The sequence below is a fragment of the Amblyomma americanum genome, chromosome 2 (assembly GCF_052857255.1).
Source record: "Amblyomma americanum isolate KBUSLIRL-KWMA chromosome 2, ASM5285725v1, whole genome shotgun sequence".
Lineage (NCBI taxonomy): Eukaryota > Metazoa > Arthropoda > Arachnida > Ixodida > Ixodidae > Amblyomma > Amblyomma americanum.
In genome coordinates this window covers 130,530,194-130,674,372 of record NC_135498.1, presented here as the reverse complement: position 1 = coordinate 130,674,372, position 144,179 = coordinate 130,530,194, and the positions used below count along the sequence as shown (strand labels likewise).

General features: G+C 47.2%; 1 protein-coding gene across 1 annotated transcript; it reads left to right on the top strand.

Annotated features, from left to right (window-relative positions):
- Positions 1 to 43,500: 43,500 nt before the first annotated feature.
- LOC144120070 (uncharacterized) lies at positions 43,501 to 133,847 on the top strand. Its single transcript, XM_077652535.1, has 8 exons — positions 43,501 to 43,602; positions 60,749 to 60,868; positions 70,257 to 70,362; positions 80,928 to 81,037; positions 114,810 to 114,857; positions 127,335 to 127,412; positions 132,143 to 132,292; positions 133,639 to 133,847. Exons 2-8 carry the CDS (start codon positions 60,763 to 60,765, stop codon positions 133,845 to 133,847), a joined length of 807 nt encoding a protein of 268 aa, XP_077508661.1. The 5' UTR covers positions 43,501 to 43,602; positions 60,749 to 60,762.
- The last annotated feature ends 10,332 nt before the right edge of the window (positions 133,848 to 144,179 follow it).

Below are 144,179 nucleotides of genomic sequence, written 5' to 3'. Positions count from 1 at the left end.
TGCGCTGAAAAAGGTCAACAAAGATCTAGCCAACTGCCGCAGCGCGTGCTACGTGGCTGTTCGACCCTCACGAGAGTCATGAGGATTAACATAAGTCAGTCTTACATGACAATGATCGGCATGAGCAGCCCGTACGTTCGTGCATCTAACGAGACTTCCTGCCGGCTAGCGGCCTCGCTCTGTGCTGCGCAGGCGGATTCTATTCCTTCCTAAGGCACAAGTTATAGCAGGACGCGGGGTTCACCGGCTGATCGCAGCGCTCGATATCCGATTGCGGCGTGGGTCGGGCTGTGTCCTCAACCCACTCATATCGCAGCACGTAACGTTTCAGGTCGCATACGTGCCACGGTCCGCCTGTCGGTTTCGACCGCATGTCCTCGAGCCTGTAAACGAGCGAGGAGTTTCTTTCGCACGCAGAACGGCCCGATCCATTTCGGCGCCAACGAGGCCGCAAACTGTTTGCTGGCGTCGCTGAGAACGTGCTGGCATGGAAGCACCATATCGCCCGCTTCGTAGGAAACATCCCGGTGCGAGCGGTCGTACTGTGCTTTCTGCTGCGCCCTAGCAGTGCCCAGGTTGCGGCGGTCCTTGCGTAAGGCCTCCGTCATCTTAATGCGCAGGTAGGTCGCGTATTCAGCTCGTGCTGACGAAGCGACCGGCGTCTTCTTGGCGTCCGATAGATTCCAGTCCATCGGATTTAGCAGCACTCCGCCGAGATTAAGAGAAGACGGCGAATACCCAGTAGAGCGGTTAACGGTCGTATGCAAAGCAAACAAGATCTCCGGCAGATGAGAGTCCCAATCCTTATGCCTCTCAGAGTACGCGACAAGTATGTGCTTAGCGTTGCGATTGACTCGTTCCGTGGAACTCTACTGAGTATGATAGGTGGTCGTTTTCCTGTGCTTAATGCAGAGCGCAGCGCACGAGTCAACGAACACCTTCGCAGTGAAGCAGGACACGTTGTCCGTTATCAGCTGCTCTGGGAAACCGAACCTGGTGAATACGTCCATCAGCTTCTCCATGATCACTCTTGCCATCAGATTTCTAAGGGGAAAAGTTCAACCCACTTGCTGAAGTGATCCGTGACTACCAGCAAGAACTGTTCCTACTCGGTGTCATAGAATACGGTCCCATGATGTCACACGCCGCGATTTATGGTTTATGGTTTATGGAGGGTTTAACGTCCCAAAGCGACTCAGGCTATGAGAGACGCCGTAGTGGAGGGCTCCGGAAATTTCGACCACCTGGGGTTCTTTAACGTGCGCTTACATCGCACAGCACACGGGCCTCTAGAATTTCGCCTCCATCGAAATTCGACCGCCGCGGCCGTTATCAAACCCGCGTCTTTCGTGTCAGCAGCCGAGCGCCATAACCACTGAGCCACTGCGGCGGCTACACGCCGCGATTTGCCACGGAGTCTGGCTGTTATTCGGGTGCATGAGGCCGGGTGGTCGCCCGCCTCGGGGCTTCACACTTTAGCACACAAAGCACGAGCGGGCATAGCGTATTACGTCCCATTTCATGCCAAGCCAGGTAGCAAAGCGACACAACTTAGTGTAAGTCTTGGGGCCGCTTGCATGCCCAGCGATGCACATGTCGTGAAAGTAGCGTAACATTGCTGCTCGCAATGCTCGCGGTACCACCACCTTGAACGCCTCGTTTGTGTCGTTCTCGGAGGGAATATATATCAGCAGGATGCCGTCGGAATCCAGCAGATCCAGCTCGTTACAAATTCAGTCTGCATAAATAGCATAATAAGTAATGCATGTGTGATTGATTATAATACTGACTATCATTTATTATAGAACCTAATATCCAGGTCATAGCTCTTGGTTCTAAGCTTCACATATACTATACTGCCGTTAAAACTAACAAAGCAGTAGGGCGGGAGACAAATTTTCTAATGAAATGAAAAACAGAATATTTAGCTGGCATTAAAAATCACTGACCTGCCACTCAGCGAGGAAAGGGATAAGAGAGGCAAGGATGAAGGAAAAGAGGTGCAGAAAACTAGTGCAGACAAGAAGAGGAAAACCAGAAAAACAGCAGCTTAGAATGCGTGCACATTAGAATTCCGACAACAGTGCTTGGCACTTTGCCTCAGACTGGCATTCAACAGTACATTAAGAAGGGTATAACAATCATTGATGGCGTGTGGAAAGAAAAACAGTTTCAGCGCATGAGTACGGCATTTTATCTCACGCATTTTCCAGTCGTGGTCGCGCCTTCTGGATGCGAAATGAGGTTGCAGGAAATAAGTTTCGGGGTGAATAGTAGTTTTCTTTAAAGAAATGAGCTAAAAAAATTCTAACTTTATTCGTAATCGGCGCTCCTACAAATAGTTCCAGTTCAGCTCCTGCTTGATACTGTTGCTTCGATAATAAAAACAACATGTGTTGGTGACAAACCACGCCCGTGTCTGACAGATTTGTAGCAGCAAGACAGTTTAAAACCTATCTTTACATGTCACATGTTAAGGGCATATTAAGGGCCGCATTAACGCCATGCTTGTAGTGGCACACTGCGCTATTTGTCGAATGCTGGCTTCCGGCTTCTCTATGACAGGCGTAATCACGGCGCTTTCAAAGTCCAAGTCCAGAATATGTGCATTAGTCCTCCTTGCTGCCGAAGCTGAAGCTGTAAGATTAATATTGTTAAAACTTGCCACAAGCGATGTTTCAGCTGCAAGGTGGTGCCCCGGGTGCTTGGGACCGCTTACCTGCGCCGTCAAACGTTTGTTATTCGGCACAGTTACATATGCTGCATCCCTGTCCGCTTTTTCGTCTGTGGGCAACCTCCCTTCGAGCCGTTTTTTTAGGCCGCTTCTACTAACGACAACGGCCACGCAGTCGCGTTGAGGCCGTACTGCAAGTGCAATGACAGCCAGTCCGGGCATCAGGTGAGATTAAGGGAGCGGTAAACCACAGGAATGAAGGCACAACAGACAATACAAACGATACGCACCAACTGACTTCAGCAGTGCGACGCAAAAGAGCAGGGTGGATCGAGCAGTGTTAGACCCGCTCGCAACCTCGGTGTTACGAAGTGAAGTCACTTCCCAGGGTGACGTTTTCGCATCATAACGTGCGCAACACATTTGTTGATGATTTTTTACGCAACAACGTAAGGCTCCCGTTCTGCATAAAAATCCGTCGTCATCGGCGGTGTGAGAGAGAAATGCGCAGTGTGCAAAAGGTGGTGGCGTGAAACGTGTAAAGGCGAATAGGGAATGCGATTAAAACAGTACAAAACCGGTGATTACAAGATTACAAAATGCTTCAAGTCTCCTTAGGGCATGTATATATACTAAGAATGGAGTGCGCTGCAAAAAAAATTGTGCTAATCAGTCCACAATGGAAACACAGATCTTTTAATTGAACGTAAAACACTGGCGCTAGGCCACGCAGGAACGTTTGTACGGCCCCTTTATATCGCGAGTTCAGGATAGATGTTATTCATTAGAAAAGATAGGCTTTTAGATATGAAACTATGGCTTCTCGGGCCTAATATTACCACTGATGGCGGACGCTAGAAAACCCCTGAATCATCTTAACTTAGTAAGCTTGTTAACTATTTTATAATAATTAGCTTTCAAGCTATTGGAGTTAGGGGCCTGGTAGCAGTTAGGGATACGCAGCACGTCGCTAGTAATAGCCATATTAGTTTTGAGAGTCCCCAAAACGCGATTGCCCTCCGCGCTGTGTCTGGACAAAATTTGGCTATTTCGACTATATTGTCACTGAGAAACGGTTGACGTAGGCAGGGCTGGTTTACTTGCTTTAATTAAACGCGCAAGACGTTGGAACACGCAAGGCAGCAGGCAGCACGAGAGATGATGAAGACGAAGCATCTAGCCCCGAGATGGCTCAAGGCTTGCAAACTGCCAGGAAGTGCAGTTTAGCCGCTGTATGGCGCCACTAGAGTAGTTAGTAGCGTAGCAATATAGTAACATGCACTGGAGGGGTTGCCTTGCTTGCATGCGTTTCTAAAGCGCATATATTTTGGATGATGATGATGATGATGATGGTGATGATGATGATGTTGTTCATGATGATAATTTTTTGGTAAAATGTGGTTAAATTTGTTGGGCTACAGCGCCGAGGGAAATTGCGTTTTTGAAATTCTAAAAACCGATATGGCTATTACTAACGATTGGCTTCAAATCTATAACTGTAACCAGGCACCTACTGGTAAGAGATAAAATTTATTTAGAAACTAGTTAAACAGCGTATTGGTTCAGACGATTCTCCTCTTTGCTGTTGTCAGCCAGCACTGGTAATACGGTGCCGCAAACGCCATAGTTTTTCTTCAAGGAGCTGATTTTTTTGAAAACTACTTAGAATTCCCTGAAAAATCTGGTATGTATGTCATGTGGTCTTTAACGTTATGGTTCTGATTGTCCAAGAAGAAGCAGTGTCCTTGTCTGCATGGCCAAGAGGAGCTGCTGACGGGATCCATTAACGCTGTTGTGCCATACGCTTAGAGGCGGAGCTTCAGTGCCCCTCAACTTTCATTCTTGCTGGCTAGAGTGTTTCGAGGGCGAGCTCCCATACTGCAAAAGCGAGATTCACCTAAAATTTAAATGGCGAAAGCCTGCAACCTGCTTAGCGAATTACTGAAGCAACTAAACACGTCTGCCTAGTTTGAGCTGCCCGCCATCGACCGGAAAATAGCCCCAAGACTAAAGTAAATATAAAGCAAAATACTTATTTAGAAATGATTAAGACTCAACACAAAACTTTCTGTAACATAGATGTGGAGAACTGATAATCACATGTAGGTGTTTTGAGGTCTAAAGATGCTTTTAATAGGTAATCATTGCTACTGGTGGCGGCCGTTAGAAATCGGATGCAACAAATAGTTACTATTCTGATAGTTCACTAAATTTTAAATTCTGATAGTTAACTTTTACCTGTTACTATTGGGCGCCTGGATATAATTACAGATATGTAGGTGGCCGTCAGGAATAGCCATCCAGCTGCCAGCATTTAGGAAGCACTGTTGTATGTCTTCCTCGGGACGACCGCTGTGAAGAGGTGGGGCTGATAAATTAGTATAGCCATGCGAGGTGTCACTTAATACTAGAGCGACTAACTGGTCGCTGTATGCAATTTATTTTGGCGTTATACGTGTGTCCCCAGCACATCTGCGAGCTACGGGCTAAACTGAACGGACATTTGTAAAATGTCTGTGTGGTTATGGCGCTCGGCTGTTGGCCGGAAAGAGCCGGGTTCGATCCCGGCCGCGGCGGTCAAATTTCGATGGAGGCGAAATTCTAGAGGCCCGTGTACTCTGCGATGCCAGTGCACGGTAAAGAACCCCAGGTGGTCGAAATTTACCGGAGTCCTAACTACGGCGTTCCTCATAGCCTGAGTCGCTTTGGGGTGTTAAACCCCCATAAATAAAATCTGTGCTGCTTCTTCCAATTCGCGCCACAGTGTGTTTTTGTTATGCTGTGCTCAGGTGTTGGCGGCCGTTCTGTTGTAGCGGTAGCATTTGTTTCACGAGCCCCTTGACCGAATGCTCTGCTCCGCCACTGCATGTTCCATGTTGTGCCCCTTTTAAGCGTTGATTTCCTTGGGAATAAACCGGTGCCTATTAAGCTGGTATTCTGTGTGTCACTCCTCGAACGGGAACATGGCTCGTGGACCACGTCCCCTTGAAGGCGAGGCCTTCGAGTTAAAACCGGTTTTTGAGAATTCTGGTTGCTAAATTGGTTTTTAAAATCCTGAATTCATTTTTCTAATGTCTACCACGAAATAAAATGTCAAACGGCACCTTAACTCTCTTAAACCCTATTTTTACGGAATAAAAAAGGACTTCACTGAGACACTGCGTGCTCATCAGTTGTATTTTTTTTGCTAATCGCTAGCCTTTCATTTTTGTTATGACTCTCACCCACAGGGCATAAGTGCCTGCGTTGTAAGGCCACTCAATTAAACAATATCAGGACGCAAACTTGACACGATACTAGATAAGCTGTATCCATTGAAACTTTATGATATGGCCGCGGTGGAAAGCCTCGGCTAACAAAAGCACAATCTGTTGAACCAGCTGCTCGCATGCTCTTGGTTTTAGATAAGTTTGTACGACCTGTAATGCCGATCTCGAGTCGCAGAATATAGTCCATTGCTGCGCTGGCTGGTGACCAATATAAAGGACGGCTTCTCGTATGGCTGCCAATTCGGTTGCCGTAGAGGACGTTTTGTGCATGAGCCTGAAACGGTGACATGAGGCATTTCCTGGCACTATCACCGCTGCAGCTGAAGAAGTGGTCGTAACGGATCCGTCCACGAAAACATGCTGGGTGTTAGTATACATAGATGTAATGTATGACAGCGCCAGCTGTTTCAGTCCGACTGTTGGAATGTGCGTTTTCTTTGTTATCCCTGGGATTGTTGTCCGTATAGATGGTTTTGGTACTGCCCAAAGTGGCACCTCCGCAATCTGGTGTGGCGCGTAGTGCGAAGGCAGCGCATTGCGCTGCATCCAAAGGGCTCTTGAAATGGCTGCATCTGGACGCACCGCACTAATGTTAGTCAGGGGGTGATGACGATGCCTGGTCAGATGCCGCAAATGCACACGAAGTGGCTCCTGTTGAAAATAAATTCGTGCTGGGCAGGTGCGGGCCTCATAAAATGTGCCCCATGTAGAAGTTTTACATGGCAAACCCAAGCATACTCTTAAAGCACGAGCCTGCGCGCTTTCAAGCACACGCAGGCCTGATAGTCTGACCATTGATAGTCTGAGCCATTGCGGCATAGCGGGAAACGAGCGTGCTGATGCCGAGGCTCGGATGGCACATAGTGATGGTGCTTTCATTGAGATAGCCTTTTCAAGATCAGACATTGGAGCCTTGTTGGCGCATTTAATGCAGGCGGCAATGCAGTCGCTCTGGCATGATCCGAGTCATCAACAGGACCGCGTGTGTAAGCTTGACGCTGGCTCACGATTACATTTCCCATCTGTGGTGGTGCGACGTCATGGGACTTTACTCCACCGGCTACGGCTTGGCGTTGCCTACACCAAACACTATCTTCACAAGATCGGCATCGAAAGTAACCCAAATTGCGCACAGTGCAACACACCAGAGACTATTGGACACCTTCTTTGCGCGTGCCCGAAGTATACTTCTGAAAGAACAACATTGGAGGCGACCGTGAAAAACCTGGACTCTCGCCCTCTCTCTGAGGAAACTCTTCTGGGCGCAAGGACGAGACGTTCTGATTGGTGGCGTGTGACAAAAGCCCTGCTCAACTTTTTGTGTGAAACAGGCCTGGATACTCGTTTGTGACCGCCTGTGCACAACCTACATGGTTAATGACATGTGTCGGTGTTGTGTTGCAGACACCAGTTTTGAGTTTTATGTGTGTCCAGTAACCGCGATGCGAGCGCCAGCCAGTGTTGTGTGTGTGTGTGTGTGTGCGTGTGCATAGACATCACCAGTGAAACTCATTGTATTATGCCATCATCAGCCTTCATTCGCACTTTCCTTTTCCTCCTCTTCCCTTTCCCCTGTGTGGAGTAGCAGGCCAGGGCCCTGTTACCACCGGCCGACCTCTCCGCCTTTCTTTCATTAAAATTCCCTTTCTTCTTCTCTAGATAAGCTGTATTTTTCTCTCTTCGTATATACCATTCCCGTAAAAGCGTAGCGTTGGAAAGCAGTCATCTTTATTATGTCGGCCGAGCTGCGCCACGAATACACACTGGGGGTTCATAGCGTCCTTTTCAGCCGGTTACCCAACGCCCAAGAGGGTCGTACATCCAGCCGCACATGTACAAGAGATCTTCGAGAAATGTCAAGATGCATTGTGCTGAGCGCACCCGTTAATTTAGCCTTTTCTGTGAAATCATTGGAAAAACACTGTAATTGTCTCCCACTGGCAAGATGATAGATTGTAGGAAGATAAACGGTCGCCGAATCAAATGAACCCTTCGGTAAGCTTAGCTAGAAAATTCCGAATTGTTGCTGCAGCATCTCGTATTTGCGTCATACCGGTTTATAAAATGTGAGCTGAAAGTCGTATTTTTAACAATTCAAGAAGGGACGTTGGAGAGAGCCTCAACCTGGTGAGTAGGTTTCTTAATTATCAATAATTTTCACACGTAGCCATCCAAACGAGTTATCTACAAAATGCAAATTCTGTGGAAAGTGTTCAAAAGCGTAAATTTTCCCGAAAAGCGGGTCAACGTAAAGGAGGTTGCCTTAGCAGAAAAAAACGACAGCAAGAAAAATCAAACAGTGTGCAGTGCAACAGGAAACTTCTGTTGCGACTGGCTAAAGCACTTTTTTTTCTGGGTTTCCTTCCATTAAACAAACAAGCTGGAGGGGAAACTTAAGACCCGCCTTAATGATAGACGCTATAGCCCTAAGGGATTAATAGTCATGCATGCGGAATTCTTAGTTTTCGACTTTACAGTTAAGGATGCGTGGGAGTCCAATACCACACCTGGCGCAGTGGTGCTGAGGGTAAGCGATGCGCCACTGCCTTGCGATGGCAGGTGCTGCCACCGACGGTTCTTGTGGGACGAAGGTTGCTCTTCCCGAGCAACCTCTCGCGAGCAGTCCAATTGAACTGGTACTTGCAAGGGTGGCCAGTTTGCTCACAATGTGGGCAGGTTGCGATGAGGCCACAAGGTCACATTATTGAGGTGCCCCGCCTGGGTTGCCGGAAAGGCCGGTTGCTCTTGCAGATCTGGCTACGAGGCTTCAAACGGTCGAAGCCACAGCCGATGCCTACACCGGATAATTTTTCCCGGCAAAGGGGTAGTAACCCTCTCTCGTTAAAACGAAACGTACATCTCAATTTTATACATCAATGGTAGTGTTCCTTATATGATCCGACTCCTGAATCTGGCGCAGTCGTTTTTCGACAGCTTCAGGTTTCAAGTAATGAAGTGGAACAGCTTGCAACTTAAGTTGCTGCATCAAGAAAGATGCAACGTTTTTTTACATGTGCAGCTTGCGTCAGGAAATGAAGAAAGCGGGCATTACAGCGTCCCTAAAATAAGCCTTGTCGAATGCGTGACCAGATCTGCAGCTTGAATCATTGTCGAATGCGACAGTTTTACACGTGCTTGAAGCCATGGGTATCAGATGCCCGAAGCTATGTCAGTTGCACGCAATATGGACTGGACGGTCCACTTACCAAACAACAAGCTTACATTGTACTTAACCGTCTCTTGTTTCGTGGAGTAGGCCGGGCATATCTGCTGTTTTGGGCGAACTATCTAGTACCATAACAAAGGTGTAGGCTTGACGTTTAGCGTGACGCACCCAAAATATCCAACCCTTGTGCAATCAAGGGTCGGAACCTTTCATATGTAGCACTTGTTCAGTAATACTGTCAAATCGTCCAGCCAATACAGACATCAATGCCAAATGTTTTCATAGCGGCTTGAGGAAAGACAGATGTAGCGTCTTACCATTGTCATAGCAATGGTATCCAACTCAAAAAACTTCATCTCCGAGCAGAATTCACTTGATGGATTAAGGATTCAAACACAACGGTTTAGTTTCCCGATGTCTCAGACAAACCAGGTACCACCCTAGCCTATCACGCTGAGTGCGTGTTGATGATTTGTTTTTTATACTTTGTGCCTCCTTCAGTCACCAGTTATGCTGAATTAGTTAAACCCGAAAGTATCAGAGTTTCCTACCCCTGTACGAACTTCAAAATGTTTTCAAAAAGGACAACGAACTCTCCTGCAATAACTCGCGCCTCGCTCGTAAATACGGAGGGGGGGGGGGGGGGGTTGCTTCTTTCACGTACACAACTGCCGATTGTACTAGTGATACTTCATATTCTCGTTTCTACAGAAATTGCATCTCAGTTTCCTACCAGTTTTGAATTTGCACATGAGCCTCATTTCAGTCGAAATTTTGATAGCAGAAATGTAAAGGGAGATTCTTCGCAAAGTTTATGCTTCAAAAACAGTTCGCCTGTCGTCAGCGATATATTGTATTACAGACTTTATCTTTTCCGTCCATATGAACACGCGTGAGAAAAAAAATAGTTTTTTTTCATTTCACATCATTGCTTATTCAGCAGCCTGGTTAACATTTTCTTCCCGGTGTTGGCTATATGAATTGGATGACAACTCTCCCTTGGTACGCAAGCGATTAACATGTAATGTCCCACATCGGCATATGCGAGATATCAATGTATAAATAAATATTGCTGTAAAACTCGCAAGCGTTCAATAATGGCAATGTGATGTGGCGGCCAGCCGAAGAATAAGGCGCAATAAACGATGGACAAGAGAAGATTTAATGGCGGCTGGCCTGCCGCGAGTGCTCCGTCTCGCGCCACTGCCAGCTTCTTCGTGACACCACCTTGGGCGACCGAGCGATCCTCCCGACCGTAAATAGGAGAAGACACGGACGAAGGGACACAGGAGATGGTGATGGACTTCAGCAACGGCACAACAGAAAGGACAAGGCAGTGAAGTGCTGGCCTCCACAATGAGAAAAATAAGAGAATGAGACTCAGTCCACAAAGCCTCCGGGGCGCAGGTTGTCAAGTGCCAACAGCCGAGGCCTTTGAACACACCGAACGGCAAGGGCAGAGCGACAGTGCCCTCACGTGTGGGCAGCGTCTCGAGTCGCTGGGGTGCTAGGTTCTGGTCACGGCAGCGTCATCATTTTGTCGTGTCTTGTGTTCGAGGCGGGGCTAGGCTGAGTGGCGAAGTCGGTTCATGTCTGGCGTGCTGGGGCACAGCCGAGCAGAGCTGATCAGGTGTACACGGCCGATGAGCATGACAGGCGCAGGATGCCGAAGTTCCGGGACCAGGATGGCGATGATTACTCAGCACATCACATCAAAAGTTACGTGGTGGCCTGCCGAAGAATGAGGCGCGATGAACGATGCACAAAAGATGATGTGTTGTTGCCTCAAAAGCGATGGCACATATACACGTCGGGACAATGACCGCTGGACCAGCGCGAGCACTCCGTGTTGTTGTTGTTGTTAGCCTATCAAAAGATGGCACATACCCACACTGGGGGACCGGCCAAGAATCGGGTGACTATTCACCTGTATTCATGCAATTAAAATGAAAAGTACGCTGGAAAGCAACACCGGAGGATTCTTCCTCATGAACGGAAAAGGATTAAAGTTTTGACTTCAAAAATAGTAATTATAATAAAAATAATGATAACGAGAGGCACTGCATGGAACAGAATTAAGTCAAACTGTAATAATTGAGAGGAAATAAAATTTTGTAACCCTTAACATGGCAGTCGGTGAGATTCTAACAGGAAATTTAGAACAGCGGTAAAAACAGATCTATGACACAAAATGATAGCAAGAGCGGGCTTCTTAAACTAAGGCCAAGGGGCCGCAAGGGCTCCTCCAGCAACCTTCTTCTCAAAGAGGTGTATCGGCGACAATAGAGCAAAAAATGCTCAATAGATTCAGACTCGCGGCAAAATGCACAAAGGGTAGAGAGCGCCAAACCCGACCTGTGTAAATGGAAATTTAGAGGAGGTATACGGCACCGCAGCCTCATCAGAGATACTTTAAGCTGCCGAGATCGACAAACTTTCCTGTTCCAAGAATATCTGAGGTGCTGATAATCTGCCGATGTTACAAGTGTTGTGTCTCGCGTGCTTAAAAGCGCACGTCGCCGAAACCTAGATGCTGTAATATAGGCTGTAGCCGGGATGATAGGCAACACGGGGCCACTTAGGGAAGCCTTTTCGAGCGTATCAGAAATCTCATTAACTGTTACACTGCTGTGACCGGGAACCCATACTAAATGAACAAGACTCAAATGCGGAAGAAGCAGGGACAAGAATGTATTGGAAATGGGACCGTCAACATGCGCGGCGAGGGACGAACACAGAGATAAAGAATCGGTAATTACTCCCACTGCTGTAATAGAGGGGTGTACCTTGCGCAAGGCAAGTACTACAGCCAGAAACTCTGTTTGAAAAATAGGGATGAAATCTGGAAGGCACAGTGAAACGGACCGGCCTAATGTGAACAGAACATTCCCACACCTGCCTTTTCATTGCACTGCGATGCGTCGGTTAGTATTACAATATTTGTAGGTAAGGTCCTTAGATGATCGTCTAGTAGACCATTTAGAATACAGGGTGACAAAAGATTTGCATTTTGGGGGTAAATATCTTCGAAAACAATGTAGACGGCGGGCCCTCTGCATAACGCAGGAAGAATGACATAAATTTTCACATCTAAAGGCTCAAGTAATTCTTGCACAAGCACTACCCGTGGGCTATAAAAACACGACCAGAGGGCACTAAAAAAGGAGGTCGACTGGCCGCAGACAATGTTTTGTGAACAGTGGAAATGAGATTCATAGATTCTCAGGCAAGTCTGAACACTTAAAAATTGAATTCGAGATAAGAGAGGGGGATTGCGGGCTTCAAGGTACAATACATTGGTAGCCACAAATTTTGGGAGGCCAAGGCACATCCGAAGTGCTTCTCTTTCCAAAAGAATGAGAGGACAAAGTTTGTATGTAACCGAGATTGAAAATACCACAGATCCAAATTCCAAAATTGGCCTGACATACATTTTATAAATCATTATTAGCGTATCTCTTCGCATGCCGTACCGGTAACTACACAGTCTGCGCAACATGCCCATGGCAGGAGCCCCCTTCACCGCTACATGGTCGATGTGGTGTCGCGAGGTTCTCGTCATAAATGACCCCTAGGTATTTTAGAGATTGAACCTACGGTATTGGTTGTAAGTGACAAGTGAGAGACCACTACACATTCTGTAGAGAGAAAACAAGAATGGCGCACTTGCTAACATTCAACTTCAGCTGTAAGCTGCTCAGCCAGTGCTCAAGTGTACGCTGATATGAGTGCAACAGACCATGCAGGGAATGTATATCCGGCGCAGCCGCGAAAAACGCAATGTCGTCCGCATAGACGTAAGTGCGTACATGTAAATAGAGACTGAGTGAGCTCAACAGAATATAATGAACAGCTATTTGCGGTACACTTCTCGTTTCTTTGTAGCTGTCTGAATGAACACTATTATGAACGCAAAAGAACTCCCTATTATAAAGAAATGCAGATATCTAAACAACTTTATAATCTGGAAACTGAAGAGACTGTCTATAGCCTATGTATTAGGATGGAGCGTTCTACACTGTCGTAAGCTTTGGCGACGTCTAGCGTAACCAAAGACGCGACGTTGCGTTGGCGACGAGCAAGGAGAATTCTGCTTTCAAGATCAGCATGTGCATTACATATCGAACACCGTTGCCGGAATTCTAGTTGACATGGGCTGAGTATATTTTTGCTGTCCACGAAGGCTGAAACTAGAATTAGTAACATCCGTTCAATTAATTTTACCACGTTTGATGTTAAAGAAAATGGCCTAATAATATCCAATATTATCCAATTCATAGCCTCCACCCTGAATCTTCAGTAAAGGAATCACCTTGGCCAGCTTCCACTCAGGAGGTATCCAAGCTTGTTTGATGGAGCAGTTTATGAGGTGCAATAAGGAGTCGGGAGAGTCCTCATAGAGAATCTTGAGCATCTTTGTAGTGACACCATCAGGGCCAGGAGCAGCCGCTGGTAATCTCTGTAGAACTTGGGAAAGCTGCGATAGATTAACTTCTGAGGCATTATTATTTGGCACCACTGAAGCAAACAACACTGGTCGCAAAGGCCGTAGAGATGAAAACAGGTTTTGCATGCCCATGGCAATTAATTCAACCTCCTTCAATTCAAGCAGTTTTCTAGACCGTAAAAAGCCGAATAGTGCACGTCGGTTGCCCGGCTTCGAAAGATAATCGAAGTGTTCTGAGTCATATTTTTCCTTCGCACATGAAACTGTGCGTTTAAAGGTGGCTGCAATAAATATATAATCACTGCAGTTATTTGGGCATTGCTTATGAAGAAGCTTTTTCCGCGCTGTCTTCTTCCGCCCGTAATCTCTTCTACAGTCCGCATTCCACCAGGTAGAAGAATTCTCTTTTGTTGGCCGCACCAGAAACTCCGATTTTTTACGGCATTCTTCATAAGCCAGACATATGTGTGAGCCTCGGCGATGTTAGACACTGACGCAAGGGCAGAGCGCAACGCCGTCTGAAATTTGTCATAATTATATGTGGCTGCAACTGAGAAGACGCAGGAGTTACACGACATATGATATCTAAATTAACAGGTATATGGTCACTTGAGGTGGCGCAATCAACAGTCGACCAATACGTTACGCCAATGACAGGACTAGTGAACGTGAGATCTAAAACAGATTGAGTCTGTGCGCGAAAATAAGTGGCCGATTCTGAAATTAAGCACGTAAGCTTGTGATCAGAATCCCAGTACCAAAGGCGTTTGCCGCATAGATTAGTCCTGAAACCCCACGACACATGGTGAGAATTGAAGTCGCCAGCCACGAGAACTGGGTTTTTACAGTTAGCGAGTAACAAGTCTTGAGGTCTAATATCCTGGGGGGAAATAACAATTTGCTATTGAAAATGGAGAGCACCCAGGAAGTACAAAGTCTGATGACAAAATCTCACAGTCAGGAGACGTTTGTTAAAAAGATACCTTAGCCCTGTGGCAAAATTTTGAAGAGATTAAAGTTAGTAAACCACCTCCTCTTGACTGGCGACCTAGGCGAAATCAACGGTAATTTTTAAAATCAAAATGTCTGTCGGTTGAAAGCCAGGTTTCTTGCAGAATTATGACATCCGGATTAAGCTGGATGGAAATGCAGAGTTAATCTGTGGAAGCTGAAAGAATAGAACGACAGTTCCACTGTAGAACTCGCAACGACGCTATGGTTGCGAAAGCCTGGCAGCAGCAACTGCCTGCCCCAAAATGGTATCCTTGGGCTTGGTGCCAAGCTGTTGTTTCTTTTATTTGGGCTGGGTACGTAGAGAAGACGACGAATGAGACATGGGGGACTCGCTGCGCTTGAGAACCCGTGCATCAGGCTCCATCATCTCGGAATCATAGATGATACCATCATCACTCGAAGTAGCTGAGGTAATTACCGCGGAAGGGCCTGTAGTACGCTCATGGGGCTGATATGCTTCAGGAATTGTAGATCGGGTAAGAGTAGAAGGAATTGCTGTCGTGAGAAAGGCCAAACCCGCCTGCACCGCATGTGTAAGCTGAGTCGCTAGAACGTTTGTAAGGCAGTCCGATACATTTGCGACAATCCTTTCTGCCATTTTAGACATTGAAGCCTCCACAGCAGCCGAAATTGCCTGGGACAGAGTAGCGTCTTACATGATTCTTTGACGAGCAGTCACACCTGCATAACCGTGGGCACGTTCTTTCAACAGTGTAATAGCGTCAATGCGCAAACCGCGGTTTCTGTCAATTATCTCTTAAAATTTTGATTTTCTGTGCTCGGGAGGGACACTTTGAGAAATTTGCAGAGTGGGCCCCACCGAAAGGGCAACACTTATCGTTCTGCTTAGTACAGGTTCTCGTTGCATGACCATCCCCACAGTTGCAACACCGCAAGTTGGATTTGCAACCGCCGGCGCTATGGCCATTGCGCCAGCAGTTGTTGCACTGCAGAGGCCTACATGACAAAGGGTCTATCCGAAAAATTAGAGGCCATGCCTTGATTTCAGAGGGGCAGGAAGTTCCGTTAAAGGAGGCAATCACAGATTCGGTAGGCACCTGCATGTTGTTTACATCCCGGCTACAGCGGTCCACAGCAACAACACCCGCAGCAGACAGAAGCTCAAGAGTCTGTGCTGCAGACAGGGAAGAGTCCACGCCTCGAACGATACCTTTCGTGCAAGCCAGATGAGAAGGGATAGATGAACTTACACGAAGCGAGGCAAATCATGAGGCCTTTAGTAATTCTCTGACACAGTCGAGGTCTGGCGACCTACACAGAATCCTGCCGCGTCCAAACTGGAGTACCTCTCAGATTGACTCATAATGAGAAGTGGCTAACTGGAGAGCAGCCCGAACAGCTCCAGGTTTGGTCATCTTGATTGCATCACCATCGTGAGGCACCAGCGCAACAGGGATACTGCCGACGCCGCTGCGCAAAAAAGCTTCCAAAGGCAGGAGATCAAGGGATAGAGAAGCCGGCCAGGGGTAGCTCCTCTGCCCGGGAAACTGGGTTGACATAGCCCGGAATTACTGCCTTGCCGCGTGCTTAAAGCCCACAAAACGGGAAGCCACCCGAAACTTAGCCGATCGTTCCCAGCAGAACAAAGTAGCCTTTACCGTTCGATCACGTTCCACGTGTTCCGTGCCGCGCCACTGCCTGCTTCGTCTTTTTCTTGATAATATGACTGCAGGTTCTGTGATAATATTCCAAGAATGGCCGCAGCAAAGTCCTGATCGCAAGATTACATGCAAATGACGGCTGCTTTTGATTCATCGCTTGTGCACAAGAGGGCAAAGTTTTGTGAACGTTCTGCCGGTGCAAATGGTACAAGCTACTATTATCGTGTATTACAGCTGGACTTAGAGTGTTATTCTTTTTGAATAACAAAAACATTTAACTGCGAACGGTTTCACTCTTCGCTAGTATTAGTCCTTTATTATTACACATACAATTTGCAGCGCCGTAGAACATACTTCCACAGTCGAGCCTTAAGTTCTATCAGATGATCACATATGTTTTCACACGAAATATTAACACAGAAATAAAACTTTAATATTTAGTGCCAGATTGTTGTCACTTCCTGGTTGTCAGCTTCCTGAAAGAAGAAATGAAGCGAAATATGCGCTTCTGATGCCATTTATTTTCATTTGCTTTCTTTGCATACCATGAAACCAAGCTTGAGGAAATTTTGCGAATACTAGCAGCGAAATATTTTTCCAATCTCTTAGGCCTCTTCCTACATTACAAAAGCCATGACATCACTACACAATTCGTTTTGGTCTACAGCGTTATGGTGTCATTTCTCTGTATTACATAGTGGTTATAAAGAAAAAAAAGCAATTACGCTTAGAAGAAAGGCGGTCGAGCCGGGACTCCAAGCGGAGCCAAGCGCGCTACCTCTCTACCAACGAGGAAGTTTTTGTTTTCTAAGATGGCATTTATTACTTCTCGTTACATCTTTTTTATTACTAAATATTACTTCTTATTATCGCATATACACATGTTTAAGCCGCACTCGTGTATAGCACGCATCCCCCACTTTCGGCCGAAAATAAAAAACTAAAACGTGTCTAGTCTCAAAAAGTGGTACAAGCTGGCGCCAGTTAGTTCTCCCAAACAACACCCATTATCATCACGTTGCGAAACACGACGTTTCCACGGCGTTCTGTTTCCTGTTTTCACGGCGCCTTGCCCAGCGCTATCTGGTTTTGGTAGCGAGAGCTACACTACGCTACCCAGTCGAGCATTTCGCCGTGAGCCTTCGAGACCGATAGTGCGCATGAGCGAAAACAGAGAGGAGCTGCAGGTGCGCGGCGCATGACGTCAGAGTTCGCCGCGTCCGCCGCCGCTCGAGGAGCCGCGCATGAATGCGTATGCGCGGCAACCAGAGAAGGGCAGCAGGTGCGCGGCGCATAACGACAGAGCTCGTGTGGATAAGCTGCGTATTTGTGGTTGTGTTTATAACAGCTGAAGTGATACGACTCGGCCTCTCACAATCGCTTCGTATGGGTGACGAAAAAGTGACTCTTGCTGCAACTGTGCGGCGGTATCGTCAGAAGAATATCAATTCTTCGGACCCAGAAGTCATCGCCGGGCACTTGGCCGCTGTGCAGAGAAATAATGAACACCAGAAGGATAAACGAGTGGCGGATACGCCTGAGCAAAGATAAGAATGCCTTGCAAAGCGGAGGTGCCTAGAGGCAGAGCGTAACAAGCGGCGGATGACAGCTCCCATAGTTCATTCGCAAAAGATATCAAGATGAAGCAATACCAACAACATAATCATCAACAACTGAAGAGGAGGATGTAAAGGCTCGTGGTACAAGTGACTGCGCGATTTGACGAGGGGGAACTGCAGCTCTCGCTACGTATATCCTGGCATAGCTGAGCTAAGCAGGTGCCATTTTTTTATCCGCGGTGCTTCGTTAGTAAGTGTATGGAATGCTTGGGGCATCTGCTGTGTTGCGTTCGCTGTCGTGTGGCAGGCTGCGTGCTCTTGAACACGAACAAAAAGCAATGGGCAAGTGTAGATGGTCCTAAATTGCGTCAAACTTCAAGTGGCAAAATACGCTGAGGAACACGGTACCTAGGAGGCCGGGCGCAAGTGTGATGTCGACGAAAGTGTGTTCGCTGCTGGTGCATTCAAATAAAAGACCTCGCCGACACTACCCGAACCCGGAAAGCTTTCCTTGGGAAATGATGCAAGTTCCCGAAACTTGAAGAGGACCTCGTCGAGTACGTTCACTCTTCTAGGAGGAACAGCTTCGCGCTGATTACAGAAATGATCCGCATGAAAGCAGTCGCTATCGCTGAGCACATGAACATTCGACCTGCGGACTTCAAAGCCAGTCCAGGGTGGCTTAAAGGTTTTATGAAACGGCACCAACTGTCCATCCGCCATCGAACGACGTTGTGCCAGACACTGACAGGCGAATATGAGGACCAAATAATGAATCACTTTGTCAACGCACTTCAGAGGGAGCACGAGTACTGCCTCTCACAGAAAGGCAATTCTGATCGTACCCATCTCTGGGATAATGCCCCTGAATGTAGAACGGTGGAAGCCAAAGGGGTAAAATGTGTCTCCGTGCTCACTGCTAGCGCCGAACGGCAAAGGTGCATAGTGATGCTTTGGATCACCGCTAACAGAAGCAAGCTTCCACCCTGAGTTGCCTTTAAGTGAAAGACTGCCAACAGAGAAGTTCCCTAAGGGCATCGTAGTCCGGGTACAAAAAATGGTTGGATATCCGACAAACTGGTCATAGACTGGCTGAAAACACTGCGGCCGAACCGACCAGGAGGTCTACTACACCGCAAAGCCCTTCTTGTGCTTGAGAGCTTTAGAAGGCACCCAACAGACCGAGTGAAGGCTTGGCTGGCAGACTGCTGAACGGACTTGGCCGCAATTCTTGGTGACCTGTCATGCGTGCTGCAGCCGCTCTATGTTTCAGGTAACCGGCCATTCAAGACGGAATTTTGGCGATCCTAAGTCGAGTGGATGGCCGCGGGCAACCACGGAACTACTCCGACAGGGCAGCTGAAGCGAGCGCCCCTCCAGCAAGTGTGAACCTGGATACTGCACGCGTGGCGTTCGTTGTCAGCGGACACCATCTAGAAGAGTTCGAGGCACGGGGTTGTCAAACGCCATGGATGGCACCGAGGACGACCAGCTTCGGGAGCACGCCAAAGAGGCGAGCTCGTCCGAGAGCAGTGAGAGTACCGTTGATCTGAGCTCGTCCGATGGCGATTAACGCGAAAGTGGCGATTAATGGTGAAATAAAATATTTTTGTCTGTCGCCAGCTTGTGAATTATCTGACACAGTAGTCGCAGTGGCTCAACAGTGTGTTAATATGTTGTTGTAGGCCTGATTCGTGTGTAACTCGTACCTGAGAAAATTTGTTGAATAAAAATGTGGCTTATAAACTAGAGTATACGGTACTTACAATCTTGCTCAAGAACAGACTATATACAGAGCCTGCTTACAAAGCAACCACCTAGTGTCTGCGCTGCGATGACGCAACAGAAAACGAATCAACTCACTCAACACCAACACTCACCAAAAAAAAAAGGCTGCAAGGAGACACTGTGCATCAAGATGGGATACGGATTCCGTTGAAGATCACGTTTAGCAAAAACGTCCTTCAGCACCACCTAACAGAAATACGTTTTAAAGGAAAAAATGGAAGCAGCATTGTGGTCCGACATAAGTATTTTCTACAACCTGAGCAGTCCGAGCAGAAATACCATATCGTAAAGATCATGAGCGTGATAAATGTACGGAAGATATCCAGAGCACGTCCAAGAACAAAATCCTCGCAGTCGATAAAGCAGTGCTAGAAGGTTTCTTGTCCATCACGCAGACGGCAGTTAACGGAAGAGAGAACAATCTTTTGTCATTGAACCCGCGTTTTAACTGGGAATGCTTCAATATGTAGTTTTAAAATAAGTTTCACGTCATAGAAAAACGAAAACTTTCCGCATAGGCGTCATGCCCCTTAGACCGAAGTTGAGTAAATCAGAGGAAGCGCATGGCACTGGTATCAATTCCTTGTATATATTTTTACGCAATTAAAGGTGTAAGTAACCATTAAAAACAAGATAATAAGCGGAACGAGCCATAAATGTGCTCTATGAATGCAAGTAAATAGGGGCGTTCAGAAAAATTAAGATACCACTAAGTTGGGAAGCACAATCACAAAATTAACATGCAAGAATAATCTGCTAATGAGTCGGGAACTGTCACAGGAAAACAAGAAACGAGCATCTGGCTTTCTGACAAGAAGGTGCACCAAATCTCGCCCGCCAGCAAAAAAGTTTCAAGCCGAAGCAGTGCGTTAACATTTTTACCATTAGGCAACATTCGGTAAGCTTGATTAAATAGAATCTTTGTGTGTCTTGGGGTAGAAAAGAAGAAAACAAAAAGAGTAATGAACGGTGTCCGTGCCTGCGAATTTATATGCAAAGATTATGCTTTAAGAGACCAGTTTATGCAATCCCATCACTACCTTACGGCGGAGCTCCAGTGGAACCCGGAGTTTTAAGAGCGTCAGCTCTTACTAGTCGCAATTGAACGTTTATTGTCCGCCTGAGATTTCAAGATGGCTGCCGTTCATGTGATCAAATTGTTGCAGAATTGTTCAAAATGGGAGCCCCCACAACGTGACCACGCGCGCACTGTCGTCGGGCTGGCACGGCGGCCGGTTTTCCCCCCTATGCTAGAGTTCCGCTATAATGGTTCTTTTTTCAGGGAAGACTATGCATTTTCAAAAATAGGATTTTTGAGGTAAAAACATGGCTTTCGCGGCATGGTACTGCCAGCATTGGCTGACAGCAGAAAACCGATGATGTGTTGTTGTTGTTGTTGTTGTGTTGTGACTTATGGCGCATAAGCAACCAATTCCATCATGCGCCAAGCTCGATGACTTATCTTAACTAGTAAGCAGGTTGATTAATTTCTAATCATTAATTTTTAACTGTTACGGCTGGGCGCTTGGTTGCAATTAAATATATGTAGCCGGTCGTTAGTAACCGCCATAGCAGTTTTTATTATTTAAAAATTGTGGTTGCCCTTGCTGGTGTGGCTAGCCAAAACTAGGCTATTTCGACTAGTTACGCGCGCTGGAGGGGCTGTTTTGCTTGCATGCGCCTCAAATGCGAATGTATTTTTTCACGATGTAGCCAAAATTTGTTGGGCCACAGCGCCGAGGGTAATCGTGTTTTCGAAATTCTAAAAACTGATATGACAGTTACGAATGACCAGCTACAAATCTCTAATTGCCACCTGGCGCCTAACTCTAATGGTTTAGAAAGTAATTATTGAGAATTAGTTCACCACCTTACTAGTAGTTAAAATAATTGCCAGTTTTCTGGTATCTACCAAGCCTGGCAATACCATGCCGGAAAAGCCAGATTTGTACCTCAAAAACCCTATTTTTGAAAATCACTTAAAACACTTCCCTCCTAACACCCAGTATGGGTGCCGTCCGAGCGAGTGCCGAGACAGGTGCCACTTGGGGTCGCCATTGATGTCAAAATTGTGGCCCACCAGCTTGGTGCAGAGGGTTCCAAGTGGTGGCAAACGAATTGGCACGATGTGGCGCACAAAGTTGTAAGTCGAGTAGAAGCCTGATGTGTGTGTGTGTGGGGGTTTCGTACCAACGACCATTTGTCCTCGAAACTGTAATAGAGCGATATTTAAAGGGCGGACCAGTGGTCGCAATGGTATGCGTGTGGTTCCAAACGAATCGTCGTTTCGTAATGGAACCCGAATTTTGGACCTGACATTAATATTCGGATATAACGAAGGTGCACGTTAATAATCATATTTAATAATAATGTAAAGCATAGTCGAAATGAGAGGCGAAAAAACATAGCTAACTCTCTTCATTTGATTTTGCATTCGCGAATCATTCTTAAATTTTTTCCATTGTGGTATCTGTAGCGCTTTGAAATACTCCAGTATATCTTCCAATAAACGTTTGGTTATCAGGCAGTGAAAAGTGCTGCATCTATATGCGGACACCACGCCGCAAGGAAAGAGAAAAAGGTGGAGTTGAAAGAAGGAACAGAGAGAGGAGCTTTTTTGAAGAGATCCGGAATAATTTTGACCAATTTACCGTGCACAGATATCGCGCAGAAACCGCAAACCATGCGATTGACCCTAAGTGACCATTCACCGCGCCAACTGCAAAAGATTGCCTTCCGCTCCTTGATCACACCCACGTAATTAAGAGATATGTAAGTCAGGAATGCCCGAGAAATCTGGGATGGTGTGGTCATCAACAAGAAAGACCAGAACAATGACAGCGCGCCATCCATCATATTACTTACTAAAGCAACAGCATTACTTGATCATCATAGCTATGACCGGCGCCAAGGCACAAGTTAACCGTCCTCTTGCTTCGTTGTTGACATTGTTTCCACTCGGCTTGTTGTCACCTGTTTGCACTTGTTAGGTCTTGTCGCCGTTTACGCTTCTTTTTATTTTCCTGGGATCTTAGAAATGGTAGAGTCACTTTTTTCATCTGATCACAGCCAGGCACGTGCCTATCATTTTGCCATTTTGTGTTGTGCGCTTAGAATCTGTTTTGGCTTGTTGCAGCAATGCGGTATATTTATTTATTTTTATTCATACTGTTAACCCTCTAAAGAGGGTCATTACCAGGGGGGAAACAAATAGAAATGCTATTAGAAATACACCTATAATTGCAAAAAGAAAGGGTCTCAAAAAAAGAATAACAAATTTCCACCCTGTTCCTGCGGAAAAGTCTCGACACCTACGTCACAATTTTTAAAATAAGTCTGCTCAGAAACATCACTCTGCAATTGATTCCACATTTCAATCATCATCATAATCTGCCTGTATACGGCCACTGCTGGGCAAAGGCCTTTCCCATGTCTCTCCAATTAGCCCTCTCCTTTGCGAGCTGCACCCACCGTATGCCCGCAAACTTCTAAATCTCATCCGCCCACCTAACATTCTTCCGCCCCCTGCTACGCTTGCCTTCTCTTAGAATCCACTTCGTTAACTTTAAGGATCAGTGGTTAGTTGGCTTCACATAACATACCCTGCCCAAGCCCATTCCTTCCCCTTGATTTCGACATGCACGTCATTAACCCGCGTTTGTTCCCTCACCCTCTCTGCCCGCTTCCGGTCTCTTAAAGGGAGACTGAGGCGGTTTTCAAATCTGCTAACCTTCTAGGCTCTTGAAGTGTACTCATTGTTGATCATGCCTGTGAAGTTATTTTTTCAGTTGCTGCAAAAGCATCGCCACAATCACAGATTGAATGCGCGCCGTTCAAATCGCCCGCGTCCTGAGAGAGCGCAGGAGAGGAGAACAGCACAGAGGAAAACCTCCTCCTTGTCGGCTCGTGTGACGTCATTATGAGGAGCCGGAGACCCTCCGAGTCACCCGAACGTGCTTTCAGCGCGCGTTGTTACTCGCGTTGCCTGCGTTGTGGTCGTACTCACAAAGTGTTTCAGCCAAGTTTTGAGCGTCCGACCACGTGCAGCCGATCTAGCATGAGGTACTGCTGTCCGTTCGGGTGTACGAGCACCTACGGCCGCGACGATGTCGTCTTCCACACTTTCCCGAAACATCAAAAGCTCGCAGCGCAGTGGGTCGTTGCTGTGAAGAGGGAGAATTTCAAGCCGACCAAAGCAAGCGTACTCTGCTCGAAGCACTTTCGTGACAGCGACTACGTGCAGAGCTTGTCCCTAATGCGATCGCTAGGGGCTTCTGTCAAAGGGGCCCGGCTGAACCATGACGCGGTTCCTTCACTATTTTTGCACAAAAGAAGCATGCCACCAACGCCAAGAAGTGCATTTGCTAAAAGAAGGAAACACGAGGTGAGTGCTTCTACTTCCGATTTTAAATTCATTACTCTGCGGCAATTCTGGAGCTTTGCATGAAGCGTTGACCGCGAGTAGCCCACGCGGAGAGCGAACCCGCGATGGTACGGGCACAGCGCCGCGCGGCTGTATTCGGGTTTCCTTTTCTCGCGCAAGGGGATATGCTATAGAGACCCCTGCGCTAAACGGCACTTAACTCATCAATGAAACACTGCAGACGGGACGGGTAATTTTATGGTCCTGCGCATGCGCACTGGCGCCTCGCTATTCCCCTATGTCCCTAACCGATAGCTTCACACTTTTCAAATCTGTCCAATTCCGATGTGGTTATGCAAATGCGATAAGTCGGCAGGCGTCATAGTATTCTTACGAGCTAAACATACATTTCGATGATCGCCAAACAGCCGAGAACGACTTCACATACGCGGTTTTCTTGCTTTGATAGAAAAATTTTCAGTAAAGAGCAATTCAGTAATCCAGTACACGTTTTATCCTTTCAGGTCCTTGCAGAACTGCTTGGAGAAGGATCAAGCGTGAAAAAACTTGATCCAAAATTGGGCAGTCCCTCTGGTAGCCCAACAGGTAAGGACGCTACATTCAGTCTGAACATTTAGTTGTGCATGCCTATACTGTGCATCAAATCACGTGTCAGTCTGTGTTGCAGATGTCACAACAGAAGCTGGAGCAGACCTTTGTGCAATGCGACATGAAAACTTCGGCGCGGAAAATTCACAAAGTATCCTCGCTCTCACTGCTAATGACCAATCAGAGTAATGCAAGGCATTGACGCCCTAAACATTATATGATAACCTGCTCATTATTGCAGATTCAGCACATGATGTAACGCTGGAGGTCAAACTGACAAAGTCTTGTGAGGGAAGACACAAGTCTGTCCAAGCAACGACGCGGCCAGTGACAAAAAGCACAGCTGCACAGGCATGTGTGAAAAGAAGCATGGCATCACACCACTCTCAGACAAAACCACACAATGTATCTATCGGTATGTGCCTCCACAATCAGCGTACATTTTTTATGCATGCATTTGTACAATAATGACGGGGAAGGGGGCAAAGCGCCATAGAGGTTTTCGGTTGTACTAAAATTTCCGCATATTCTATGTTGCGTGCAGTGGTAACAACTACTAAATGCAGCTGCACATATCACAGGATTTTTAGGCATTCAGGTTGGCAGCCCCATGATAAATGTAGCCACTCAAACGACCATGCCAATCCAAAGAGAGGCCAATGAAAATGATGACAGCACAGAAGACGAAGGTCGAGATGAGGACTACGATGATGAGGACTACAGTCCATGCGAAGAATTTGAAGAGAAGTATGCGATTTATTAACAGTATGATAAAAACCTGTTTGCCCTACTTTTACTCTGGTGCCATAAACATTCACTCCTATGTTTTTTATGCAAGGTAGCGTCTTTAGGCTGTCCAGTGCGATTGAAAATATGCCCATTCTCTTCCAGGCACGGATGTGTCGGAAACTCCGCAGATGAATCCGGCAACAAAATTTTTTTTGGTGCAGGAGAAGTACCTTTGGAAGCTTTTCCAGCTGTGCACAGAGTGCCTCGCACCTCGTACAGACAGATTCGAGTGTGAAGGCACACTTCTAGAAGTTTATGGGGAGTGTGCATCTGGCCATTTTGTTTACTGGTGTAATCAGGACGTCGAAAAACAGCAGCCGATGCTCAACCTGCAGCTTTGCGCAGCAGTTCTCTTCTCTGGATGCAACCCAACAGCTACACTGAGAATGCTGGCTTCAATTGGTGTACCAGTTGTGAGCAACAGGACATTTTTTCCAATTCAGCGTTCATATCTGTGGCCTGCAATTGACAGGATAAGGAGTCATTGTGAAGAAGTTTCCAGCTTTCTTTGCATGGTCAAGGTTCAATGCGCACTGTTTTTTTTTAGGTTTGGAAAGAAGAGCAGAAAAGTCTGCTGCAAGAGCTGCAAGGCCAACAGGTGAACCTTGCTGGAGATGGACGGGCTGATTCACCAGGATTTAGTGCTAAATATGGCACGTATACTCTGATGGACGTTGAACGCCACAAAGTCTTGCATTTTGAAGTCATGCAGGTGCGTTTCCACATTGCTACAACAACGTTCTGTAAATTTCTATAGCTCACTAATGCTGCCAAATGAACTGTAACGCAACATTTAAATATCATGACTTCTTTCTACAGCGCATCAATTATCATTGGCTTAGCCTTGAATCCCCGTGCTGGTAGATGAAGCATCAGCACAGCACTACCATTGTTAGAAATACAAAGATTTATTTTCTTAAAATTAGTTACAGCTAGGAAGGAGAGACCTCAATGCATGCAGTCTTTTTTTTTAATTGGTAGACACGCTACACATCACTCAATATCCTTTGCCATTATCATACCACAGTCCAATGATGCTGGCGGCAGCTGTCGCATGGAGTTAGAAGGCCTGAAATAAGGCCTTGCTTTTCTGGAGAATGAGAGCATCAAGGTAGCAGTGCTGGTGACCGACCGTCATACACAGATCAAGTGCTTTCTCCGCAACAACAAAGCTGTAATCACCCATGAGTTCGACGTGTGGCACATGGCAAAAGGCATCTAGCAGCTGTGGCTTTACGGTGGCTGATAAAGTGTTATTTTCAGCATATTTATGGAATATATTACATTAGTTCTATTTTTTTAATGTGCATTTTAGGTATCACCAAGAAACTGCACACAGCTGCAAAACAAAATAACTGCAAGGAACTTGTACCCTGGATTAAGTCTGTGTGCAACCATCTGTATTGGGCGGCAGCATCCAGCGAAGGCAAAGCAGAACTCATTGTGCCCAAATGGCTGTCACTTCTTAACCAAATAAGGGACATCCATACACACGACCAGGCATCGTTCCCCACGTGCTTGCACGGTGATATTGAACCCAAGCAGTGGCTCAGAGAAGGTATGTTGCATTTTGTAATGAAAATATGTGAAAGGCCCTAGCGAAGCATAATTAGGCACATCTAGGGATGATATATAAAGTAACAAAATTCCAATAAGAGAGGGTTTCAGGTAGGGGGACATAAACTCTAGAGTACTATTCACTGCGTGTTTACAGGATGTATTCACAGACCTCAAATGAGAGCTGGCGATAAGAGTTAGTGAAATTTGGTGATCACGTTGCCTTGCTAAAGACCTCGGAACTTCAGAAGAGTGGCAAATGGGGCTAGTTGGTGCATGTTTGTCATTTTTCGAAAGCGCTGAAACAACACGGACAAAGAAGGAACAGACAGGGATGAGCACTTGTCTATGTCTGTTCCTTCTTTGTCCGTTTTGTTTTAGCGCTTTCGAAAAATGAACTCGGAACAAACTGCAAAGCATTATCGATGACCTCGGCAGGCAAAGCAGAAGAGTGGGTCTAAAAACTTTATGCATAGAACTTAAGCAACGCCCAACAGTCTCTGAAGCGAGCAGTGGTTTATGATAGGCAGCGAAGCATTAAAAGTGGGAAGGGAAGAGGTCTAATTAGTGTAGGTAATGACCGCAGATCCAGACCATGTGAGTGAAAGAAACAGGATAATAAGAATAAGGACCAGTGCATTTAACAATTATGCTGAAAATTGAATGGTAATTTACCAGTATCGCTCAAGAGGAAATTATACTACAGCTGTATTTTACCAGTACTCACTTATGGTGCAGAAACAGAATTAGCAAAAAAGGTTGAACTTAGATTGAGTACAATGTTGCAAGCTGTGAAAGTGAAAAGTGTAAGATTGTGATATGAAGAGAGCAGAGTGGGTAAGTGAACAAACGAGTTAATGACATCCTAGTAGAAATCAATAGGAAATGGCAGGCAATGCAATGGAGAGGCTGGACAACCTATGGTTGTTGAGGGTTCCAAGATTTTCCAAGAGGGTTCCTCTGGATTCCAAGATTTCAGCAACCTGTGCAGTGCAGCAGGATTTCGATGAAAAGCTTCATGAGCTAAGTCAATAATGGCTGTTTCAGTTTATTCCATACCATTTATTACAGTGCACCTCAAATACCAATGTTTATTAAAACTATCTAAACTTATAAGATGTGCATTACTGAACACAAGTTTATTTACAGGTGCACTGAAACACTTTTTAACTGGTTGATGCAAAGCATACAGCAAGCCGCACACTTAGAGCTTTACAAAGAGATGATAATGGCCGTTTCTTTTTAGAATCAAAGGCTTTCCAGAAGCTTCAAGACATTTCAAATTCTAAGGCCCTTCTGCAAGACATGCCACGGCTATCTACTAGACATCAAACCTATGGATTAGAAGCTTTTCATAGCCTTCTAGAGCATTTTGCACCGAAGACCTACCATTATTCGTATTTGGGAATGAAGGCCAGGTAAGCTGTTGTCTTCTATTCTCTACTTTTACAGTCAGAAGCCTTCCATATCACAAAACATTTGTGTTAAAGAAAACAAATGTTAGACATGCATCTGTAGAAAAAGTGAAAGGCATGTAGGCACGTGCCGCAACTATATGAACAGGTGCCCATCTTAAATTACACTTACTGAAATTGTCAATAGCTGCATCATTTCTTATGTCGTATAAACAGAAACTAAAAACACAGTCGACCGAATCAGAAGGGGTTTTACATGCCGACACTTTGTGGAAATTTAGAGTTTCGGCTGTGTTCACCATGCAAGCACTGCATTTTCATTTTCAATCCGCCCGGCAACTGAGGCGATGCTTTGTTCTCATAGCTCTTCAAAAGTAGTACTTTGCTCCTTCAGTATTTTCATCACGCGTGCTAATGGTGGTTTCAAGCACTAATTGCAAACATGGTGTTGTGCTCAAACTCCCATCAGTGACCTTCTTTTGTCACATGATCTTTACAGTTGGACTGTTTACATATGTTACAAGGTAACACGTTTTCACACTGTCCTGTGCAACTTTTTCAGGACCCAACTTGCTGTACTTCACTACAATGAGAACAGTGGACGTGGTCAGGCACGCACAAAGGATGGCACACTTCGATGGTGTGTGCGTTACCCAAAGGCAGCAGGTGGTGACCCAACAGCTTGTCCAGTAAAGGAATCACCCACTCATGGTAAGCTTGCACCACCTAGTTTATTTGGTCACGAAGAAAGTGAATATTGCACAAGCTACAAGATGAAATACTCACACAGGCTACGTCAAACGCCTCCTTGACAGGGTTGTGGCCATGGCTGTTCGACACACTCGTTCCGCAATGCTTTTATGAAAGCTCAGGTTTCCTTGAGTCAAATGCTTTCTCGTAATCAATAAATGTTATATATAAGGGTTGCTCATATTCGCTACATTTCTACATCGCCTGATTGATAGAAGGAATATTATCTATTGTGCAATATCCTTTACGATCATTTTGTTGATTGAAGTCTGTCTAAAATTTCCCTGACTCTATTAGCGATTACTTTAGCCTTGCAGAATACGCCTGTAGGCCTTGTAGGCAAGCGCCACCGCGGTGGCTAAGTGGTTATGGCGCTCGGCTACTGGCCTGAAAGACGCGGGTTCGTTCCCGGCCGCGGCCGTCGAATTTCTATGGAGGCGAAATTCTAGAGGCCCGTGTGCTGTGCGATGTCAGCACGTTGAAGAACCCCAGCTGGCCGAAATTTCCGGAGCCCTCCACTACGGCGTCTCTCATAGCCTGAGTCGCTTTGGGACGTTAAACCCCCATAAACCAAACCAAACCAAACCTTGTAGGCAAGCGATGCAGCGATTTCGTAGAGGTAGAGCATCCGCCCCGCGTGGAAGAGGACCGGGGTTCGAATCCCGGGGCCGAAATTCTATAAGGTTTTAAAAAAGAAATCCTAGTGTCGATTGGAATTTAATATCCAGGCCTGGTTGCGCCCTCATCTCGGTGACCAGAACCGACGACGCACTCACTCACCAGATAAGGATTTGGCCAACCTGGTGTGCATATATTGCAAATGTGTGGATATATTGGTGGAGGATTAGATTTTTTGTTAGTGTTCAATACATCGGTGAAGAATCCTTCGTTTATATTTCCATAACTAGTTTAGTAATTTACTGAATGATCAGTATGTGAAAAACGCCTGTGTTTGCTTACTGCGGCGGATCATTGTAGTGTTTGCTCTTTTTTCAAAGCTGCCAGCACGCCACTTCATCGCTCTCTGTGCGATGCAACACGCGGCCGGATTTATCTCAATTGATCGCATTCAGGCGGAGCCGATTCTACGCTGTTCAAGCGTGGTGTAGTAAATTTGCACGCTTTATCTAGAAAGCTCGCTATCAGCGTTCGATTGACCCCAGCCGAGAGCGGCGGACATCCAATTCCACGACCGCCGAGCACGCTTTTTGCTATGCCGCCGCCGAGGGATTCAATCCATTGTGGATGCAGGTCAGCCCCCCAAAAAAGGGTTTTGTTTAGATTGTAATGGGACCGACAGGCGCAGCGCAGCGAAGAAGCGGACGAGTTCAAGCGGGACAACGAAGAAGCAGACGAAGTGCAGCTGGGTTTTTTTCGAACGACGCCTGTGAGTGTGCCCGTCGTGTCGCCGGTCAACCAAGACCAACCGACCTGTGCTTCAAATAAACGCCTTGACACTTGGCGGAGGTGCCTCGGTTCCCGTCCCGGTCCTCATCCTGGAACTTCGAAGTGGAACGCTCCTCATCTCCGCCACCATGCCGGAAGGTCCGAGTGAACCATCGCAGCCCATCCCTGCCACCGTACTCTGTCACGGGGTGCCGCGCCAGCGTGACCCTTCTCCTTTTAGTGGCACCGATGACCAAGACGTCGACGATTGGCTGGCCTCATATGAGCGCATCAGCACTTACAATCGGTGGGACGATTCCGTGAAACTTAGCAACGTCCTCTTCTACCTAACGGACGTTGCCAACCTATGGTTTCGCAACCATGAGGCCGATCTTCCCACCTGGTCGTCCTTTAAAACGAGCTTCGCCGACGTTTTCGGCCGCCCCGCCGTCCGGAAGCTTCGCGCGTAGCAACGTCTTCGTGCTCGATCTCAGCTCCCTTCCGAGACGTTCACAAGCTACATCGAGGACATCGTTGACCTGTGCAAGCGTGTCAGCCCCTCCATGTCCGAAGGGGATAAAGTCAACCACATACTTAAAGGCATAGCCGATGACGCTTTCCAGATGCTGCTGGCGAAGAACCCCACCTCCGTCGCTACCGTCATCCAGCTGTGCCAAAGCTTTGACGAACTCCGCAAGCAACGCGCATCTGCGCGGCAGTCCGGTGCGCCGGCGGGGGGTCTTGCTGGCTTGGCCCTTGGTGGCTCGTCTGCTGAGCAGTCCCTGTTCATGCAGCAGGTTAAATACTTCATCCGCGAAGAGATCGCTCGCCAGCTTTCTCTGCTGCATCACATTCCCGACCCCGTCTGCCCTCCGCACGACCTGCCGCCATCTCTCACGCCCACTATCCGTCGTGCTATTCAGGAGCAGGTCGCTGCAGTTCTGCCATCCAGTCCCCCACCTCCTCCTGTGGCAGCGCCGCTCACCTATGCTGAAGCAGTCACCGGTACACGGCGCTCGCCCACCTCTGCCGCCTACCCTAGCAGCCCGGCCTTTTATGCTCCACCGCCGTCTATACCCCCGCCGCAGGTCCCGGTTCGTCGACCCCGCCGAAACCCTACGAATCCCTGGCGTACCGAGGACAATCGACCGATATGCTATTCCTGCGGTCTTCCGGGCCATGTCGCACGCTTTTGCCGTCAGCGATCTCCTCGTTCTGGCGATTTCATGCGCAATTTCCGCTACGATTCCGGGCCGCCCTTGCATAATGTCTCTTCTGCCTCCTCTACACATCGCTCCCAGTACCCTACTCGCCGCTCGCCTTCCCCTCGTCGACGTTCCATTTCTCCGATGCTCCGCCGCCCGGACCCTCTGACTGACTGCCTGCAGTTCAGGAGGCAAGAACTGCGTGTTTTGCGAACTTTTTCGGTCCTCCGTGTTCTCCTGCTAACGTGATTGAGGTGTCTGTTGAAGGCGTCCCCGCTCTCGCGCTCGTCGACACGGGTGCTGCAGTGTCAGTAATTAGTGATGCTCTTCGCCGCAAACTTCGTAAGGTGACAACGCCGCTGTCTGACTTTTCACTACGTACGGCCACCTCTCAGCGCATCCACCCCATCGCAGCCTGCACGGTCCGCGTTTCTATCAACGACGTCGCCTATACCATCGAGTTTGTTGTGCTGACCGCCTGCTCTCACGATGTCATCCTCGGCTGCGATTTCCTCTCGACCCACCGTGCAGTGATTGATTGTGCCCGTGCGGAACTTGAGCTTTCTCCCCTGTGTGATGTTTCGTTGTGTGACCTACCTGTGCGCTCCGCTAAGCTTCTTGTAGCTGCCGACACCGACATACCTCCCTCCTCTTCAGCCCTCGTTCCGCTCCGCCCCGACTCTTTCCTCAGCGGCCCTGTTCTTTTCACACCTACCGCAGCAGCCACTCGCCATCAGCGCCTCCTCATTCCATTCGCCGTTGTCTCGATTTCCGATGGCCACTGCGCCATCTATGTCACCAACCCATCTTCTTGCCCGTCGTTTGTTCTTCGCGGCGAATGCCTCGGCTCTATTGAAGAACTGGACCCTGCTCTTGCTTCCGAGTTCTCCGATGCCCGTGCCTGTTCCCCAGTTACTGCCTTAGCCTGTTGTGCGACAGCGCCCGATCCGATTTCCATCGACGTCTTTCGTCGTAACATCGCTCCCGACCTTCCGTCCGCTTACCGTGACCAAATCTTGGAACTTCTCTGCCGCTTCCGCAACTCTTTCGACCTTTCCCAGCCCTCCTTGGGGCGCGCATTGGCCGTCTCTCACACAACTGACACTGGTACCCACGCTCCCTTGCGTCATCGACCGTACCGAGTCTCGCCGAGCGAGCGCCACGTCATCCGTGACAATGTTGACGACATGCTTCGGCGCGGCATAATACAGCCTTCTAACAGCCCTTGGGCCTCTCCTGTTGACTTGGTGACGAAAAAAGATGGCTCCATCAGGTTCTGTGTGGACTACCGCCGTCTCAACAAGATCACACGCAAGGATGTTTATCCTCTACCCCGAATCGACGACGCACTGGATTGCTTGCAGGGAGCGGAGTATTTTTCATCCCTCGACTTACGCTCCGGCTACTGGCAGGTCCCGATGGCAGCGAACGACAGGCCGAAAACCGCTTTCGTCACCCCAGACGGCTTGTATGAGTTCAATGTGATGCCATTCGGCCTCTGCAATGCTCCAGCCACATTCGAAAGGATGATGGACGCTATTCTCAGTGGCCTCAAATGGGAAACTTTTCTGTGTTACCTAGATGACATTGTCGTTTTTTCCAAAGATTTTCCTTCCCATCTGCACCGCCTTCAGCGCGTACTCACTAGCCTTACTGACGCCGGCCTCCAACTAAACTTGAAAAAATGTTACTTCGGTGCAACGCAGCTCACAATATTAGGCCATGTCATCTCCAAAGACGGCGTTCTTCCTGACCCTACCAAACTTCGCGCCGTCGCTGACTTCCCCAAACCAACCACCTTAAAAGAACTTCGCAGTTTTATAGGCTTATGCTCATATTTTCGCCGCTTCTTCCGAAATTTCGCCAGTATCATCGCCCCTTTAACGCAGCTTCTTGCCGGCAGCCCGAACCTTTCGTCTTGGTCCCCCGCCTGCGATACCGCGTTCAGCACTTTACGCCGCCTGCTGGTCTCTCCCCCCATCCTTCGCAATTTTGATCCCACCTGTCCGACAGAAATTCACACTGACGCGAGCGGTGTGGGCTTGGGCGCCGTTCTTGCCCAGCGAAAGCCTCGGTATCCGAAATACGTCGTCGCTTACGCCAGCCGCGCCCTCACCAAGGCGGAATCATACTATTCTGTCACAGAAAAAGAATGTCTCGCCATCATTTGGGCAATTACCAAGTTCCGCCCTTACATTTACGGCCGGCCCTTCTATGTCGTCACAGACCACCACGCCCTATGCTGGCTATCCTCCCTCAAAGATCCTTCTGGCCGACTCGCCCGCTGGGCTTTACGTCTCCAGGAGTTTGATATACACGTCATTTATCGCTCCGGCCGCAAGCACTCGGACGCCGATGCCCTTTCTCGTTCACCACTCCCATGCGAGTCAACCTCTGCCCTCGTCTGTGCCTACGAATTCTCTTCGTTCAACATCCCTGATATGTTTATTTCTGTGTTCAGCCGTTTATGTTTTGTGTTGTATATTTAAGTTTTCATTGATGAATCCCCCCCTATGTAATGCCCGCATTGGGCCTTTAGGGTATTGAAATAAAAAAAAAATATGCTCTCCGAACAACTGAAGGATCCTTGGATCACCTCGCTGCTAAACTTCCTGAACACTCCCTCGCCGCATCATTCGACCCGGATCCTTCGCCGCCAAGCCCACCACTTCGCCGTTCGTGATGGCCTCTTATACCGCCGTAATTACCTCCCCGACGGCCTGAAGTGGCTGTTGGTCATCCCTCGACACCTCCGTGCTACAATCTGTGCCTCTTTTCACGCCGCTCCACAATGCGGCCACGCCGGTGTACTGAAAACATATGCTCGCCTTCGTCAGCGATTCTACTGGCGAGGTATGTACCGCTACATACGTCAGGACATTCGGTCATGCACCGCCCGCCAACGTCGCAAGAAACCTCCCCACTCCGCCGCCGCTTTTTTGCAGCCGTTACCTTGCCCTGGCCGTCCCTTTGACCGCGTCGGCATTGATCTTTATGGCCCGCTTCCAACTACTTCGGCTAATAATCGGTGGATCATCGTTGCCGTTGACCATCTCACCCGTTACGTCGAAATATCGGCTCTCAAATCTGCTACCGCAAACGATGTCGCTCACTTCATTCTACAAAGTCTTGTTCTTCGTCACGGCGCCCCGAAAGAACTTCTAAGTGACCGCGGCCATGTTTCTCTCTCGGACGCCGTCGAGGCCCTGCTCAAGCAATGCCAAATCGTTCATCGCTACACCAGCGCCTATCACCCCCAGACCAACGGCATGACTGAGCGGTTCAACCGCACTCTGAGTGACATGCTCGCCATGTACTTTGACACCGCCCACTCCAACTGGGATCAAGTGCTCCCGTTCGTCACGTACGCGTATAACACAGCTACTCAGACAACAACGGGGTTTTCTCCTTTCTTCCTGTTATATGGCCGGGAGCCTACATCCACCATGGACACAATCCTTCCTTATCACCCTGACCCTTCCGAGACCACCTTACTCTCCGAAGCTCACCTGTACGCCGAAGAATGCCGGCAACTTGCCCGCTCTTTCACCACACAGCAACAATGGGATCAGAAGCACCGTCGGGATTCCCCGGACCCTCCAGCGTCATACCCATCTGGCGCCCTCGTTTGGCTCTGGGTGCTTTCCTCCACTCCCGGCCTCGCCACGAAACTACTGTCTCGCTTTCACGGACCTTACCGGGTTGTCCACCAAACTTCTCCGGTGACTTATATCGTTGAGCCGCTCGTTCCCTCTTCGGACCACCGTCGCCGGGGGCGCGAAACTGTGCACGTTGAGCGCCTCAAGCCTTACTATGAGCCGCCCATCCTCTCCTCTCCGTAAGTCGCCAGGATGGCTCCTTTTTCGGAGGGAGAGTAATTGTAATGGGACCGACAGGCGCAGCGCAGCGAAGAAGCGGACGAGTTCAAGCGGGACACCGAAGAAGCAGACGAAGTGCAGCTGGGTTTTTTTCGAACGACGCCTGTGAGTGTGCCCGTCGTGTCGCCGGTCAGCCAAGACCAACCGACCTGTGCTTCAAATAAACGCCTTGACAAGATGTAATTTTTGCTGTCTTTGGGCTCTAAGGATTGCACTCACCACTTCCTGACGTTATAATCAGCCAACTGTCGTATTCAGCAGCCTGAAAGGCATGGCCAGATGTGTCAGTGTCATACACATCATCGAGGCCGATATCAGAGCTCCCATGTGCATGTTACACGTATGTGTGTTTAATAATTGAATTGATATTTTATGCCTTGTACAGTGCTTCGAGTTTTAGAGCGTTTTCCACGTCGGCGTTTGGTAAGTGGTGTTGAGCTGCTTGTTTTTCAAAAAGGATTATATCGAGTGATCCGAACTACCGCGTTGTTTCAACACACGTTTTATGTAGTCCTTGTTCATTAGTGCTTGCTGTTTATCAGTCCGATTTTAGTCCTTCTGCATGGTGAAGTAATTGGCCGTATATTAGTTTAGTGTTGCAGTGAAACACATTTCTAGCCATTAGCAACACATCAAAGATGATCATTATCGTCATCATTATCATTAACAGCTTGTCTGCAAGCAGGGTAGGGCAAAGGGCTCGACTATGTCTCTCCAATTAATCCTGTCCTTTGCTGCTGTGCCCAACCAGTGCCTGCAAGCTGCATAATCTCATCATCCCGCCTAACCTTCTGCCACCCTCTGTTACGCTTGCTTTATAAAAGATTAAAAATTATAAAAGAATAAAATTACTACTGCTTCACCGCTCCCCTCCTGCGCCCTAAAAACTTAGCCTCTTCCCCTAATCTAAATTTCAGGGGAAACCCTTTCCTTCAGGTCATCTACACTGGCGGGCTCAGCATTGAAAACATCGTTTTTATTACCCCAACAGAAACAAGTTGAAGGCGGTGAAGCCTGTGGGCCTTCGGGACTCCGGGGCGGGCAGCTGCGTCCTATTAATAGCACTCAAAATCATGCACTAAGAAGCTTCACACCACGTCCAGAAGAATGCGCCACCGTCTAATTGTGCTGGTACCGTGATTCCCTGAGCAGTTGGAGAGGGTGGTCTCCAATGAAGTCTTTCACTCCTCCTCCAGAATTTCTTCGCACTTTTTCTCTTGGTAAATGACTGCAAAAAATAGGGGCCGACGATTCGGTCAGTGAAAAATGCTGCGCTAATCTGAATGACCATCTGTACTATTGACTGAGTACTCGAAGCAAGTGTGGTTTCACATCATCCCAGTAACAGGTAACAGGTTCACAAACAAATTTTGGTAGAATTTCCGCCCCCGTGGCAGAGTGGTTATAGGACTCGGCTACTGACACCAAAGACAAGGGTTCGGACCCGTCCGCGGGGATTGAATTTCGATGATGGTGAATTCTAGAGGCTCATGTACTGTGCGATGTCTGTTAATCTTTAAGAACCACAGGCGGTCGAAATTTTCGGAGCCCTTCACTACGGTGTCCCTCATAGCCTGAGTCGCTTTGGGACGTTGAAGCCCCATAAACCAACCATAAACCGACTTTGGTAAAATTGTGCTTCTTCAGTAAAAGTCACCTTATGTAAAAAGTAACGTCCTGAGTCTATCTAAGTGAGGCCGCAATAACAAAAATCCGTCCTCCGTTCGAAGTGTGTCGCAATCAGAGGCTGGTGCCGACTCACATGATAAGGGCTGATCTCTCAGCATGGACTCCACGCTTGTACCGGAACACTGGGCTATTTTCCGAATGGTTGTTTACCGCTCCGCTATCGCGAAATATTTACGGCGCTTTCAAACTCCAAGTCCAGAATATGTGCGTTAGTCCTCCTTGTTGCCGAAGCTGAAGCTCTAAGATAAATTTTGTTCAAATGCGCCAAAAGCGATGTTTCTGCTGCAAGGTGGTGCCCCGGGTGCTTGGGACCGCTTACCTGCGCCGTCAAACGTTTGCTATTCGGCACAGTTACATATGCTGCATCCCTGTCCGCTTTTTCGTCTGTGGGTAACCTGCCTTCGAGCCGTTTTTTTAGGCCGCTTCTACTAACGACAACGGCCACGCAGTCGCGTTGAGGCCGTACTGCAAGTGCAATGACAGCCAGTCCGGGCATCAGGTGAGATTAAGGGAGCGGTAAACCACAGGAATGAAGGCACAACAGACAATACAAACGATACGCACCAACTGACTTCAGCAGTGCGACGCAAAAGAGCAGGGTGGATCGAGCAGTGTTAGACCCGCTTGCAGCCTCTTTGTTACGAAGTGAAGTCGCCTCTCATGGTGACTTTTTTCGACGCATAACGTGCGCTACAAATTTGTTGAGATTTTTTTTTTTACGCGACAGCGTAAGGCTCCCGTTCTGCATAAAAATCTGGCGTAGTCGGCGGTGTGAGAGAGAAATCCGCAGTGTGCAAACGGTGGCGGTGTGAAACGTGTAAAGCCGAATAGGGAATGTGATTAAAACTGTACAAAACTGGTAATTGGACGATTACAAAATGCCTCAAGCCTCATTAGGGCATGTAAGTATATAAAGAATGGAGTGCGCTGCAAGGAAAATTTGCTAATCAGTCTACAATAGAAACCCAGATCCCTGCTTTGCGCGGCAAACACTATATCGCCAGGCCATGCAGGCAAGTCTGTACGGCCCGGTATAAGCGGGGCTTTATATCATGTGTTTAGGAAAGACGTTAGGAAAGATGAAACTATGGTTTTTGCGAATAGCGTTAGGAGTGATGGCGGACGCTAGAAAACCCCTGAATTACTGTAACATAGTAATCTGGTTAACTACGTTATAATAATTAGCTTTCTAGCAATTAGAGTTACGTGCCTGGTTGCAGCGCCGCAAGTCGTTGGTGATAGCCATATTAGTTTGTAGAATTCCGAAAACGCGATTGCCCTCGGCGCTGTGTGTGGGCACACTTTGGATATTTCGACTATACTAACGTACATAGGAGGGGCTGCTTTGCGTGCATGCGTCTCTGAAGCGCATATATTTCGGTTAAATGTGGTAAAATGTGTTGGGCTACAGCGCCGAAAGAAATGGCGTTTTTGAATTTCTAAAAACTGATATGGCTATTACTAACGACCGGCTGCAAATCTATAATTGTAACCTGGCGCCTAACTGTAACAGATAAAATTTGTTTAGAAAGTAGTTATAACGCTCTTAACGCTGTTGTGTCATACCCTTAGAGGCGGAGCTTGAGTGTCCCTCTGTTTTCATTCTTATTGGCTAGAGTGTTTCGATGACGATCTTCGAGATTCATCTAAAATTAAAATGGGTAACGCTAACAACATGCTGACTGAATTATTGAACTAATTAAAGAAGTATGCCTATTATGAGCTGGCCGCCGTTGTCCGCAAAATAGCCCCAAGGCTAATTTAAGTCTAGAGCAAGATGCTTATTTAAGATGTATTAAGTCTCAACGCAAAACTCCTTGTAACCTATATATGGGGAGCCGATAATCTCACGTAACTGTTTTGAGGTCTAAAGATGCCTTTAGTAGGTAAACATTACTACTGGTGGCGGCCGTGAGAAATCGGATGCAACAAACAGTTCCTATTCTGATAGTTAACTTCTTTCTAAATTATTATAGTTATTTTTACTTGATACTATTGGGCGCCGGGTATAAATATAGATTTGTAGGTGGTAGTCAGGAATAGCCATCCAGCTGGCAGCATTTTGGACGCACTGTTGGGCCAGAGCGATTTCGAAAAAAAACCTAATGCTTTGGTTGCTCTGGGACGTTAAACCACCACAAACCTAGATGAAAGAAAAGTCGGCCATTCTGGCGCGTCAAAACAAAACTGCTCAGCTGTGGATCTTGCTCAACAACTCTCATCGACAAACGTGACGCGGCGGTGTACGGGCCATCTAACTTTCAACGTTGCACCCGCTGAGGTGAGATCGGGTCAGCAAGCAGTGCTCGCTGTATGAAACATAGAGGCACGTGACCTGTGCTCCGCAGAGTGAGGCCTTTCTAGTTGCGACAACGATTTGTTTTGCGCTTCAAACGCAGGGGTGGGCACAATTCTTTGTGTCGCACCGTTCATCCACACTCTAGAAAGGAGATATGACCTCAGTCCTCCAGTATCTCTTACTGATCTTGAAACGTGTGCTCAAATGGAACTAGGAACAGCAGATACTGCTACGTGCGTGAGAAAGCGTATAAAAGCAACTCAGCAGCGCTGACAATCGCGCTTTATGGCCTAGGATCTTGCTTAGAAACTTGCTTGCGTCTGCGTGCGCCTTGAAACAGCGTTTTCTGTGCGATAATACGCGAAAGGCAGTTGTGTGGAATTGAAACATCAGTCTTACTTAACCGCAAAATCAAATGTTTTAGAGGAAATTCCAGCGATGTCTAAGCGATACTACTTGTCCGGTCCGATGCAGTGATAGCATGAGATGGTGCGTCTTTCGCTTTTCTCAGGAGATTGTAAACCTTTCTCCAGCTGCTGTACTCCTGAGTTGAACTTTAAAGGCAGCGGAAACGCTGTAATGGAATTCCGCTAGCTCTAGATTGGCTCGTCTGCATGCGTGCCCTTTGTAAAGTTAGAAGATCAATCTTTCATGTAAAGTAGTGCAAACGTGAAGCCGGGGCTGGAAAGCCGCGGGAAAAAAATATGCTCCGGCGGTTATGTTAGGAATGGAAGAATATGCAAATGTGGCATAGGTTTATGCGGCAAGGAATCTAAACTGTCAGCAAAAGCGAACGTGCATTTAATTTTTTTTTCTTATAGCCGCGCGCACACTTTGCGCTCTGCCTAACCCGTGGGCAACGCTACGTGCGGAGCTTCAAAAGGACTTGAGAAGAAAAATTTGCGCATCTTTACTGCGCGAGGTTTTACGCAACGGCTTGCACTGGTTAGTGTAGAGCACAAGCTGAGACAGAACCCGTTTCTAGCCGAAAGCTCCACTTCAGAGCAGGTTTTATTCTAATTCCCTTCAGTCGACCGAGGGCCGGAGCTATTCTGGCGCGTGGCTCGTGAATGATGGCCTCAGAGAACACCCGTTCTCGTTCGTTTCTGCGTTTGTGGTTGATCTCGGAGGCCATGCGTGTATGTCTTCCTCGCTAGTACCGCTGTCAAGAGGTGGCGCTGATAAAATAGTTCAGCCACGCGAGGTGTCACGTAATACGAGGGCGACTAACTGGTCGCTCTAAGCAATTTTATTTGGCCTCATACGTATGTCCACAGCACATTTGCAAGCTACGGGTTAAGTTAGTCGGACATTTGTAAAATGTGAATAGCCCAAAATATTGTCTGTGCGCAGGAAATTTTATTTAAAATATGAAGGATAAACAAAATTTCGGCACAGCCCTTCTGTCCTTGTGCTACATTAGTGTATAGGTGTACTTAACCGCACCTTCATTTATTTTCTTTTTATTTTTCTTTTGTGATACACGTCCTTACTTCACTCTCCTAGACCTGTGGAACGCGTCTTTACTTTCAAAAATTTGCTTCATTGAATGTCATATATATGGAGGCCACGAAATGCTACGTGGCGTGCTCACAACAGCATCTCAATAATAACGTAAATCGTTCTTTTATTAAAGTCTTCACTGACCTTTCTTTGTCGTTGGACGCGGCACTGTTCGCTGCACATGGGCTACCATGTGCAGTAATAATTCGTAGCTTGTATGAAAGACAGACGTACGATTCGGCATAAAGTTTGAGGCAGTCACTGCTTTCCCTCCGTGGGTGGGATCGCGCGCATATCGGCGTTTTACCTTCGTTCGTAGCACTATTAGCAACACCATCGGTGTCGAGGTAGCGCCTTCACAAGATCGCTACACTATCCACACTCTGATGGCTACCTGATGGTTCTCGGAGGCGCTTTTCATGTCCTGTGTTATTATCATTAGGTCAAGTATCAATTTCGGGTTAGACAAATAATCCAGAAAGACCTGGAATAAATTTAGTACGGTACCTCGAATTGCGATATGACAGCAGCGCATTCAGCGGCACGGATGCTCCCACTGACGTCGATGTGTTTCTCTCGGGCAACGACATGCGGAAAGTCGAATCTGAAACCACCACGTACAGTAGACGATGGCATGGCTCGCTTCCAGAGTTCGCGAATTCTAGACAATTCTAGGAATCCTAGGAATTGGAAAGATTGGCGGAACGCAGACGCAACACAAATGTCTCAACATGTAGAATGAATGGCTAACGTAAAAGCCAAACATTCTCGATATCCCTCACTCGACCGCAGCCGCCTGCTCTTCTGCCGTCTGCTGGTGCCCTTAGACGACACAGAGCACTGCGATGCGCCCGCTTCTTTCACGGTACAAAGCTCGCCATAGCACAGCGTTACGTCGGATCTTCACAATAAGTCAAATTATTGAAGAAAGCATTTGTGGTTATTAGTAATGGCCAGCCATAAAAGTCTAATGAGAAGGCGTCTAACTATTGAGCCCCTTTATGCCATTTAAACTGTCCTCCACTCATCTAGGTGCGTATATGTAAAGCGCATCTGCACATGACGGAACTGTTGTTCGCGAGATGTGGCATGTTATTGCTGTTCGATGACTCGATAAGGACGGTGGAAGCAACGCGCGGGGGATTTAGGCAGGAGCGCTGCTCGGCCGTTGTCACGCTAGCGGCGGCTAGCATGAGCCGCCGGGATGTACACGGAAGACAGGGAGGCACGTTACCAGGATGAAGTCAGAAGATAAAAGCGGCATTCCTGAATATGTAATAGCTGTTTAGAGTGAGGGGCTGCTACGTAGAGTGGTTTCGTGTACCACTTCGAGCCCTTATCTGTGCTTCTGCATGGCCGCCGTGGTGGCTGTGTGGTTATGGAGCTCGGCTGCTGGCTCGAAAGACGCGGGTGCGATCCCGGCCGCGGCGGTCAAATCTCGATGGAGGCAAAATTCTAGAGGCCCATGTACTGTTGGATGTCAGTGCACGTTAAAGCACCCCATGCAGTCAAAATTTTTCGGAGCCCTAACTACGGCGTAACTCATAGCCTCAGTCGCTTTGCGGCGTGAAACACCCATAAATCAAATCTGTGCTGCTTCTTCCAATTCGCGCCTCAGTGTGTTTTTGTTATGCTGTGCTCAGGTGTTGGCGGCCGTTCTGTTGTAGCGGTAGCATTGGTTTCACGAGCCCCTTGACCGAAGGCTCTGCTCCGCCACTGCATGTTCAATGTTGTGCCCTTTATAAAGCGTTGATTTCCTTGGGAATAAACCGGTGCCTCTTAAGCTGGTTTTCGGTGTGTCACTCCTCGAACGGGAACATGGCTCGCGGACCTTGTTCCCTGTAAGGTGTGGCCTTCGAGTTAAAACAGGTATATAAGAATTGTGGTAGCTAGATTGGTTGTTAAAATGCTGAATGCATTTTCTAATTTCCGCCACGAAATATGATGTGAAACGGTACCGTAACTCTCTTAAAGCCTATTTTAATGAATAATATACGACTTTACTGAGACACTGCGTATTCGTTCAATTGCCTTTTCTTTGCTAATCGCTTGCCTTTTATTTTTGTTGTGGCTCCCACCTATAGGGCATAAGTGCCTGCGCTACAAGGCAACTGAATAAAACAATATCATAGCACAATTTTGACACCACACCGGATAAGTTGTATTTTCCGCGCTTCCTATAAACCACTCCGTAAAACCGGAGAGTTGGAAAGCAGCCACCTTTATTATTTAGGCCAAACTGAGCCACGACATCAAACTGGGTGTTCATAACGTTCTTTTCTGTCGTTTAGCGAACGCAACAAGTGGGTCTTACTTCCAACCGCATATGCACAAGAGATTTTCTAGAAATGTCAAGCTGCATTGTGCTGAGCCTACTCGTTCTTTCCGTCTTTTCTGTGAATTCATTGGAAAAATGCTGCAACATTCTCCTACTGGAAAGGTGATAGATTGTAGGAAGATAAACGCCTGCCGAAACAAATGACAACTTCGCTAAGCTTGGCAAAAATTCCTCATTGTTGCTTCAGCATGTCGTATTTGCTTCATACCGCTTTATAAAATGGGAGCTGCAAGTCGTCATTTTAGGAATTCAAGAAGGGACGTCGGAGACAGCCGCAATCTGGTGAGTATAGTTGCCTTAAATATCGATAATTGCAAAGTATACATATTCAAAAGAGACATCTACACAATGCAGGTTCAGAGGAAAGTATTCAATTGCGTAAATTTGCCGAAAAGCGGGTAAACATAAAAAGCGTTGCCTAGGTAGAAAAAGGAACGTAGCAAGAAAATCAAACAGTGTACCGTGCAACAGGCAACTCCTCTTGCGACCGGCTAAAGCACTTTTTTTCCCTGTTTTCCTTCATTTAACAAACAAGCTGGAGAGGAATCCTAAGACCCACCTTAATATTATGACGTGATAGGCCTAATGGATTAATAGCCATGCATGGGGAATTGTTAGTTTTCGACTCTACAGTCAAGGATGCCTAGGAGTCCTAATGCCGCACCTGGCGCAGTGCTGCAGCGGTTAAGCGATGGGATCCTGCCCTGCGATGGCAGGAGCTGCCACCAATGGGCTCGATAGACCCAGGTCGGTCTTCCCGAGCAACCTCTCGCGAGCAATCCAATTGAACTGGTACTTGCCAGGGTGGCTAGTTTGCTTACAATGTGGGCTGGTTGCGATGAGGCCGCAAGGTCACATGATCGAGGTGCCCCACCTGGGTTGCCATAATGGCTGTTTGCTCTTGCAGCTCCGGCTGCGAGGCTTCAAACAGTCGAAGCCACCGCCGATTGCTACACCGGATATTTTTTTCCGGCAAAGGGGTAGTAACCCTCTCTCGTCAAAAAAGCACCATACATCTCAATTTTATACATGAATGGTGGCGTTACTTGTATCATCCGACTCCTAAATCTGGCGCAGTCGTTTTTCTCCAGCTTATGGTTTAAAGTAATACAGTGGAACAGCTTGCAACTTAAGTTGCTGCATCACGAAAGATGCAGCTTGCGTCAGGAAATCAAGAAAGCAGGCATATCAGCGTCCCTAAAACAAGCTTTGTCGAATGTGTGCTCAGATCTGCGGCATGAATCATTGTCAAAGGCGACACTTTTACACGTGTCTGCCAACCGTGGGTATCAGATGTTAGCAGCTGTGTCAACTGCACGCAATATGGGCATAATGGTCGACTTACCAAACAACCAGCTTGCATTGTACTCAACCGTCTCTTGCGTCATGAAAACGGCCGGGCATCTCTGATGTTTTGGGCGAAGGATCTAGTACCATAACAAAGGTGTAGGTTCGACGTTTAGCGTGCTGAACCTAAAATATTCAACCCGTGTGCGAGCAAGGGGTCGGAAACTTCCATATGTAGCATTTGTCTAGTAATACTGTCTCATCGTCCAGCCTCCCCGCAGGGGTTCGTCTGCAGCTTGCAGGCGTTGCTGAGTGGCGACACCACGGGTTCCCGAGCATCCGCAGGGACATGCCCGCAAGGGTATGTTGGTGAACAGTGCATCACCATGGACCCGAGCACCTACGCTTCACCGTGCGTGGCATCACCATGTCCGGGGAAAACGGGATCCTGGTGGTTGAGCCGATACCGAGCGTTTGGACCTTTAAGGCCCCTCGGCGGAGGTAACAAACCACTTTGGCCGCAACTTCTTCTAGACGGCACCTCCGGCCTGACCCGACCGGGGGAAATCGGCAGCCGCCTGTTCGTATCCTCCTCTCCGTCTTTCACTTTCGTATCTTCTTTCTCACAACTCTCCTATCTCCTATTCACTTCTTGGGTTTCCTTTTTTCCTGGCGGCGAGGGTTAACCTACTGTGGCCAACTGCCCTGAGTTGTGTCATATTGGGTTAGGCTTAGGGCGTACAGCTGGCGTGGGCAGGGCTTGCTAGCAAGTTCATGTCCCGTCCTTTAGTTGGGCTCCATGGACTCCCGTCCTCTAGTTGGGCTCTAGTTGGGCTCCATGGAGCCCGACTAGAGGACGGGACATGAACTTGCTAGCAAGCCCAGTTCCAGAAATTTGCCGAAGCTGCGAGGTAAACTGGGTTCAATCCGGGATAGCATCCTTTTGATTGATGAACCAAGTCTTGGCCACAGCGGTTAAATAGAACGAGACGTGAATGAGCTTCATGGCAGAGTACCAACGATTGTACGCACTTACTTGATTGTACTGGTCGAGCCAGTCCTCGACGTCATCACCACGGAGAACCCGCAAATGCAGGACGCTCGCGCTGAAGGGTGGTGATGATCCATGTCTGGTGTCCAGGCAACGGAGGGGCAGCAGGTGCGTTGGAGTCAAGGCTGCGGGTGGAGGGATCAGCAGGAAGGGGAAGCACACCTTCTGAGGCACCGGCAAGGCCAGCGGAAGCGCCACGGCGATGTTGGTCGACGGTTTCCATCTTTGGGGATGGTCCGAACAGGGGACGACCGAACGCAGCTGCAGTGTTGCGACGAAGAGGACGCAGGATTGAGAGCAGACTCCGCCACTTGTGAGACTGTGGATGAAGCGAGCTTTATTTCCATTCGCAATTATGGCGGCCACTCCTTCGAAGACGAAGGTGCGTGATGATGATGAATATTTACAGATGAAGACGAAGGTCGCGCACTGTGCTTACATTATTTACATCATTTGCACGTAGAGCAACTGAGAGTGCTCTCAGTAAAATAGTCCCGATGAGAGCGCGCTTATCGACCGTATTGCGCGCCGAATTTTATAGGGTTTTTCTTCCCTCAAATCCCTAGATGGAGGCGGGGCCTAACAAGCAAGGCATGTCCTTGAAAGTTCATTGTGGTACTCTTCACGCACTTTCTCCTTAGGAAACACCCCCGTCATATGTTGAGCTTGAGAGGAGGATGCCATCTACGTAAAGCAGAGAACGGAATGTCCACGAGTGGCGTTCCCACGGTTTGGAGGTGGTCCTAAGTTTTCCTCATCAGTACACGGCCTGGGCTATGCGCAAGGCTTGCGGGGTACGGGAACCGCTCGTCGTCAGCTTCCCATTTGCAGGCAAATGCCGCTGTCAATCATGATGACTGACCCCGATGACAGCCGGATCATCTCGGACGCTAAATTACGGCTGGCCTTCGGAACTATCTTCTTTATGTAGCTGAAAGTACACTGGCAGAGCTGCGCTGGCGGGTTTCAGGGGAGGATTACTGTCGCCGCTGCCATGGGTATCCCGGGGGTTGACCCCTAGTCGCCGTCACTGAGTCATCGGCAGCTCATCGAAGATTCCGCTGCCGCCTTGCCGGTTGACTGAGTCTTGAGTTATTTCCCGCGCACCGTCGAAGTGTGCAGCAGGCGCAGTAGAGAGCAAACATTTTTTTCCCGAGACAAAGCGCATCTTTCATGAAGGCATCGCGAGGTGGTGGGCTTTGTTCACAGCTCCCGGATATCGCTTGGTCCGACCGGCGTTGCTAGAAGTACGATCGTAACAAAAGACCCTCGTCGTCAGGACACAACACTACCACTCAGCTGAAGTATTTTGCAAGTCACCCAGACACAATCACGACCAACAGCGACAACTTGCGGGAAGTTATGAGCTAAATCGTTCGCGAGGACCTTCGACTACTGCCATCTTCCCCACAGCCTGAAGCAGTGAGTGTAATGGGTGTGGTACGGAAAGAAGTACAACAGGCCCTCGGCCCCCCAACTCGCCGTCCTCAGAACCTCATCCCATGACTTACGCCACCGTGGTGCGCGGCCAAAGGTACTGTTGCCAATCAGCGCCAGGAGCCCTATGCTGCGCTCCCAAGAACCCAGTCGCCGGCCCGCGTTCGTATGTTGCAAGTTCAGTCATGAAAAGCTCAGCTGTGTAGGAACGCTGGTCAGCACCGTTCACTGTTTTCACTGCGGTGAAGGCGGAGACGTCCGTCGCCACTGCGGGCGCTGGCGGATGGGTCTTGGTGGCATTTCCTTTGGCGCTCTACGATCACTCCGCGACCAAAGACCTCGGGAGATCGATTATTACCTCCGTTGAGGGGAGTACATGCCGAGCCGACAGTCTCGCTCACCGTTGCCATCAGCCGCAGGTTTCGCATCTCTAGGTCGAACCCGCGCAGAGACCGTCCGCAGAGGGTCCCCCAACCACCGTAGGGGAAACTGAAGACAGCAACTTCTGGAGGTGGCGTTGCTTTACAGCGAAACAGCGAAGATTCTCCATCGACGCCGGCACATGAAAAGGCCGCATTAGGTACGGCTACATCACACACCAAGATAAGGCCATCAGAAAAGCAAAGCTGGTGTGAATTGATTACGCCAGCATTAAAAGCCTCGACGATCCTCGCAAATTTTATGCCCTTAGAAGTGACTCAACTCTGAGGCCAGCGCTTTTTGAAAGTAGGAACCACAGATCTTTAGGTGACATTCGATAGCCACAAAGTTTCCGCCTTGGTCAACACGGGAACAGACTATTGTGTCATCAGCGGGCCCTTCACCAGCAACAGGAAAGTCATGATGGCTTGGAACGGCCCACAGATCCGCACCGCTGGAGGCCTCCTTATCACGTCGTCAGGGTGATGCGCCACACGTGCGAAGTGAACGCACGCACCTATTCCGCGACCTTTGTAGTCCTGCAGCAGGGTTGCTGCGTCTTGATTTTAGGTATTGACTTCCTGTGTGAGCTTGTACGATTATCATCCTTAGATACAAGCTCATCAGGTTTGAGATGGGCAAAGCCGTACCGTCTACGAAAACATTGAAGCTTCACCTTATTCTGATTGTCATTGATGAAGTCAGCGTCCTGCCCAGAAAAATGTCATCGTCCCAGTGGGTGCGGGTGATACCGTGACTGGAAAGTATAAGCGATGGAAACACCCAGTTGCTTTTGAACCGATGGCTCTGAATCGCACGAGGACACCGTCCGTTTCCGGAATAGAGAAGCTCAGTAGCTGGTAATTTAACTACAGCTTAGCAGGGGCGGCAGAAAATTAGGCGGATGAGAATAAGAATTTGGAAGAGATACGTTTCCCGCAGCTGCAAAGGGCAGGGTTACTTGGAGAGACATGGGGGAGGCCTCTTTCCTACAGTGGGCGTAGGCAGGCTGAAAATGATGATGACAATTATATATTTGAGACGTCGTCGTCTTCCCCGACCAATCCGCAGAATATTCGCTGAACAATGACCATGATCATCCGACAGTAACCGAGCAAGACCCTGGAACAAACAAGACCAGATCTTTAATCTCCCGCAAGTTACAGCAGGTGCCTTTCGTTAGCGGTCCAACAAACACCAATTTCCAAGCACCGCATTATAACTGAAGAACTTGTGCGAGGTCTCCATCAAAGCTCCTACCGTGTATCTCCGCATAAGGCGCAAACTATCCGGAATCAAGAGGAAGAATTCTTCGCGGCGACGTCATCAACGTTATCGGTGAGCTCAGCCAGGCGGTCGAGGGTGACGTCACCGGCCGCCGCAAGGACGAGACGTTGGAGGAAACGCTCTCGAAGCAACGCTAAGTTGGTCGGGGTATCGCGCTCCCTCAGAAGCTGCCACATCTGGCGCAGAAGCTGGGAAGGGCGCCGTTCGCCAAGGTCTTCCTCGGTAATGAGCAACTGGAGGCGGGTGCATTCCGACGGCATAAATCTCTCCAGCACCTAGGTTTTCAGGTGCTGATATGGTGTAACGCCCATGGGGGCGGTGAGAACGTCGGAGAGCACGCCGGCAACATCAGGAGGAAGGCTCGAGGCAACATGGTAGTAGCGCGACGTCTGCGAGCTGATGCTGGAAAGGCAAAATTGCGCCTCATTCTGCTGGAAACAAACTTGCGGGTTCTGGGGCCATTCAGGTGGGTGGCGAACCTACAGTGACGAGACGTCCAGCGGACGTGAGTCCTGTTTCGTGGATGCTGCGGGATTGGTCATTGCTCGTCCTAGGTCACTAGTTGCAGGCTTAACGCCTCAGGAGCGAAGGAAGAACACCACTGCCGCGAACCGACACTAGAGCAGAACTGCGAGCTGTCGCTGCACGAGCCGCGGCCAGGTGCAGTCTTTATTTTCTTCGCCAGGTGGCACGCGCTATCCGGGTTCCGGCGCCACCCAAGAGAAGACGCTACAAGCTCCTGGCCGGCACCGATTGTTTTGATGAGAATGAAGAACACCACACTCCGGGTCTGCGTCAGTTACCACCGCTTGAACAACATTGCGAAGAACGATGTGTAACCTCGGCGCGGCATTGATGAGAGACTGAACCGGCTCAGCAATGCCCAATACTTCTCTTCGATGAACATCAAAAGCGGCTATTGGCCGATCGATGTTGATGAAAGAGGCCGAGAGAAGAACGCATTGATCACATCGGATGGCCTTGCCATGTACAAGCCATTTAGACTCCGTCCTTTGTCAGGGACATACCAATAGTTAATGAATATAGTATTGGCAGGCCTGCAGAGGAAAATTTCTCTAGTGTACTTATATGACTCATTTTATTCGCCTCAGACTTTGATGGCTACATAAAAGGCTTCAGGAAGTGCTAGAAGTAGTCAAGTCGTCCGGGCTATCCTCGAAAGCAGATAAGTGCTATTTTGTTTATGAAGAGCTACTATTTATAGTGGAGTAGACTCGCCATATAAGCCTCGCAAGCGGAAACCTTCAAGCAACTTCAGCGTCGTTTACAGTGCCCCGGTACTGGGCCACTGTAGTGAAAACAGCGTGGACCTAGGCGCCGTTCTCGATCAGAAAAGCGACGGACTGGAGAAAGTAATCGCGTACGCTGCCTGTTCCCTGTCCAAGGCGGACGCGAACTATTCGATGACCGAGGAGTACCCCGCAATCATCCCAGCAACGTCGAAATTCCGCCCATACCTGTACCGACCACAGTTCAGGGCGTTCAGTGATCATCACGCACAGTGCTGGTATGCGGATTTGAAGGACCTCCTAGTAGCCTAGCTTTATGGAGCCTGTGCTTCCAGAATTTCGACACCACCGGCGTCCACAAATCTTCATATGCGGACTTCATATACAAACCCCCGCAGCCTTTCTAGTGGTCTGGGCATCCGCTTCGGCTGCGGGAAGTGGTTGGTTCGAAACCCACAGCCGGGCACCCACAGGTAAAAATGTGTACAACCCCACCCCTCTACCCCGCGCCCGGCTTCTTCAGGAGTGTGTGCTTGGAGAGGCTCCGCAAACCCCGCTGCGCCCCATCGGGGGCAACACTCGGCCTGGATACAGGTGTAAACAAGTGAATAGTACACTTGAATTCACTCCCAAGTCCGGCTGTGCGTGTCGTGAGAAAAAAAAGCTGCAGCATTTTTGTACAACAGCAGCGCTCGGACTCCGGCCTCCACAACCCTTGTCGAGTACTTGGAAGGGAAGGCTTCTTTACCCCCAGCTTCATTAAAGAGATGATTGTCTTCTTTCTGCTTAAAAAATGATGTCCTCATGAATAACACCAAACCGAACAAAGCCGCATGCCTCCTTTTCTTGCCCACAAGTTTTCGCAAAGAAGTTTTACAGGCTGCATACGACGAGCGAACAGCTGGGAACTTCAGGTTTTCTCGTGCTCTCCACCGTGCTGAAGACAAGTTTTACTGGCCCCGACTATCTGCCGATGCAACACGATATGCGAAAACTTGCCGAGATTATCAACAATAAATGCCGTTTACTTGACCAGCAGAATTCCTGGACCCTATGCAGCTGATCGGCGTGGATATCCTTGGCTCTTTCCGGAAGTGGACATATCTAAAAACGAGTGAATCAGAGTAAAGCGACTAACTACCTGACCCGCTACGCCAAGGCAACAGCCCTTCCTTACGGAACAGCACTAAACGTCGCGAAAATTTTCGTCGCATGCATCTGTCTGCGACACAGCGCCGTCGGAGTGTTCACTATGGACAGAAAAACAGCGTAAAGGCGGAGCTTTCTCAAACCATCCAGCGCTGCGGTCAAGCAAACCACCCCATCGGAGTGCGACTGCATACTATCTCTAGACCAAGGGTCTTACAGAGCGCTTGATATGATCATGATATGTTCGTGATGGCATGATCGTATCGCAGTTGACCGCCCAGAACGCGGAGAGCTTTACGCAGGACACGACCACTCGTATAGTCCCCGTAGGCGGCTTGGAAGTCTGTAAAAATATGGGTGCCGTTGTATTGTGCGTCGCTCATTTTGATGGTGATGGCTATTGCAATGGCTTCTGCGGCCGCCGGATCCCGTGCCATGTAGGACGCTCCGAGATAAGTGATGTTGGCGTGATTGAGAGCTGCGCAGGCATATCTGCGGCTGTGCAAAGGAAGCCACACCCACATACCTAGCCTAGGTCTGTTGGCCGTATTGCCTACAGAGGCTGACAAGACGGGCCTGACGGCGGGAGGCCTCTCACTCGTGGGTCATGTGGCGAGGGATAAGGTGCATGTAGCGGATAGCGTTGGGAAGAGTTTCGGCCAGGGCCATGGTCCTCCTAACCTTGAAAACCTGAGATTATGAATACTTATCTGTTTGCACAACTGCGAATACTCGGACACATCATTCAAAAAATTTAGGAGAATATCAAAAAGGCAACAATATATTTAGACTCTCCTTTCTTCCACAAGCAATCCGAAGGTGCACATCCTTATGCTACATCGTTGAATAATCGTCGCAGAACGATTGTTTCGCAATTGCGAAACCTGGCCTCGCTAAAAAGACTTCTTATCGCCGTCTGAACTTTGTTGCCTGTACTGATTTCTTTATTTAATATTGTGAAATGTCTGTGGTTTGCTACTATTATCTAACCTTAATGTGCCACACTGAACCATATTCTTAATTTTTTTCCTATCGACAACTCTATGCCTTTAATGTTCACCGTTGGCACTTAAAATAGCAATAGTTTTTACGTGCGTACCTTGCGCTTTCATTTGTGCTTCATGTAAGCACCTTCAACCCCAGTCCTGAAACGGCCTCGAAAATGAGGTTACAGGTATGTAACACAGAGCTGGGGTACCCGGGTTCGACCCCAGCCGCGCTGGCCGTGTTTGATGCGGGCAAAACGCAAAAGGTGCCCGTGTGCTGTGCGACGTCAGTGCATAATAAAGATAATAATATTATTAATAATAATAATAATAATAATAATAATAATAATAATAATAATAATAATAATAATAATAATAATAATAATAATTTGTTTTTTGTGGGAAAGGAAATGGCGCAGTATCTGTCTCATATATCGTTGGACACCTGAACCGCGCCGTAAGGGAAGGGATAAAGGAGGGAGTGAAAGAAGAAAGGAAGACAGAGGTGCCGTAGTGGAGGGCTCCGGAATAATTTCGACCACCTGGGGATCTTTAACGTGCACTGACATCGCACAGCACACGGGCGCCTTAGCGTTTTTCCTCCATAAAAACGCAGCCGCCGCGGTCGGGTTCGAACCCGGGAACTCCGGATCAGTAGTCGAGAGCCCTAACCACTGAGCCACCGCGGCGGGGTAATAAAGATCCCCAAGTAGTCGAATTTATTCCAGAGACCTCCACTACAGTAACTCATTCTCCCTTTCCTTTCTTCTTTTACTCCCTCCGTTATCCCTTTCCTTACGGTGCGGTTCGGGTGTCCACCGATATATCTGAGGCAATGCGTCATTTCCTATTTTAAAGATCCCCAAGTAGTCGAATTTATTCCAGAGACCTCCACTACAGTAACTCATTCTCCCTTTCCTTTCTTCTTTTACTCCCTCCGTTATCCCTTTCCTTACGGTGCGGTTCGGGTATCCACCGAGATATCTGAGACAATGCGTCATTTCCTATTTTTTAAACAGCGCAAACAACTGACGGGGAACACACAGGAAGAAACGACGACACAGGTGCTGAACAACTGGGATTTACTTAAGAAAAAACGCAAATAAATACATCGAGAGACGCGATAAAGACACTGCTCTCAAGGAGCCGATTCATACGATAAAATTTGCCGAAGGTGTATCGTTCAACACTCTTCTCCGTTTGTTTCTTGTAGTATGGGCGTTGTTTATCAGAATCCAATGTTCAGCGTTGCTGTTTATGGAGGACAAACGGGAGGTGCCTTAATGTGAGGCTAGGGGAACGCAAGAATACCTTAAAAGACCGTGTCAACGGCTTATCTGAGCGCTGCCCGTCCCGCAAGGAGAAGGAAAGAGGTGAGAAGAGCTAGAAAAAGCACAAATGCTCGTCAATGTTTCCTAAAACAAAGACCGTGTTTAGGCATGGCGATCAGATGGTCCGTGAGGTTTTGGATGCCTTCTATATAAGAAATTGCTCGAATCCCTGCATACGCCAAGCTTCCATCGCCTTGGCAGATTGGGTTTGATTTTTTTAGTTCTTCCTTGCAATGATTTTGATCCTTTATTCCTGCTTTTTCTTGACGTGTAACACGTGTTACTTGGCAAATTCTATCGTGTGACTCGGCTCTTTGAGAGCAGTGGAATTATCTGGTCTTGTGATGTGCTTATTTGTGTTTTTTTCGATATAAACCAGAGATGTTAGTTCAGCGCCAGTGTCGTCGTTTCGTTTCTTTCTGTGTTTTCCCCTTCCGGTGTTTGCGCTTTGTTCAAATATGAACGTCAACCAACTCACTCAATTTTTGGTGTTACTTAACTGCGTCATTATCTTTACTCAAAACCAATTTTCAATTTGTATATGTAACGTATAAAAAGCAGCAGTGCAATCTGCCTACACTAGCCCACTGCAGGAAAGCATGCGTGCTGACCCATGTTTTCTTCTTTGGAAGGTGTTCTTGCTTTCGTTCCTTTTCTGTGGTCAAATATTTCGCCTCGTGCTTCCTTACGCGCTCGTGCAGTCGGTCGCCTTTCGAGGTGAAGGTCTCGTCTGTAGCTTGCGAAGAAGATCTCTTTCTCGGCGATTGTAACTAGTACTCGCGGAAGGTTCCGCCGATGTAGACGCCATTATGTGGGGTCATAGTGACACAGCGTGTGAAATAATTAGAGATGAATCAAAGTCATCGTTCCAGCTCGGTCAGCGGGTGATAGAGACTTTCGCTTTGCCAATGCGCACCCGCTGATTGGCTCCGACGCGCCAGGCGTGCGCCCACTTCCCCGACACGCCACACCATCCGGCGTATTCACGGTGATTCTCACGTAGAAGGTAGAGTCTCCGGGGCGGGAAAATTACCGTAACCATCGCAGGAGCCGTCGCCCCGCCGGCGCGCTGTGCATTTTATATAGAATAAAGTAGGTTTTGCAAATTGTGCATGCTTTTACAGCAATGAATAAAGCGCATCATTGTTGAATTGCTAATTAGTCGAAAAAATCCTGTAATTATTTAGGCGGAAACATTTCGAGGCTCATGGAACGAAAATCTGTCCGCGGCTGTGACCGGATGTGTCACTCGTACATTAGAAGACATGTAATGAGAGAATTTTGACCTTGGCCGACATGGGCTAAACCCGATGTAAAACCGAATTTCACTGCTGCGGACACAAGGTGACCTCCAAATTTGGACCGAGCAACTCCCAAGTTTCGCTCAGCCGCCACCGAAATTTGACTTCCGCCTATTTGTCCCAAAATATACGGCCAATCTAATTCGACGACGGCGAACACAATGATGACCTCCAAAGTTGACCAATCCTAAACTTACCCACCAACCCCAGAATTTTTGCCGCAGCCAATTTGGACCAAAATCGATCTCCAGCCTAATTTCACTAAGGCGAACACGATGGTCACCTCCAAAGTTGCCCTGGATTATTCCCAAATTTGGCGCACCCAATCTTGAAATTAGAACTCAGCAGATTTGCACCAGAATCGATGCCCAGTCTAATTGGACTACGGCGAACGCGATGATGACCTCCAAATTTGCCCCGGGCCACACCCAAGTTTGGCCCACCCACCCTTGAAGTTTGACCTCGGCCGATTTGGACCAGAATCGATGTGCAGCCTAAATCGACTGCAAAAAACACATTGATGACCTCCAAATTTGGCCTGGGCCGCTTGAAAGACTCACAAACGACGCATAGGAAGGCACAAATGCTGTCGCATTATCGCACGTAAGGAGATTTAGGTGTTCCCCTGAAATTTTGCTTGCGTATGCATCGCGCGTACTGTTGCGAAAAAGAAGACAAGCAAACAGCACGGTGCGTGTGGGCTCCATTCTCAACATTTATTAAGGCGAAAGCCTCTCTTGCCCCATGAGTGGCGTGGACACAAGTTGTAGAAAGACCGTGTGCCCAAAAGTGTTCAGTGACCTTATGTGGAGCCAAGTAGCTGGTCGCTAGGAATCTTTTTTTTCTTCGCTGGTAATGGCAAACAGCTTTTTGCCTGATTCCAGCCGATTTATGCACCGAAAAGCGCAGCACCCACGCATTCTTCCATCTCTTTATGCAGGCATCAAATGCACAAGCCTCAATGCGCGACTGGAAATGCTGTGCACGTTTATCTCAGGCCATGAGAGCAAGTGCTACGTAATTCTCCGGACGGTCTGTGTGCCGGCGGCCGCGAGAAAGAATCGGGAGCGCGCTGGCGCACCGGCGCGGCAGCGAGAGTAAACAAATGCGGTACTTTTCCCGTTCCACTGACTTTAGTAGAAGGCTGCTTACCGCGCCGCCTGTGCGCACATGCTGGAAGCTCTCCCGGCCGGCCGCTCAATTTTCTTACAATTTCTTTTGGGGTGACGTGTCTGCATTCGCATCGCGTTATTGCAGCTGATAATATAAAACCCTGCGTAGTCTTCCCATCTGAACTCGACGATATCGTGAACCAACAATGACAAGAAATTGGAATCGAGAATTTTTGAACCTTCTTTATGCAGCACCGTGTGCGCTTATGCAGCTCCTAGATGAGCGGAATTGCACAAATGAAACCGGATGGACAAAACTCGCCGACAAAGAGCGGCGAAAATGCAGCCGTTAAATGCAGTCACGCGCTAAAACTAAATTAACATGGTGGGGGTGGTGGTGAAAAGCATTTATTAATCTATATATACAGACAGCTGCTCGGGGAGGGGCCCCTAGTGGTTCTCGCCCCTTACAATACAAGGCGGAGTCCCTCATTCCGGGGCCCCGTTGGTCCTGCCTGGTGCGCAGGTCCTGCGAACCAGGACCTTTTGGGCCGGTAGGTCATGGCAGCCGAGCGAGCCGCTTCCCAGCCCTCTCGGATAGGGAAATGGGTGATGGGCGGGGGAGAGAAGGGTTTTGCCTGCATGCCGAAATCATGTGAAAGGTGTCGGCTACCTCCCCACAGAATGAGCATATATGCAGCGGCTGTCAAAAAAAGAATCAAAGTGGTTGAGAACTGCCGGGCAAAGCAGGGTGTTTGTAAAGAGCCTAAGCAGAGCTCGTTCGCCAGCTTTATCCAGTTGCTTCAAAGGAACTGGGTAACGCCGGTGTTAGGCACGATAGTGCTCAGTAATGTATTTAAAAGAGAGAAGAGGGCTGTGATCTGGGTTAAGATCCTCCCAAGAAACGCCTGGTGCCCGGTAAGTGAGTGCGCGGGCTGCCTCATGGGCGGCTTCGTTACCTGGAATGTATTGGTTGGCGGGGACCCATATGATTGAGCGATGAGTTGGATCGCAATCGCGCTACTGAGGGGGAGAATTTGGTGACCAAGTGGAGTGATCCAACAGAACTCAAAGTTACGACAGGCTATGCGAGAGAATGTGAAGATGAATTTAGAGTCGGGTGGGAGGCTGAGAGGGTGATCGCAACCTTCTGCGCATGAGTTGAGCTGGGCGCTCTGAATGAGAGGCCGTCTACCTGTTTTCGGTCGTGTATGACTGCAGCGGTGGACCATTCCCCCTAGAGTGGTAGGGGCCTGCAATGTCAACGTAGAAGACGTGTTTCTTTGAGCCATAGTGGCGGTGCAGGAACATCCACCAGCGCCTGGCGCCGGCCATTATGGTCCTCCTTGTTCATCTTAGTACTCGAGAAAATATTCAAGAGAGCCCTAAACCTCCCGATCTCCCCTTCCAATGCGCGACTACACGGGATGGGGGTGGTAAACACCTATCAAGAACTTCGCGAGGCGCATCTTGTTAACATGCAAGATGGTAAAATTCGTCACGGAAACAAACTTCATTCGTCAAATCCGTGTATTTGGTGATAGCGCTTAAGCAAAACGCCCTAATGATTTGGTTCGTTTAAAATTTACTTATTTTAATTTATTGTATGGGCAATAAATTGTACTACCCGTGGGGCAGGACAAAAGAAGGTAATCAGACGCCTAACAAGGCCCTGGCCTCACTGGACGCAACAGCTGCGGGTACAAAACATATGTAGACAGTGCGTTTAATTGCAAACAGCTCTTTTACCTTTGTGAATGCACCTATAGTTTTGTAGCTTTAAGAATTCTTGAGACTCAACAAGTGCAAAGCGAGGCCCTTTTCTCTTCGTGCGTGTCATGTATAATCCATACCAAAAATTCACATCCGCAGTCATGCATCTGGATTCGACGGGAATGCTTTCGCAGGAATTCGTTGTTTGAGATGGCAGCCAGAAGTAAAAATATTTAGATAAGTGAACAGTTGCTATCATAATGTTCGCTGTTCGACTCCTTAGGCTAGAAGAATGAGGCGCTGCCTTAAAACTTGGGTGAGGGTGGAAGGCCAGCCCGCGGCGTAAGGGAACTACCTAATGGCTCCCCGAATTTATCTTTTGTTGTATGTATTGTTAATCTTGATGACCGATTCGTGGCGTGTTCTGGCAATAAATCCGCTCTGCCGATGTGACCCCGATGAGTAAATAAAACTGCTGGGCAGAGCAAAGATTTGCTGAATACAGACCTCCGAGTTCCACATAACTGTACTTTACACGCGAGAAACATTGTCTTTGCAAGGCATTTTACCCTTGCGCCGGAAAAAAAAGTTGTCTATGTTGTCGTGGAGAAACGTAAGCATTACGTCCAACACAGGAATTGCGTAGAACGTTCTATATGGGGCATAGCCGCACTTGAGCCTTGAGGAACCTTCATTGTCACTCACTTCTGGATAACGCGCCGGTCTTCTGTCGCCGTTTTTGATGCGCAGCGAAGCACGTCACTAGTGCCGGCTACATAGGGGCCGAAGCCAGGACGTACTACTGAAAACGCAGGAACCTTCGCCTCAGTCGTGCATCGCCACCGCCTGTCCGCTGGCTGTCACGTTGGTGCACCAATAAATATCTTCACGTTCATGGAGGAGGCCGCACCTCTAGTGCGTGCTGCAAAAGGCTGCTCTTCGGCACGTCGCCGGCGCTGGCCACGCGTTGCGCTGCAGGTGCTTCAGATGGTCCCGCGTTCAGCCGATTTTCTCCTTCGCACTTGTGAGCCCGTCGTTCACACTTTAGCTACACTCTTAAGGTCTGTTTCGCTCTTTGCAGAGTCCTAGCGCGCTCCCGGCGCTGAGCGCCCTTCCAAACAGTCGCGGCGCCGGTCTAAGGCGATAAATAATATAAAGACGACGAAGTTACATGTACCGCGAAAGGGGTTCAAGCTGAAGGAATAGAGACACTTTACTTTTGGATGCGTGCTTTCTTGTTTGTAATGATGTGTAAGACGTTATTAAACACGGACTACCATGTCGCTTTTTTCTGCGACCGCTAAATAATTATAATCGAATTTATTTCTCGAGCTGTTTCGACTTCAAGAGCCGGAAGATCAACAGACGTCAAAGTGCGGTTATAGATCACGTGAGGCATGAAAAAAAAATCAATATAAACCTGGCCCTATATTCGTTGTCATTCCGCCTCTTGAGGAACGTTCACTGCAGCACTGTAGTGAATTGAAACGATGAGGCAGCGATTATATATACATTTTTTTCATGCCTCACGTGACATATAGCCACATTTTGACGTCACAGCCATCGTTCCAATGTTGAAACCAAAAACGAAAATGCATGACAGAAAAATTCGATTACAAATTATTTTGCGGTAATAGGCCAATACCACATGGTGATTCCCACCTAGTAGCGACTTCCGCATCATTGCAGAGCAGAAAACATGCCAGCAAAAATTATGTGTCTATACTCCTTTAACACAAGCAGCACAGTTAACTGCCCAATACTGGAGTCGTATTGGCAAAGGCCTGCCGTATAAAGAGCCAAGATGGAATTATCCTTTTGCAATATTGGGCGATTACCTGTGTGCTTGATGGAAGGCATGGCGATGGACCATTGTAAATTGTCGCCTATGCACTTCTTGTGCATCTGCGCCCGCAATAAACATCACGGCCGTGAAAAACTGCGGCAATGGGCTTCAGGTCTAAGGATATCGGCAATAATTTTCCTCGAGCAGGTCATGGTTCCAATCGTGTTCGCGGGCTAAATTTTTTTCTGTTGGATGCTATTCGGACGGAATCTTCCAGGATATCTTGGGTTAGCTCGCCCTCATTTTCGGCATTGGGTCCGCTGTGGTTTTAAGACATTGTAAGTTTTAGTTTGGTGCGAATTAGAGATTGCAAGTAAACTACCTACCGGCATTAAATTTTTTGTTCTTCAAGGCTTAAATAAAGAATTATCGGGAAATGAAAAAAACGTTATCCCTGAAGCCACATGCTAGGTAATTTACGAGGTAATTTAGGAGCATTAAGGCAAGAATTTTAAAATTTTAGCTGAACAAATGTTGAAGACAGCGTTATGTCTCGAATTGTCGAGACAGACTTTATCCCCTTTGAATTACTAGTCCAAGTTTTGTGGAGAAACAATTTGAAGGCCTTTATACGTGGTAAAATCCTCCAGTCACTTTTTCTCGTTAGGAATCCCAAATAATTAAGGCAGCAATGTAAATGTGTCACGCAATAGTAGTGGAATTCAGTTCTTATTTTTCGGATAGTGAGGTTTTCGGGGCTGTCTGCTCTCGTTCACTTAGCTCATTCTTCTCGACCAAAACCGAAAACTAACAAAACGCTTCCATAGCTGAGAGCGTCCTTTTTTCATCATTACTGCTCATACTCATGTTCAACGACAGGTCGTTTTTTTTGCAAACACGCGTTCAAATTTAGTACGATGACACACGCAGATTGACAGTATGATTTAATATGATTTAGTATGGCAGACTGATTTAGTATGCTGACACGCGCAGTATGACACACACAGATTTATTATGATGACCAAGGTTACAACAAAGGGTTTGTCTTCATACGAACGACTGCGATAATACAAGGCGAGGATTATTTGAGCTCCTGATTTCTGAGGGGAAGGCAGCACTTTAGCTGCGCGAGAGGAGAAGTGGTTTTAGGAGACAAAATGGCGCGGGGTCGCATGTTGTCTAGAAAGCTATTTTACAGCTCCGGGGCTCGAAATGGTTCTCGGTCGGAGGCTCCTGCCTACTAATGTACCAATATATGTTCACCCCCCGTCCCCCCCTTTGTGAGGTACAAAGGTAACATTTATAATATGATTTACAGGTTCTTCAAGGAGAATGCATTTAATGTCCGCTTATGTGGGGGTTCTTCTTTACATCATTCAGTATAAGTCATTGGCGCTTGGAAGTGGCTTCCCGTCCGACACGATTGCCTTTAACTCAGGTAAGTTCAACTCACTTTTGTCCGCATACATCACGCGGGATCGTGAGCATAAAACCTTTTTGCCATACGTAGGACATAACGCCAGCGGTTACATGACACAAAAAAAATTCTGAAAAACATGCATCTCTGTGAGCCGGCTGCATTTCAGCTTACTTTAGCATGACATACAGATAGCAGCGTTTCTAATAGAAACTACGCTGTTACTTTCACAGCGAGAGGTTGTGTTGGAGAGGGGGCGCACGGAATTGATGCGGAGCGTGCCTACGCGTTTTAAAGGAAGATCAAGAAAATCAATGCTGTAATAAATGACAAAGTGCATACGTGAGGGACAGGTTCTCTCTACTTGAATTATCTAAGAGGAATATGTAAAAGCAGTTAAGACGAATACACGTGACCGGCAGTACAGTTGGAAGCCAAGAAAGTGAAATAGTAAACGTATGCTCTAATGTAGAACAGACTAGGAACTACACACCACAGCAGTAAGTGACAGGACGGAAACCTGAAGCGTCCTTTTTTTGACCAAAAAGACTGCAGGAAGAACGACGTGTCTGGGGCCACGCAACGAACCGTACATAGCACGCGGAAGCATAATCCTAATATGGCGGACAGAGTGCGAAGTCGGGCGCTGGCCTTCCTGGCACCCAGAAAGAAATTCCTTTGATTTATTTGATGAGGAAAATTGAGATCGCAGATTTATTTGATGACGAAAACTGACATCGATTTCTTTACGAATTTGCATCTGCCTTTCGTTCCCCATCTGCTCATGATAACAAAGTAGTGTGACTGGTCGCTAGCGGTACTTTCGTATCGGTGATAAGCAAGGACTTGCAAACAAAACAAGATCTGATAACCACAATTTCATGCAACTGCATGCATTGCCGGCCAACCTAACTTTTTCAATATGAGCGGCAAGGATTAACATTTCTCATCAAGCGCAGTTCGTAGATCTCTATTCTCGGATTGCGAAGGGGAATACGGGTACCGGTCTCTACAATCAAGACTAGACGCCACTAGGCTTATGAATCTATTCTCGAATAAAGCTGTGACCATGGGCAGAGAGGCGCGCGGTTCTCAAATCGGATGGAGAAAGGTGCTAGATGTGAGGCTGATAACGGCACCATGTATCCCGAACCCGACTAACTAAATACTTGACCAGTACAAGGATGTTTCTGGTCATTTGCAGACAGTGCATATACAACTAGTCTCTTGAGAAGACGATTTTGCAACTCAACAAGCTACAAAATATCCAACCTGCTGTCATAATATGTCAGCTGGTATCTACGATTGCCACCCCAAAAGCAGTGCCCCCCGCCCCTTTCTACTGAAAATGAACACATGATCGAGAATACTTGTGCATACTTTGGGCGTCTAACCTCGTGTAAATCCCTTCCTGGCTCCGGTGTCTAAAATTTGTAGCATCATCAAAGAAACGGGAGCCTCTTGTGCGTTTCGAGTTTCGAGTTGTGTAGAGAATTGCAGCAAGTTCCACTTGAAGAATGGAATGCGCTGACCATCAAAGTGTGTGTTGCGAGAGATGTGCGTTAGCAGTACTGGTTATAAATTTTGCTTTTACAATGATCGGCATCCCACTACATCATTAGACTTTCAGTTAGCTTTCGTCGTTGGATATGGTAGGTGGACGCTTCTTGAGGGTGGAGAAGGAGGTGGGAGAGTGAGTCGAGGCTTCTACAGGCTGGATGTGGGTGGAGATGTGTACATGCTTACTTATGGGTGGCCGGAGTGAACCCACCGGACGTTGCCCCGGAGGAGGCACTTACGCGGTCCCCCCGAAGGTGCCTTGACTGTGAAGGTGGAGGCGTGCATGCACGCACGCACACACACAAAGCGGGTTTATTTTCTGGAATTAGGCGATGACGCAGTATAAGTGAAGCAAACTTTCATCGGAACGTTGACATGCGCAATTGAAAAGCATTATTGGTGTGGCGAAAAAAGAGCCTAGCAGTGTTTCAGAGGGTGATGAAGCGAGTTCTAAAGTAGTAGTAGTAAGTGGTTTTATTAAAATAATAAAAAATAGGCAAATTTTTTTTAGACTCGTCATCTGCCATCGATACGGAAGCACCTGAGCTGGGGCAGCGTAAATAAAGGATAACAGGCAGAATGGAGAATTAAAATGAAAGAGGTGAGGGGACAGGAAGAGAGGATGGGGGAGAGGTAATATACACAAATTATTTACACAATAAGAAATGTGGGCAGGTTGGGAGCGTGACTAGTTCATGATGGAGCCCGAGTTCTAAAGGCCATTTTAGATTTCTTTTGAGAGGCGTCGGTCGATTACATCCTTGTCTACTCAAAAAAAGAATAATACAGGCCCCGAACTTGATAAAGGTACCAACGCCATTAACAACAAGCAAACTGAAACTGAGTTTTAAGAAAACTGAGTTTGTTTATAGCGGTACCTCCCACAGAAAAGTGGACAGTACAAGGAAGGATGCAAAACAAGTTCCTAAGGCCACAACTACAAGTGGAGAATAAAATGGCTGTCGTTTAGCTCTGTTTAAACCTGGAGTAATCCGATAGCAACAGCTGGCCCAGTGGAACTCGCTGAGTCGAATTGCGACGTCAGTCTTTCGCCGCTGCGTTTCGCTGGGCGATCCTTCTTCATCTTCGTCCCTGGACGTGGATTCACTCTCTCCCCCTCTCCACTCCTCCCCCACTCGGTTTCGCTGGCGCACCGCGCCGCCGGCAGCTGACACTGGTCAAGGCGCCGCCACGCTGAAGGCTCGAAATGCCAGCGTAATGTAGGCGCGTGGCGCGCACACCAGCTGCGTTCTCTGACGTCACTCCGCGTATGCGCACAACTGATGAGGCGGGCGGCGTCTGTTCCGCCGTCGGCCTAGCGGCGAAGCGCGCGGAGCGCGCGGAGCGCGCACCAGCAGCGGGCTATGACGTCACTGCGCGCATGCGCACAGCTGGCGGAGCGGTGGTTCCACGGCTCAGCGCGCAGCCACGCTGACCTCGTTAAGTGGCTGGCGTAGCGTAGCTACCGCTACAAAACAACGTCGACGCATTGCGAGTTCTTGCTTCTTGCACGGCATATTCACAACATAATCAAGGAGTGCCCTATGAACGAATCAGTAGGGAGGTTGCTTCAGACTACTAAAGCTGGTGATGCTCCCGCCGATTCCTTCAGAATAGATGGTGTGAGGCAGTGCCAAACGACCGAATATTTCCCTTGTGGTGAAACCTTCTCCTTAAAGTATCATGTTTCTAACTTTTCCAAGTTTTCAATTTACTATTCGGGCTATAGCTCGAGCGCTGTGGTCTACCATTGACTTCATGAAATCAGAAGTGAAATCGCTTACGTTGAGGTTTCCCGCTCACGGATATTCTTAATGCCAGAAAAACCCATACAACCGTAGAGACCCTATCGCGTTCCGGGAGTTCGGCAGTTATGTATTTTCTAGCGTGCATGCAATTCACCATATTCAAGATGTTTAGCATTTATCAGGACCCTAATCGCTCGTTTATTCATTTAGTACCAAAAATACGCGTGTCTAACCCGATATCTTTTTCTGGCAAAAACTCAATTATCCGGTTTGGCGTCCAAACTATATCTGGTAATGGTAGAGGTGTGAAAACATTCTCTTTTTTAGGCTTGTGCCAACTTTATTTCACCTTCAGGCCAATGAGTCACCTTAGAACTAAACTAAATAAAGTGAAAATGGCAAAAAATGCGAATTGTGTATAGAGGTTAGAGTTTGCACATTTTCCTGTCATTTCGGATGGATGAAAGCGGTGAAGCAGCTCGCGCGCGATAAAAATAAAGGGTATCATGCTATATGAATGATCTGCTTTCTGCTCCCGAGCTGCCGACTTCGGCGTTTTGATCATTTTATAGCTTTTGAACATTACTGGACAAAGTTATGCTCTGAAAGATCGGCGCCTTGACAACAATAATAAATATATAACAGCACTGTTTACATGTTTTGAATGCAAAAGTCGAGGCTTGGTGGCTAGTGTGTCCTGTAAGAAAGCTTCTACGAGGTTCCTCGAACAAGTGATGTAATGATGTAGATCGAACAAATGTAATGATGTAGATCTGATCGAAGAAAAGACCCAGAACATGCAAAGTCCGTAGAGGATATAGGGCTAGGACAGAAGAAGGAGATTTGGTTTGGTTTGGTTTATGAGGGTTTAACGTCCCAAAGCGACTCAGGATATAAGAGACACCGTAGTGAAGGGGTTCGAGAGTTTGGACCACGTGGGGTTCTTTAACGTGCACTGACATTGCACAGTACACGGGCCTCTAGAATTTCGCCTCCATCGAAATTCGACCACCGCGGCCGGGATCGAACCCACGACTTTCGAGCCAGCAGCCGAGCGCCATAACCACTCAGCCACCGCGGCGGCTGTGGAAGAAGATTTAAACGAGAATATTTATTATAATTTACGAAGGTGGGCCTCTCTGCATTTTTTTGCTATGTACTGCTTTTTATCTGCCTAAATTTTGCCCGATAATATCTGGCATTGTTTCTTGCTTGTGAGACGAGTCCACCTCTTGGGAGCGTGACAGTATTCGAGGGCACAACAACAACACCCACCGTAAGTGTAGTGGACGCATTGGCAACGGTTACTTCTACTGCCAAGAAGCAGTATTACCACAACCTTTTTGACTCGACCGGAAATGCGGTGTTGTTTGTGTGAAATAAAGTCTGCCCCATGTTTGTTTTTGTTGAAAGAAAAAAGTTGCGTTAAGATTTTTCATGCGCACGAATACCTACATATCTCCTAAGTTATGCTCAGGGCAAGCAAAGAGGTTCTTTACAAGTATTGCTTAAGATAGACGCAAAGATAGACGCATTATTCAAAATTTTCTTCTATAACATTGTGCCGTTTGCGTTATCTCAGAGCAGTCGATAATTAAAAACATCACACGAAGACTACATGCACAACCTTCTGGGGATGAGAGGATTGATTGGAGGTGGCAGTAGCACACGCAACCTGCGAATTGCAGTGCGCTAGGTAGCAGGCCTGAGCCTACGGCTTTTGCAAATCAGTGTTTATAGCCAACATATACTACATTTGGAATAACAAAGGAGCTTAATCTGCAAGGCACGAAAAAGCTGCTCTAGCACCCAAGATAGCGGCCTTAAAAAAAAACAATTTGACAGACGTATGAGCCAAATATCCGGCTCTATGGTTACTGATGGCTTTCACTTGGTGTGGAATAGATGCGGAAATTCCAGATATATGCATTCAGGGTCCTAAAAATCGCGAATATGACTACCATCTCGAAGAATAATTTTCATGCCAACGACGACCGTATGCTGGAGACAGCCTTCAGTAACGTTGTTTCATGCGCAAGCTGACGCAAGGGTATGTGGAAAGCTCAAGACGAAGACGAACAGCGAGTGTTGCAGAGGACAAAGCGAACATTACTTAAACACTTATGTTCTAACGATTGGCGAGCCTCACATTGCTACAAGAAGCACCAACCTAAGAGTACGACGTGCCTGCTGTGCGGCTTACTGCGACTTTTACACTGAAAAGGAAGAGGGAACTACTCGCTTTTTACACGTCAAAGGCTCAAGCATGTTGAGCTTCATCATATCAGCCTCACTACGCCCACTACCGGGCCAAGACCTCTCCCATGCTTTCCAATTAACCCGGTCCTTTGTCAGCTGTGGCCAACGTATCCTCGAAAACTTCATAATTTCACCTCCTACCTAACCTTCTGCCGTCCCCTGCTCTTAGAATCTACTCCGTGTTCTTTCTATACCACCGGTTATCTTTATTTCACATTTTATACCCAGCCGGGGCACATTTCTTCCTCCTGATTTCGATTAGGATATTATTCCGTGTTTGGTCCCTCACCCACTCTGCCAGCTTCCGGTCTCTTAACGTTACACCTATCATTTTTCTTTCCACAGCTCGCAGTGTTGTCCTTAACCTAATCTGAACCCTTTTCGTTTGCCTCTAATTTTCTGCCTCCTAGGAGTGCACCAGTAAAATGCAGCTGTTGTAAATTTTACTGTTGAGGATATGAGGATATTGGTAAACTGACGTTCAATGTCTGAGAGAACCTGTCATATGCGCTGCACGGCAATCTCATTCTTGTAGATATTTTGCTCTCGTGATTCGGATCTGCATTATTTACCTGACCTAAGTAGAAGTATTCCCTTACTACTTCTAGCACTACGCTATCGATTGTGAACTACTGTTCCCTTGCGAGGCTATTGAACACTACTTTGGTTTTCTGCATGTTAATTTTCACACCCACCGTTCTGCTCTGCCTGTCTAACTCATTGACCATGCTTTGCAGGTCATCTCCTGAGTGACATTGTACGGCAATGCTATCAGAGAGTTCAAATTACTTAGGTATTCTTCATTAACTGTTATCTCCACATGTTCCAGATTATAGCCTCGGAACACCTTCTGCAATTAGGCGGAGAACAGCATTGGCGAGATCCTGTCTGCCAGACTGACACCCTTTTTCATTGGAATTATATTGCGGTCCATGTGGGCTGTGCAGTCGTGTAGATATCTTCCCGCAATTCAACATAATATTCTCCTACAACTTGATTCCGCATTGCCAGCTGCAAGACTGCTGTGGTTTCCACTGAGGGGACTGCTTTCTCGTAATCAATGAAAGCTGTATTAGGGCTTGATTATATACTGCGCATTTCGCTATCACTTAACTGAGAATGTGAATATAATTTATTGTCGAGTATTCTTTACGATAGCCTGCCTGAACATTTGGTTGATTTAAATCTAAGGTTACCCTAACTCTATTTGCGGTTACCTTTGTAAGTTAATTGTAGGCAATAGACAGTAAGTTGATTGGTTTGTAATTTTTCAAGCCTTTGTCATTTCCTTTTTTTTATGAATTAAGCTGTTGCCATTCTTCCAAGTTCCTAATACGCTCGAAGGCATCGGCATTGCATATACAGGGTGGCTGTTTTTTCTAACACAGTCTCCCCTCCGTCCTTCAACAGTTCTGCTGCTACCTGCAGCTCTCCAGCCACTTTCCCTCTTTCGATTGCTCTCAATGGTTTCTTTGCTTGCTTTTTCGTTACTGGCGGGATGTCCCATTGCTGTGCACTACCGGCTCTATCCCTCACGTTCTGCTGCATTGGCTATTGTATATATTTGTGTACAGCTCATCTACTATTTTAACCATTTTAACGATATTGCTAATGACATTGCCCTCTTTGAATCTTAACCCATACATCTGTTTTCTACCTATGCCTCGTTTGCCTTTCATCGATTTTAAGCTACCTCCATTCCTTAGAGCATGCTCGATTCCCTATATATTAAACTTGCTGACGTCAGCCACCTTGTGCTTATTGATTAACTTTGATAGCTCTGCTAGTTCTATTCTCTCTGTAGCATTAGGCGATTTCATGCTTTGGCGTTTCTTGATCACATCTTTTGTCTCCTGAGATAACTTTATGGTATCTTGTCAAGCCATACTACTTCACACTTCTACTGCGCACTCCGTAATGATAGCTTTAGTTATAGAGTATAGTCCACTCTTTGACCATTAAACATCTATTCTTCAGTTAAGCCTTAATATCTGTTCTGCAGCGATATCCTGAATTCATCTACTTTCTATCTGACCGCTAACTCGTTGACGGGCTTCCGCTTCGCTATTTTCTCAAATTCCCGTGTAAATTTTGACCTAATTCAAGACTTAACCTTCCTGCTTTCGCTAGAGCGCAGTTTTCCGATGACCACCACATCCTGCGCAATGCCAAAGTCAGCGCATACTACGAAGTCTATTTCAGTTTTAGACTAATCATTAAGGCTCTTCCGCGTCAACTTCTTGTTTTCTCGTTTGCGGGAGAAGGTATTCATGATCCGTAGAATATGTCTTGCTGCAAACTCTACTCCCCTATTGTTCTTCGCTGTAGGAGGACAAGCTTTAGGAAGAGGGCAGCGATGGCTTAGATGTGGAGCATCAGCCTCCCGTGGAAGCGCATGGGGGTTCGAATCCTTTTGCTGCGCAATTCTCCACAGGTTAAAAAAAAATCCGCGTGAAGCGGCCTTATCTCAGTGACCACAGCCGACAACGCACTCCCTCACCAGAACAAGATTTGGCCACCGCGTTGTGGTACTTGACCACAACCTTCAATGAAAAAACGAACAACCATCGGCCTTCAGTCCCCAGCGTTTGCGGAGCAACTGATAGAGGCGGCGGCAGTCAGACTATGACGCGGCGGAACGAATTAAAAATCTCCGACTCCAGACGGACCGTGGTCGGAATAATTATCTGGAGCACTCCACTTTGCTTTCCTCATAGCCTGATACGCTTTGGCGCTTCTAACATCGTAATTCATAAACCTAATTGAAACTGCTTGATGTGGCACGTGCAGGCTGGTTGTGGTGCTGGTGGTGGTGAAAAGCATTTATTTGGCTATATTTACCGAGAGGTGCTTGGGAAGAGGCCCCAAGTAGGTCGCGCCCCTTACCATACAGGGCGGAGTCCCTCATTCCGGGATCCCGTTGTTCTTGACCGCTGCGCAGTTCCACCGAACCAGGGCCTGTTGGGCTCATAGTTCCTAGCAGCCGAACAGGGCCACCTCGCAGTAAGGGGTGATGGGAGAGAAAAGGATTTGCCTCCATGCCCACACCATATAGAAGGCGTCGGCCACCTCTCCACAGAATAACTACCGGCCGGCAAAAAGGATCAAAATGCTTGAGAAAAGCCGGAAGAACTGCAGGGTGTTTGTAAAGAGCCTAAGGATATTTCGTTCATCAGCTTTATCCAGTCCCTTCATAAGATCCCAGTAGCGCCGGTGTTCAGCACGGTAGAGCTCAGCAATATCTTTAAAAGAAAGAAGGGGGCTGTGGTTTAAGTGAAGGCCTCCCTACTGACGCCTGGTGCCCGGTAAGTGAGTGCGGGGGCTTCCTCATGGGCGGCTTCGTTACCTGGCTTGCTATGACGGCCAGGACCCATATGATTGAGCGATTAGATGAATCGCAGTCGCGGCTACTGCGGCGAAGTGTTTGATGAGCGAGTGGAGTGATCCGACTAAGCTCAAAGTTACAACAGGCTCCGCGAGAGTCTTTAAAGATGCATTTAGGGACGCTTGTGCGCTTTCTCACGGACAAAGATTGTTTCATGTTTGACAAGGAAGGCTTGATTGTAATTAGAACGGAATACCACTCTCCGTTTACCTATGTCTGCTAGTGTACAAGCTCAAAACGCAAATGATGCCTAGAATAGAGAATAGGGGGTTGAGGACATAGTCAAGTGCAGCATGCTCCTTTAGACCGCAATGTTTTCTTTCTATCCTCAAAAATAGAGGCAAAAATTGTTATAACACTGCAAATATATTTAAACTTCTGTGTTTCAGACCATGAAAGTTCCTTATTTCTTTCATTTGCAATTAAATGCTGGATGATAAGTGAAATTTCTTTTCAGGCACATGCCAGTACGGCAATCGTTTTTTCACAACCTCTTATTATCCTGAACAAGAGTGTAAAAAAATTACGTGCAATGCGGCTACGAAAACGCTGACCATTGAATTGTGAGTATCTTAAAAAATCTGCTTAGTTTTCCACTTGACTCTTGTAACATTTTTGTTGAATTTGTAGGCAGAACAAATTTTTGGACTTAAGAAACTTCGGATAATAACAGCGGCGCATCACTACCGCTTTTAGGCGCAGATATTGGTTATAAACTAGCTGTGAATATTATGCTAAATTTGTCTCAGGCATTACGATATCTACTTTAGTAATAGCCACGGAGTTTAGTAAGAAAGCAAACGGCGCATTTAAACCAGCTTTGAATAACTTTTCTGGATTTGAGTTGAAGAACAAAGCGTACCATAATGCCCACCACGTAGCGTGAATGTAGCAACAACGTTGTGCACCTCTGTATTGTGACAAAAATTACGTGAATAATTTCCCCAAGAAGGTCATATGATAAAACTTCTGCATTCTTTTAGAAAGCGTTAAGAAGACTTTTGCAGAGAAAAATAATTCTGGCACAGAAAATATAGTCGGAGAGTTTTCCGCGCGCAGCTATGGTCTGCCTCCTTAAAATTTTAGCTAGTAAGAACTGAGCAAACCTCTTTGACCGGGGGATATTCAAGTTTTGGGAACATCACTACGGGCAAATTGAGATCTCTTCTTCGTAGATCTGGTAAGCACTGCATGCATGAACATACCGGAGAACATCTTGGAGTTTCCTGGGGCATGAACTTTCGGCCTCGTAAAAAAAAACAACAACATAAGGTCCTTATCAAAAGCAGTACTGCCAATGGTTGTGGGGAGTCAGGAGTATTTTCAAAGTGCCACTTTCTTGCACAACTTTTCTCATTGAGTAAAAAAAAACAAATCATAAAATATATTCGATGAATATCCGGAAGCCATCGACGACGTGCGAATTTGCGCTCTAGCTTGCTACTAAAATCCGCCATATTGCGATGTTACGTTTGCTGAGGCGTGCAAGCGTACAAACAGCCAGGGCATCGAACCGCTAGTTTTTTCGATTCTATTAGGGTTCAGGTTCATGCTTTTCAGGTTCAGTTTCGGGTTCGGCTCCTGAACGACATTCCTTTCCGGTTGAAACCGGTAGGGACAGGATTGAACCGGCTCAAACTGGTTCTGATGGGTTCAGGACCAAAATAAATTCACTCAAAGGTTTGAATAAAACTTGTATGGCTGGCCCAGTTTTCTTTGTAACAATGGTGTAAAATATAAAAAATGCAAAAATTGTTTAATTTGTTTTATTTCACTTTACCCACTTTAACGTACTGTCCACGGCAAAGAAACGAATTTACGGCATAAGCAGCAAAATCAAACGAAGTCGTCAATAGATGTCAATCGGCTATTTATACGCTAGAGTCCACATACTGAGGAACATAAGGCGAAAAGCTGATGGATTTGAATCTAGAAAATCCTCAAGCATAAGCAGTTGCAGAGACGCCGTCGCGCGTGTAATAGGTCTGCTCTGAAGCTCTTGTCAGTTGGAAATTTCTTCTGCACACAGTACTTACGCGGGCGCCGTCATCGTCGCCGCATGCACCCTCTACGTTATCGCACACTATTGGAATTACATACAAAGGAAATGGTGGAACAAAGAGAGAAGAAACCAATAATAATTTCTTGTGCGGGTCCGTGCGAGGACGCTATATACAGATAGACACCTTGCGTTGCCCCAAAACCGGCTTGCCAGTAGACCTCCGTCCTCTGCCACACCTACAATATCTGTCTTTTGGGCAGGCCTCGACTCTACCGCATGGCATTAAAATACGCATGAGCTCCCCAACTGCCCAACCCTCCACAACCAGTGACCACTTACAACGAAAACTTTGAACACCACAGGCTGGTGGGGCTTACGTGCCCTCTGGCGCACGAAGGCCTGAGCAAAGCTGAGGAAACACGCTTAGACGCCTTCAAGCGAATACCTTTATAACACCCGTCAAAATAAAATTTTGTTTCCCCCACTCTTGTGAACAGCAACGCCCACACCATGGAGAAATAACCTCGCCTTATCACATAATGTGGCTTGCCAACTAAATGCCGCTATCGACTTCATACGAAACCCAGAAACTGGACAATGGGAGTCCATTCTGGTCAGCGGAGATCCTGATCACCGGCGCACACTGACACGTAGGGCCCTCGCTGCAACGCAAACCAGTAGACTGCCGGAAGAGGTGGCTCACCCAGATTCCTTTAAATCACCTTTCGGCAAAAATGAAGTTTTTCTCCTCCTCCTTTTTTTTCTGTCACTTGGTGGCTGGTTTCTGGCTGAGCTTACCACGCTGAGTCGAGGGCAACTCCTCCGAGACCGGTACCCCCACACGCTATAATGGTGTCTAGGAGCGCATAGTGCGCATAGGTTTTGAAGTTTGAAGTTTATTCTCAGTTTCCCCATACAAAAACTAAAGCACCCTGAGCAAAAGGCGCTTCTTTGCGCCTGATTAGGTTCATGGCCCCATACAAACTGTACACAGGGGAAACAGCAGGATGCAGATGAAATTGGTTTCTCCATTCAGATACAAATTAAACATTGGAAAATACAACAATGACAAGCACTCAAAAAACGTTCAAAAATAGAAGATTAAAAACAACAATAAAAGACACCCCAAAAGATAAACATAATTTGTGATGGCGACAACAGTTTTAACTATAAGCACTCAGTTCTACATTTCGGTCAGTGTACCCTTGAATGCACCAAGTGATGTGTGCCGTTCAATTACTGTAACAAGATCCTTATTTTTGGTCAAATTCATTGGTATTTGAGATTGTAGGCTTAGCCCACCGTAATTTGTTCTCAGCTTTGGAAGCCTGTATTGCTTTTTCCTGCGGTCAAAATTTTCATTTCTGGTCATATATGTCTGTAGAAAATTCTGGCGGTTTTTACTCGTTTCCTTATATATGTCGGTCGCAAGTTTGTTTTAATACATCTGATTCACCTCCAGTACTCATAAACTGCATCGAATAGCATGCCTGCTTTTGTTGTAGTTGAAACCTTATAGGGCACGGATCAATTTTTTCTGTGTAATAAATATATTTGGTAAATTGTTAGGAGTAGTTGCGCCCCATACGAGAAGACAGTTATATATATATGGGACTGAATCATTGTAAAGCAAATAAGCGATCCAAATTTCCCAGGGATTTGATTTCTTATTCTCAAGAATACTCCTACGATTCGAAGTAATTTTAGTTTCAGATTGTTCGCACGTCGATTCCACAAAAGACGGTCACTAAAAGCTACTGAAATTTTATCTCGTCTGTGCGCTCTATGACACCACTTTGAAAATACAAGAAAAAATCCGTAGTAATTTTCGTGTTACGAGCTCTAAAAATGTATTTTGTTCTGCTTGTGTTTAGCTGCTATTCATTTGCAGTTAACCATTCAGAGTGTTCACACAGCCAACTGTTCGCGTCTATTTCTAATTTAGAGTGGCTGGTACCAGAAAAGAAGACCTTTGTGTTATCTGCATAAAGGAGCAGTTCTTGTGTTAATGGAATACCAGCTATATCATTTATTTGCAACAGAAGAAGCAACACCCCAAGTATGAGCCCGGAGGCACACCTGTTAATATTGATTCTAAAGTAGAAGAGGGTGCATTATATATCACGTATAGTTTACGGTTTGTCAAGTAACTCTCAATAAGTTCAGGTGGTCGTCCTCGTATACCATACATCGGAAGTTTTTCGAGTAAAATGTGGTCTTTAACACAGTCGAATACTTTGCCTGTATCAAGGAAGATTCTCACTGTAAGTAACGTAAGTTCAATGTTTTCTATGAACCTTTTCTTCACATACAACAGAGGTATCTCGATTGACTTATCTTTCTGAAATTCGTACTCGTACGCTGAAATTAACATTAGTTTATCCAGAAAGTCTGAAAGTCGGCTATAAATACCGCGTTCTATAAGTTTCGAAAAAGTGCACTGCACAGATATTGGTGAATAATTGTTAACAATATTTTTGTCCCCACCATTATGTATATTAGTTACTCTAGCCAGTTCAAGGTAACCAGGAAAAAATCGTTCCTGGAGCAAGCAGTTACAAACTAGGCGGTCGTGCAATCATGAGAGCAACCTCTTTAATTAATCTAACCTTAAGCTCATCCAAGCTTGATGCGCTATTGCTATTTAGATAGTTAATATTAGTTATGATTTCCGCTTCATCCGTTGGTTTAAGAAAACGCTATCTTTTACTCGTGTCTAGCATTGTCGGGTGTTATATTTTCCCCGAGGACAGAAAGAATGGGGCGTTATTTGATGAATGGGCATGACAGCTAGAGAATGGTGGTCTCGATGGTGTTCTTGAAATGGGTCGCCTTGAGCAGCGCCTCCTCTATTTTTACAATGCCCGCCGAGTACGGACAATCCGACCGTCCAACACCCTCTCCTATTCTGCTTTTCTGCTATTCCCCGTTTTTCATTTCATTTATTTTACCCTCAGGGCTTTTGCATTAGAGTGGGGCTAGCCTTCGCACCTGTTCCACGTCTGTGAGGGGGAGTGCCACCTGTTTGGCGCCTGACGACGGAAAGCGGACGAAGACAATTTTTTAAACGTTCTTACTTTCTTCTTGAGGGGGCGCTCTGCATCCCTCTTAGTGATCAGGCTGCCTTTCAGGTATTGACGCGTCTTAGAGCGCACCGTGAGTGGAGCCGCTGCAGTCACAAAAGGAGCCACAGAGAGTGCGGTGCAGCGGCGTTGGCATTGTAACGAAAGGCTGTGGCGACTTGTTCGAATCATGTTTGTCTTTTAGCTACAACACTGAAACATTCCGGGAGAGGTACTGAAACTGATTGGCAGAAATATGTATTCGGAGAGTAAAGGCAGTCAGTAATACGTTTTAGTCTTGATTTGCGATTCAATCGTGTTGAGTAAGGAAAATGGGAGGATGAAATAAAGAAGGAATGGTATATCTTCCCGAGAAGGCATTTTTTGAAACTGCCAAGTACCAGCAGCTTTTAAGTCGTAGCTATACTTTTTGCAGGCTAAGCTGTCACTGTTACGACAACTAGATTAAGATTTTTCTCTTTGCGTGGCAGACTGCAGCTACGATTGTTTAAGCGAAAAGAACTCCAGTCAAAAATGCACGGCGCCGCAGCTGATGCCAAAGCATTTCGGACGTTCTGACTGGTCTTCACTACAACCAGGCGCTAATAAAACGATGCAAAACTAAAAAAGGCGCTTGAAGGAAAGGAGGCAATTAAAATAGAAATCAAGTCCTCTTGAGCACGTCTTCAGGCGCAGTCTCCGTAAAGGCCGAACCACAAGGCAGCGTTTCTTTGGCGCAGCATCAGCGTTTATTCGATCGTCGTTGTCGCTTGAGGCCGCAGGAGATGGCGATAAAACACACGAGGGCGTACGAACTGGTTGTCCAGACGGCTATTAGGTGTGTTTTGGTTCGTTCACTGTTGTTATGTTCCGCTCGCGCCCGAGATGCTTTGTCCTCCTCGAGCGTACAAATGTAGTTGTGCTACAATGCATATTTCTTGTGTCTGTAAATAAGTGTCAATGCAAGCAAATACACAAATTCTAGAAATGTAAATGGCTATAAACAAGTTGTAATGTGTAATGCAGCAGTCACACGCAAACTGTTATATATGCTATTGCTGTAAAGATTTGTAAATAATAAATATATGTAAATAGTTGCACGTAAACGCCCCCTTCTTTTCTAAAAAAGAGACTATAATTTCCTACACTTCGCACAAAACTGAAAGCATCAGCCGTCCTTGCCATAATTAACTGGTGCCATTTTAATGCTGCTGCGAGCACACCTCGTCAACGTCGCGGACCACACCATTTATACGCGCAAAACAATTTTCGTGAATAATGGTGCCACGAAACGAACAAACGTAACAACTTACAACGCTCTATTAGTCTGACAAGGAACAGCATGCTCACTTGATAGGCAGAGGGAACGCCTGAGCCCACCTCTGCAAACGGCGAGCAAAGATGCTGCTCCAGCCGATAGTCGTTGGAAAGAGCGCTGCGCCGCGGATGAATCGAGAGCTACGCAAGAAGGGGTACGAAGCAGGAATCTGACAGACGCGTGGTGTAGGTCTGTAGTATAGGAGTAGGACAGAAAACACCAGCACTGCGCGACCGTTGGCAAGCATGACGCAAGCAGTCCAACCATCTGGGTAGCACCGCAGCGCGGCAACTTACTGAAGTGAGGCGTACCGGCGGCTCCCATTGCGACGCGGGCGATGCGGCTGGAATTTTAAATATAGAGGAGGCACTGCCTTGACAAGAGCTCACTGCTGAAGAGCTTTGCCGAAAATTTAGTAATTGCCACAACAACCTGAAAAAGAAACACATTTAAAAAGCTGTCATTAAACTGTGTGAACATTGGCCTGTTTCGTTTGTAATTTAAAGAGAATTATACCAGTAGATGGAGAACAATATTTGAAAGCTTATTTTATGCTGTTTTTTCAGCTCATGAGAACAGTACCAACTCTTTTATTTTATTCTCTTCTCGCATTTTTTGCAGCCACTTTTTCTGAACACGATTCGAACTCAAAATGAATTAAAGGAAGTATTCTTAAAGCTTAAGAACTCAGGTTTACAACGCGCGGTCCAAGTAACATACAACTCCGCTGGCTTACGAACATTGCTTACAGGGCCTGAAATCACCGGTCATCATAGATGCGACACTGAGATGTACAAAAAAAAAAGAAGGTGACGCATGGCCAGCATCAATGAACTGCATGCGTTTGTGCACTCGGCGGAATTATTTGAAGTTTATAACCAACCCTTCTGAGCATTACTGTAACAGCTGCAAGACTTTGGAACCACGCTCAATCATGCGATTTGAATGAGCGAGTCACGCGGCATAATCGATTGTTCATAATTCTTCACTGCAGAACATAACATGCTAATAGGTCCTCCGTCATCCTATGGTCTCATTTTGGGAATTTATGTGTATATAAATTGCCTGTTTATTGTCGAATTTTAAGGTTATTTATTTTGCAGGGCATATAAATACTATTTGCTGTGTAGTGCTTAAACCAAGAAAGCGGTGAGCAGGGCGTGCGTAGCATGTTGGATCACAACTAGCTTGAAAGCTTGAGCATGTGGTACTGCGGCGAGGTCAGCACCAGCTACAGTCGCCACCTACACTCTCCTCCTAAGCAGCTCGGCAGAGCCCGGCTTCTTGAGCTGTAGGAGCGCGCGCTCATGTTTCCCCCCTAAATGTTGGCCATGTGGCTTATATTTGCTTATAAAACTTTGACCGGTCGCTTGCCTTGCTTGTGAAAGTTTCAGCGTAAACTTATTGTGGTTTTAAATTAAAAGTAAAGACTTGTAGAAAATAAAGTAAGCCATTAATAAATAAAAGCGGCCTACTCATTAACAACACACTCCTCACATCGTTTATATAGAAACCATCATTCACCGAAACCACCATTATTTTAGTATGTTTTATCGCTTAAAGCTAATTGATTATACAGTATAAGAAGAAAAACCGCATGCCAACGGTAGGATCAAAACCCACGACCTCTCAATTTTTCGTCCAGTCCTCTACCAACACAGCTACGGCGCGGCCTTTCCATAACATATATTTGACTAGCGCTTGTCCTTGTTTCTTCGTCCAGTCTTCGTCTTTGCGTGCTTTTTCCACCATGCGCCTAAACCAACTCGCCCAACTTTCTGCTCTAATCAATACCTATACTTTCGGGGGTTTTTATGTGCTGTTATGCTCCTTGGCTTTTGTACAGTTGGCTCCCTTCATTTTTGTGCGAAATTGAACCCCTGATTACCCTTCCTTTGTCTGCTCAATAGCTTAACCAGGGCCTCGGTACTCGCAGCAATAATATCATAGGAACCATTAGTGGTCGCGCAAACTTTCCACTTTCACCATTCGATACGTTTCACGTGACACACGCGGTAATACAGTACGCGCTAAGTTCGCCGCTATGAGCCAGAGTGGTTCTGGTGAACACTCTCAAGTTCAGGTTACACGCAAAGTAAGCACCCTCGAAACTATAAGATTGGAGAGCACCCGATGAGGAATTAAGAGGTCGTGGGTTTGGATCGCACAGCTGGTATGTGGTTGTTGGCTTTTACACTTGGTATTAAATAATCTTTAGGCTAAAATAATTATATTATTAAATTCTCGTTGATCACCCAGGCAAGTAAAATAATCGAAATATTATCCTATCCTCCTTGATTTCTGTTACTGTTGGCCTCCTTCATATGCATGTTATAACGAGCACCTCACTGGCGTTCCCTTGTATGCCGATATTTCAATTTAGCCTGAAAAGCTTGCGCCAGGCACAATTTAAAATTTACAGTCCTGAACAGCGCTCTAAAGCAAACATAATTGCTGATTAAAAGCTTAGAAGTTTTTTCGCATGGAGGCATTAGTTTCTTCGGTAGATTTTTTATGGCCGCCATTAGCAGTTGGCGCAATTTGTGAGATTAGAAAGAACGGGCTTGTAAAACTTCTTTGGAATCCAATTGTCTATTACTCTTCTTTTCTAGTTAAACGCGCGAAACACACACAGATACAAGGGATTAAGGCGCCCAACCCCGTGTACATTCCGTGTGTCTGTGCGTATTCCTGCCTTTAACGAAATAAGAACAAATACCGGCTAGCCCAACAAGACTTTCTTTTATGCCTGTTGACGGTCCATGAGTATAATTTGCTTATCCCTGTATACGCGTATGCAGTTAAGCCTTGAATTATATGCTCAAAATAACTTTGATATCTTCCCCCAAACTCGAGCCCTTTCCTTTAACTGCCCGTTTCATTGTGTGCATGTGAAATTCCACCACTTCTTGAGGGCTGTTTGTGAACTTCGGGCTTAAGGGCTCTTTTTTTTTTCTATGTCGGGAAATCAGCAGTAACAATAATCTTCGCGCTGAAGTAAAAAAATACCGAAAATCTGGACAAGTGCGTCCAGTTCACACGGCTGCCTCTTAGTGCCGCATTCCACTGAGTACTCATAATCACCGCGGAAATTGTCAATGTTTGGCACATTCCGTTGATTTGCAGTGGCCATCGGAAATAGTATGTGTAAGCGCAGAAACCACTTTACTGGCCAGATTTGGAGCGACTAGAAAAAACCGGTCGTGATAATGAGCACGTTCATGAAGAATCTCTGACGAGTCAGCAGTTTCCTGAGAATTACACTTTTGAAATATCCTTATTCAGTTACACGGTGTTCGCCAGTGGTAGGCAATAGATAGCGCTGTTGTTCATGTTGTACCTGCAAGGGTTAGAGACCAAGCTAGAGAGGAGCGGACTAGGCTTCAACCTTTTTTTCCAAGCAAGGGGTATGGATTAAACTGTCATTACGGAGACTAATATACGCGGCTGATATAGTACTAACGGCTGACAACAAGGAAGATTTGCAGAAGTTGATAGACATATATGGTACGGAGAGATAGATTAGGTTTAAAGTTTAGTAAGGAAAAATCTGCAGTCTTGATATTTAATGATGAGGGCGGCGAGCATAGAATACAAGAGTTCACGCTAGAAGTAGTGGATGAGTACAGGTATCTTAGGGTGTGGATAAATAACGGTTCTGAGTATCTGATAGAGCATGAAAAATATGTAATGAATAAAGCTAGTAGGAATGCAGCTGTCATGAAAAATAGGACACTGTGGAATTCAAATAGGCATGAAGTGGTAAGAGGTACCTGGAAGGGGGTGATGGTTCCTAGACTGAGTTTCGGTAATGCGGTCCTGAGCATAACACTAGTTCTTCAAGGAATGTTAGAAATCAAAGAACGCGGCGTAAGGAGGCTAGCTTTGGGAGCACTTGGTAATACACTAAATCAGGGGGTACCGGGTGATATGAGATGGGCGTCGTTCGAGAGCAGAGAAGCTAGCAGTTAGCATTTGAGGAGCGATTAAGAAAAATGGGGGAAAAGCAGTGGGCTGGGAAAGTTTTCAGATACCTGTACATAAGGAATGTTGAACGAAATGGACAAAGCGAACTAGAAAGTTGACAAGCAAATATCTGGACAACAGTACGGGGGCAAATCAGCAATTATCGGTTAAGAAGAAGGTTAAAGAAACAGAGAAAGTTCTGTGGAAACAGGGATGCTGACGCGATCGGCACTGGTGATTTACAAGATTTTAAGAAAGAAATTGCCAAAGAAAATACCTATAATAATTGTAGGGGAAGCTCTTAGTTGTTTGAGGCCAGTACAGTAGTTTGGGGACTAAGCCATAGAGTCAGCTCCCGCGAGATAGACACGTTGTGCGTTGCGTGCGGAGAGGAGGAAGAAACGGCTGAACTCTTGATGCTTCTCTGCAAAGGGGTTCACCCTACAGAGGAAAGGAGCGGGGCTGATTTATCCAAGGCATTGCGGTTTAAGGACAGTGAAGGGAAAGTAGATTTCAAGCTGGTAGAAATAAAGAAGCGAAAGTTATCTAGCTGCTTATTGGTGGCTAAAATCAAGACAAGAGTAAAATTTCACAAGTCATGCCTGGGTGGCTTGGGCCAGAGCCCGATTTAAAGGGTTCAGCCTTATCCATCCATCCATACATCTACAAAACCTGGGCATGTGTGGGCAACGGGGAATGGCAAAGCTTGATCACTAACAGCTGACATTTCAAATTGAGAGAATATTCTTTTTAATGCAATGTGGATCACATGCGACCCAGGTGCCCCCCCACCACATCGAATGACCCAATCTGCACCTTGAAATCGAACCCTGGTGAAGAGTCTAAAAAATTCCCTTTCTGCTGTGACAAGTACACTTGCGGAAACAAAGGTAAGAATTTGCGCTGCGTTATTTTCTCCTGCACTGCGAGTAATACGCACGGCAGCAAAAGCACGTGGAATACTTTTCCAGATGATGCAATGTTTCGTCATACAACGCAGCTTAGTGAATTCAAAGCTATAGACGCTTGGATTAAAGACTTGCAAGACTGGCGATTCCTAAGTAGAAAAAGCTAAGTAGTACAAGTTCTAATAGTTGCGTATGGTGGCAGATACCGTCATGCCGTGTCAAAACTGATTCGTCCCGCTCGCTGCGTCTTGCATCTCAGTGATTTCTTTGTTCGTTCTTCATTGTGATTTCCCAGTCATTTCTTTATGGTTTCGTAATGACTTCTGCTCATATCATAATTAGCAACAGCGTAGGCTTTACCTCTACCTGTATCTCCTACACGACAGATGTCTCTAATACAGACATCTAAATAATTATTTGCATTGGCAGTTCAGGCAGCTTACGCTGGCAGTTTCCTAACCTCCTTCTGCTCTCGTTGCTTTCATCCGACTATTGATGCATTCACTTTCTGTTCGTAGGCACTTTGTTACCCAGAGAGACGATCGGTTTTCTTGCCTTAGCGTGCGTGCCCTCCGAATGCTAATTTATTCCTCCTGATTTCAAATAAGACATCAATACCTCTTGTTTGTCTCGTGACCCATGCTTCTGTTTTCCTATCTCTCAAAGCTACACCAGCTGCCTTCCTTTGTAAAGCTCGCTGCTATTTTCATTTCAAATTCACTCATTCTTAACACTAAACTTTTTGCTCCATACGTGAGATATCCCAAATGCATCTCGGAGGAAAATACGAGTAAAGTATTCATGACCTGAGAGGATCGGTCAGACGCATTACGCCCTTTCCTATCCTCCCTGTTATTTTACTCTTTTTCTGGCACCGCGTGCAAGATGTAGACGTATTTCCTCACTACTTTGAGTGATTCGCTGCCTACGGTCAATTTCTGTACCTTGCCAGGTTGTAAAACTTAAAGTATAATATAATTTTTACACAATCCGTATTCTCTTGCCAGTTTAGGTTTTCAACTAAGCTATGCAGTTAATGACCTAATTTATTTACCATCGCCCAGTCGTCCATAAACCATAGACTGCTAAGGTATTCCTTATTAAATTTTTCGTCTCCCCATCCGGAAAAAGATTCCCTGAATGGCTACGGCAAACACTCGGTGAATACCATTAAACAGTGCTTTGCCTATTGCTTTGCGCAGTTTTTAAAAGAGGCTTTTTGAGTTATAAGAGCATTTTTTTGGCAATAGCATTGTGAGCGGTAGTAGCTCGTTCATCAGAATGCAGCTATGATTTGCCAACTAGCATAATGGTTAAATAATATTGAATAGTTTACTTTTAAACTATTACGGTTAAGCGCAATTATTGAGGATAGTGTAGTCCACCGTAATTAATACCAGTATATTATTTTTGAATTTAGAAAACGCGGTTATTTTCTGATCTTTGGCCTAAAAAAGTTTGGCGGAATCGCGCCAAAATACATGCGCTTTAAAAAATTTTGCAGGTAGAACAACCTCTCCAGTGCATGCAATTTGGGGAAATAGCCAAAATTCCTTGAACCGCGGCGCTGAGGATAACTACGTTTACGAAATTCTGAAACTGATATGGATATTAATTACGCTTAAAGACTGAAAACAGCGCAAGAAACGAGAGAGCTGTACGTCCAGCGAAAAAGGGGTCTTCATAGGATCCTGTATTGCGCCCATGCTAAGAGAGAGAGAGAGAAATAAAACATTTATTATTTCATTGAAGCGTTCTACGAGTCAGGTAGGCGGACTCCTCAGTTCTGGACTCCGGTGGCTTGCGCGGATGCCTGGACCAGTCTGATGATGCGACACTGGTCCTCCAGACCATTGCTGGTCTGGGCTGCCACCCACTGCTCGTATGATGTCTGTAATGTTTTTAGATGAGGTGGTTTTTGGGGACAATTCCAGGCAATGTGAAACAGCGTAGGCTTTTCTCCGCACCATGGAGAGAAGGGGCGGAATTTGGAAGGGCGAATGAAGCTGTACAAGTACAGGTTAGGGAAGGTATTCGTTTGTATTCTCCTTCAAAATGTGGCTTCTTATGTGGTGAGTTTAATACCGGGAGGGGGATATATTTTACGATCTAATCTAAGCATCTCCAGCCGTTCCCCATAGTTTGATGGTAGAGGGGTGAGGTACGGGCAAGGATCCGCTCGGTTTGTTAGCTCACGAGCTAGATCGTTTGCCGATGCTAAGAGAACTTTTGCTTGCACGAGCTGACAGAAGATTGACCGAGGCCCTTCATGACATAAATGTCGAGCGGGTTGTTCGGTTCGTTGACGACTACTTCATAATCTCCAGGCATTCAAGCGGCAGCTTCTCAAAGGAAGTTCAGGACCTGCATATCCTGTTTACAAACATATTGGGTAACTTTGAAGTCACCAAAGAAGTGCCTGAGGAGAACCAACTTCATTTCCTCAATACAAGGCTCATTTTGGAAGACAGGCACCTCTGTTGGAAGTACGCTCCACGTTCACAGAAGGGCTTTCCGCCCTATTCTTCAGCGCACTCCAAAGTGGTGAAGGGTGGAATAGGTGAGTCCTTTAAGGAATGCCCTCAACAGGTCCTGTCACCACCGCATTTTCGAAAGTCTAGAGGCGCAAGCTCAATGAATGAGTGCTTCTGGTTATCCGAAGGCCATCATCAACAGCATTGCCCACCACCTTTTGAATGAACTGCGTCGTTGATCAGCCGACTCCAGACTGCCTGAGCGAAGTTCGGTCAAGACAGCGGCCATCCCTTACGTCCATGGCGTCAGCCATTGGCTGAAAAAGATTGCGAGAGGAGGCGGTGTGCGTGTAGTGTTTTCGGCACCCAAGAAAATGCGCAGGTTGTGCAGGAAAGTAAACGCGGTAGAGAAAAAGCGAGAATCCTGCATCACTAACCACGTGACGCAATATGTTGACTGGCAAAGCAAGGTGATCTACGAAATCCCTCTGTCATGCGGTGCCATTTATTTTGGCCAGACTGGCCGTTGCTTGAATGCCAGATTAAGAGAGCATACTAATGATGTCAGAGTAGGCAGAAGGATCGCACTCGCCAAGAATGTGAAAACATGCAAATGCACTCCCCAGTTCAACAAAAGCAAAGTGCTGCGCACGTACGCAAGCCAACAAAAACGAGAACTGTACGAAGATATTGTCATCCACACGAGAGGTGACAAGTGCTGGAGCTTGCCGTCTCTTCGCTTATCGAGAAAAGAGATAGCCTTTTTAGGTATTGACCGGCAATAGTATCAATCTTATGTCATGGTGTTCTTTTAGTTTATTTTATGTGTACTTCAGGTATTGCGCTTTCGCATGAAATACACTCCATTGTAAGTTCTGTGCTGTGTGTGTTGCTTCTCTCTGTCTTGTCCCCTTTTTCGCAGCGTTTATAGTTTTGAATCATAAACCAACTGCCCCAACAATCCTCCCTTTTGCAGTTAATATTAATTACTGTGTGCTAAAGCTTGCAAATGACAGGGCTATGTGGAGAAACATAGGGAGAGGTCTTTCTTTACCCAGCAGTGGTCGTAGTGAGGCTGATGATGATGATGATGATGAACTGCCTTTCAATAAAAAAGGAGCCTAACAGTAATCTTTAACTTTTAACTATTCAATAATAGTTAAACAACCTGCTAGTTAGCAGGTCTTAGCTATACCATGATTTTCTACACCGCTGGAAATGCTATGCCGAAGAAATCGGTCTTCTCGGTGACGGAGGTTATAGCGCCGAGCGTCGAGGGTTTGCTGGTGCCAGATGCGCTGTCGGGCGAGTTGGCGGGCGGCCTCGGCGTGACGAACGAATTAGGCAGCACCCATAACAGATGAGGTACTACTAGTCGGAAGCCACATGACGTCCAGCATGGTTGTGGCTTCGCGACCATGCACTAAACGAAATGGAGAGAAGCGTGTCGTTTCTTGTAGAGCAGTTATAGCAAATGTGACGTAAGGGAAAATGGCGTTTCAGTTGCGGTGGTCTGCGTCGACATACTTGGATATCATGTTGGCGATCGTCTTGTTGAGCCATTCGGTTAGTCCGTTCGTTTGAGGGTGGTACGCTGTTGTTTTGCGGTGACTTGTGCCGCTAAGGTGCATAACCTCCTGCGTAAGGGCCGAGATGAACGCCGTCCCCTAGTCAGTTACAACGATGATGGGTGCACCGTGACGAAACACAATATTTTGAACGAACAAGTTCGCAATTTATTAAGGGGTACCACTAGAGAGAGCTTTAGTTTCACTGTACTGGCTGAGGTAGCCGGTGGCGACCACAATGTAGCGGTTACCCAGCGAGGACTCTGGAAATGAGTCGAGTAAGTCCATGCAGACTTGATGGATGGGGACTTGTGGCAGATCAATAGGCCGCAGTAGTCCGGCTGGCTTAGTCGGCGGCGTCTTGCGACGTTGGCACTCGCGGCAAATTCTGACGTAACGCTGGACAACTGCAGCAGCAGCCCTGGGCCAGTAGTACTTTTGGCGTATCCGCGCCAAAATGCGGGAAAAACCCAGGTGACCAGAAGATGGGTCATCATGGCACACCTGCAGGACTTCGTCGAGCAACGCCGCAGGTACGCCAAGCAGATAGGCAGCTTCCGTCGGGTGGTAGTTTTTCTTATACAGGACGACATCGCGCAAACAAAATGATGACAGTCCACGTGAGAAGACTCGCGGGGGCGACGCAGCGCTTCCTTCAAGATACTCAATGAGAGGCCGTAGTTCACTCTCGTCCCTCTGGTGTTGAGTGAGGACGGACGTGGAGATGGCACTGAGAAAAATAGAATCGTCGTCGGGATCAGCTCAGTTATCTTCGATAGAGCACGAGACAGACAGTCGGCATCACTGTGTTTTCTACCGGACTTATAAGCTATGTAGACATCTAACTCTTGAAGGCGAAGGCTCCAGCGTGCAAGCCATCCCGATCGATCTTTGAGGTTCGCCAGCCAACAAAGATAATGGTGATCACTGACGGCTCTAAAAGGGCGCCCGTATAAATACGGGCGAAATTTGGTCACGGCCCACAGAATTGCCAGGCATTCTTTTTCAGTAGTGGAATAGTTCGCCTCCGAGCGTGACAAGGTGCGGCTTGCGTATGCGATGACACGTTCGACACCATCCTGCCACTGCACAAGGACCGCACGGAGGCTGATGTTGCTGGCGTCGGTGTGCAGTTTAGAGTCCGACTTCACCAAGGAGGCGATGGGTATCGAGCGCTCTCTGCAGGTACGAGGCGCCCACTACGGACGTCAGGCTACTGTAGCAGCCGCTTCCCAGTACACGCCTACGTCGCTGTCCGCCGAGGAGCTTCGGGAGCTTGTAACAAGTCTGGTGCGCGAGGAATTGGTGAAACTTCGCTTTGAAGCTCCACAGGTCAGCGTCGCTGCCGTAACGGACGTGGTCCGCGAAGAAATCTGACGAGCTGTGCAGCCACCCCAAGCTCCGTACCCGGCGCCCTCCGTTATGACGTACAGCGAGGCGCTACGAAGTGACCGGGCCAGCGATGCGAACCTCTTTTCCTGTCGCTCCTGTGCTATACCTGCTGGAGCCAGTCGCAACTGTATCCTCCGTGCTGCAGGAGTTCAGGCCACCCGTGAGCAAAGCGCACGTTTGGCGTACGCCAAACAATCGGTCGCTCTTTTACCACTGCGGGGAGCCCAACCACCTCCTTCGCCACTGCCCCTACAGCAGAATGGGTTTAAGGGGGTTTTCACCTGACGCACCTCGACCACGCTACGGTGAAGGACCACGGGATATCGAACAGTACTTGGCCGATAACGAGCAATCTTCGACCTCTCAGCGACGCCAGTCCCGATCGCAATCCCCAAGGCGGTTCTCTTCGCCCGGCCACCCGTCATTCTCTGGCCAGTTCAGAGGCACGTCCCCACGTCGGGAAAACTTGAGACGGCGTCCTCCGGGGGTAGGGCTGCCGCTACAGGACCGAGTCAAGAGCCTCCACCCGACGATTCACCGCGACGCTCCCACCGACGACGGCCTGACCCGACGACCTCGACGACGTGCTGCGACCGACTGGTTCTCCGCCGAAATACCGGTATCCGCCGACAACCACGAAGTTACCGCACTCGTGGATACCGGCGCTGATTTTTCTGTTATGAGCAGACGGTTAGCCACGGCCTTGAGGAAGGTTCTGACCCATTGGTCTGGGTCGCAGATCCGGAGAGCTGGTGGCCACGTGGTAACTCTGATCGGTGTCTGCACTTCGCGAATCCAGATCAGATGTGTTACGTTCCCTGGTTGCTTTGCTCTGTTACCCGAGTGCTCCAAAGATCTCATACTTGGTTTGGATTTCCTTCAGGAGTACGGTGCTGTTATCAACCTCCAGGAGCTAATAGTGTCGTTTTCCACCCAAGGCCCTGTCGACGACTATACCGAGCCACGCAGGGCTACGTTATGCGTCTGTGACGACCACGTGTTGATCCCGTCAAGAGCCAGCATGTTTGTTACCGTAGAGTATGATAACAGCCCCAGCACTCGTGCCATCGCTGAAAACAACATCTCACTGCTTCTGGGTCGGCAAGTCTGTGTAGCTCGCGGAATTATTCAATTGAACAGTGGGCGAACCGAACTTTTAGTGACCAATTTTGGTTATGAACACCAGTGTTTGCCTGGCAAAACAGCTATAGCGTATTTCGAAGGAATTAGAGAATTTGCGGGACAGCACGCACTGTCCGAAATCCCGGCATCAGAGGAGGCACCGACCACTCCCATAAAAACCGACGGGAACCCGAACTCCCGGCTAATCACAAACGCTGCCTCGAGAGCATTATTGAATCTTTCCGCGACTGTTTTGCCTCGACCTCCAAGGTTGGGCATACTCCGCCCATAAAGCACCGCATTATACTTGATACAAACCTGCGACCGTTATGCCAGCCGCCTTATCGGATATCTTCGAAGGAACGGGATGCCATTCGCCGACAAGTTCTAGAAATGCTCCAAGACGACGTGATATAACCGTAGACGAGCTCGTGGGCATCGCCTGTTCTAGTGGCGAAGAAAGATGGAACCCTACGGTTCTGTGTTTATTACAGGCGTCTAAACAAAGTCACCAAAAATGTCGTTTATCCTCTGCCACGCATTGATGACTCCCTGGACCGGCTGCGCCACGCCAAGTACTTCTCATCGCTAGATTTACGAAGCGGCTATTGGCAAATCGAGGTGGACGAACGCGACCGGGAAAAGACCGCCTTTATTACACCGGATGGTCTGTACGAATTCCGGGTGCTTCCTTTCGGCCTGTGCTCGGCTCCTGCTACCTTTCAGTGGATGATGGACACCGTGCTTGGCGATCTAAAATGGCAGTCCTGTCTAGTGTACCGAGAGGACGTAGTCATCTCCGCCACGTTCAGGAGCACCTGAGGCGCCTGCGCGCTGTGTTCGCAGAAATTCGTTCGGCCGGTTGTCGTCCATGTTGTCGTCCACGCGGCCTCCAGGTGGGCGCGCACGTTTGTCCGGACCGCGCCCATGTCGACCAGGAAGACGCCTGCGTGACTCAGGAATGCAGGCTGCCTCCCAGCAGGGGTTGAAAGATCTTGTACTGATGACCGGAACGCGGAACCTCTGTCGAAGGTGCGGCACTCGGGCAATTGTTCAACCCCAGCGTGACGGAAGAGGGCAACACTAATCTTGAACTTCGTTGTCTGAGGACCGAAACGAATACATGGGGAAACTATGGTCGTCGCTGCTTCCAACATTCCTGAACGAATACGTGGGGACGCTATGGTCGCCGCTGCTTCCGGCATTGCTGAACGAATACGTAGGGACGCTATTATCGTCGCTGCTTCCGGCATTCCTGCTGCCACGTCTCCCACAGAAAGCTCACCCACCCTCGCGGTGGTCCTCAGGGAATTCTCTCCATGTCGAAATTCGCAGAACTCAACAGCAGGAAGGAAGCGCTAGCACGACAGCACACCCGGCGCCAGATATTGCGCCCGGAAGATGAACTGCTCGCACGTAGCTCGGCTGACTGGGCGTGCCAGGAACCAGATGCTCTCTGGGAGTCTTCTGATGACCTTCATTGCGAAAGCTCGGCATCGCTTCCCCCCGTCAGATGGCCGTTTTGAGAAATTCTCTGCAATGCTAGCCAAAAGAGATCACAGACGCCAAACCACACCCGAAAAAAGCAAGTGCCCTCAGAACCCACTCATCCCGCCAGACCAAAACTCAGGGCCAAAACTTTCACTTAGCAAAAACCAACTAAAACTTGAAGAGATCAAATGTTTTGCCTGAATGAACACATGATGTCTCCCGACGAGGAGTTTAGACAGGGCGCCTGTCCAAGGCGTGTGCTCCCGCTCGAGGCGCACTTAGATAGGAAAAAAAATTCGCTAAATGAAATCAGGTTGGTGCTTAGAGGGCACGCTGTACGGGAATAGGTGACTGGATTTGGCCGACGTGGCGTTCAATTTTGCCCGCCTCAATACCTCAGAATCAAGGCACGTTACACTACTCGCTCTTACTTATCCTGGCCGAAATACGAAAAAACGTACTCCTAGGTATGTTACCTGATTATGAACAATATTACTGCAAAGAAAGTGGGAGATATACGCTCTCTATTAGGAACAGAATATGAAATAAATCTCCAAAACTAAAATTTTGGGGGACATCTTCTTTTGGTAAAATCTTTACCAGCTAAAAGGCTCGGCTTAGCCCGTCGGCATTTGTGGGGAGCTTGCTTTTCTTGTAGCGAACCTCGAAGCTGTGGTGCTCTAGTGCCAGGTTCCATCTCAGTAGACGACCATTTTTGGGCGACATATTGTGCAGCCAAGTCAAAGGGCAATAGACCGTTTCTACTGTGAAACGGGACCCGGAGACGTAGCATGCGAGTTTTTACCTGCTTGCGCGCTCAGTGAGTGGCACCTGTGAAATAACCACGAACTAAGTCCAGTTTGGATATATATTCTTATTTAGCGACTGTTACAACCCTCTCCTCGATGTTCGGAATTTGGTAGGTCTGGTCCACTGTGATTGAATTCAGTCCGAGACATTGCGTGGAACCTCTACAATAATGCCTGGTGATGTATAGTCACTTTCGCAGGGCACTATGACGCCAAGATCGCACATACGGCGGATCTCGGTCTCAATGACTTCCTTTCGTCTTGGAGAGACACGGTACGGTTTGCTCCTGATCGGCTGCTCGCTGGACAGCTGAATGACGTATTCGATGAGGGCCGTTTTTCCTGGCTTTTTGAAAACACCACCTCAAAATCACGGGCGACGTTTTCCATGTCTCCTCGTTGACTTTCCGCCAAATGTGCCTCTCTGTCGATTGAATTTAGCAGCTCATTCGCTGCTTGCTTGTCCTCATGTGGGACAGAAGGTATGTCTGAGATCTCTTCATCTGGCATGTTCAACGCCATGTTAACCATAACTTGACGCTGCACATAAGGCTTCATTAAAAAACTGTGGATTATCCGATTGTGTTTGTTCTTAAATTTTACCTCATAGTTGGTGTCTGAAAGCTTGGACACCACCTTAGCTGACCCTTACCATTCCACCTCAAGCTTGTTCGTTTTTGACGGACGCAGCAACATCACCTGATCGCCAAACTGAAAGGTGCGCTTGCGTGCAGATTTGTGGTAGTACACTTTAGACAGTGACTGCGCTGCTCTGAGATTTGCTTCCACGAGGTCTCTAGTTTTCGCAATTCTTCCCAGTAGCTTTATAACGTATTTCACTACAAACGAATCTTCTCCGTAACCCTCCCATGACTCCCTTAGCATTCGCTACGGAGTCCTCATGTCACGCCCGTAGTCTAGTTAAGAGGGGCTAAATCCTGTGTTTTCGTGGGGGACGGACCCCATTGGAACGAGTGCTGCTGGAATACAGCCTTTCCAATCTCCCTTATGCAGAAAAACACAGAGACCTATGTATCCGCTTTAGCACTGAGTGCATGCCCTCGACTAGATTTGACTGAGGGTGGTGAATGGAACCACGGATTATTTATTTCCACACCGTTCAATGAACGTTGTTGTCAAGCAGCTTGTGAATATGCTCCCGTAATTGCTTTCTATCTCTGAAGGGAACCCCACGCGAGAGATAATTGACAAAAGGGCGTCACCAACACATGCGGAACTTAGCTCCTTCAACGGAATGGCCTCGGGAAATTTGGTTGCCACGTACAGTGAGGTCACAATGTAGCGACCACCAGAGTTGGACGCTGGCATTGAGCCGACAGTATCTATCACAATACGTCGAAAGGGCTCTGTAATGATGGGAACTAGTGTCATGGCCGCTTTCCATTTATTCGTCGACTTGCCGACCCGCTGGCAGGTGTCGCAAGATCTAACAAGCTGTTCCTTATCTTTCCAGCAGCGAGGTCAGTAATATTCGAGGGCTAATCTAGCTTTTGTTTTCTTTATGCCCAGATGGCCCGCCTGAAGCTGCCGCCGGTACTTCTCAGGCACCAGGAGTTGCTCATAAGCGCGTCCCGTTGAGTCGCAGTATTTCCTGTACTGAAGGCCTGATTTTTCGTGAAAGCTAGTGTTCTTTCTGGCGACTCCATCTCTCACATTATTGCTTAGAGCACTTAACGATGGGTCGCTTTTCTGCTCTGTAATGAGCGCTTTCCTATCAACCTTAGTCAACTCCTCCCAACTAGTCGAAGTAGGTGTCAATATCGAACCCTTCTCATTGCTTCCTGTTGCCCCATTCTCTATGGAAGAGGCAGTTCCTCGAATTTCATAAGCTACCGCTGGTTCGGGAACACCTTCATGGCCATGGTCTTGCGGCTTAGACGCATCAGTTTTCTTGCAAGATTCCCCCGGCTGGTCGGGAGAATGGTTCGGTGCTTGCTCATTTATCAGGGCGCAGTCGAGTTTTTTTGCGAGCTCCCGCTCTCGAGAACGTGTTAGCGCCATGCAAGCCGAGCCCGAGGTGAAAGAGAGACGTTTATCTTTCAGCAGCTGCTCGTGTTTGTTCAAAAACAGGTAGGGCAAGTGTGTCGGCAAGTTAGCGCTAACTGCCGCTTCTGTGTCTAGCCTGCCAAAAGTCCCTTCTAGAGGCACCTTCGCTATAGGCAACCATGCACTCTGTTCTTCGGTGACCTGCTTAATCCAGGTGCATTCACCGGTGTTGTCCGTAGAGGAAACACAAGACGGATGAGCCACATCCACGGTAGCCGCTGAGTCCCTCAGTGCTCTGAATTTCTTGCCATTCATCACCACTTCCCGGATGTATGGCTCCAGCAAGTTAAGGTTTTCATCCGACCCTCGCATGCACGCAACGCAATCTTTGGCTGTTTGCAGTTCAATGAGATGTGACCCTCCTTGTTGCAATTATAGCAACAATGGGCTTTCGCGCTTCAAACGCGCGAGCTCCACGTGCCTGCTGTTTCGGCGAATCGGCAAATTTGGGTGACTCAAACTTCTCTTCGCTACCTCCTCCTTTTGATCCCGCATCCTCTGCTCGGTGATCCCGGCGTGCTGGTGGCACCATTCGGTCGGGGATTCTCTTTAAATAGGTTTCTACCTTTCCTAACCTGTTATCGTACCCTGCCTTGCTTCGGAGGTTTCTGCGAACGTAATACTCGTTTGCGAGCTGTGCCGCTTTGTCTAGGTCTATATCTGTTAGCCTATCATGCAGCCATATCCTCAGAGTTTCTGGAATCGCACTATAGTACTGCTGTAGGGCGGTGCACTCCAGTACCTTGTCATTACTTCCGTGCAATTCAGCGGTCTTAATCCACTCGTTTAAGTTGAGTTTAGGCCGGTACGCGAAGTCAGTATGCGACTCTCCGCCTTTTTTGCCTGCCAGAATCGCTGCCTAAATGCTTCAGCAGAAAGCTGGTATTGCAGTGCGCTCTTTACCTTCTCGTAGTCATCACACTATTCCCGTGAGAGGCGAGCCAGCACTTCGGCCGCCTCGCACGGAAGCAGATGAAGTAACTTCTCCTACCAAGCGCTCTTGTTGATGTGCACATTCCCGCATGCACGTTCGAAATTCACCCAGAAGAGTGCAATATCTCCTCCGACGCTGTACGGTGAGACGAGATCCTGCAATCTCTGCCTCCCTTGCTGCTCTACTGAAGCTACAGGGTTAAGACGCGCCATATTCCCTCCGTTCCACGCGATTTCGAGCTCCCTCATTTTTCGAGCATGTTTTCTCGCTTTTTCCTCTCCCTCACGGACCTCCCGTCTCTCTTGAGCCAACCAAAACTCTTAGTTTTCTTTCTTCTCGAACGACACCCGTCGTTCTTGAGCCAACCGAAGCTCTTCTTTTTCTTTCGGCTCGCACAACTCGCGTCTTTCTTGAGCCAACCGAAGCTCTTCTTTTTCTTTCTTGTGGCCAACAATCGTTTCCGAAGTCTCGTCGACCTCCTCAGTAGCCACCTCCTCCTGCCGCATAACCTCGAGAATTTATTTTTTCTTTTCGCGGAACGTAGCGAAATGTCCAGCTCCTGGCAAAATTCGAGCAGCTCCTGCACGTTTAAATTCTCCATCGTGTATTCCACTATGCTTTAGCAAGCCCACTAATACAAAAGCTCTGGCTTGAAGTTGACAAAACAGTTTCCCTAAATAAATTTTCCAGACAACATGAATCTGCACCTAGCATGTGCCTGTGCTATTACGGTCTGGCGAAATGAACGGAAAACATTGGGCACTCACCCTGCCAAGGTATAGCTGACGCCCGCCAGCCCCGTAGCTGCTGAGGTCCGTTGGAGCCGGTAACTTCTCGTGGACATCCCACAGCTGCCATCCAGTTGTTGGGATTCATGTAAAGTGACTGGGCCGAGAAGAGGCGAGGACGATCTGAGGAAGAAAACTTGGAAAACTTTATACAAGGACTTTTTAGATATTGTACAAGTACATTCAACTGAGAGTGTTTCTCAGTAAAGAGAGCTTCTTAGCAGTTGGGAGTCTCTCCCAGCAAATGGTATCTCTCAAGAGGGGGCTCTCACCTGGTACCAAACCAGCAGCTCCTTAAATACTCTTCGTATTCCCCAGATCTCTAGCTGGGGAATATGGAAAAAACGCTAAGGCGCCCGTGTGCTGTGCGATGTCAGTGCACGTTAAAGATCCCCAGGTGGTTGAAATTATTCCGGAGCCCTCCACTACGGCACCTCTTCTTCCTTTCTTCTTTCACTCCCTCCTTTATCCCTTCCTTACGGCGAGGTTCTGGTGTCAACGATATATGAGACAGATACTGCGCCATTTCCTTTCCCTCAAAAACCAATTATTATTATTATTATATAGTTCGAGGAATGATGTCCAATCACACGGTGGCACTCATGGTACAGCCCAAGGCAGGGCGATCCTGATGTTCTCTCGCAGCTCGGTCGAAGGAAAGGGAACAGGACCCGGTCACGTTGTCGTCCACGCGGCCTCCGGGTGGGCGCGCACGTGTGTCCGGACCACGCCCATGCACATCCGGAAGGCGCCTGCGTGACACAGGAATGCAGGCTGTCTCCCAGCAGGGGTTGAAATATCTTGTACTGATGACCGTAATGCGGAACATCTGTCGAAGGTGCGGCACTTGGGCAATTGTTCAACCCCAGCGTGACTGAAGAGGGCAACACTGATCTTGTATTTCGTCGTCTGAGGACCAGAACGAATAAGTGGGGACGCTATGGCCGTCGCTGCTTATGACATTCCTGAACGAATACGTGGGGACACTATGGTCGTCGCTGCTTCCGGCATTTCTGAACGAATACGTGGGGACGCTATATAAGTCGCTGCTTCCGGCATTTCTCAACGAATACGTAGGGACGCTATGTTCGTCGCTGCTTCCGGCATTTCTGAACGAACACGTGGGGATGCTGTGGTCGTTGCTGCTTCCGGCATATTTGTTCGAACACGTGGGGACGCTATTATTGTCGCTGCTTCCGGCATTCCTGCAGCAACGTCTCCCCCAGAGGACTCACCCACCGTCGCGGTGGTCCTCAGGGAATCCTCTCCATTTCCAAATTCGCCTAACTCACAGCAGGAAGGAAAAGCGAGCACAACAATACGCAAGCCGTTCCTTGTCACGCTCGGAGGCGAACTATTCCAATACTAAAAAAAATGCCTGGCAATTTTGTGGCAGTGACCAAATTTTGCCCGTATTTATACGGGCGCCCTTTTAGAGTCGTCAGTGATCAATATTCGCTTTGCTGGCTGGCGAACCTCAAAGATCCTTCGAGACAGCTTGCATGCTGGAGCCTTCGCCTACCAGAGTTCGATGTCACCATCGTTTATAAGTCCGATAGGAAGCACAGTGATGCCCACTGTTTGTCTCGTGCTCCTATCGAGGATAACCGAGCTGATCCCGACGACGATTCTGTTTTTTCTGCGCCATCTCCACGTCCGTCCTCATTGAACACCAAACGGACGACAGTGAACTACGGCCTCCCATTGAGTATCTTGCCACAGTGCCAAGCAACCCGGTGGCAATATGATAGATAGGGGTGGAGCTATGTGAAAATGACGTCAGGGGAGAAATTGGCGGCATAGTTCCGGTATTTCGAATACAAGATGGCGATCAATAAATTTCGTTGTGCCCTCACTTCTCTTCCCCTCCACTACCGAAAAATACCCTACAATGGGAAAAAAACTGTCCCAATACGTAGGAACCGCTATAAGTTCATACATTTGTTCCGCTATGTATACTGCGGCAACAAGGGGCACCCATCCGGGGCCAGTTGTGTACCGAATTTGGTAGGCAAATAAAACCCTATGGGTTGCGGTATAAAAATAAACCACAATTAAATAACAGGTAAATATGTTATACATGCATATAATAATTGAAGCGTTACCTTATCGAGCCGCAAACCAAATTCCAGGCCCACTTTGACCCCCCAAACGATGCAAGGTCTGTTCGGGACATATCTTGAAGGGGTGGAACTGGACAACGGGTGCGTTTTTCTTCGCTTTCTTAGTCTAGTAAGCCAAACAGCTAACACTCGTTACTTCAACGTCTTCCAGACGGTGGCAGCCTTTTCTTCCGCTTTTGTGTACTTTTCTGTAAAAATGGCTAGATCTGATAAATATAATCGATTTCTGCTATTTTTTAAGGCGTGATAACAGATTTTACCACACGAACGCTTTTGTAGGCAGTGAAGCGTACGCGTTGGATTTTGTTGTGAGCACTTTCCGCGCGTTTATTGAACGTTATTTTGCCTCGTATTGTGCTTCATTTTGAAGAACGGCTACAAAGTGGACGAGGAAGAGAGAGTTCCGCGGCAACCAATTTAGAAGAAATAAATTGAATGAGGAGCCTGTGCTTTGAAGTGCAATTTTATCGAAAATAGGTGAACTGCATCATGTGACGCTGAACGTGGAAGAAACTACCACTTCAGGATTTTGTTTCGTTGATAATGTGATCCTTCACAACTTTCTTTGGGAGTCTGCACTATGCAAAGAATGCAGGGAAGGTAAGCTTCACCTAGCCGAACGCATTGATGGAAGGAGTAGACAGGCGTGCACCTTAAATGTCTACTGCAACGAATGTGTTGAGACATGCTCGTTCCAAACATCTAAACGATCACAAACAGCCATGTTTGAAGTAGAGAGAGACAAACGAAAAGACAGGGACGTTAACTAGGCAGCGCCCGGTATGCTACGCTACACATGAAAGGGGAACGGAGGGAAAGATAGAGAGGGGAGAGAACAAAGGGAGATGATCCCTTTTACACATGCCCGTTGGCCATTACTTGCAGGGTAAACAGGCAACATACTGACAGTTCACAACCTTGCACTCAGTCCTGAGTCCTTTATGAACTTTAAAAGTGCCTTCAAAGCTCTCCTCTGGAGATGAAGGCTTACTCGACGGACCCACAATCTTGGCTTCAGTGAGGGGCTGAGGATCTAAACGGCGGAGAGTTGCAGCCAGGGGTGTACGCTGATGATGAAACCGAGGGCAGTAACAAAGAAGGTGTTCTATAGTTTCGTCGCACCCACATGTCTCACACGCAGGAGAGTCTGCCATTGCGATTAAGTGGGAGTGGACATTTGTGAACGCCACTCACAGCAACAGGCGACCCAAAAGCGTAGCGTCGCAGCGGGAGAGGCCGGACGGAGGACTGAGTTAAAGTAAGGGATCTAGGCGGTGCAGCGGCATGTGATGTTCCCAGTAGAAGACCATGACACTAAAAGCTTTCGCAGATGTCTTGCTGCTTCGGCTCTTGTTAACGGTATCTGAACAATGTTGGCACTGCCGTAAGGCGCTCCAGCTGCAGCGTCAGCTGCGTCGTTTCTGACAACGCCAGAGTGTCCTGGTATCCACTAGAAGACGATGTCATGACCCTCTTCCAGCTGCTAGTGTTTGAGAGGTCTCAGTTCAGCTACGAGTTGATAGTGATTGCCATGGCGTAAACCAGAATTAAGACACCGTAGGGCTGCTTTTGAGTCGCAGAACACAGCCCATTTGTGGGGTGTTTGTGCACCGAAGTACTGCACAGCCGCACGAAGAGCGGCAATTCTGACCCGGTTTAGGTCGTTCGATGCGAAGTTTGCTGAATAATACGGGTCTGTCTCGCAGGAATGACCACGGCGTAGGTTGAACGTGCACCCGAGACCAAACCATCGGTACACACGAGTGCGGTCACTATATGCGGCGTGGAGTAGGCAGATCTAGTGTCAACTGTTTAATGGCCGGTGTCGATCAGTTCGATTTTTTCGTTATGCCGGGAATTGCAAGGCGCACGCATGGGTCCCGAAGACACCACCGCTCAGAGGAAGGCCGTGCTGCCGGGGTGAACTGTGATGGAATGGACGACTGGTGAGCTGCTATAGCCTTTGAAAACACTGCGTGTGGTCTTTGATGCGCCACTGACACAAGGTGCTGTTGGGGAATCCTTGTTAGATGCCGTATGTGGATTCGCAGGGTGTCAAGGGTAATATACGTCGAGAGTGGGTAGTCCAGGGCAATTGCAATGGTAGCAACTGTTGAGGCGCTGCGAGGAGACGCTTGCCTAATCATGTATATTTTGGAGGGCACGGAAATTCGTCTTGCATGTGCTTTAAAGCACTGGTCCACTATACCGAAAAACGCAAAAAGAGTGCTCTGTAAAGTTGCAGCATTGATGGAATCGACAATCCCCACGATTTTCCGCCAAGAAATCTGAGCAGGTGTCTGATAGAGATTAGCTTTTTATTCACAAAGCTGCAATGCGGGCTCCATGGAAAAATTCCGATCTGTAACAATTCCTAAAAAACGATGGGATGCACAATAGGCAATGACATGGCCGACAATAGTTGGCGGACAACAAGTCATACTTTTGCGCGTAAATGCCACTATAGCGCACTTTTCGGCTGACACGCTCAGACCTTGCTATCGGAGACAGGAGGAAGTTATGGTTGCTGCCCTCTGAAGTCTTGCTCGCACCTGGAGATGTGTCACAGAGGAGCCCCAGATGCAGATGTCATCGGCATGCATAGAGATATGGACGGTATTAGGTACTCCTGAAGTCTTAGAAGTGTTAAATTAAACAAAGTAGGAACAAGCACTCCGCCCTGGTGCACGCCCCGGTAGGCGTTATGCACGGCTGTGAAGCAATCTTCAGACATAATAAAAAATGTCCTCTAGGTCAGATAGCTTTGGGTCCACCTATACATCCGTCCACCTGTTCCAACAGCCTCTAGCACATCAAGGATGGCCTAATGCGTCACGGTATCGTATGCACCTTTGATACCAAGAAAAAGTGGCGCGCACATGCGCTTTTGGCGTTTCTGTTGCTGTACTGTGGACACAAGATCAATGACGTTGTCTATAGAGGAGCGACCCCGTCGGAAACCCGCCATGGCATTAGGATACACGCTATTTGGCTCAAGGTACCACTAATGACGCGCCAATAGCATTCTTTTCATGACTTTTTCCACACAACTGGTCAAAGCTATTGGCCTGTATGATGCCAGGTCGAGCAGGGATTTCCCTGGTTTTAGTAATAGTATCATGCGACTGGATTTCCACTGGGGAGGAACGACTCCGTGTTGCCACGAGTGGTTGTAAAGGCTGAGTAGCTCTCTACACGTGTCGTGGCCAAGGTGGCACAGGCCTTCGTCAAGCTATTCGTACAGCTTTTAGCCCAGGTCAAAATCCAGATACTTGCTGGAGAATAAAATATGATTTGATTTGATTTGATAATGCCGTCTGGACGTGGTGCAGAAGAAAGCTTACTGTCTGAAAGGGCAGCATCAAGTTCCTCACGAGCAAAGACGACATCCATCGCTAAATCCTGTGTTGCAGGAGCAACACACTGGGAACCCGAGGTAGTCACTGCACCCGCGATTGTCCTGCAGAAGTCAGTTGCAACTTCAATCTGGTGGCGGTTTTGATGCAGAGCCAACGCATAGAACGGCTCTCTTTGCTGTAAAAGCGTTCGAAGCCCCCGCACTGTCCGCCAAATGAGGAACATGGGCTTGCGAGGATCTAAAGATTGACAGGACTTCCAGCGCTGTTCCGCCAGTGTGTTCATTCGTCGCTTCATTTTTCTTCTGCAAACTACGTCACTCTCTGAGGTTCCTTACGCATTTGGTACGTCTGTAACGTCTTTCTGCACGCCAACGAATAGCATGTAGGTGGTCTAATTCGACATCAAATTCGGTGCGCATTCTAGTTGAAGTGAGGGAGCCTGTAGCAGCCTACATTGCTGTTGCTATAATGTCCTCCAAACAGAAAGTGAGGGCTTTATTGCACGCCTCTTCCATTCTGGTTTTAAATGCCGTCCAATCGACGTGCGCGTGTTTATGGGCCGGACACCCCAAGACCTGGAATCTTGAGGTAGGTGGGTATGTGGTCACTCCCTTGGGTCTCCAAATCCTAAAACCACTGGACACGCTGGCGCAGAGACTCCGAAACTAGCGTCAGGTCTAGTCAACTGCTGTATGAACTGCCTCGCAGGTATGTCGTGCTGCCGTCATTCATTAGCAAATAAGGTTAGATTCCTCCCTCTAGCGTTAACTATAGGACTTCCCTACAGTTAATGGTGGGCGTTGAAATCTCCGCTAAAAATCCAAGGAGCCCGGGTTTCCTCCATAATTGTCTTCAACCTCTCGCAGTCTCATTGAGAGGAGGGGGAGACATACGCCGCAATTCGTCTGAACTCTATGGATCTTTTTTATCTACAAAACACACGTACTGATTGTCATTGTGAGGTTGAACTTGTCACGATCTCCCCGGAGAACACTCGGACCGAACGAATGAACAAGGCGACTGGTGTACCTACACATACGCACATTTAATACACCCTACGTGACACACGCACTAGAACACAAAACTAACAAAACTAAAACAAAACATAAAGACAATAAACAAACACGACCAAGTAACACTGCTAGTAGCGTCTACTACTAGCGTTCTAATGGTAGCGTTCGGCGTTCGTGCTCACGGTTGGTTCGGTGCGGCTGTAGCGTTGTATGGATCCAGTAGCCGGCGTCGAGGCGGCGTTCGACGTGCTTGGGCTGGCGTCACTGACGGCGTCGCTGAATGCGTCGTATACGCTCCCGGTACAAGCGCCCGTGGATGTGATGCCGGTGTTGTTGGAGTTGGGGGAACCACCCGGATGGGTGGCAACAGCACTGGAGACACCCCTTTAAGTAGCAGATGGTAGCGTCCTCCGTTGACTCCCCGGAACGGGCTCAGGAGCAGCAGGAAGTCCAGGATGCGAAGCCGTATAACGCGAGCTCAATAGAGTAGTAGCCGCCGTCGCTCTCGTCCAGCCGATGTGTCCCTGACCCACCGCAGCCTCCGCTTCTCTGCCGTTCCCACAGTGCCTCGCTCTCACTCGCCCTTTTAAAGCCTTGGCGTTAGTACACGTAAGCCTTGTCGTTGTCTTCTCCTCCTCTTCGCCACCAATCATCTCTCTACACCTCATCGAATGCTTCTCCAGCAATCCTCTCTGCTCACCGAATGCTTCTTCTTCATCTTTATTCTTCGCTTAATCCACGTCGTCTTCTTCACACCTATTTCCTTCATAATTTTGTTTTAGGCTCCTTATTATATGTGACAAGGGCCCCCTCTCTCAAGAGCTTTTCCATGAAAAACTGCACACGTCCTACTTATCTTGAAGCCATCCAGTCAACCGACTCTCTTCTTTAGAGATTGTGGACCCAGCACACAACACACCGAAAATGTCCAGCACACCAACTGCGTTTTCAGAACACTAACACACCACTGCCGTTGTCCGTACAGAGTCGTTAATAAACATGTCGGTGTCCACAACACACTTCCTTGTATAATCACATGACACCCACAAAAGCAACAACATGATAAATCCCACAGATACATTAACAGGACAACAACAAGATTCATCCCAGACGTACCTAGAGCAGTTCAGTTGGCTCTACTCATGAAGTCCGCTCCAATGTTATCTCTGCCTTCAATATGTTCCACCAGAAATGAGTATTCTTTCAAGGCCAAACTCCATCTCATGAATTTGCTGTTGTTCATTTTGGCCTTATTTAAGAATTCAAGCGGCTGATGATCTGTTTCAATCCTGAAATGTCTTCCTTGAAGATAAATGTGGAATTTCTTTACCGCCCGCACCACCGCCAAACATTCTTTTTCAACAGTGGAGTAGTTGCTTTCACTAGCCGATAATCTCTAGCTTGCAAAACATGCCGGATGTAGCACGCGATTCTCTTCTTGCAAGAGTACGGCTCCTAAAGCTCGGTCTCATGCATCAGTGCGAAGCACAAACTCTTTATCCAGATTCGGAGCAAGAAGAACAGTCGGTTTTTCCATATGCCCTTCTACATCACGAATGCATTTTCATGTTCAGCAGACCAATTCAGCTTATTGCTTGCCCCCTTCTTAACGAGTTCGACAAGCGGGTCGGCTATGTGGGCATAATCGGGAATAAAGTCCTTGTAGTATCCCATTAAACTCAGGAACGACTGTACCTCTTTCTTGGTTGTCGGGGTCTGGGCCTGCTGTATTTTGTCCAAGATGTCGTCTTTCGTCGTGATGCGGCCCATCCCCAGCTTGTGTCCGAGAAGAGAAATGGCTTCAAAGCCCATCTCACATTTTGCGGTGTTGTGGTCAAACTGGCTTGCTGAATTCTACCAAATAGTTTTCAAGCGTAATTACATGCTCTTCACACGTATCTGTTGCCACCAGGATGCCATCAATATAGTTTCTACATTTTAGAGCCCATCTAAAACCTTCCTCATCAGCTTCGCGATTATTGCAGACGCTGTCTTCAAACCAAAAGGCATGAATTTAAACTGAAATAAACACGCCGGCACGAAAAGGCAGTCTTCTCTTTAGACGAATCTTCCATTGGTATTTGCCAATACCCGTTAGGTAAGTCAACTTTAGAAAAAACCTTTTTGTGAGCAACCTTAGCGAACACCACGTCCACTTTTGGTACGGGTTCTGCATCGGGTACTATGATGTCATTTAGCAGACGAAATCTACACACAGTCGGTTAGTACCATCGGGCTTTTTGACTACGAGAAGCGCATTGTGTGCTGACCACGACAAGACAATCACACTAAGCTTCAACATATCCCGCACCCCATTTCCAATTGATTCTTTAAGTGCTAAAGGTAGTGGGTATTACTTCACGCGTATTGGTCTATCTGTAGAGAGGTCTAGTCTGCAACATATGACATCCGTTTTGACCGGCACATCCGAAAACTCATCCTTTTAGCTTTGAAGTAGGGCCTTTAACTATGATCTTCGGTCTTCATTGAAATCGGGGATTATTAGCACCGTATCCCACCATACAGTTTTATCCCCACTTCACGTGGGCACCTCGACAACATCATGTCTCCTCGGCTACTACCGAGCATGATACCTTTGGGGCGCACTGTACAGGAACTCTTTATTTGTACCTTTTCAACATGTTTGAATGGAAAACCTTCTTGGTGTTATTTATCATTAACTCGTAATCCATGTCAATTTTCTTCTGCGTTACAAGGTAAGGGCACTTCCACTGCATCAGTAACTTATTATGATTCGTGGGTAGCAGGATGAGAACCTTGTCGCCCGGATTCAGAATCCTGTGAGTGGCTTTCTTGTCATAGTAGCCCTTATAGCATTCGCGCTCTCTTTCCAGGCATTGATGTGCAAGTCTGCGTATTTCTCCCAACTTGTCCCGCAACTAAAGAACGTATGTGTATCTTGCCTTCAGATCTGATGTCATCTCCTTATTAGCCTACAGCTCCTTGAGTGTTGTAAGTGGACCTCTAACGGTTCTCTCATACAACATCTCGAAGGGCGAGAACCCAAGACTCGTTTGTGGTACTGCACATTTTCTTGATCATATTTTTGACGGTGCCATTGAACCGCTCTACAAACCCAATACACATTGGATGGTAAGGTGTCGTCAGTAACTGCCTTACTGACAAAAGGCGGTTAACCTGCTTAATTAGTTCCGATGTGAAGTTCAAGCTCCGGTCACTGAAAACTTCCCCCGCGAACCCATAACGCGGAAATAATTCCACAAGACCCTCCGCAACTTGAATACTGTCAATAGTTCTCACTGGAACAGCGTCAGCATAAACAGTGGCCACGTAAACCGCAGTAAACACTTATCTATTACCTTTCGCGGATACTGCAGAGTTTGGCCCCACAATATCAATAGCCACTCGCTGAAACGGTAGGTCGATGGCTGGCGTCTTGGCCAGTGGAACGGGACAAACTCTTCTCTTCGCAACTGTCTGCTGGCACACGTCACATGAGCGAGCAAATCACTTAACGTCACTCTGGGAACCCGACCAGAACTCCTCGGTGATCCTAGACAGCGTTTTTTGAACACCCTGGTGTCCGGCCATAATGGCGTCATGTCCTAAGCGTAGCACGGTCTCTCGCATATTTCTCGGTAACACCAGCTGTTGGACCCGCCTTTCTGAACTAAATGTGCATTCCCTGTGCAGATTGGATTGGAAAACATTTAATTCGTCAGAAAAGGCAGAATGCAGACGATCCATGCTAGGTGGCTATCAGTCCACGGCTGACAGCGACCTGGGTAGCACATTCAATGAAACGGGTTTGAACTCCCAAGTCTTAGCTGACCAACACGGCCTCCCACTGCTCGAGAGTAGGAACCTGTATTAGAGATTTCGGGGTCGGCTCCTCTTTACAATTCCACAATAGGTGATCATAAGTGGCTAAATCACCACATAATGTACATGCAGGGTCGTATTCACCGTGGTAGAATTTTGATAACAGGTAAGGCGTCATGAAGGATCGCGTCTGGAGTCGCCTCCAAGTGGTCTCCTGCTCCTTATTAAAGGCTTTGTCTGGAGGAGGGAATATCCTCCTTTCAAGTTTAAAATGATTAGTAATATCGTGAAAAGATGATAGGCCGTCCTTCGAAAAACTCTCAGCAACGACAGCGACCCCTGCTCGGCTGACGAATCCTCGAGCTGTTATGCGTGCCGCTTCGTTACCAGGGTTCCCCGAGTGAGCCGGGACCCATATCAATTCAATAATTCTGTCTAAGTCTTTGGTTTGACCCAATATGCTCATTGCTGCCTGAGAAATTCTGCCCCTCGCATAACTGCGTATGGCAAATTTAGAGTCGCTCAGTATGGTAGTAGCTTCTGTGTTAATGATAGCAAGGGCGATTGTCGCCTCTTCTGCTGTTTCCGAGGATTTCGTTATGGTAGTGCCGGAGACTATCAGTCTACCTTGCGTATCTACCGCCGTTAGTGCGAACACTTGTTTCTGGGGATATTCTGCGGCATCTACATATACTACATGTTCATCTTGGTTGTATATGTTGTGTAGAGCTTTTGCCCTAGCCCTTCTTCTCCCCTCGTGGTGAGCAGAATGCATATTCTTAGCTAGTGGCTTAACTCTTATTACCTTAGCGATGCGTTTAGGTATCTGTATTTTTGTATCTTGGGGTGGAAACTGTATGCCGAGTCCTAAACGATCAAGTATGGTTCTTCCTGCTTTGGTGCGGGAAAGCCGGCCTCTCTGCATTGTTATGTGTGCCTCTGTAAGCTCGTCTAAGGTGTTGTGTACTCTCAAGCCCAGAAACCTTTCGGTGGAGGTACAGTTCGGTAGCCCTAATGCTACCTTGTATGCTGTTCTAATCATAGACTCTACTTTGGCTTTTTCACTACTGTCTAATTTTAAGTATGGGAGTGCGTAGACAAGCCTGCTTATTACAAATGCTTGTACTATTTTGCAAAGTTCTGTCTCCTTCACTCTCTTCCTTTTGCTTGCAATTCGTCTAATTAGTCTTACCGTCATATTGACGGTTGTCTGGAGTTTTTCTAGTGTTTCCTTGGTCTTCCGGTTCGACTGAAAGAAGAGTCCTAGGATTCTTATAGTTTGAACTTCCTTTACAGGGAGCCCTTCCACCCAGATTTTCAGTGGAGGCGGAGATTTGTAATTTTTTGCTCGAGGGCCCCTTGGTTTGTATCTGATTAGAAATAATTCGGACTTGGAGGGCGAGCAGGTTAGCCCCGCATTATCCGCCAGGTCTTGTATTATGTCTACAGCTTGTTGCAGGGTATCCTCTATATGACCCTCGCTGCCAGTTGTGGTCTATAAAGTGATATCATCTGCGTAGAATGTGTGTTGCAGCCCCGGGATGGCTGGTAATTTAGAAGGAATTTTAATTAGTGAGAGATTAAAAAGGAAGGGTGACAAGAATGAGCCCTGTGGCGTTCCTTTACCTCCAAGTGAGATAGAGTCTGATTTAATCTCTCCCACTGCTATCTCTGCCGTTCTGTTACTGAGAAATGACTTGATGTACTGGAAAGTTCGTTCTTTCCCCTGGGTTGATGTCCGAGAGATTCCTTACGATAGCATCGTGCGTGACATCATCAAACGCCTTGTTCAAATTCAAGCCTAATATGGCTTTAGTTCCTCTGCTGCGTTCCATGTCTATTATGTCTGCCTTGAGTTGCAGTATAACATCTTGGGTAGAAAGATTAGCCCTGAAGCCTAGCACGGAGTTAGGGAGTAAGTTATTGTCCTCAACGTATTCTTGTAGCCGATTGAGAATTATATGTTCCATTAACTTTCCTAAGCGGGATGTTAAAGAAATTGGGCGTAGATTCTCTATACACAATTTCTTGCCTGGCTTTGGAATAAACGTAATCTTTGCATGTTTCCATCCTTGTGCAATGTTTCCGTCTGTCCAGTATTTGTTCATGAGATGAGTGAGTGCTGTCACTGACCCTGCGTCCAAGTTTCTAAGTGCTTTGTTAGTAACACCGTCAGGCCCGGCTGCAGACGTGGTGCGTAGTTGCCCCATGGCGAGCCACACTTCCGACTCCGTAATCTCAGCGTCCATGTCCTCGTTTGGTGTTCCCTGATAGTTTGGCAGCGGTCCATCTGGGGTTGTGTTTAAGTATCGATTTCGTAGTTCCGTTAAGAACTCCTCTGTGGTGCCTTGATACTGATGCACTAATCTCATAAGTTGACCTCGTTTAGTTGATTTAGCCTCTGTGGGGTCAAGAAGGTGCCTTAGCAGATGCCATGTTTTCCTGCACTCGAGCTTGCCATTCATGCGGTCGCAAATTTGCTCCCATTGTTTGTGTTGAAGGTCTAGAGTATATTTTCCAAATAGTCTCTGCAACTGTGCAATTCTCTTTTTAAGATTTTTGTTGTGTTTGTTCCTTTTCCAGCGGTTTTGCAAGCTGAAATGTGCTTCCCACATATGCAATAACCTAGAGTCAGTGACTTGTCCTTCTTCCATGCCGATTTCGGCTGTGGTAGCCTTAATGTCCATTTTAGTGATTCCACCCAGTCCCCGAGATGTTCCATTACTGGGTGTGTGCTTTCATCTTTTTGTCTTTGTTCTCTTATTACCCTGAACTTGTCCCAGTCCGTAATTTTTACTTTGTTGAAGACTGATTGATGCTTTGTTGTCTCAAAGGTGGTAGATATAATGTAATGGTTACTGCCTAGCGTGTGTCCTGTGTTAGTCCATGTTCGGTTTTGTATGTTCTTTGCCAGGGTTAGGTCTGGCGACGTGTCTTTACATATACTGTTGCCTAGTCTCGTGATTTCTTGGGGGTTGTTCAGGACAGTTAGGCCTAGATTTTGGACCCCTTGCCATACCCTGTTGCCTTTGGGACCGGCTCTAGTGTATCCCCATTCCGGGTGTGGTGCGTTAAAGTCCCGTACTATTAATAGCTGGGCTTTAGTCGCTAGTTTTAGAGTCTTAATATGTAATTCCGGTATACCTGTACCCTTATCTTTGGGTAAGCTATATACATTAGGTAGAAACAAATTTTTATCTCCTCGTTTCTTGGGTAAAATCTCAAGGAGGACGTAGTCTTCCTTTGAACTTAATATGGAGTGCTGTAGAGCAGTAATATTGCGTTGCAATAATACGGCGGTGGACACACCCGTAATTGAGCCGGCATCATATCCTGGCGGAAGAAACGCCTTATAGCCCGGTAATTTGACCGCGCCACTAGCTTCTTGTAGAGCAATAATGTCTGGTGGGCGTTGTTGTGCTTGAATGTGAAACTGCAGATTCCCCCGTTTGCGCCGGAGGCCTCTGCAATTCCACTGCCATACCTCAATTTGTTGCGACGGGGCTTCATTGGTGATCCACTCTTTGCTGTAATGATGTTAAGCAGTTCTCCAAATGCGGTAAGCTTCTCCATCACTTGTTGGAACATAGACATTACTTGAGTTTGGAACGGTCTGAATTCCACTGCTAAGGCGTCTACCTTAGCCTCTAAGTTTCCTACTCTAACCTCTAGGCTGTCTACCTCGTTCTGAATGCTATCCACTCTTCTAGTGATTGCATTAGGGTCAACTCTTAATAGAGCGGGCGCAGCCGGCTGCGGTACATCGCCTGCAGAGGCCTCGGCAGCTCGTTTGTTTTGGGTATTCTCCCCGGGGGGAGGGGGTCTTTTAACTGCGGTGCGTTTGTTTCCATAGCCTCGCATGCGGGAATGTGTGCTTTAAGAGGGGCTTGCACAGGTGTTTGCTGTGACTGTGCTCTTTGCTCTCTCGAGGCCATGACAAGTCGACGAAGCTCCGCCATTTCTTTCTTTAGTCTGGCGTTTTCCTCGTAACGCGCCTTAAGCTCTTTGTGGAATTGTTCTATAAGTTCCTTCTCCCGAGCGCTCATCTGTTGGGAGGCCGGATTTGGCCAGCTCACCTTTTTGTTGGTTCGGCTGCTGCTTCTGCCTCGGTCTGAACTTGTGCTCTTCTCTCGATCAGCCGCTCCACTCAGCGGCGGGAAGGAACTGAATCTATCTCTGCCCTGGTTCCATGGTTAGTTCCTCGCCCGGCTCGAATATCGGTGCCGGGATCTCGGGTGATGCTCCACGTGATGTTGGGCCGCACCTTCCACGTGATGCTGGGGCGCAGCCTCGTTAAGCTTATGTGGTTGTTGTCTCCGGACCACGAGGCGGTGCTTGCAATTCCGGCTCCCGGTGTGGTGTGCCCCATGGCACACGATGCAGTCGGGTTGACATGTGAGTGGCTTCCCATCAGGAGGTGCAGGATGGTTCTCGCCACATAGGTGGCACAGGTTGACTTTGGGTCTGTAGCAGACGTCGGCTCTATGTCCGACTCTCCTGCAGTTGTAGCAGGTTTCGACTTGTTCCCGGTAAGCGTGAACATGGAATACGGATCCCCAATAGTAGATCTGGCTCGGAACTTTTTCCCTTGGAATGTTATGTGGATCGTTTTTGAACGACCCAGCTGACGAGCGTCGAGGATCACGACACCCGGGTTGCGAGTAATGAAGCCTTGTGGGACTTCCTCCGGCGAGCTTCCGTCGTAGGCTTGATAAATGACACCTCTGACTTAGTTGTCTGGCGCCGCTACATACGTCGCCACTTCATAGGTGTGGTCTCCAATCTGGAACGCTTTGACTTCGGAGTACATTGCAGCTCGCTGGCGTGCCGGGGTGCTTAGAGTGAGCGTGTTGTTATTAGAATTAACACGCATGGTGTCTTCAGTTAGTGCGGCCTGAAGAGGAACCTTGGCTGCCGCGCACATGGCGAGTTCGAGTTGGCGTGGAGCAAAGTCGTTTAAGTTCAAGCCTCGCGGACGGCAGACTATTTTGTAGTCGCTATTTGGGAGTTGCTGTAGCGGCAATCGCTTTTGATAGCGGGCGGCTTCCGTTTCTTCTTGGCAGGAACGCCGGAGTCATCGTTGGCGGCGTCTTGCTGCAGGCGCCGGGCGCGGTCTTGTAGGCGAAGAACGGTTTCCCATTCTCCGGACGCCAGCTCCGCGGGCGAAATGTCATCCCCCACGACGGTGTAGTTCATAGTTGAGGTCGTGTGAGCGGCCGGCTGGCTCGAACAAGCGAGCGCAGGGCCCAGGGCCCTGAGGGCACGGCAGCGTGTAGAGAAGTCCGTGAGTCACACAGAAAAGGGCGTTGACTTGCCAGCACTGCTGTTCGCGGGTACGGGGCAATGCTCCGAAGATTTCCCAAAAACGGCAGCTCAGAGAATGTAGTATTTCAGCCAAACGTTGGCTGTGAAGCGAGAGCCCATTTAGAACACGTCCACACAGCTCGGTGTCTTCGTGCAGAAGACCATTTACTAATTGATATTCGAATGCCGTACGACTGTTCTTTCTTTTTACTTTTTTCCCGACTCTCGAAGCAGGCCTTCAAACTCGGGTTTTCTTTTTGCCTAATTGCAAATAGGCCCGGTGTTACGCTCAGCCACATCGTAACAGGAGTAGAGAGCGGACGCTGCGTTGCTCTGGCTGTCACTTGAACTCTTGTTTCTACTGCCGACGAGAAACTGACTGCACCCGTCTGAGCTGTCGCGAGCCTTTCTTCCTTTGGACGTTCTTCAAAGTCGACCATCTTTCACTCGGGATCGGGGTCTTCGACACTTCTTGCACCCGTAATGTTTCCCAAGATGAGATTTTAGATGGGTTGGTCTACGCAATTTGCCACTACCTGCCCAATATAATATGGCGCGGAGACTAGAATCCTTGCTTCCGGAAGGTATCTTACTGTGCTATCAACAAGAGAGACGACTGACGCTTCCCCTGTAAGATCCTCGTCCTTCACCTGGCTTCTCCGAACCAAAACTGTGTCGGCTCTGCTGTTTCTTAGAACCAATATAGGACGGTCCCCTATTTGCTCAACCACCACCGGCATTGCTGCATTCGGCTTGGTGTTCTACTCAATGCCTAATTTTTCTGCGGCGTTTGCTCTCCTTTCAGCTGTGGAACTTCGGGTGGCGTGACAAGTTCTACCCTAGAGTCGACAACGCATGCAGCTCGCTCCTGCGTTCTGTATTAGCACTCATCCAGACTATGCCCCTCCTCTTACAACTTTGACAAACAACCTGTGTTCTTTGGGAAGGGCTACTAGTCCGACAGTAAACTGCACGGTGTCCCACCTTGCGCAGAGAAAACGCCAAACACCTTACTGGCGCCTTAAATGCTCCACCATATGCTCTTGGATTTGCCGCATCTGTCACTAGAATCTTTTGGGTTTCCTCCTTTTCCTTACTCAAATTTTCTAGCCCTTGATCCTCCAGGATATGGTCTGCAGTTCTAGCGAACTGTTCCAATGAACACAAGATTCTTTCTGTCAGGAATAGCGCTAGCTTTGAGCTTCAACACGCTTAAAATTTTTATGTGACCAGCTTGTCACGCACTCTTTCAAAACTCTTTTCTGTGTTCGACATATCAAGACACCAATCAAAATAGTTGGCCAGCCTCCAGGAAAACTGCTTAACGGTTTCCGAATCCTCAGGATTCGCGGTGCGAAATATCTCACAAAAACCCTCGGCCGTAATCCTTAATCTTTGGAGGAGGGCCTTTTTGACTTACTCGTAGTGCATGGAATCAGCAGCAGGCATCCTTCCAAACACATTCAGCGCCTCTCCGACTAAACACGTGCTCAATGCCGTGGCCCATTCACTGCACTCCCTGCTTTGCCCGAAAGCTATCCGCTCGAATCGTTGCAGATATGCGTCCAGGTCATCGTTTTTGTCCTCGAAAGTAGCCATCAGCTTCCTTGGACAAACTCTCGCTGGTCTAAGAGATTCTGTACCGGCTAAGGAACTCTGATCACTGTCCATGATCTTCTCATATCCTCCCGCGACATGCGCCTGTTTCCACAAAAGAAACTCCTTTTCCCGTTCTATCATTCTTTTCTGGTTTTCTTCTGCTCTTCTCTCTGCCTCGCGAGCTCTTTTTTCTTTTCGCTCTTCTGCCTCGCGAGCTCTTTTCGCCTCCCGCTCTTCTGCTTCGCGAGCGTCTGCGCGTGCTTCCGCCCTTTCCTCTCTCTGCCTATCTGCCTCTTCTTTCTGCCTCGTTTGCCTCCTCCTCATATAGACGCATCGCCTCTTCCCTGCTTAACCCCGTATTGAGCGCCAGTTCTAACGTTTTTGCCAAATCCATCCTTTCTGCCGTCGAGAAATCGGAAAGATTCGAGACAAAGTAAAAAGAAAAAGAAAATGAATCCTGGCACAGGCTAGCCACTTATCTTTGACACGGACCTCCCTAGAGAACACTCGGACCGAAAGAATGGACTAGAGGACAGGTGTACTCACACAAACGCACATTTAATACACCCTATGTGACACACACACTAGAACACAAAACTAACAAAACAAACACAAAACACAAAGAATATAAATATACACGATTCGGTAACACTGCCAGTAGCGTCTACTACTAGCGTTCTACAGGTAGCGGTCAGCGCTCGTGCTCACGGTTGGTTCGGTGCGGCTGCGGCGTTGTATGGATCCAGTAGCCGGTGTCGAGGCGGCGTTCGACGTGCTTGGGCTGGCATCGCTGCCTGCGTCGCTGGATGCGTCGTATAAGCTACCGCTCCAAGCGCCCGTGGATGTGATGCCGGTGTTGTTGGCACTGGAGGCACCACCCGGTTGGGTGGCAACAGCGCTGGAGACACCCCGGCCCGTAGCAGGTGGTAGCGTCCTCCGTTGACTCCCCGGAAAGGGCTCAGGCACGGCAGGAAGTCCACGATGCGAAGCCGTAGAACGCGAGCTCACCGGAGCAGTAGCCGGCGTCGCTCTCTTCCAGCTGCTGTGTCCCTGACCCGCCGGAGCCACCGCTTCTCTGCTGTCCCCCCCGTGCCTCACTCACTCGCCCTTTTATAGCCTTGGCGTTAGTACACGTAAGCCTTGCCATCTTCTTCTCCCTCTGTTCACCAATCATCTCTCTCCACCTCACCGAATGATTCTTCTTGATCTTTATTCTTCGGTTAATCCACGTCATCTTCTTCATACCTCTTTCCTTCATAATTTAATGTTGGACTCCTCATTGTATGTACAGAAATGGGCAGCAAACGTACGTTATGTCGGTGAGGATGTAGAAGAGAACTTTGCTGCCCTCCCCGCATGTCGGAGCACAGAAGGGCTCGTACCCGGAATGCCTGATTGCTTGTGATGACTAAGATGACTAATAAAGGGAAGTGGGTGTTGAAAACATGTTGCCGAACACTTGCAATTCGTGACTTTTGGCCTCTCGCGTTCCACTGGAAGACAGTAGCGCGCCTGACTTCCTCACGAAACGTGAGAAGCTGGCCAGCCATTCTGTTTTAAAGATCTTGTAGTGCTGCAACCATAGACTCCAGCACCAGTAAGACGCTTCGGGCGGTTGCCGATTGGAGGGCCTGTATCAAAGGGCGAATGGCATTGACCACCGCCCTGAGGATCACGAGGGATTAGTGATCTTGCGCTGGAAGCCCTTCTCTAACGCCAGGTGAGCTCGGCGATGGGATCTTGCGCTGAGGAGGCTCAGCAGGGCATAACGGCGGAAGCGTTGGCCAAGCATCCGCACGGGAAGAGGTCTGATTATCCTTGGCGATATTTTGCGGACTGGACACACTTGTACGTGGCGGCACGGGAGGAGGTTAAGAAGGAGGTGCCGTGGGCACGTCGTTGTGGTTGCTTTTTTCAAAAGACTTTCTTGAGTTCTTCTTGCGGCGAGAACGCCTTTTCCGAACAGTCGCAGCAGCTTCACAGTGCGTAGAATTGCCCTGAACCATTTGCTTTAGAACGGCACGCTCGTTTTTTATGCGTGGACATTTCTTAGATGAGGCGTCATGAGGCCCGTTGCAGTTGGAACACTTAAGCACTTGTGCAGTACAGGACTCAGCGCTGTGGGCTCCGGCACAACGAAAGTACACTCTCGTGTTGTCGCAGACCCAGCTCACATGACCCAGTTTCAAACATTCGCGGCATTGCAGGGGTTTTGGAATAAATGGCCGCACGGCATGGCGGAAATGGCCCACCTTCACGTGTGATGGAAGGCTGTCGCCTTGGAACAAAATCTTCACACGACGGCAATTGCCCAGACGTGATACGCGTAGAATTACGGTGCCTTCATTTGCCTGCCTCACGAGTACGGGCAAATAATCTCGCGTGATAGCCTCGTCGACATCATAGATTACGCCAGATGACTCATTCCCGCCGAGCGGGACAACACTAACTGATAAACCGCCAAGCTGAGTTATGGCCCGCAGTTTTTCCAGCGCAGCCGCATGGTGGACATCAACGGCTACAATGTTCTTCCGCGCATTCACTCGAACGTCTTCTATTTCGTTAGGCACGAGGGCCTCTAGTCCTACAGAGGCGAGTTGGCTGTAAAGCCGACTCATGTTGTTGGTTGGCTGCACAGGAAGGATGAGGATCGTGTGTGCCGGTGGTTTGCCACTTGTTTTTACAGTGGACTCACTCGATGACGATCCGGATCTTAAAAGTCTTCTCTTAATTGGTCTTCCGGCTGAGTTAAGTCTCAAAGCAGCCCTCACTGCTGGCCTCGCTGAAGTACTCGATTGTGTCATTGCTGTCGGGGTCACTCGGACGGCTGCACAGCTTCCTGGACGAGCTCGAGGAGGGGGCTGCCATGCCATTCGGATGCCCAGGAGGGTTCAGAGCCATCGACGTATGACGGGGGACGGCATCCCCGCAGAATACACGCAAAAACAGAGAAAAAATCTGGAGACTGACTGAGCGCGTTCCACAAGGTTGCACTTCGTCGTCTTCTTTCTTCATGTTTGATGTAAACGAACGGTTTGTTTATGCACTACGTACACATGTGAAAGGGTTTATGGCTTGCCGTTTCATATCCGTTGTTATGAACATGCCTTCGCTGCCTATAAATTTTACATCGTACACTGCGCACTAACTTCATGCAACAATTCTGAAACTCAACAGAAAACATGCAATGTCACAGAAAAGCGAGAAACATGAATAAAGGCTTCTAGGAAGGCATTAAAAGAGCCAGAAAGTCCGTGTATTGTGCTAGTGCATTTCGAACTATTGTAGTTTATGAGCAACCAGAAAAAAGCGCTTTTCCCAAAATTACTTTTTTTATTTTTAGAACCTTGATAAACCTTTTCTGTAAACCACCCGATTACGCTGAAATATCTTTATTTTGTGCAGAAATCTCTTGCAGATAGTCTGAACCACTTACTTTGAAAAACTCATAGAGATATAGTTTCAAAAAAGTTCATAATTTGGAAAGTCTCTTGCTGTACGTAACAAGTGAGGGCAATATTTGTTCTTGTGAGATGAATGTAGGTACCGATTTTGTAAGGTTCGGATGAAACCCACCATTATGTGTAAATATTGTGCAAACGTTTACGGTCGTACTATTTTTTTTTGTTTCTGAGAAAAGCTACGTTTAATTTTACACATCAGCATAAAATGTGGTTCTCAAGTCCAAGAAAAAATAAAAGGCTGGAGAGTAAAATTTACGCAAGTAAAAAATGTCACAATGAAATATGCAGCAGTTATTGAGATATAAAGTTGAAGCCAAGATGACTTGTTCACCCTACCATACCAGCTTCACGCCGCTCTTTTAAATTGTGCCTTATGGTATTCAGTTTTGTGCGCCGACCAAACATGGTCAATTCTTATTGCTTTCTAAATGCTTTCACTGTAGATGTGTCCTTTGTGGTCGCCGACACGTACACCACAGACCAAGTCACAGGTGAGCTATAGCCATCTGCTTTTCAACTTCATCTCAAAAGATACTCGACAATTCAGCCATCTGCACTTAAAAAAACAAAGATAGGCAACCGGCCATCTTTGACAATTTTTTACTTTGGCATTTTTGAGATTTTATTTATTAAAAAATCCACAAAAGAGCAGCAAATACACTTTAAGTTTGAGCAACGCGCCACTGTTACCAGCGCTCCCCAACAAGAAAAGGCAACAATAAATGAAGAGCTAAGTTTCACAAGTTGCTGTCCGACAGACTGCAACCGTGTACGTCATCAATAAAAAAATTGTGGTGTTTAAATATCTCGTAAAACCTTGTATCTTTAACTTTTTACGCAATGCACAATTGGGCAGCTAGTGGCAGCCATTTGGGAATTTTTAGTTTATAGTGTTTCATAAAAAATCAGTAACATACGATTCCTAATGTCTGAAATACGGAAAGCACAAATAAACTGGACATTCGCTGCTCGCCGAATTATCACGATGCCCTTCAAAGATGGAAGCGTACAGTAACGTTACGAATCGGCTGAAAATGTGGCCGCCCTGAAGTAAACCTAAATGTTTTAGGATTTCAAATATTCAGTTTAGACCAAGTAAAACTTCAAAATCTATTAATTGTTCGACCAATATTACGTAGGTGGGTTGACGTGCCATAACATTAAAAATTTCCCCTCGTTTTTTATAATGATGCGTCAGAGTGTGTACGAACTGATTTTCTTTACGTTGGCGTGGGTGCTCATCTAATGAGCGCAGCACAATGTCATGATCTCTTATGATGCCTCCAAGGTTGTAACTGTCGTTTTGAACTTTAAATAGAATTAATATATTACTCAGCGATACAATACTTCTGTTCTCTTTCTCTGTCTATTTTGTTCCATACACTATTTCATCATGGCCGTTTTATGGCCCTTATTTAATAATAATAATAATAATAATAATAATAATATTAATATTAATAATAATAATAATAATAATAATAATAATAATAATAATAATAATAATAATAATAATAATAATAATAATAATAATAATAATAATAATAATAATAATAATAATAATAATAATAATAATAATAATAATAATATTAATATTATTATTATTATTAATAATAATAAAATCAATCAATCAATCAATCAATCTTTATTTTTTCGGTGCCCAGGAACAACCCAAAGGTCTTGGTGCTGGTACACCATTCACACGCACAAAATGCAAATTTATTTCACTACAAAGGAAGACACTCAGGGGAGGTAATGCAGCAGTCAAGGCGATAGAAAAAAAAGGCATATAAACTAGGCGTGACAGCAAGCATGAAGCAAAAAAGTGAAAACAAGAAAACAGCGAGAACAGCGGTAAATGAAAACAGCTTGAACAGGCAACAGACATATAAACAACTAATGAAACAATAAACAAAGAGAATGAACACAAGAACGACCGATAACAGCCAAGTACAGCATATAGCAAAATACAAACAAGAATAAAGCCAATACTAATATGAACGAATAAGAAACCTCTGAAATACAAGCTAGAAATACAGTCATACACAATAAGAAATGTAATTAGTGAACGCGTTACAGACAATCAGGCGTGAGTACACAGTATTAAAGAAATAACATTAATGAAAACAAGTAGACGTGATGAACAATTACGGAGAAAAAAAAACAATATAATACCAGTGCAAATGCACAAGTGTAGTAAAGTCAAAATGCATGAAAGGGGAAGTTATGTATGAGAAAAAGAGTGCTCAAAGTGGAACGTCACGGACATCCAATATAAAAGAAGGGAGAGAATTTGCGAATATATCAAGGTGAGGACAAAGAGAATTGAACAACTTTTGCATTCTGTCCAGAGGGGAGAGGTAGTGCAGGAGCGCAGAAACTTGGAATGGTCTGAATTCCCTTATGCCCTTTCGCGGTACACGCAAAAGGATACGCGCTAGGAGCTGAGGGCATAGAATGTGACCATGAAGAAGTTTATACAAGAAAATTATATCTGCCCTCACGCGACGGCAGCTAAGAGAAGGAAGCTGCAGTGAGTTACTCCGCCTGGGACGAGAGCTGGAAGTTTTGCAAGAAAACCGATGTTGAAATATGCGTAAAAACTTTAGCTGAACTCTGTCGATTTTTTCACAGTTCGACTGGCAAGTGCCGTTCCAAACAACAGACGCATATTCCAAAAGCGGCAAGCATATGGAGAGGTAGAGCTTTAAGAAAGGAAGTGGGGCTCGAAACTCTCTCGAAAGCCTGCAGATGAAGCCAAGTGTACGCATAGCCCGCAGAGCAATGCGTTTTGTATGAGAGGAGAAGCTGAGGCTGCGGTCGAAAAGTACGCCGAGGTCATTAATTTCATCAACCCTCGGCAGCAGCCTACCATTCACAGAATAAGAGTAGAGAAGACTGTGCGTTTTACGCGTAAATGAGACAACCTTGGTTTTAGATGAATTGAGAGTGAGCCCATTCTTCAAGCACCAATCAGAGAAGGCGGATATGTCCGATTGCAATGACAAGCAATCATGAAGAGTATGTATTGCCTTGAACATTTTTATATCGTCCGCATAAAGGAGAAACGAGGAGTTTTTGACAACGGAGGAAACGTCATTGATAAAAACAGAGAACAGAAGCGGGCCTAATACCGAGCCCTGAGGAACTCCGCTGGTTGGAGTGTAAACAAATGAGGTCTGTCCATTTACACTGACAAAGCAGGACCGATCAAGAAGATAGTTGCGTAGGAGGGCTACAATTGAAACGTCGATCTCAAACAGCAGAAGCTTTTGAAGAAGTAATGAGTGAGTAACAACGTCGAAAGCTTTGCTCAAATCACAGTACACAGCGTCTACCTGACTCCTCTGAAGGACTTCAGCTGATGTATACGTCATAAAAGTCACAAGGTTAGTTGTAGTAGAACGACCTTTTATGAAACCATGCTGATTATGTATGATTAAATGTTTGAGGTGGAAGGAAAGTACTTTGTGCAAAGCTAGTTCAAAAAGCTTAGAGGTTGCACAAAGAAGAGAAATGGGGCGGTAGTTCGAAACATCAGATTTGTTTCCTGATTTGAACACAGGGAAAACACGCGTCGTTTTCCACACGCGGGGGAAGGCAGAATTTTTCAAACAGTTATTAAATATAGCGGTTAAAACAGGGACGAAGGTACTACTGAAGGCTTTTATTATGGCGGCTGGAATGCCATCAGGTCCAGGGGACAAAGATGGTTTCAAACACTTAAGACTCTCACTCACTAACTTCTCGTCAAGAAGAACGGAATTAGGTGCGCCAGCTGGAAGGCATACAGAATCGCAACGTGGAGATTTGTACACGGAGGAAAAGTGTTGAGCAAAGCCGTCAGCGACATTCCGAATTTCATTTCCATGAGAGTCAACTAAGTGAATATGACTATCAGATTTATTCGAACGCTTGCGAACGTATCGCCAGAATTCAATAGGACGGTTAAAGGCACTATTCTCTAAATATTCAAGATAGGACTCATGATCCCGCTTGTACAGGCGTTTGCAAAGGGAACGCAAGTGGCGAAATTCTTCTGCCCATGTATCCAGCCCAGGGCATTTCGCTTTATGGTGGGCCCGCTCCTTAAGTTTCAGCGCTGCTCTAAGTTCCTTGGAAAACCAGAACGGAAACTTGCTGCGAGCAGGAGTATGCAGAGGTATGTACTGGCGCATACCATTGAGAACTATTTCAGTGAAGCGGCTGACTTGCTCGTCAACATCGCTGATTTCGTTTAAAACGGACCAGTCGACAGAAGAGAAAAAACCGAAGAGACCAACATAGTTGCCAAGTGCGTAAGCGAAACGGGGGGAATTCCCCGCACGATTTGAATTAGCAGAAGGTGGGACAGAAACCGAAGCCGTTATTAGAATTGGAGGATGAAATTTGTCACAGCGAGTAAGGGAGATGTCAGATGTCGAGACTCGAACATTTTCAAAATTAGATAAACAAATGTCAAGAACATTACCACAACAGTTTTCAATTAAATTGTGTTGCTGCAAGGTGTTAAAAGCTGTGAAATCTAGAAGCCGGTTGCACTTACTAACTACATAATGATTGTTGTGAGAATATGTAAAGGTATTCCAGTTAATACCTGGAGTATTAAAATCCCCTAAAATGAGTAGTTTGTGCTTGCTATGAGAAGTGATAACATATTCGATAGAATGTAGTACATCGTCGTAGGCAGGAGGAGGCAGATTAGGGGAAATGTAGAAAGCTGCCAATAAAAGTTTTTGATGTCGAGTGAGTGATAAGTGAGCTCTAACCAGACAGATTCCTGGATGGTTTCCAGGTCGGAACGCCGAACGCACTGCACGGAACTGTCAATAGCAATGAGCACCCCCCCTCCCTTTTGTTTAGAAGCTGATTCAGGGCGGTCACTTCGAAAAACAGAATAGTTATTAGGAAAGAAGTCACCTGAGCTAACTTCGCTAGACAGCCAAGTCTCAGTTTTACCACAGCCGAATAACAAGAGGCTAATACATTAGAAAAAATACAGGTCCCTTAGTCCGAAGACCTCGGGCATTTTGGTAATATATATCCAAGTTAGGGTTGACTGCGATCTAATAATGATAATAATACTAATAATAATAATAATAATAATAATAATAATAATAATAATAATAATAATAATAATAATAATAATAATAATAATAATAATAATAATAATAATAATAATATTATTATTATTAATAATAATAATAATAATAATAATAATAATAATAATAATAATAATAATAATAATTTTTATTGCATATAACATCTGCAAAGCAATGAAACGGGCCTGCCAGTGCCTCTAGTGGCTTGAGGGACTTGGCCCGGCAAAGGCGGAAGACGGACGTGCAATATCAACATAAAATATGAACATAATATCAACACAACATATAAGCACAATACTAACACGAAATAAATAGTGACCAAGGTATAACAGGTTAGGAAAAGTAACATCAACAGAAAATGAAAGTAAACAGCAAGGAACATACGTTGAGACAACAGCAATATGACACTTCGTGCCTGATCACGAATATTTTTCAGACATATAGGAACCGTGTTACAAACAGTGAACCATTAATTTTAGCGCTTTTTTTATGTTGCGGAAAACACTTCCTCTGGCAAATCACTAAAAATTTGGGGAACATTAGCACAGCGCCTGGCTTCCCCGTACCTTGCTGAGGAGCGCGGCACCTCAAAATAAATAGTACTACGCAGGCTTCGGGAAACTGTATGACGTATTTTGAAAGTGCTGTCCCAGAGATGTCGCACCACTGCAGTCTGCACAAAGAGTGTTCGAAAGATGGAAGACCAAGGGCTGTGAAAATATTATTGAACACAGAAAAGGGAGCGTTATAGGCTACTATTCTTAGTATGCTTCTTAATAAAGTGTCAACTCTGTTTTGCCATGTGGCTGAGCCAAAAGCAAAAACAGTAATCTCATATCGGAGAATGCTGTACACCAGAGCATGCGCAATAGTTTTTTATGTGAAAAGGAACAATGAATTTTATAGAGAAAAACAACCAGGCCGCGCTCCGAAGCTTACACAGACCACAGACGTGTGATAGCTGGCTGTGCCAAGACCTATCACTGTCGAAGAAGACTCTCAAGTATGTTACTAAATTCACATAGGTGACCGGCACGTACCGAAAGGGAAAACAGTCGTGAACATGTAGAAAACCGACGCAGCTATAGCTCTTAGATTTAATTGGGATATGAAGCACATGGAGCTTTGTTTTTATCGGGTTAGCCTCCAAGCAATTATTAGTGAACCATGTAATTGTTTTGTGTAATTATTCTGGAGATTATTAATGGCCATGCTGTAAGAAATGTGCTTGGAAAGTAAAACAGTGTCGTCGGCGTGTTGAAATATTAGACATTTCGATATTACTTGAGATAAGTCATTAACAAAGATATTGAACAGAAGAGGTGATAATATGGACCCCTGCGGAACTTCGGCCTTCAATGGAAGTTGAGTACTTACTTCTTTTGCCATGCCGTCTAAAACAAGAATTTGTGATCGACCGGAAAGATAATTCTTGCGCACATCGTAAAACAGACCTCAGGAACCTATGGAGTATAGTTTTTTAATAAAATGCCGTGATGAACTGTTTCAAAAGCTTTAGAAATGTCTAAAAATAAAGCAACACTAAACAAATTTTGATCGAAAGCAGAAAATTGTTCATCGGAGAACTATTCCAGGAGAGCTACAGTACCACGACCGGGAACGAAACCAAACTGACGGGTTCACAAAATGGAAAATTTCTGAACAAAGAAAGGCACGGATCTCAAAAGAAATTTTTCGATATTGTTGGAAAGTATAGGCAAGATCGAGCCGGGTCGATAATTTTTCATGACGTCTTTTTGTCCTCCTTTAAGTAGCGGTTTAACTATAGGAGTTTTAAGTTCATCCGGGAAAAACGCAGTGAGCAGAAAACCATTCAGCATGAAATTCAGAACATCAGACAATGGCTCGAAGTTTCTTGGGACCAAACTTGCTGACAAGCCGTAAATACCAGGAGGTTAATAATAATAATAATAATAATAATAATAATAATAATAATAATAATAATAATAATAATAATAATAATAATAATAATAATAATAATAATAATAATAATAATAATAATAATATTAATATTAATAATAATAATAATAATAATAATAATAATAATAATAATAATAATAATAATAATAATAATAATAATAGCCTTTAATGCCCTTCACTTTTTCGTGGTTACATTTTCTACCACACGTAAGCATGCATTGCTTGTAGGTTGGTAGGCAGATCGGTAGGGACGTACCGGGCAAACATATATCATAAAAGACACAAAGATTCAAGGTTGGTATGATACAAGGTTTCGTCACAATTTTGACCAAAACATGCACAACAAAATTTGTGAAGAAAAAACACTTATATAACACTAGCTGTGGGCACCGAATGGACTTTAATATATAGGCACAAACCAATGTCGGAATGAATTACTTTTCTTCGAATTCAGAGCATAGAAAAAACCTTAGACGCTTTTCAGAAAATATACTGTATGAAAAAGAAGCCACCAGTTATTAACCATCTCTTTCACTTCTTTGATGCTACTGTATTCCTTGAGTTCCATGGGCAATTTGTTGAAAACAAGTGGCACAGAGTAGTTTCTAACTCTTTTTCTATTTGGTGTACACTCGCGGAATATAATACCTTTCCTTTTCTCTTAATGTTCTTGAGGATTCTCTTAGTGCAGTCTCTACCGCGCTTATGGTAAGCCAGCAATTATAGTAACCTTGGTACGTTAGAACTGCCAGTGGGTTTATGAATGCTGACTATTATTGGCAGACAGCTTCGAAAAATTCTGACATAAGTTTTGCTCAGCTGCTTTCACCCTAAATATCATTGTTTCGCTGATGTCAGCCTGCATTGCAGCCCAGCGATAATGAATACATGAAAAGGCACCTAAATAATTGCCCCTCACACGACAAAACAGCGGCACCAGTAGTTTCATCTGCCAGGACTCGCTTAGTCTTGAAGTTAAAATTTGCACTGCTGTGTGTACAGACTAATTATTTGGATTAAATCACCGGAGATTGCGTTTTATTTGTTTATAAGGAACTGAACGCCAAGCAAGATATTTTCAGCAAGTATTGAAAGCTTGGGAAGCCCAGCCACTATTTTAAACACAGGCACGGCTGTTTTTTGCAACCACTAGGTCACATAAACCATAGTTTTTCTTTAAAGCTCTATGCCTAGCATTCAAGGACTATGCTGAAACCGTGAGTGTAGGAAGAACAAAGAGTTTGACAGCAGCGTTTAACATTCCCCCATGTGTGCTGAATATGCGTTCTTCGTGGTTTTTGACTCCGTATCCAGCACAGCGGTTACATCAAAGTCAATCTCTTGGTAACATGCCTCGCATGCACGGCCATCGGGAGTCGCTCACTATTCATTTGCCTCCGTCTGCTTGTGCTGCTCTATCCCTTCTGCGAAGTGCTTTGTTTCCGCAACGTACTGTGCTGGGTGCTCGATGCACTCGGTACACTTCAACTTGCGCTTTTTCTGTAGTATGACGGTTTCGGACGGGGAGGCATCCAATAGTGCTAGTGTTTGTGTATTGTTTTGCACCGCTTCTTTTCAAAGAAGACGAGAAGGCATTTCCGAGAAAACGTTTGGGAAGCATACGTGTTTTGAGCAGTAAAAACATGTTCATTTTTTACGCTTTCAGAAGTATTAAATTAAGACAACTGCTGTAATTGAAACAAGAAATCTTTAACGTCGAACAAGCTGCCGCAGTGGCCCAGTGGTTATTGCGCTTGTCTGTTGACTCGGAAGACGCGGGTTTCAGCCCGGTCGAGGCGGTTGACTTTCGATGAATGTGAAAATCTAGAGGCCCGTTTACTCTGCGATGTCAGTGCACAATAATGAACACCAGGTGGTCGAAATTTCCGGAGCCCTTCACTACGGCGTCCTTGATCGCCTGAGTCACTTTTGGACATTCAAACTCCGGAAACCATACCTTAATCGCCGAACCGCAGTAATTTTTATATGAATAAAATAGAGGGGGTTATAATCGTAACATTTGCCGTTTGGTATATATACTTGGCATTTCCTTGCCTTGAGATTCGCCTTTTTGGTCGCCACGAATATATAGTCACGGCGAGCAGCGCGGTTAGTAAATAATGTATTAATTACGCTAAAAATTGGTAGTCTGACTTTTACAAATATCTGTTTATTTCGCGTTCTCCGGGCTGTATAATTTGCGTGGAAAACGGTCCTAAGTGCACTCTTCATGAGCAGTTTCTAAAGGAATAAAAATCGTGATTTTTATTAGGGAGCGTACAATTTTTAAATCCTAGAAAGCCTATTTGTTTCAGTGGAAGCAGCACGTGCTGTCTTGCAAGTAGCACAACGAGGCGTAATGGATCGATAGTAGTTTACTATGAGGCATTAAGCAGCATTGCAAGGTGCTCGTAGTACTAGGCAGATCTAGCGAGAAATGAGCAATTATAATTGGCGTTATTATTGGAATCCGAGTTTCTTTGATGCTATTCATTAGATCGGAACAAAGAGTGCTCTTCGTTCACACTAAAGGCGGGGTTCGATTCCCTTGACCACCGGGTACCCATCGGTTTCTAATGAGTAAAATCTTTCCTGTGACCTGGTGCTCGGGTTCTCTGAGATGAAATGCTATGAAAATGCATCTTTTGACCCAACCTTGGGCCGGTGTCTTGGGTGGCCGAGCTGACCTTGCGCTATTACAATTTATCATGCTCATGATAACTAAGCTACAAAAAGGTACAAATCAGTACAAGATACACAATAAGTTATTGGTGATGCAGTGCTTGTAAGCAACTCAATGAATTAACTGCAGCAAATGGTTGAATACTTAGCCTAAGTGCAGTTGTACTGAGAATCAACATGAATAAAATAGTCATTTTGCAAAGCAACAACTATTTGCGGCTGGCAATGAGGCGTGGAAATAGTCAACCACCAAATCCACAATTGGGCAAACTAATGAAGGGAAAGTTTCTGGACGAAGAAGCACTAGGGCATGAGCGGTTGCATGAAAAGTAGAGCACATATCGCATTTGTCGTGTAGAAGCTTGGCAAGTTGGTGTGACATTGTTTTTTTCAGCAGCGCAGGGGACAAAGGACGAGACAATTGCACTTGTCTGGTCCTTTGTCTCCTGCGCTGCTGAAAAACAAAGCATTTGCCCTGCTTTTAATCGCATATGCATGTCGAATTGCGGGCAACAGGATAGAACACAGAAGTAAGGAATAAACAGTGCAGTAAGCCGTAGAAATCAATTGTTAAAAGAGAAATCAGGAAAGGGAAAGAAAGTTGCCTGCGTCAATTTGCACATGCGAGTTGTTGATGTTCTTGCAGCATTGAATAAATTTTCATTGGCAAAACATTTACCATACGAAACAGAAAACTTGTGTCCATTAAAAAACGGAAGAATAGCTAAAGAAGGAATACATAGTCATGTTCTGTCAGTAGTGAAGAGAAGAAATGACGAGGTCCCATTAATCTGGTATCAGCGCTAGCTAGTTCGCGAAATGATTCACGTAGTGGCGACTGGTTTTGGTGATGATGAGTTAGGGGACGGTTGTATTGGTGGTGTGTTAACAGCTGGCCGATAAGTGTCGAGAACGTGAATTATTTTCTTTGACCACGTCGTTTATTTAGTCGGTGTCCTTTGTGTTGTTTATTGCATTCTGATTATGCAGGGTGCGTCACATAAGAGTTTCCGCAATTAAAAAAACGCTTTTTGAGTTAGACAAGAACTTTTTCCGGCATAAAATTGTCAGCAATGTAGTACAGCCGAATAAAGCTAATATATGCTAACACGGTGGTTAACAAATATTGAATAGTTAACTTTTAAGTAATACTGTTATATTCTTGAATTATTGAGAGGCATGTACCCCACCGTAAGTAAAATCCATATCAGATTTTAGAATTTCGAAAACGCAGTTACCGTCAGCGCTGAGACCCAACAAATTTTGGCTATTTCGATGAGTTACGTGCACTGGACATGTGGCTTTGTGTAGATGCTTTTCGAAAGCGAATGCATTTTTGCGCAATGCAGTTAAAACTGCACTGATTTGGAGAAGGAATTCTATTCATGAGCTTCGACGAGGAATTGCTTGCGCTCTAAAAGCACGACATATAAGTCAGCAGAAAACACACAGGCGAAGTGCGATCAGAGCCGGCAAAAGAGGTATTGACAAATTTCCAGATGGTTTTATGACTGGCGTTTCAAGGCATTAGGTGGACGCCATATGAGAGCAGCACGCAATACAACAGCATGCGTCAAAACAGCGCACAGAAAGCAGCAAAGCTACAAAACACCACAGGAATAAACAGCACGCGTCAAAGCAAGCACGCAGGCGAAACGGCGCAGCGACAAAGCAACACAGCGAAAAAACTGCTCGACGAGAAAAGAGCGCGGGGAAAAATCAGCAAGACGACAAAACAGAATATCGGAGTAAGGTGCAGCGCTCCCGGAGGGGTGAACGATCATAGCCTTAACGGCAAGCGATAAATCACAGCCGACGCGGCAGCGACCTTTGGAGTTAGCGAGTGCTCGTTTCACAGACGCAATACGGAATGCGGTAGGGTAACATTAGAGATCGCAAATACCGCCTTTTATAGGGAGGGTAATGGAGTGAATAACGCTGAAGAAGTTCTGGAAGGATCGATTCTGCAGGGGTGACTATCATGGTGCTGGATTCTAGAAAATACGTCAAAACGTAGGGCTCTGGGTCTACCAGAAGTTCTCATTCTCCAAAACTTTCGCTCTCGGCAATTGAAGCTTCAGCCGTTTTGTTTGGAGGGAGCTACAGGGCATTGATACACTGAAAATATCCAGTATGCGACGCTTAGTTTTCACGATGATTGCCCGAACCGACATTTTCAGATTTGTGTTTAAACAGGACGCTGCACAGTGGTCGTCTAAGAGTGGCCGGCGGTTACTTTACTTTGCGCAATGAGCTAGACAGCTCACCTTAAAATTCATGCATCAGGGTGTATTCGTTGAAAGTAATTTTAAACTGAGGCTTTTTTATACTGAAGCTCTATAACGACGCTGAGTGAACCACTCAACTTGGAGGGCAAAGTATTACATATCCCACTGTGTTCTAGACAGCCCGCCGTTACACGCTTGACTTATCCATGGGTATAACATAGGTTTAACCTCTCTGGTTGACGCAAGGCTATCTTCCCTTTTCCTTCTAGGTGGCCTTCGAAGTGTCCCGTGTATTTCTGAATATGTCAAAGCTATTCCACACTTGCCGTTCTCGCTGAAATTCCTGTTGTGCCTTAGCTAATGTGGGCAAGGCACTTTGTTTTTCTTTATTTATCTGGCCTCCTTAACGTACCAATTTTTCGAACACCTCAAAGTATAGAAGTAAGCGTCGTCGGTCTGAATTTTTCCCTTTAATATCGTGCAGAGAACTCTCGAGCACAATATGGTCATCACCAACTCACAGGTGTTACAAACTGCAGTTTTCTTTCTAGACAAAACAAAGACGGCGTGGAAAAATATTGTCATGATTTCTTCGCAGTCCTTAACATGTCCCTGCATCCTGCTCCATCTACTTTTCTCTCACGGATCTGGCAGAGAACTTTATCAATAATACGGCCGTAGACGTCACAGCAAGTCCGTTTTTACAGCAAGCCCAGCAAGCTCACAGCAAGTTCTTTTGCAGCGAAAGTATAGCATCCTTGCCATTAGGAAGAGGCTATTTACATATCGAGCGACATTTCAAGCTGCCCTCAACGTCCCTTAAAGCACAGGGTGTTAACAGTGTAGCGTATTAGCCGGTTGTATCTCACTTTCATCGTCATCGCAGCAAAACCCTCATTGCTTTAAAACGTTAATGCTGATCAGCGCTGAGTTTTGCCAAATGACTTTATTTCAGCCGCATCATATCGTTTATTAGGCCTGAATGTATGCAATGAACACCTGCGCGTGTAATTTCCAGTTACCTCAGAGATCGAGTGGGTAAAACCATCTGGCCATTGGACAGCAAACAGAGTGTATATCTTCGCTTGCAAAAGAGGTGAGTGTCATTTTCACAACTGTAATTATGCCCCGCTTGCAAAGGAAAATCGTGGCAGCGTTTTAACGTAGGTAAGCAGAGTAGACGCGAGAAAGCGTGTGTTTTGCCTGTTTTTGAAAGCATGTGTTTTGCTTTGCTGGACCACCGGTACGTCTGGCGACGATATTAAACTCTGGTTAAGCTCTTATCAAGGTTAAGCTGATCTGATATGTACACGCCAAATATGGAAGCTGATGTAGATGATTGCGCGCACTGCACAGCGTGAGAGTGTGCGGCAGGTTTACACAAGATATGATCGGCTGTAAAAATAGCGTTGTTCTTTCGAGCGGAGAAGCTGGCATCTTTGCGCCGCCGCTGGTTGGAACGCAGTTCGTGGCAATATTTTATTTTATGTATTTATTTAAGGTTTGGCCAACGTCAACCTCAAGGTCAAGCTTTACACAAACTAGGGGACCCGGTTGGACCTATGGAAGTAGTGCTTCTGCACTTGTTTTGTATGCACACATCGAAAAGCGGCATCTCTTCTGGCCGCGCCATCTCTCCGTAGAATCCACATCTAAAAAGCCTCCGTAGCTGGTGCCACTCACGCAACAGCAAATAAACCCCAAGTGGGCCGGTCCGTGTCATCAGTCTCTCCCAGAATGATCAAACATAGCATGGTGTCAGAATGACTTAGAGCCCCGCAAATACGTCCTCTGAATATCTGCAACCACCTACACACTTCGAACCAGTCGGAAATCCGGAGCACCCACTTGGCATGGGAGGACTGGAAATACGCCTAAAACCTCTACGAACTGGCATGTGGGTATGCCACAAAGCCGCGCGCAACTCGCAACGCCCTACTCCTACAGGGTCTTGGACCCCTCGGCCGCCCCGTCACCCAGACATTCCCCCCTCAGCCTCCGAGCTCCCATAGTAAGCAGCCGCCGGATTGAGTTACCTACGGCCTCGAGCAGTTCGGCGCTCTCTATAAATTATACCTAGACAAAAACGAAGTAAAGGCGTTTGCTGTCGCCAACACTATGCAACAATGAGAAAACAAGCCGTTTGACGAATTCGTAACAAACATCCGTAGGCAAGCAGAAAAATTCGACTTTGATAAAAAACAGAAAGGTTTATTGGGGACAGCATTGTTTTAGGCATCAGAAAAGCAGCAGTGAGCGAGCGCTTTTTGCTTGAACGGCACTACAAACACGATAAAATATTTAGAACGTGTAAGGCAGCCGAAATTCAGGAGAGTTCAGTAAAAGGCCTGGAAGAGCCCAGGCTTAAAGTTCAAGCGTTTTGAAAGCAGAAAAGATGGAACTAGTGAAAACGAGCAGCTACGAGAACCCCGCATTCGAACCCTCAGCTAAAGCCGCAACATGTATGCTCACGCTGTGAAACAACGCACAAGCCGCGCGACTGCCCTGTTGCGGTCACATGTGTTACACATGCATTTTTCGCGCATGTGTATTACAAAGCCAAAGAGGCCAAAAATATTGTTACGTCGCGGAGTTCGAGGAAGAAGAGGATAGAGACCCGCACAGTCTGATCTGGGCTCAGGGCCGTCGGCGACCAGCTTTCATCCACCGAGCTTTCACCTGTATTAAAGCCAATTCATCGGCTACATTTGGTGCTAGGTGCTGGGTAAATACGTCCTGGATTCGCCAGTACCTCGTTGCAGCCGCCGTGTAGCAGGTTTGCTACCTTTCTCGCCTCAATTGTTCCTCCCAATGCCTACCACGCAAGCGACGCAGACTCGGGTACAGCGACGTGACCAAGTGACGGCCTTGCTCCATCAGCGAGAGCCGCGTACGTTCCACGGCGAGACCGAAGAGGACGTTGAAGAATGGCTTCGGCATTATGAAAAGTGCAGCAAGCACAACCGTTGGGACTCTACCGCCCGCCTGTACAATGTTGTTTTCTTCCTTGCTGGCATGGCTCTGACTTGGTTTGACAACCACGAGGAATTTCTCACTACCTGGAGCCGATTTGTCGAAGAAATCAGTAAGTCCTTCGGAAACACTCTTGCGAAGAAGGAACGCGCTGAGCAGCAACTTTCTCGGAGAGCCCACCTGCCCGGCGAAGCATGCACGCGGTACATCGAAGAAGTCTTGAAACTATTCCGCACTGTCAACCGGCAAATGCTAGAAGATAATAAGGTCGGACACCTTCTCAAGGGGATTGCTGAAGACGTGTATCACTTCCTTATTTCACGCCCCACCCTTGATACGGTTGCAGATGTCACAAAGCAGTTTCGTGCATTTGAGGCGCTTAAAGCACGCCGGATAGCGCCCAAATTCGGCCGCCTCTCGAATGTCACAACCGTCGCCAGCATCGACGTCCCCGAACCCGAAGACATCGCTTCTATAGTCAGGAGGATCGTACGCGAGGAGTTGGCTGCTCAGCGGCCACGTACAAGTTTTGATGTACATTACCAAGAGCCATCGAGGTCCGCGCCATCATGGGAACAGCCTACGCCATGGACTGCTGCCCCAAATGGTAACGGAACATGTTACACCACCGGCTCCGAGCGGACCCGGCAATCGACGTCGCACCCTTATTTCCAGCAGCGTCCGTCCCATCCTGGTGAAGTGCCTCGTGGTGCGCCCCGTCGCGTGTCTGTCGCCTCTCCTCAACCTCCAACGGATCCTGATATGAGCTACAAGAGCCGCCAGCAGCCCATATGTTACGGCTGTGGATGCAGCAGACGCATCTCCTGCTTTTGCCCGCGTCGACAACTTTCTAGACCCCCTGCACAACGCGCACCACGCTTCAGGAGTGACGCCCAGTGGGAGCGGCCATCCGCTAGCTTCTATCGGCCTCCTTCTCCCACCCGAGGTGCACGCAATGACTCCCCTGTTTCCGATCGCAGTATCACTCCGCCGCCGCAGCGGCAAGGCTGTTCACTATCCCCACGTCGCCACTGCGTTTCTCCACCACTGGGAAACTAGGTGGTGCGACCGATGGAGGTAAGGTCGCCGGACGGTCAATTTCGAGAATACCTCTGCCTATCATCATGTTAAAGAACAAAGTGTCAGTGTGTGTTGACAATGTTGAGACGGATGCTTTGGTTGATACTGGTGCCGCTGTGTCAGTTGTGAGTCTCATTTAAGAACCGCCTTGGACACAAAGTTATGTTTGTGTGGGACAGAACTGGTGCGCTTTGTGGAGTTGGCGGTGAAACTCTAGTTTCGGTTGGCCTGTGCTCGGCTTCAGTTGTACTAGGTGACGAGTGCTACAGAACAGAATTTGTTGTGCTGAGACATACCACACATGACGTTATTTTGGGTGTTGACTTTTTGCGCGAGTGTGGTGCAACGCTTCACTTTGGTAGCGGTGAGATTTCTTTGAAGTCGAACACTATTCCGGCATTAGTGGATAACCTGTATCGTTATCATGAAGGAGTTCTCTCCCTGACAGAAGGTGTGCTGCTGCCTCCGATGACGGCAACATTTGTGCCCGTGAAATCATCGGACAAATTCTTTGGGAAGACACTCAATAGTCGTCGAGCCAGATGTTCAGAAGGGGGCGAAGAAAAATGTGTTGTTCCACGTGCCATCCTGGAGGCAGTGGGTGGTCATGCACACCTCTGGACTGTGAATGTGTCAGAAGAGCCTGCTCGTCTTCCTTCTGGTCTAGTACTCGCGAGATTTTAAAACCCTGTGACCCCCACCATTGAAACTATTTCTCATTGCAGCGGCACCGCGCAAGCAAAGTCTGAATATGGTGCTGCACTTGAGCGCATGGTCAACAAATCGCTGCCGTCTAGTGAACGCCATACCGTGAAAGACATTTTGACGACTCATATCCAAGGATTCGACTTTGCCTCCAATGGATCTGGTAGCAATTTCCCTGTCTCTCGACTGCAGCATAAAATTGACACTGGAAGCGCATCCCTATTCTCCAGAAACCTTATAGAGTATCTCCGGATGAGCGCAAGTTAATTCAAGAACAGGTGGACGACATGCTGCAGAAAGTAGTTATCCGCGAGTCTTCTAGTCCGTGGGCCGCACCTGTGATCCTAGTCTGAAAAAAAGACAATTCTTGGCGATTTTGCGTTGACTACCGGCGTTTAAATGCGTTGACCAAGAAAGACGTGTACCCGCTACCTCGCATTGACGACGCCGTCGATTGTCTGCATTCCGCGTCATATTTCTGTTCCGTTGATTTGGGATCTGGCTATTGGCAAATTCCCCTGCATCCATCCGACCGTGAGAAGACAGCTTTCGTAACCCCAGATGGCTTGTACGAATTTAATGTGATGCCGTTTGGTTTGTGCAACGCCCCCGCGACATTCGAGCGCTTTATGGACTGTATCCTTCGCGGGATAAAATGGGAAATGTGCATGTGTTATCTGGATGGTGTCATCATTTTCGGCAAGTCCTTCCAGGAGCACAATGCCAGACTGCGTGTTCTCGAATGCATCGGCAAAGCGGGATTCATTTTGAACTCTAAGAAGTGCATTTTTGGGGGCCGGCAAGCTCTAATTCTTGGCTTCCTTCTCGACAAGGATGGCATCAGGCCCGATTCGCAGAAGATCGCTGCAGTCCGCGATTTCGAAACTCCACGCACCCTGAAAAGCCTTCGAAGCTTCCTGGGACTCTCGTCTTATTTTCGTCGTTTCATTGCTGGCTTTGCGCAAATTGCCCACCCCCTCACATCTCTTCTGCATAAGGATTCGCAGTTTGTGTGGACCCCTGAGTGCGAGTCCTCGTTCCATCTCCTCAAACCTTCTCTCACTTCAGCACTCATCCTGCGGCACTTCGACCCTTCTGCTGTGACGGAGGTTCACACTCACGCCAGCGGCGTCGGTCTTGGGGCAGCACTTGTCCAGCTGCATAGTGGGGCTGAGAACGTTGTTGCCTACGCCAGCCGCACGTTAACAAAATGTGAGCGTGACTACACTGTCACCGAATTGGAGTGTCTCGCAGTTGTGTTCGCTGTGCACAAGTTCCGACCCTACTTATATAGAGCGCCACTTCACTATTGTCACAGACCATCATTCTCTATGACAATCATCAGACTTCGCGATCCATCTGGTAGTCTGGCGCGCTGGGCACTGCGTTTGCAAGAATATAACTTTGCTGTCTTTTACAAAAGTGGCCATCGTCACGCTGATGCTGGCTGCTTGTCCCGCCACCCATTGCCGACTTCAGTCGCCGATGAAGACTGTTTCGACGGGTGTTTAGCCTCGCTCGCACCGACCTTCCCAGTGAGGCGATCTTTCGGCGCGAGCAACGTCGCGACCACTCACTGCAGCCCTTTATAGCAGCGGCAGAAGGAGGAGCAGATTCAACGCCCTTTACTGTAAAAGATGGCATTTTTTTCAAGAACTACTCCGCTGAAGGTGCTGCCCTGCTTTTGGTCGTTCCGAAAAATCTCCGTCGGCAAGTTTTGCACGCTATGAACGATGACATCACATCTGTACATCTTGGTTTCTCTCGCACTCTGCACCGACATCGCCAGCGTTTTTATTGGCCGCAAGTTTATAAGAGCACCAATCAGTACGTTGCAACATGTGAAGAATGCCAACGACTTAAGCCACGAACCATCCCGCCGGCCGGTCCTTTGCAGCCCGTCAAACCACCCACTTCCCCTTCTGAAAAAGTTGGAATTGACCTTCTAGGTCCTTTCCCAAAGTCTTTTCAGGGACGCCGCTGGGTGATTGTGTGTGTAGATTATCTCACCAGATACGTGGAAACCGCCACTCTCGTTACCGCAAAGGCTGATGCTGTTTCGACGTTTCTCCTACACACTGTTATTCTTCGCCATGGCGCACCCCGTGTTATTATAAGTGATCGTGGAAAGCAATTTTCTGCTGATGTCGTCGAAGAAATGCTCCGGCTTTGTGAATCGGACTACCGACACTCCACACCCTACCACCCGCAGTCCAACGGTCTTACCGAACGCACCAACCGCACTCTGACGACAATGCTGTCCATGTACGTCTCGTCTGATCATCGAAACTGGGACGCAGTGCTGCCATATGTGACGTACGCTTACAACACTGCCAATCATGAGGTCACCGGATATTCTCCCTTCTATTTCCTTTATGCCAGAACTCCCCGCGTTTTTCTCGACACGATCTCCCCGTTTTCCTCCAAAGAAAACGGGTCGGTTGGCCAGATACTATGCCGTGCCGAAGAAGCCCGTCGTATAGCCCGTTTACGTACCCTGTCCTCGCAACGCCGTTGGAAAGAACATTACGACCTGCGTCATCGTGCTGTGACTTACTCTCCAGGAGACTTTGTCTGGCTGTGGACGCCAATCCGCAAAAGAGGGTTGTGTGAGAAGTTCCTGTACAAGTACGATGGCCCCTTCGTCGTGTTGGACCAACTGACTGACGTGAATTACGTCCTCGCCAAAGTGACGACGGATAAACGGCGTTCCCGCAAGACAAAAGTTGTTCATGTGGCTCGCTTGAAGCGCTGCCATCGCCGATCTACCTAACTTTCTCGGGGACGAGAATTATCTGCACCCGGGTAAATTGTTACGCCGCGGAGTTCGAGGAAGAAGAGGAGAGAGACGCGCACAGTCTGATTTGGGCTCTGGGCCGTCGGCGACCAGATTTCATCCACCGATGTTTCACCTGTAATAAAGCCATTTCATCCGCTACAATATTAAAGACAAGTAATTGGGCACCTCGAAGATCCCTAACACCAGGTTCAGCAGCAAGATAAGCAACAAGCATTTTTGTTAGAGAACTTCGACCTCCTCAACGTAAGCAGCACCTCAAAATGTTCGAATCATTCTGCGTGAATGGTCACAGCATCGGTTTCAAGCTAAATATCGGTTCTGTCGTGAATATCGTTCCCATGTATCAGAAAATGGCATGCACAACCAGAAATGAAGCCGACGCAGGCACATGTGACGACATACAACGGGCAGGAACTCCGAGTACATGCTGAATGCCAACTGCAATGCTGAACTAACGGAAAGGCATGCAGCGTTAACTTTATCCCTGTAAACCAGCCACTCAGACTAAAATTAGGCACCAATGCTTGCAAGACATTTATTCTTATCAAAATAGTAAAGCCGCAGCGAACGACTGTACCCGCATGTACAGCAACACACTCCATATGGAACGCCCTCGATGACTTTTCTGATGCATTTAAAGCCATTGGGATATTTCCCGGGCTGTACTTCACAGAACTGAAAGAATAAGTAACACCCACGCTACCAACTCCCAGCCCAGTACCGACCACGATAGAGCACAAGGTGAAGGCTGACTGCAACGCATGGAAGAAAACGCCATAACATGGAACGTAACAGAGCAGTACGAGTTGGTTCACCCAGTTGGCATTACCCACAAAAAGATGGAGACGTACGGCTGTGATTGGACGCTCCAAATCTGAACTCAGCTGTCAAGACACAGTAATACCAGGTTCCAGTTCCTGAAGAGTTGTTCGCAACGCTGAGCGGAGCAAAGATTTTTTATGTTCTAAACGATAAAAATGCATTCTACCTACTGACCCTAAACGAACGCTCGTATTGGTTTACTTCCTTGACGCTCTCGGGACGCTACCGTGTACTTACGGTTCCTTTTGGTCGCGCAAGAGCTCCTGAATTCTTCCAGCAATCTATAGACAGGGCTTTTCAGCGGCAACCAGCCTTCAAGCCCAACTTTGACGCGGCATCAAAAAACCTTGAGCATGCAAACGACCTGAGACAAGTTTTGACCATCGCCAAAGCCAGCAGTCTGAAGGTAAACAAAGAAAAACTACAGCTAGGTTTGACTTCCATTGGATACCTTGGGCAACAACTATCACCACATGGGATTTCTCGAGATCCAGTAAAAGTGACAGCTAGCGAATCAAGTCCACTGTCATCGAACAAGCAAGAGCTACAGAGATTGCTTGGAATGGTGACCTACTTGATGACACTCAGTTCTAGGTTTTCGGAGAGATAACAAGCCCTTTTCGTGAAATTTTTAATACTGATTTCCGCTCACACTGGACGCAATAAATCACTGAAACTGTCAAGTTCATCAGGTCAGTTTCGACGAAAACACCTGTGATTCGATGTTTTGACCCCTCAAACTGCCTAACTGTTTCAACCGACGTCAGCCTGTACGGGGTGGAATCTGTCTTACCTCAAGAAGGCAGACCTGAGGTCTACGCTTCTACAGCTCTGAAGCCACCTAGAAGCATTGTGCTTAATTTGAGAAAGAATTGCTAGTCGTCGTTTTCGCGTGTGAACTATTTCACTACTACACCTTCGCACGTGTAGTGACTATCCAGACAGATCACAAACCGCTCAATGGGCTTCAGAATAAGGACTTGAACAAAGTGTTACCCCTATTCAAAAGACTCTTGTTGCACCTGCAGCGGCACATCGTGACGCTGTCGTACGTTCCAGGAAAGCAGATAGAAGTAGAAGATGCACTCTCAAGAGCTCCGAATGAGTCAACTAAAATGAACACCACTGATCACGCCACGGGAATTAAGGTTTCAAGTGTAATGCAGGCCGCTCGAAACAGAATCACAGGATCGCTGCAGAGGGAGAAAATATAGGGCTCTTCAAAAAGTAAACATGTACAGCAAAGAAGGATCGCCTCAGAAACGTTCACCAATAGACAGCAAAGTTAAGCTATTCTACGTGAGAAACGAGTTGTACACAACCGAAGGGCTTCGTGTGCAACGGATAACGTTTGGTTATACCGACCGTATGACAGGCAAACGTGGTTCGAATGCTTCACCGAGCACATCACGGCATCATTGCGTGTAAGATTCTGGCAAGCCAGAGCATGTACTCGTCAACTCAATGCCAGGACATCGAGGGCATGGTGAAAGGTGAAAAGCTGCAACATTTTTCAGTCGCATCAAATATGCTATTCACACCAACCTGTACTGGTCTGAAACCTTCCTGATCGACCTTGGCAACAACTCGTTATAGTCTTCCACCTGAGGGAAAAGACATACCTGCTGATTGTTGATTATTTTTCACGTATGTTTGTCGGGCGCGCGGCTTTACCGCAACCTAACGTAGCCGGAAGAAACGGCCGCCACGGTTATGTGTGTGTACGCACGGGTGATTCGGCGCGCCCAAGAAACAGCTGGCGCCTTGTGTTACTGTGTGTGTGCTTGCCGCACAGCGGCGACGGACGAGAGACACCCCCCGCCCCCCGAACAGCAGTTGCGGGGGCATCATCCGATAAGACCAAGGTCTGCGCGCCGCCTCCTTAACGACGGGAACCAGCTCAAGGTCTCTTCCCAGGGAGCCTACCGAAGGGAGCAGCGGGGAAGCAAGGACGAGAGAGGGCACGCTGGAAAGGAGGACAGGGAAGAGAGGAGAGACGAGCAAGACGGTCTGGAGAGACGGGTTGTGGATGCCGTGACGAGAGGCCGCCTCCCGACGGCAGAGTGGTGTCTCCGCAATTGTGAATAGAAGTAAAAAAATTCGGCAGTTTATAATCTGAAGTCTTCATGTGGTCTGGCTGAATCGGGAGAAGAAGAAAAAGGAATGAAGGGAGGAGAGCAACCTGCCTGACTGGCGTAGTCGACATGATCTCCCGACAGGAAGCGGACCGGCCATGGGACTCATCAAGACGGCAACAAAGGACCCAGGGCTGAACGACCATCTCGGGCGCTGACCAGCAGGCCTAACCATCTACAGTGAAGCAGGTTGGTGTCTTGTATGTCTTTCCGCTGGGCAATGTGACTGTTGTGTGAGCGGGGAGGACGGGAACAGACGGGTAGGAGGTAGGCAGATGGAGCTGGTTGCGAACGCCGAGGTAGCACGCGTCATCGGAGGGTCAGTGTTGTGTTTCGCAGATTAGATGGCGTTGTTGAAATTAATATTGAAAATTCCAGAAGTAGAACTGGCAACTGAAACATTGCGGTACGAGAAAGAGGTCGGGGAGGCGGTGTACGGTGTAATACAAGAGGGGGTGCATCTGGAGATTGGGGCGGGCGTCGCGGAGCATTTCGAGGTAGGCCAGAGAGCGGTAAAGGCAGACCGCAGACTGGAAGACTCGAGTGGCGGCACTGAGGTCGCATTTGTGAAACAGGAGGTAGGGCAGAGAGCGATACTGGAAAGCTCGATTGGCGACACTGAGGTTGCAGCTGTGGGACAGGAGGTAGGCCACAAAGCGGAAACGACATACCACAGACTGTAAAGTTGGAGTGCTGACACAGCGACCGCGATCGAGAAACAGGAGGCAAGTGTCAACGGGTCAGAGGAGCGCTCTGACGATTTGAAGGAAGCTGATGAAGACAAGTTTAGCAGTGGAACTCTCTGCGCTGCGGCGAACAAGCTATCATACGGGAAAGATGCGGTCATCAAGGATGTCAGACCTCCGGAGCGGTTGGAAGGGGCAACCGCAGTGTCAGTAGTGGTGACTGCACTGAATGAGAAGAGCGGCAACAAAGAGGAGCGCGCAGACGCCGTTGCGGCGGTAACAGTAACCGCAGTAGACCAGACCGGTAGCACTGGAGCTAAAAAGGGTACCGCAGGCATACAAATGCTCCAGAGCGCGAAGAGCCCATGCGCGAGCAAACTTGCGGCGCTACGTCGAGATAGACTGGTGAACGCGCGAGAGTGCGCGCTCATGATGCGGTAGCAGGTAAAGTTTTCTTGACAGTGGAGGCGGGATCGCGGGCCGACCGTGTGTGCAAATGGCGTCATGGGAGTCGCAACAAGTGAAAACGACGCGACTGGCGAATGAGCCTGAGTGGGCAAGTCACCAGGGCGGCGGAAAGACTAAGCTATGCTTCGCAGAAAGGTCCATGGGGAGAACTCATGGTCAAAATTGTAAAAATTGTCAGATGTCGCCCTGTCAGAGGCTGTACGATAGGGGACGGCCAGTTGTACTAATCATCAGGAGGTACGCGCCGTGACAGAAGACCAGTAAGGGCGATTGCATAGAACCGACTTACCGCCCTCCGCAGCAGTGGGTTTAGAGCACACCGTGGCATTCGAGATGGAAATTGTGCGCAGGAGATAGCGACTCCAACGCTGACAAGCTGCCGATGCTTATAGCAGCAGCCCATTGGTAAGGGCAGCGGGGTGAAAGGGGTAACGCTGTTCCCTAGCCGCTTGTTTTAGTGGTGTCGTAGTGCCCGGGGGAAGATCGCAGGACACCAGCCGCGCGCGGTTGTGGTGTGAAGTGTGATGCATTACGTGGAGGCAGGCATCGCAGTGTCTTTGGATGTATCGGGCGCGCGGCCTTATCGCATCCGAACGTAGCCCGAAGAAACGGCCGCCGCGGTTATATGCGTGTACGCGTGGGCGATTCGGCGCGCTCAAGGAACAGCCGGCGCCTTGTGTTTCTGTGTGTGTGCTTGCCGCTCAGCGGCGACGGACGAGAGACACCCCCCCCCCCCCGACAAGCAGTTGCGGGGGCATCATCCGATAAGACCAAGGTCTGCGCGCCGCCTCCTTAACGACGGGAACCAGCTCGAGATGCCTTCCCAGGGAGGCGACCGAAGGGAGCAGCGGGGAAGCAAGGACGAGGGAGGGCAAGCTGGAAAGGAGGACCAGGAAGAGAGGAGAGACGACCAAGAAGGACTGGACAGACGGGTTGTGGGTGCCGTGACGAGAGGCGCATCCCGACGGCAGAGTGGTGTCACCGCAATTGTGAATAGAAGTCAATAAATTCGGCACTTTATAATCTGGTCTTCATGTGGTCTGGCTGAATCGAGAGAAGAAGAGAAAGGAGTGAAGGGAGGAGAGGAGCTTGCCTAACTATGCTCAAGTACGAAAGGAGACGACAGCAGAGCAAGTTCACAGATACCAGTATTGAACAAAAATTTCTTCATATATGGCGTTCCGACGACTATCGCGTGAGACGAGGCACCACATTTAGACGACAATTAACTTAGAAAGCTGTTCCGCGAGACACCAGGGATCTTCTCCTTTGTATACCCGCAGATGGCGAAGCAAAAAGAGTGGTACAGCCCATCAAGTCGAAGATAACTAAAACAATCGAGGAAGGCAAGGGTCTAGCAGTAGTGCATCCCAACTATCGCTCCACACAAATATCAGGAGGTAAATCTCCGACTGGACGTCCGATGGGTACTCTACAGAGCGATTTTAAACCAAGCTTTCAACCAAACCAAACCAGATTCTCCTGCAAGCAACGCAGAAGGAACAGCACAAACATGCTGACGTGCACATTAGAAATCTTCACCCGTATGCTCCTCCGTATGACTCCTCAGTAACCGGTGGTAGACAAAACCAGCTGCAATAAACTCTAGCCCAGAGCCTAGAAGATACACCGTGAAAATGAAAACTGGATGTATTTTCATAAGAAATTGTAGCCTCCGCGACCCTTGATAACAGAACGTCCTGCAGCCCAATCTTCGCCAGAAGGCTACGAGTTGATCGGCCTAAGCCTTCCACAAGAGAACCCCGATTATCCGGTCCTTCTTTAGCCATATGAAGTACCTGCTCGTCCACCGTATACGACTCACCAGAAAGAAGGATCTATCGTCCTGCGTGTTATTTAAGCACAAACAGTGGTTTTAGATAACCTGGATATTCACATATGCAACCCTCTTAATTTTCGTTAAATAAGCGAGTGTTGTGTACGCGCAGGTCCACAGCGCTGCCGCTGTTCAGGTCGCGCCATATCACTGTACACGCCACATCTGAGAAGGCTCTACAGCTTTCGCCACCTACGCAACAGCAACCGAAGCCCAATGGTGAATGAACCTCAGTGACTTTTCTGTTAAAACTGGGCTGGTCGCGTTGTAAGTCTCTCCCAAATCGATCAAACATACCAGCACAAAAGATTTGCATATTGAAGGTTTCCCTATTAGCGCATCGATTAGCGAAGGCTAATTGGGGCCAGCGGCGTTTCTGGCACGTAATGTATGCAACGAGGGGTAGCGCTCCACAATCATGTGTACGGACATTTTATACTCGCGACGAGCCAGCCGACACATAGACAGCTACTTGGCTTGGCTTATTTTTTCGAGCATGTTTAGCTACTTGGCTATGGCCCGTTTGTTTCGAGCACGTTTAGGTACTTGGTTTGTACCCCAATCACACGGTTACGGCTGAACAACTTTCAACTATAGTAGACTTCATTTTGAGGGACATGCGTGCCGTGTCACACGGCAGTCCTTAAGGAAAGGAAGCTTAAAGGTTTTTCTAGCGAAAGGAGGTCGATAATCTCTCTGACATGGTGATGGGAGTTGTCTTGTTTCAAATATGCTTCATTTCCGAGGGAGTACAAAATGATTAAAAGCGGCAGCGTCATGGAGCTCGTGAGGCGGCAGAGCCGTCGCCTTATTCAAGGCTGCCGCTGCTGTCGCGGCTCCTTTTCACGGAGGAATTTTTGCAAAGGTCTTGTAAACAGTTCATATTGCTACAGGTTTGTTTACTGGGGTGAGTCGACCTGAGCGTGCTGCTTTTGCGCGAAGATGGTGAGCTTCTTCTCCCGCGTCCTCCACTTCTTCCTCATTGCGATGAATAAAGCTTTGACGACTATCTTTCCGCCGTTTCTTTACAGTTTTCGGATCTTGACACTTTCCAGAGAGAACAACGCAAAGATCAGCACTTAGTACCGTTCTTAGAAAAAGTGCGTGATCCGACATCTGCGGGCCCTTTCTGCATTCGCGTCGGTTTACTCTACCGAACGAATTACTCGTATAGAGGTGCGCTCTCTGTGCTGGTTGTTCCGGCTAGCTTCTACTCTTCTGTTCTACGCGGAATGCACGATGACGTCATGGCTGTGCACTTTATGTTTTTCAGGACACTTGCCCGAACTAAGGAACGTTTTTACTGGCCAAACATGCATCGCACGACTCGGTGTTACTTGACCTCCTGTGTGCAGTGCCAGCGGTTCAAATTTCCAAAAACTTCTCCGGCGGAACGCTTGCATTCGATGACACTTTCGAGCACACCGATTGCGCAAGTGGGTCTTGACCTCTCAGAGCCGTTTCCTCACTCGTCCAAAGGCAACCGCTGGGTCATCGTGCGCGTTGATCCCCTCACGCGCAACTATGAATCTGACGCCACATCTTCCTCAGCTAAAACCTCTCTCTTTATTCTTCATGCTGTCGTCCTCCGCCATAGGCCTTTTCGCGTCATAATCAGTGACCGTGGCTGCCAGTTTATGGTGTATGTTGTGGATCAGCTTCTGCGCCTTTGTCATCCCCATTTCCGTCACTCAACCTCGTATCACCCCCAGACTAATGGCATAGTTGAACGTAGGCACAAACCGCACCCTGAAAAACATGCTTTCGATGTATGTCGACTCCCATCATAAGAACTGCGACGACATGTTTCCGTTTAATACACATGGGTAGAACACCACGAGGAATGAAACAACTGCTCAGAACCCATTTTTCTGTTTTTATGCCCCTCCGCCTTGAAGTTCTCTGGACACTGTCTTACCGTTCTCTCTCGACAACGAGCCTTTTATTTCAGGCACCCTCTGCCGCACTAACGAGTCTCGTAGGCTGGCCCGGCTACGTACTCTGGCCTCGCATGCAGGAGCGCTCTAAGCAGCGCTACGACCGCCGGCACACAGATGTCTGCTACATGCCTGGCGGCTCAGTATGGCTGTGGACTCCTCTCCGCAAGCGCGGTTTGTCCCAGAAGGTGCTGTCGCACTACACAGGCCCGTTTATTGCACTCGCTCGGATCAAAGATCTGAACTATGTGGTGTCTTGCCAATCTATGTAATATAAAGTCACCAGAGATTGAATGGCGTAACAGGATTTAATTAACCACGTTTCGGCTGGGCGACCAGCCTTTTTCCAGTGTACTACAGCATTTGGAACTCGCTGCTTTTATAAAGCGCGTCAGGTACGAAAGTAACCTAAAGCACGAGTTCAAACAATGGGGAGGAGGGAGGAAAAAAGACGACGAAAATATAAAGAATCGATGACAGTTTAAATAGGCGATCCCCATTGTGTATGCAGGTGCTCGGAATTGTGCGAACGACAAGAAATGAAAACAGTAAAAAAGTAAACTAACGATAAAAGGGGCAGGAAAATTCCTTTCGCCCCCACGTCAGGCTTCCTTGGTAGTGCAGGGGAGCCACCGCCCAGGTGTCAATCCTTATACGAGCACTCCCTATACACGCGCACACGAAAAACAACAAATCCAACAGCAGACTAACAAAAAGCCAACCGCAGAAACAAACTGCAGTGAGACACACGTACGATGTACCTCAGGACAAACGAAACTGCGAGATATTCAGCATAAAAAAAAGGTAATGGTCATTGCGCTTGCCAGCCCATCAATGTACAATAAATATTTATTAATTCTGAATTAACCAAGAAAGAATTGACGACTAATTAACCAAATTGATTAGTAGAAGTATTCTTATCCCACTGATCAGCACTACAAATAAAAAAATAGAAATATTTTCCTATGCATCTTGGTTTCGGTGACTTGTCTTCCTTCATATGTCTCTCATTTCCTTTACCTTGTCCGCTAATATATATATATATATATATATATATATATATATATATATATATATATATAGATACAGGTGTCCCAGCAAACTTGGACCAAGATTTTGAAAAACCTAAGAGTTCTTCAGAAATGAAATCGCGTGGATGTTGTTAAGGCTCCGCGCGCCTGAACGCGCCGCGATTACAGCGCTCTCATTCGTTCTTGTAAAAAACATCGCTCGCTTCGCGCCTTTCGTGCTACACACGACAGAGCTTCGCGTTATGGTTGGTTCCAAGTTAAGCGCCAGTGCGTTCGGGCGGCAGTTGAAAGAAAGCCGGCTCCCGTTTCTGCGGCGATAATTACGCTCTCACGCTAGTAGAGTGTCGAATGCGTCGCCGGCTGTCACCGGTAACCTCAGATCCGAGCAAAGATAGAAGCCCGTTCTCGTAAGCGAAGAGAAGACGCGGTGCTGGCGATGTTTTTTTTTTTATAAATCACTGATGAGAGCGCTGTAATCGTGGCGCATTCTGTCGCTCAGAGCACACTGTCACGTGGTAATTTTTCAAATCCGCGGGCTTTCGTCTTTCCCGAATAAAAATTATTCAAGTAAAATGGGGAAGAAATTGTACTGCAACGTTTGGTAAACCCTAATAGCATCCACGCGATTTCAGTTCCGTAGAATGCTTATGTTGTGTTGAATATCTAGGTTCAAGTTAGCTGAGACACTCTGCATATATATATATATATATATATATATATATATATATATATATATATATATATATATATATATATATATATATATATATATATATATATTTATATATATATATAGCTGTGAAAACATGAGGTACTTGACTGCTTAAAATAATATACATCGAAGTATACGCTTCATTTAAGGAAACATTTTTATTTGACTCGACGTTTCGATCGGAGGACCGATCATTTTCAAGTTTTCAAGATCGGTCCTCTGATCGAAACGTCGAGTCAAATAAAATGTTTCCTTAAATGAAGCGCATACTTCGATGTGTATATATGAATATATATATATATATATATATATATATATATATATATATATAGCAGGTAAAGATAAGGTAAGGGAATGAGGGACTCGTTTTGACAAACTTATGAAGGAAGCCAACAGTCTCCGAAACCAAGGTGCAAAGGGGAATGTTTAATTTTTTTTTAATGTGTTGTGCTAATCAGTGGGATAATGATACTAAGATTAATCTATCGCTTAAAGAAAATTACTTATAAAGCAGCAGAAAAAACAACCATGCCGCCGGTGGGATCCAAACCCACGACCTCCGAACATCGCGTCCGGTGCTCTTGCCAACTGAGCTACGGCGACGGCTGTCCAATCTGCTGTTTTCGTGGGTATTTATATTTTTGCTTGTATGCTAACCCTGAGAGTGTTCACCAGCG

Coding starts and splice junctions, on each gene's coding strand:
- LOC144120070 (XM_077652535.1), top strand. CDS start 60,763: ATGCATTTAATGTCCGCTTATGTGGGGGTTCTTCTTTACATCATTCAG. Junction 60,869..70,256: donor CACGATTGCCTTTAACTCAG/GTAAGTTCAACT, acceptor ATTTCTTTTCAG/GCACATGCCAGTACGGCAAT. Junction 114,858..127,334: donor CACCACAGACCAAGTCACAG/GTGAGCTATAGC, acceptor TGTAATTTCCAG/TTACCTCAGAGATCGAGTGG.